At 47.1% G+C, this 122,396-nt stretch overlaps 1 protein-coding gene across 3 annotated transcripts; it reads right to left on the bottom strand.

Annotated features, from left to right (window-relative positions):
* Positions 1 to 2,831: 2,831 nt before the first annotated feature.
* Positions 2,832 to 121,266, bottom strand: KNDC1 (kinase non-catalytic C-lobe domain containing 1). 3 transcript variants are annotated; one of them, XM_040435349.1, is made up of 32 exons: positions 121,050 to 121,266; positions 100,468 to 100,548; positions 92,271 to 92,469; positions 88,544 to 88,602; positions 87,110 to 87,256; positions 84,829 to 84,943; positions 83,822 to 84,681; positions 74,021 to 74,135; positions 70,560 to 70,631; positions 68,206 to 68,273; positions 64,074 to 64,232; positions 61,680 to 61,757; positions 58,706 to 58,766; positions 56,669 to 56,819; positions 54,790 to 55,508; positions 53,030 to 53,174; positions 42,613 to 42,857; positions 40,074 to 40,459; positions 36,368 to 36,461; positions 34,144 to 34,241; positions 32,781 to 32,971; positions 30,783 to 30,896; positions 28,377 to 28,524; positions 25,810 to 25,977; positions 22,013 to 22,228; positions 15,077 to 15,159; positions 12,258 to 12,408; positions 8,603 to 8,725; positions 8,436 to 8,495; positions 7,040 to 7,197; positions 3,249 to 5,472; positions 2,832 to 2,878 (listed from the first exon to the last, which is right to left on the bottom strand). In XM_040435349.1, exons 1-31 carry the CDS (start codon positions 121,191 to 121,193, stop codon positions 5,241 to 5,243), a joined length of 5,640 nt encoding a protein of 1,879 aa, XP_040291283.1. In that variant the 5' UTR covers positions 121,194 to 121,266; the 3' UTR covers positions 2,832 to 2,878; positions 3,249 to 5,240. The 3 variants fall into 3 exon arrangements, with proteins under 3 accessions (XP_040291283.1, XP_040291284.1, XP_040291285.1); XM_040435350.1 differs by lacking the exon at positions 100,468 to 100,548; XM_040435351.1 differs by lacking the exons at positions 92,271 to 92,469; positions 100,468 to 100,548 and having other exon boundaries at positions 121,050 to 121,166.
* Between the last annotated feature and the right edge of the window lie 1,130 nt (positions 121,267 to 122,396).

Below are 122,396 nucleotides of genomic sequence, written 5' to 3'. Positions count from 1 at the left end.
CTTCGGGTAGGGCTAGTGGGGGTGACACCATTTTCTACCGAACCGGGTCACACCAGCCCTAGCAACGCCACTGTCACTAGGCATTGGAGAAGGAAATTGTGGGGGGAATTATATACCATATGCACCTCTGGGGCTATGGCCTCATGCACACAACTATATCAGTTTCGCAGTCCGCAAATCGCGGACTCCCTAAATACGAATGAAGTCCATGTTGCATCTGCATTTTTTGCAGACCCATTGACTTTAATGAGTCCACAGTCAAAATGTCACAAGTATAGGACATGTTCTACGAACATACGGATGCAGAAAGCACATGGATGATCTATATGCCCGTTCCGCAAAAAGACATATCATGTCCTAAAGTCAATGAGTCCACAATAAATGCGGAAGCTACACGGACTGCATCCATATTTAGCGGATCCTCGATACAAGAGTTAAAAAAAAAAAAAAAAGGCAATTTTTAGGATAAGCCATTTAACTAAAGGTGTGTTTTAAAAAATAAAAACACCAGCAAAACTGATATGGTCGTGTGCATGAGAAGAAATAAAAGTTTAGAAATTTGTAGGCTAACCAAGTCAACTATAGGTGTATTTTTAAAAATAAAAACATAGACAAGCACAGAAGCGTGAAAATGCAAAGACTAACATCTAACATTAAACAAGTGAGACGCATTTATTATACAAATACACAGATCAGACACAAGAAATCAGCATTACATCAGGGAAACTGAACAATAACCAAATCCATTGCAGGAGAGATTTATTTTAGTTTCTTTTCAACACATAATACTGAGCAAAAGGATCATACATACAAGAGAAGTACAGACCAGGGGTTAAAAAGGAGGCGGCAACACAAGGACTAGAAAGCGTTGTACACATTACGCATGGGTAACAAAATCATACAAAAATAATATAACATTAATAATAATCATGGAAGGCCTGACCCGGCCCATTACAGCAGCCTTTTATACTACACATACAAAGCCTAGCTCTCCGAGCAATCCTTTTTAACCCTTTCACAGACCTCGGTTTCAATAAGACAAAAATATTTCTGAAAGTTACGCATTACTTCATGCTGATCTCAAGCAAAAAAATATCGATTTGACTTTAGTACCAAAATATTAAGAAACATGCTCGTCATTGTCCATTGGATGGTTTAGGCAATCTCTCCTCAACCCATTCACATCCAGATATAATTATTCCAGGCCAGTTGTCTATTATACAAAAAAATATATATTTTTTTTATTTCATTTTACGTCGTATTACTTTTTTTTTGGTGTGTCAGAACAGGTATGGCTTTTTCTTTATGGCATATCACATGTATGATACCCAGGAAAAGGTAAATTTGGAATAGAACATGCCAATAAGATTCTGCCTTTTACTGTTCTGAAGTCTTAACCGGCTCAAGTATTTCTTTGTAGAGTGCGGAGGATGCATATTCCCATTTGTAAAGTCTATACGTACAGACAACAATGGATCTTATAGGCTATATGAGTTCATGCCCAGGGTACAGGTATATATACCATAAAGGCAGACCATGCAGCTGCTAGGAGGCCTTTGGAGAGAGGGGGTCCAGGCCCAGCAATTCCGCCATTTTGCTGTTGAGGGGTAAAAGCCTCCTTATTACCTTGCACAGTTAGCCAAAAAAGGGTAAGGAACTGTGCCAATCCAGGCATCTTAATGGTGGACCTCTTTTAAACCTTGCTATTGGGCCCCCTCTCTTCTATGTATATGCTCTTGGTCCAGGCTACACATTGTAATATACAGTATATGTTATATATTATAGAACCCCAGAAACATGCACAAGCCAAGAACAGTTGTAAGAAATAACATGAAAACCGGTGAGTCATAAGTTTTCACTCCTTGGCAATTCTAAGCTTAATACTATTTAGCACCGCCCACGAGGAGTCTGGTGCTCAGCTGCTTTGTACAGCAATTGGTTCCACTGGTTTGTTCCTGTCTCTTTAGGCCAGAAAAGTTGAATAGCCATCATTATAAAAAAATTATCACGGTCTGAACATGGAAGACAATTTAGTAAACATTTGATGTGATCATGTAATTCTGTGGCTGGAGAACACGTGGATGCATTTAAAATGCCATCAGTACAGCTGCTGTCAATACAAAGATGGCCACACAAGGTAAGACAAGATATCATGAGGCTATGAGCATCAAAATATTCAATAGTGCATAATAATGTTCTCAAATTCGAGAAGAGACTGGACGCCCTCATACCCATTAGATGAAATCAAGATCTTCAGCCAACATTCATCTAATCGCCTAAAGTGTCCTAAAATTATGCAGAACGTTTTAAAGTTTCCTGCCGCCGTCATGCAAATCCATGTCCATGGACTTGTCTCAAAGAGGTTTTACTAGATTCTTACTTACTGTAGTGATTTAGATATATTGAGACATTGTCCAAAACGTCAAGTACGGGCCAGCAGCTAGGATCTCCCCTTAGCTTGTCCCCTTAGGGTAGGTTCTCACTGGGTTTTTGGAGGACGTTTCAAGGCAGATTTTCCTGCAGGTTTTTCAGCCAAAGTTGATTCAAAGGATTTCTCCTTTCTGTTGGATCCACTTCTGTCTTTGGCTGAAAAGCCTGCAGGCAAATCTGCCTCAAAACCCTCTTCCAAAAAACTTTGTGTGAATCTGCAAGCTGCGTTCAGGTGTCCGCCTGCTGAGCGGAGGACAAACGGTGCCAGACTGATGCATTCTGAGCAGATCTGCATCCACTCAGAATGCATTAGGACTGGACGGATCTGTTCGGGGCCGCTTGTGAGAGCCTTCAAACGGAACTCACAAGCGGAGCCCCGAACGCTAGTGTGAAAGTAGCCTTACCTAACACTTGTCTAGAAAAGCTATCCAAGGTTTCCTACTCCACCCTCCTCCTGGAGTGAGACTGCAGTTTTTTTTGTCTCAGTGATAAATCTGTAGTGAAACGCACTAACATAGCTAACCACAACCATATTCCCACCCATAATTTCAAACTGGAATGAGTGGTGTAAAAAGTTTTTGAAGCCAGAATTGGAGTTTTTTTTTAGGTTTTGAGACAGATTTTATTTCTTGCAGCTTTTTTAGTCAAAGCCAGAAGTGGATCCAGCGTAATAGGACAAGTATAAAACCTTCCTTTATTTTTTTTTTTATTCCTTTCAACTCCACTTCTGACTTTGGCCCCAGTGAATGGGGCTGAGCTGCAATACCTTTCACATCCGCAATCAGATGGACGGCGATGTACTTAGTAAACTGAGGCACCAAGGGTCCAGTGAGCGATGCCGTTTCCTAAAACAGCTGATCGGAGGAGGTGCCAGGAGTCGGACTGCCGCCAACCTCAAATTGATGACCTACTCCTGAGGAGAACCTCTTTAATGTCACTAGTGACTCTTATGAAAGCCTGTATATAAGGTTTAGGGTCTGATCTTTCTTCTAATAATTAGGAAATACGAATTCCTTTAGACACAAATTGCTTCAAAATAATTTATATTTTAGATGCATAAATGTTTCAACAGAGTTTTAGGACGTACAGTACACTACAGTACACAATCATATGCCTTTGCAAAACTATGGTTTACCTAGAGTGTACCACAGACCTAAACCTCCTGTAAAATGTAGCAGTCCTAGGGATTATTGATTTCTTCATCAACAAACCCATCTGACCGCACAATACAGAAACTACACCTAGAGATCATTCTTGACCAGGACATACACATAACAGGCAGCTAGCTCTCCTGGTCTTTCCATACATAAGCATGCTCAACGTGGTCAAACGTGCATATGTAATGAATCGGAAGAGGGGAGAAAGCCGTTGCCAGACACCTCAGGCAGCTGCTTATCTCCTGAGAACAAAAGGATTAGGCAGTTGAAATTCAACATGCCTGATCCTTATCTCACTCAAAATCAAACGTTGGAAGGCTCCATAAACATTAGATGGTTGTCTGGTTTGGCCACAACATAGGTTTGCAAAGGCTGGTTGAGCCATCATAAAGATGAACAATAACCGTATCAAGAAGTGGAATTTCATGCAGTGGCAATTACATAATAAATTAGTGCAAAGCAAGGACTATACCAGTTCAATTCATTTTCCACATGATGATTAAAGTGTAAGTCCTATGAAAAGTCAAAGCAGTAATCTTAGATCCTCATGGGACGTACAGTACATAGTCCCTTCAAAGGTCAGCTATTTATGCCTCAGAAGTCTTGCCAATCGGCAGGGAGGGAGTAAAGGACTGCAGTAATTCAAGTCTCTTCCTACTCTGCCCCTTACAGAAATTAATGGAGCAGACAGGTGCAAATCCTACACGGTTTCTAAATGTATCACTGGAGGTACGCTTGAGAAAAAGAAAGCGGGTACCAACTGCTCGCCACGGTAAACGATGCATTTGTTTCTTTAGAATGTGTTACTTTTTTTTTATACATCTTATTGACCCATCATTTTATAATACTGTTATTACTTTCCGTTCAATTTTTCGATGGCTCTTATTACTTTGGATTAAGCCTCATGCACACGAACATATGCGTTTTGCGGTCCTCAAACAGCGGGTCCGCAAAACATGGATAGCGGCCGTATGCATGCAGACATTTTCTTTCTCCCTCTGAAAAATGGACAAGTACAGGACATGTTCTATAATTGTTTGCGGCCCTGACATATGGATGTGGACAGTACACGGTGTGCGGTCTGCACTTTTTGAGGCCCCACTGAAAAGAAGGGATCTGCATCCGATCAGCAAAAAATATGGATCAGATGAGGTACAATAATACGGTCATGTGCATAAGGCCTGATGTGCATATAAACCAATTCCAATCCATAACCATAGCCAGAATATTCTAACGCTCAAGGGACATAGGTAACCAACAATGCCACATCGTCATCATGTACCAGTCATTATTTTTCAAGCAGAAGTAAAAAATAAGTCTGGCCATTATCCGAAACAAAAAGACATATTCAACTGCTATATACAAAAATGAGTACAGATCTGCATGGATATTTGTGCAAGACATAGTGACATGGTCACCGATGCAGAAGCAGGAAAGCATTTAAACCAATAACAGTCCATAACAGAGAACCTACATTACTGAAACAGATGAGCCCTTTGTGAATATTTGTCCCCCCCCCCAACTGCTACTATTCCCAATCCAATAGCCACCATGTTGTCCCGTCCATCACCCAGAACCTTGTGCAGTTCTTGGTTTAATCTTTGGTTCTTTGGACGGGATACAAATGTGCCGCTACAGTAATATCCATGGCTTTCACTGAAATGTTGCCTTCATCCTACGTAGTGTATCCTGTATCTTACGAGAATGTTTCTCGGAGTTTACATGATGGAAATTGGCGTTGTTGTCAGCTGCCAGGACAGAGATATCGGAATCGCTGAAATGAGAAATGCGTTGGCGGAGGTAAAACTGCAAATCTGGATCTAGAGTAAAGGAGTATGGGATTTCTTGAAATGCGTGAACTTGGCTCACTACTTTGGCAATATTCCTGTAAAGCAGAAGAGAGGAAGATATTTCTTAAAGATATTCCTGTTATAGGGCAATATGAAAAAAGAACCTTGACAAGGAAAATTTCACATTTTCGTAAATAATTTTTTTATTCCAGGAACTAGGATGCAACCACCAAGCAGTTTAACTAAGAGACACGGCAAGAAAAATCTACCATTTCCACTATACAGAGATTTTAAAGGGAAGTTTACTGAATAAATACTTATACCGTAAATCTGAGGTCAATAATAAATCGGTATGCAGTAAGCTTCAGCTCCCTCTGCAGGCAGCCACAATTCTATCATTTTAATCTATAGCAATACACTGGAGCACTGTATCAGTAAATAAGAGCTCCGACCCTTATGGGGCGAATACTAATGACCTCTTCCATTATGGAAGAGCTCCTTAGTACCGGAGGAGCGGGAAGTGGTGAATGTAGCGCCCTCCCCAAGCTTTTTACTCATTGCTTCCTGGTCTTCGGAAGCTTGCCGTGCTGTGACTGCGCACAATGTGAGGACACAGGCGCTCTGTGAAATCCCGCTGTGCGCGTTGAGTTACAGCACCGCGCATGGCAGGAAGAAGAGGAGAGCTGGATCCTAGGAGTGGCGGCATCCAGGGCAGGAGAGGCAAGTTGATTTTTTTTATTTTTTTTCTGCTTTGAGGCATGGGGGTCCCATCTGAGGTCTGAATGGGGGGGGGGGGGTTCTTATTTACATTGGGGCTGTTATCTGGGGTCATACACATTGGGTTCTGAACCGATATCTGATTGTGGGTCTGATCTGAGGTCTTATTGGGGTGTCAGATCTGAGGTCTTATTGGAGGTCATTTACATTGGGGTCTGAGCTGAGGTCTTCTTTACAATGGGGTCTTATTGGGACTGTGAGCTGAGGTCTGATTAACATTGGGGGTCTGATTTGAGGTCTAATGAAAAATATTTTTTTCTTATTCCCCTCTTCTAAAACCTAGGTGCATCTTACAAGGCGAAAAATACGGTGACTGTGTGTGTGTGTATATATATATATATATATATACACACACACACACACACACACACACACACATACATACATACATACATACACGCAGTAGTTGCAGGGAGCTCTGAGTGAAGCGCTGCTAGTACTGAGGGTGCTCACCTCTCCTTGGTCTTCTCTGGGCCCCTGCTGTGTACAGCGTCAGGACGTAGTTCGAGCACTGTGATCTGACGCTGCACGCAGTCAGGTCACAGTGCAGGGCGGGCGCAGAGAAGATCAGGGAGCGCAAATGCAGGAGAGCCTGTCGGAGCTGGGGAGTAGCGGGGGAGCAGGAGAGGTAAATTTATGTATTTTATTCTGATGGGCATCTGATCTGAGGTCTGACACGAGCTCACTAATATGTGAGTCTGATCTAAGTTCTGACATGGGGATCTAATCTAGGGTCTAACATGGGGGTCTGATCTGAGGTTTAATATGGGGGGGGTCTAATTTAGGGATCTAAAGTCTGATGAAGATTAAGGGTCTAGTTTGGAAGTCTGATATTTTAAAACCTAGGTGCGTCTTATAAAGGGGGCTACATATAAACTCACTCACCTTAGCTTATTCCACTTAAAAGCTCCATTGGCCATTGTAAAGCCCCCAGTCTCGAGCTGTTGAATGTGCATTGCTAAGAGGTATGCAGAAGGAATTGTGGGTAATGTTCTGAATCGGTCTCCTTTCATCAGACACAAGCTGTCACTCTTTAGAAACACCTGTTGAGAAGCAAGTTTGGAAGCACCATCAATGATGAATTAGGTCATGTGAAATGTGAGGCCAAAGACAATGACAGAGGCACTGAAATAACCATGGTCATTATACCTATGGAACACTGTTCAAGTGATTACCCTAAGAATAAGGGCCAGGGCCTGTGACATTATTATCGCTAGGATATAAATGGAACCCGATTCTATTTTAATTTCAGCATAATGTAGCTGAAATGGAATGAGCAGAAAATGTACAAAAATTACGTAAGTCATTATGTAAGTGCAGTAATACTTCAAGATTTAAAGACCAGAAGTCATCGAAACATTGACTAGCCTTAGCATGGCCTATGATTACCACAGCATGGAGGGCAATGGATGGTACATCCCCTGAGGAGCCAGAGCCACTGCCAACAGCAACCTCTATTCTGGCAGACTCAATGGGGGTCATTTACTAAAGACTGCCATTTTGCCCGTTTTAGTAAAAATCCGAGAACGCGTTCAGGTAGGGCCTTGCTCGAGTCTCACACCCAATCAGGTTGTTCCCGTCCCCACAAGAGAAAAAATGGGGATTCTGCTGTATTCCACAATCCGTGGCCACACCGATTTCTCACCGTCTGGTCCGTGTATATGTTGTGTGGCAGAAAGAGCAGGAGGGTTGAGCCCTACCATTGATAGTTAAGAGTGCTAGGAAACCTAAATAGTAGTGCTCAGATAAAGAGATATATGTGTTCCTACGCGTTTCATCTATTTATATAGCCCCAGATTCACCAGGGGACATGGGGCTAGTGCTACATCTATATGGGTTGGTTAATCCCCGATGAAGCCGATACATGGCGTCCCATGTTGGATGATGCCACATACAACATGGGACGCCATGTATCGGCTACATCAAGGATTAACCAGCCCATATAGATGTAGCATTGGCCCCGTGTCCCACAATGACACAATGGATTTAGTGACACATCGTCTTGTTCATTTGGGATATAATACAACTGGATCCATTCTGAACAGATGCAGACCGTTGTATTATGTACCCGATGCATTTTTGCTGATCCCCTGCCGGAGCCAGCAAAGACGCAGATGTGAAAGTATGTATTTTTTTCAACTAAGTATCCATTTCCAAAAATGGGAGTGAATCCGATTAGAGAAAAGTAAGGAAATTTTACCACGAGGGACAATATATAGTAAATATATACTAAAGCAAAACTTTTAATAAATCTCCTTCTGTCTGCCAGCAATATTATTACCTCCACGGCTTTGAGTTCCTCCAGAATTTCTGCCACCTTTGTAGGTAAATTCTTCCAAGCCTTAATACATAAAAACAAAACGTAATCCATTTTATTAATATGTCAAATTGATAAAGATAAAAATGAAACGGCTTGGTAGGAACAAAATCAGATAAAAGAAACCTCACCGGCAGCTGCCGTACTATAAGGTTTTCAAGTCCCCCGAGTATCTGAACAGCGGTTGCAAAGTCTCGTTGTTCGTAGCATAATTTGGCAACAAGAAGAAATTTTGTCAGGATGCTGGTCTGTAACTAAAAAGGAGAAAGAACAAATAAAAGGATTAACTATATAATAGGGCTATAAAGTAAGTAATACTGACACACGGGACTAGATATTCAGCTAAATACTGGATTAATTTGCGGACAGCTATGCTGCTTTTCTTTTCATACATACATCCCTGGAGACCCTTTATATCTGCCATGTACTCAGTCCACATAGATTATACAAACACACACAATGGTATAGTAGCAGGCTTTGTTTGCTACACAAAGAGTGGGTGTGTGTGTGTGTGTGGGGGGGGAAGCACAAGAAAGCAAGAGTGAGAGGGCTAGGGGGCAAGAAGCAGAGCGAGCATGGGGGAGGAAAAGCACAGTGTGCACCAGGGATCTCAAGGGAGAGAGAGCGAGCACCCTCGAGAGAGAGAGAGAGAGAGAGAGAGAGAGCCACATGCCACATGTGTGTGAAGATACAAACACACACAATGATATGGCAGCATTTTAGGCATATACAAAGAGTAGTAGAGAAAGAGGGTGCTACAGAGAGGAGGTGAGAGAGTAAGAGTAATAGAGTGCAAATAGGAGCTAGAGAGAGAGGCAGGGGGAGGGGTGTAAAGCAGAGTGGGCGCAAGAGGGAGCAGAGGGCGAGGGGCAGAAGGCGCAAGAGGGAGCAGACGGCGAGAGAGGGGGCGCGGCAGAGGGGGCGAGAGAGGGGAGGGGGCGAGAGAGGGGGCGCGGCAGAGGGGGGCGAGAGAGGGGGAGCGGCAGAGAGGGGCGAGAGAGGGGGAGCGGCAGAGGGGGCGAGAGAGGGGGAGCGGCAGAGGGGGCGAGAGAGGGGGAGCGGCAGAGGGGGCGAGAGAGGGGGAACGGCAGAGGGGGCGAGAGAGGGGGAGCGGCAGAGGGGGCGAGAGAGGGGGAGCGGCAGAGGGGGCGAGAGAGGGGGAGCGGCAGAGGGGGCGAGAGAGGGGGAGCGGCAGAGGGGGCGAGAGAGGGGGAGCGGCAGAGGGGGCGAGAGAGAGGGGGCGCGGCAGAGGGGGCGCGAGAGAGGGGGCGCGGCAGAGGGGGCGCGGCAGAGGGGGCGCGGCAGAGGGGGCGCGGCAGAGGGGGCGCGGCAGAGGGGGCGAGGCAGAGGGGGCGAGGCAGAGGGGGCGAGGCAGAGGGGGCGAGGGAGAGGGGGCGAGGCAGAGGGGGGGCGAGAGAGGGGGGCGAGAGAGGGGGGCGAGAGAGGGGGAGCGGCAGAGGGGGGCGAGAGAGGGGGAACGGCAGAGGGGGGCGAGAGAGGGGGAGCGGCAGAGAGGGGCGAGAGAGGGGGAGCGGCCGAGGGGGCGAGAGAGGGGGAGCGGCAGAGGGGGCGAGAGAGGGGGAGCGGCAGAGGGGGGCGAGAGAGGGGGAGCGGCAGAGGGGGGCGAGAGAGGGGGAGCAGCAGAGGGGGGCGAGAGAGGGGGAGCGGCAGAGGGGGGCGAGAGAGGGGGAGCGGCAGAGGGGGGCGAGAGAGGGGGCGAGAGAGGGGGAGCGGCAGAGGGGGCGAGAGGGGGGGAGCGGCAGAGGGGGAGCGGCAGAGGGGGAGCGGCAGAGGGGGAGCGGCAGAGGGGGAGCGAGAGAGGGGGAGCGAGAGAGGGGGAGCGAGAGAGGGGGCGAGAGAGGGGGAGCGGCAGAGGGGGCGAGAGAGGGGGAGCGGCAGAGGGGGCGAGAGAGGGGGAGCGGCAGAGGGGGCGAGAGAGGGGGAGCGGCAGAGGGGGCGAGAGAGGGGGAGCGGCAGAGGGGGCGAGAGAGAGAATGCGAGAGAGTGAGAGAGAGTGAGAGAGAGAGAGAGAATGCGAGACAGAGTGAGAGAGAGAATGCGAGACAGAGTAAGAGAGAGAGAGTGAGAGAGAGAGAGAATGCGAGACAGAGAGAGAGAGAGAGAATGCGAGAGAGAGAGAGAGAATGCGAGACAGAGAGAGAGAGAGAGAGAGAATGCGAGACAGAGAGAGAGAGAATGTGAGACAGAGAGAATGCGAGACAGAGTGAGAGAGAATGCGAGACAGAGTGAGAGAGAATGCGAGAGAGTGAGAGAGAATGCGAGAGAGTGAGAGAGAATGCGAGAGAGTGAGAGAGAATGCGAGAGAGTGAGAGAGAGAATGCGAGACAGAGTGAGAGACAGAGTGAGAGAGAGAATGCGAGACAGAGTGAGAGAGAGAATGCGAGACAGAGTGAGAGAGAGAATGCGAGACAGAGTGAGAGAGAGAATGCGAGACAGAGTGAGAGAGAGAGAATGCGAGACAGAGTGAGAGAGAGAGAATGCGAGACAGAGTGAGAGAGAGAGAATGCGAGACAGAGTGAGAGAGAGAGAATGCGAGACAGAGTGAGAGAGAGAGAATGCGAGACAGAGAGAGAGAGAGAGAATGCGAGACAGAGAGAGAGAGAATGTGAGACAGAGAGAATGCGAGACAGAGTGAGAGAGAATGCGAGACAGAGTGAGAGAGAATGCGAGAGAGTGAGAGAGAATGCGAGAGAGTGAGAGAGAATGCGAGAGAGTGAGAGAGAATGCGAGAGAGTGAGAGACAGAGTGAGAGAGAGAATGCGAGACAGAGTGAGAGAGAGAATGCGAGACAGAGTGAGAGAGAGAATGCGAGACAGAGTGAGAGAGAGAATGCGAGACAGAGTGAGAGAGAGAATGCGAGACAGAGTGAGAGAGAGAATGCGAGACAGAGTGAGAGAGAGAGAATGCGAGACAGAGTGAGAGAGAGAGAATGCGAGACAGAGTGAGAGAGAGAGAATGCGAGACAGAGTGAGAGAGAGAGAATGCGAGACAGAGTGAGAGAGAGAGAATGCGAGACAGAGTGAGAGAGAGAATGCGAGACAGAGTGAGAGAGAGAGAATGCGAGACAGAGTGAGAGAGAGAGAATGCGAGACAGAGTGAGAGAGAGAGAATGCGAGACAGAGTGAGAGAGAGAGAATGCGAGACAGAGTGAGAGAGAGAGAATGCGAGACAGAGTGAGAGAGAGAGAATGCGAGACAGAGTGAGAGAGAGAGAATGCGAGACAGAGTGAGAGAGAGAGAATGCGAGACAGAGAGAGAGAGAATGCGAGACAGAGTGAGAGAGAGAATGCGAGACAGAGAGTGAGAGAGAGAGAGAATGCGAGACAGAGTGAGAGAGAGAGAGAGAATGCGAGACAGAGAGTGAGAGAGAGAGAGAATGCGAGACAGAGTGAGAGAGAGAGAGAGAGAATGCGAGACAGAGTGAGAGAGAGAGAGAGAATGCGAGACAGAGTGAGAGAGAGACAGAATGCGAGACAGAGTGAGAGAGAGAGAGAATGCGAGACAGAAGGAAAGAGAGTGCGAGACAGAGGGTATGATGGAGAGAGAAGTTACAGGTAGAAGAGACTAGAGGGAGAAGACTCTGCAGAATGACCTATAAAGTACTCTGAAGGTTGGCAGACACTGCTCAGTTCATGCCGTGTAAAAACCCAGACCTGAAGCAACAATCAAAAAAATAAAGGCCGCTCAGTGAGACAATGTAGAGAATGCAGTGTTGATACAATTATTAAGACTAAAGATTAAATAATCTGAAAATATGAAAACTAACCTTGGATGTGTGGCACGTGACAATCTCCGCTGCCACCCATGTACTGACATTGTCTGTAAATCGTAACATGTGCAGCAGATACTTGTCCTGGACGCAGTTAGGCGAGAAAAGACTGCAAACCTCGACAGGAAGAGGCTCCATGGAAAATGTCCTATTGAGAAGAAAACAGATAAAGAAACACAAGGAAATCATATTTTACTGATCTGCTTTATATACGGAGGCAGCTCTGGTATAGAATAGATGTTTCTGCGATTACTGAGCTAGTGTACGAGACGTCCAGGATGAAGACGCTACAAATATCCGGGCAGCTCGGATTTTACTGTGGTTGTTGAGATGACTAGAGAGAAGACAGTAGTGGTCCCACTGTTCAGTGCTACATGTAATGTTGGCTCTATATAGACTTATCACTGAGCACATGTATCATCATATTAGCCCCAATCAGCTGGAACTGCCACAAATATCACAATCACTGGGCTGTTACCCCTTTAAAGGGATTGTCAGCAAATTATACGGCTACGCAGGGGTGGACTGGCCATAGACCTTACAGGGAAATTTCCCAGTGGGCCGATGACCAGGGGGCCACCTGAGTCCTCCTCACAGCCGGCCAGTGGAAGTTTTTGGGGATGTTTTGTGCGCTGAACTGCGGTATTTGGCTCTGTTGGGGAGATATAATGTGCCAGAATATTGTATTGCTGGCCTCGCCTTCCATCAATTTAAACTTGACTACAAAACGGGGCCACTTTAAGTTCCCAGTCCGCCCCTGCGGTTACGACACTGCTGCAGCCTGCAAATACCGAGCAGAGCAGTAGCGCTAGAGACAGCTGAGGATTAAGCGGCAAGTAACCACAAGCTTTTATTATTTTACCACATTCAGTGACCCGAGATTTATAAATAAGGGCTGTTTCACAAAAATTAATCCATTGCGGGAATCGTGCTCCGTGTGGGAGCGTGATCCTCCGCTCTGGACTTGCAGGCGCACACGGCATCACACTGATTTATAATGCTGTGTGTCTCTGCTTACTTCTACAGGATCATAGTGACATAAAGCGGTCAATAGGATCCTGTATCAGTAAGGTCTAGCAAAGGCACACAGCATTATAAATCAGTGTAATGCCGTGTGCCCTGCAAGTCCAGAGCGGAGGATCACGCTCCCACACGGAGCGCGATTCCCGCAATGGACTCATCTTTGTGAAACAGTCATAACCCCTTTAAATACCCTACCGTTTTCTGCGTACAGCTCCAATGCAGATTTCGGTCTATAGTTACAGACTACAGTGCCTTGAACTTTTACACCCACAAATTAAAATGTATTTTGTAGGGATTTTGTGTGACAGACCAACACAAAGTAGCAAGTATGTGTGAAGCGAAAAGAAAATGATCCATGGTTTTCAAAAATGTTTAATAAATAAAAATCTGGGAAAGTTTTGGATAAGGGGTATGAATACTTTTTCAAGGCACTGTATATACAAACCCTTTTTAGTCTGATCCTGCAATCCGTAGCCTACTTATTGCCACCCTCCAAAATGCTAATTAGCAAGAAGAACGGGAGACGAGAGCAGGATCAGACTACAGGGTGCTCGTCAGTAGTCTGTCACCATGGAGACCCATAGATCGGCACAGGAGCTGTGCACACAAGAAGAATGGGGGTCATTTATCAAACAGAAATAAGATAAAATTCTGGCGCCACAATCTGTGACTTCTTCCCACTCACACCAGGTCTAAAAAAAAGTGGGCATGGCGTGGGCAGGGAAGGGGATGGGCCGACAGGCCGTCTCATTTACCATTTTCTACACCTGTTTTAGGCGTATAAAATGGTCTTAATTTAAAGACAGCTAGGAAGTTGTCTTCCATTTAGAAGTGGCGGAGGATCGGCCAAAGTTATGTAGAGGCCGGCACCTCTTCATAACTTTAGCGGATCCACCTCCAGGTATAGGGGCTAAAACGCCGGTCTTAAATGTGCCCCGATAGTGTCTGCTTCATTTTTTAGATGCTTAGGAAGAATTAAAATGATGGCTGGACATGGCCTTTGAAGTGTCACTGTAAGTTGGGAAACCGTTGGATATATTAGATAGACATAGGAAAAGTTTTGATCTGTTGGGGTCAAGGTTCTTTCGATTGCTAGAACCAGCAGAGAGAATGGCTCACAGTGTGTTCTCTCTCGGTGCAGGAGATGAAAGCAAGATGGAATCAGAAGAAAGTCTATGGCCTTGTCTCTTGCAGCAAGGTGACAGGCACCGTATGCGAGCCCTTCTCTCCCCTCGTTCTAGCGATCGGTGGGGTCTTGGCACTCAGACCCCCAATGATCAAAACTTGTTATGTTGCAATGACATATCAAAAGTTTTCCTAAAGTGCAGTGCCACTTTAAAGAAAAATATTCTGCCCTTTCAGAATAAAGATACAAGTATGTACTCCTAGTAGCGATGATAGAATACAGCGGACTCATAGTAAGGAGAGCGTGCCTCCGTACCGCTCAGTGACTGCTGTTATAGATGTATATACTGTCGGGATAAACAATCCCATCATAAATACTACGAGTCCGCTATATTCTTCTATGGTTGGCTATTTGACAAATTGTACAATACTTTTCTCTGCTGTTTTGCTAATACAGAGAATCTGTGCCCCCCCCCAATCGGTAGAAGAAGGGGGTCATGTTGCTCTTCAGTGAAGATCTTGAGATCATTATAACACGACACCTGCACCAGGGCTTGCCTATCTCACTTGGCCAAGAATTTATATTTTCACCTCCCCCCCAGCACAGAGCCTTACAATACGGCTCCTGATGTACAGACCTGACCTTGGCTCGCTATCTCCAGACTTACTTCGGAACATTGCTGGATTTGTCCTTAACTCCTATTGCCCTTGAGTTCAAGAAGTTGACAGGGTGGCACTTCTGAAACATTTCCTACGAAGCATAAAGGTAATGAAAAATCATTAGACAGTTTAGTAATAATGATCCTTGAAGAAAAAAAAAAAATCTGACGGAATGATACCATAATAGCTATATAATTAAGCTGAGAGGCAGCAGTCGTGTAAATTTGCGTTCAGTTTTACAGTGTAATTTCCATAATTATATTTAATAACCTGCAAATAGGTCAGCATTTCCATAGTCAATTACTAACTCCTAGCAAGTGACGAGATAGCAAAAAAATAAATAAAAAAAATGTAAAACTAAAAAAAATAAAGAATAAATTCATTTGATTAATATAAAGTAGGGGTTGGCACTCCTGCTGCTGTGAAACTACAACTCCTAGCATGTTCCATTAACTTCTATGAAAGTTCTGAGAAAAGCTGAGCAACTGTGCATGCTGGGAGTTGTAGTTTTAGAAGAACTGGAGTAGGGCTGAAACGATTACTCGATTAAATTGAGTAATTTGACACAAAAAAATCCTCGATGCAAATCTTTTGTATCGAAGATTTGTTTGTGTCACGTGACGTGACCACGGAGCGGGAGTGAAGCGCTTGCTATTACTCCCGCTCCGTGGTCTCCCGCAATACTCACATTTTCAGCAGGGGGCCTTCGGACACTCCACAGCACATCCATGGTCCCGCGCTGCACCGACCTCCTGACGTACACACGCCATGACCTGACGCGCTGTGTGAAGTCAGACGCAGAGCAGAGCGGAACGATGGAGTCGGCACCCCTGCTGGAAAGGTAAGTTGGTGCGACTAAGCTGCTGGCACAAGGGGGGTGGGGGAACAGAGCTGCTGGCACAAGGGGGGTGGGGGAACAGAGCTGCTGGCACAAGGGGGGTGGGGGAACAGAGCTGCTGGCACAAGGGGGGTGGGGGAACAGAGCTGCTGGCACAAGGGGGGTGGGGGGACGGAGCTGCTGGCACAAGGGGGGTGGGGGAACAGAGCTGATGGCACAAGGGGGGTGGGGGAACAGAGCTGATGGCACAAGGGGGGTGGGGGAACAGAGCTGATGGCACAAGGGGGGTGGGGGAACAGAGCTGATGGCACAAGGGGGGTGGGGGAACAGAGCTGATGGCACAAGGGGGGTGGGGGAACAGAGCTGATCGCACAAGGGGGGTGGGGGGACGGAGCTGCTGGCACAAGGGGGGTGGGGGAACAGAGCTGATGGCACAAGGGGGGTGGGGGAACAGAGCTGATCGCACTGGGAGAACTGAAGCACTTGGGCTGATCATACAGGGGGGAACGAAGGGTGTTGGGGTCTGATGAGTTTTTATAAAGGAAAACAGTCAATTCATTTTTTTCTTATTTCTAAAATAATCGTTTACTGCAGCCCTAGCCTGGAGTGCCCGGGTGTAAGCAAACCAAATATTATGCTTTTTCACTGCCTAGACCCTAGATTTAGCAGGGAACCAGATGTAGAGATCCAGTCATTCGGTGCACAGTCTAGCCCTGTGGTTGGTTGGTCCACAGTCTAGCACTACTGCTGGCCAGAGCATTCTAGTGTGAAAACTGCCTTAAAGGGTTTCTATCACTTCATATGACATAATTAGCTGGCAGACACTAGCGATCTGCTAGTGTCTGCTCTGGCCAACCATCCTACTATAATCACTTGTGGGGCAGCGGTTTTGCTAAAAAACTAACTTTTATAAATATGCTAATGAGCCTCTAGGTGCTATGTGGGCGTCATTAGCACCTAGAGGCTCCGTCTACCTTCATACACAGCGGCCGCCCAGCACGTCCCTCCAGCCCGCCCATGTCTTCCTCCGTGTGACGCAGCTGCCGAATTCTCGCGCATGCGCCGTGCGCGGCTGTATTTAGCGCATTAGAGATGTCTGAGCTCGGAGCGGTCAGACATTCAATGCGCATGCGCCGAATACAGCCGCGCATGCGCATTGAATGTCTGACCGCTCCGAGCTCAGACATCTCTAATGCGCCGAATACAGCCGCGCACGGCGCATGCGCGAGAATTCGGCCGCTGCGTCACACGGAGGAGGACATGGGCGGGCTGGAGGGACGTGCTGGGCGGCCGCTGTGTATGAAGGTAGACGGAGCCTCTAGGTGCTAATGACGCCCACATAGCACCTAGAGGCTCATTAGCATATTTATAAAAGTTAGTTTTTTAGCAAAACCGCTGCCCCACAAGTGATTATAGTAGGATGGTTGGCCAGAGCAGACACTAGCAGATCGCTAGTGTCTGCCAGCTAATTATGTCATATGAAGTGATAGAAACCCTTTAACTTTACAGATAAGGCTACTTTCACACTTGCGTTTTTCTTTTCCGGCACTGAGTTCCGTCACAGGGGCTCAATACTGGAAAAGAACTGATCAGGCATATCCCCATGCATTCTGAATGGAGAGTAATCGGTTCAGGATGCATCAGGATGTCTTCAGTTCAGTCGTTTTGACTGATCAGGCAAAAGATAAAACCACAGCATGCTACGGTTTTATCTCTGGCGAAAAAAACTGAAGACTTGCCTGAATGCCGGATCCGACACTTTTCTCCATAGGAATGTATTAGTGCCGAATCCGGCATTCAAAATACCGGAATGCCAGACCCGTCCTTCCAGCCTGCGCATGCGCCGACCGGTAAAAATGTGGAAAAAATACAAGACTGATATGTGTCAAATGCTTTCAGTCACACCCAGATCGGCGGATCCGGCGGGCAGTTCCGACGACAGAACTGCCTGCCGGATCACACTGCCGCAAGTGTGAAAGTAGCCTAATAAAGCTGAATTTAAACTTCGCAACTAAAAATATATCAGTTGGCTTGAACTTTACCCTGGCGCCCTTGTTTAGCAACTACGGTAATTAAAGGGTTTTTCCAGGATTTTACTATTCATGGCCTATCCTCATAACAGGCCATTAAAGGGGTTATCCGACCCCTCAAATGCCTCCCCTACTGCTGGGGCCCCTCACACACAATGTACTTACCTCGCTCCACGGCACCCGCGTCACTCCTGTTCCCAGCACAGCCGCCGCTGCTTCTCACCATGCGCGGATGAAAACATCCGGTGTCGGAGGAAGGGGCAGCCAATGGCAGGCGGTTACGGGGACGAGCCTCCCTAGCGTCATCCGCGATGCTAGGGAGGCTCGTCCCCGTCACCACCTGCCATTGGCTGGAAACCAACGCCGACTCCTGGCTCCAGATCAACTGCAAAACTGCTGATCGGTGGGGTGTCAGATGCAGACCATTCAGAAAAATCCAGGACAGCCCGATTACAGTTATAGTACGTATCAGCACCAAAAAGGAAGTTAACTGAGGACTCCTAGACATCACAGTGACAGGTTAGAAGTTTTGACCAGTGGTAATCCGGGTGCTGAGGCCCTCACCAATGTTAAAGAGAAGGGTGAACTTGATGCCCCATCAGCTCTGATCTTTGTCATCCTCCGTTGGCACGGCTAGCCTTATACATGTAATATGCTTGTGTGACCCATACACCACCCTCTGAATAGGGCTGGAGGGGAAGACAAATGCTTGTGCCCTTCATTCTAGCGAGCAGACCCCTGCCAATCAATACTTCTGCTATGTCATTCTGACAAGTTAGAAGGTGTTTGTGAAAGAACAGATACCCTTTAAATCAATGCACAAATGAAGCAGTTTAGCTCAATGTTCTTATATCATTAGCTGCAAATGAGGTGCTTTACTGCCCCCTAGTGGTCACTGATACAACTGATCTTGTAATAACGGATAGATAGAATAGAATAGATTAGACAGACATTTTTAAAATGCTACAAAGCAGAACCAAGGCTTCTAGACACCAAGCATAAGTGACGTGTTTCTCAGTTTTCCAAAAACCAAGTACCATCAAAATAAACAAATCACATTAAAGTACCCCGCAAGGGCCATGATCATACACTTTACTGCCTATTACAACCACGGCAACAGCACAAGTACCCCATGAGACCTTACTGGTACCCCAGAAAACACATTCCACAGGTTGACCGCCTACGGCGTAGAGGTCATCAAGGATTCTCGGAACCACTTGTCCTTCACAGTTGGTCTGTGAAAGTTGCTGCTTTGAATGACCATTTTGTAGATCGATCTTTGCCGTGATCTGGGCTTCCATAGAGGAGAAGCATACCTATCATTTGGAACATGCACGCCCATCATCTGAACAGATCCTGACACATTCTGTATCGCTCATGTGGAGGAGGCCTCCCTCACCCATCTCATGGGCCTCGTTCACATTTCCACTTTTCACTGACATGTGCTATCCGCATTCTCAACGGACAGCGCACGTACCCATTGATTTCAATGTGTTTGATCACACAAAACAGTGGTTTTCCACTGGCCGTGGGTCAATGAAAAAATCATGGAGACATGCACTACTGTAGTCCGTGATGTGGATCAAACAGCACTGACCCCTATCACGCAATAAAAAAAAAAACGCCGATACAACATATGATCCGTGTTCTGCCCGTGTTTCACAGAACATTAGGAGGAGATGCTCTGGAAATTAAAAAACAGACACAAGGACCAAACGCGAATTCTTCACTGATGGATTTTCTACGGATGTCAAACGGATATGGAAATGTGAACAAGGCCTTACACTTGGAAATGATAAGCAGAAATGAGGGGAAGGCCGCATGTTCAGGCTTTTTGATCCAGAGAAGTCGCATCCGTCCTTTATACTTTCTCTCCTTTTACGATCCATTCCCGATTTTGGCTTCATATATTGTCACACAAAACCTGAACATGTGGGGGCACCCCGAGCTAAACTAAACCTTTCCTTCATCAGAGAATTGCCTTTCCCACTATAAAATATATCAGTGGCTACAGCACAGCTCCCAATGACGATCTTGCACTTGTACGGCTTCCATCATAACCGTGTCATCTGCATCCTATTGTTTTTGAAGGGAAACTCCCAATGTGTCCTTAACAGGGCCGTCGTTTTAAGCCCCTGAGGATGCGCGCAATTCAGGACGAGGGGCACACCTTGTCATACATTAGGTGCATTCTCTGGCAGCCCCTGACTGGAGTCGTTTTCAATCATCATTTACGCCTGTTTCCAACTCCCCATTGGTAAGAATGGCGTAAAAACGCCTGTGTGATAACATTGTCTCATAGGCGTCTAAAAAGTCGCAAAATGAGATCTTGCGACTTTATGCCAAAACCTGGCACAAGGGTGTTAGTAAATGCCCCCCTATAATTCTAGAGATCAGTGTACCCTCAGGAAAATGTGAGACACTTCTCCAGGTGTATCTTGTCAGGGGGGCCGGGTATCTTCATACTGGCGGGGTGCATACCCTCTTTCCACTCTCCTGTACATTCTCTGCACTATGGTGGATCTTCAGAGGAAAGCAATATACTGGCTGTGAGCCGCAAGCGAGACTTCGCTAATTTCCCAGAATCATCTGTACACATCCAAAAACACATACTGAGGAGCTTGAACGATGTTAGAACTAGCACCCAGTAGGTATGAAGTCTCGGGCTCATGCCCATAATATCAGCCTCTTCAGACATACACCTGGAGCACTGAGAATCAGACGGAACACCTGCTCGGACAGGACGTGCAGCATTGTAGGTGTCCACTTGGCTTCATCGCTTAAATATATAAAAATGAGATTCTGTCTGTCTGGACATGCGCAACTAAACGACTGGACCGATCTTCACTAAATTTGGCACACAGGTACATCAGGTGACAGGGAAGGTTTTAGACCGGGTCTCCGCTCTCTAGGACGTACCGTTCCTGAGATATCCCAAAAAAATGACCTGCATTATCCAATACAAGCCAGAAAGCCTTTCACTTAAATCTGAACTGCCATTTACATGGTCACATGTCTGTTATCAGCCAATAGAAGCTCGCAGGTCCTACTCCAGGTTACCATAACAACTGATCACAGGTTTTAGCAGGTCTCAGGTCCTGAAATATTCAGTCATATGACGTATGACGGCACAACTACACCGCTACATGCATGGGGGGCAGGGGCCACTATAACGGACGGGTGCTGTGGAGTTCACTGTTAAAGGGGCGGGCACCATGGAGTTCACTGTTAAAGGGGCAGTCACTATTATAGGGACAGGCACTGTGGAGGTGACTGTTAGAGGGGAGGGCACTGTGGAGGTCACTGTTTATGGGGCAGGCACTGTGGAAGTCACTGTTAAAGGGGCGGGTATTGTGGAGGTCACTGTGAAAGGGGTGGTCAATGTTAAAGGGGCAGGCATTGTGGAGGTCACTGTTAAAGGGGCGGGCACTGTGGAGATCACGTTTAAGGGGGTGGGCACTGTGGAAGTCACTGTTAAAGGGGCGGGTATAGTGGAGGTCACTGTGAAAGGGGTGGTCAATGTTAAAGGGGCAGGCATTGTGGAGGTCACTGTTAAAGGGGCGGGCACTGTGGAGATCACGTTTAAGGGGGTGGGCACTGTGGAAGTCACTGTTAAAGGTGAGGCCACTGTGGAGATCACGTTTAAGGGGGTGGGCACCGTGGAGGTCATTGTTAAAGGGTCGGGTTCTGAAGAGGTCACTGTTATGGGGGAAACTGTTGATATCTTTTTACGACACACGGAAACATTAAATGAAATAGATGAAAATATACCCGTGCAAAGCCGGGTCCTAATGCTAGTTAAAGATATAATCCAAAAACACAGACCCTTTATTGTTTGTAATAAAATCAACAAGTCTAAGAGCGGATCTGTTTGGATCTTCTGGGGTTTGACTTTGAATGATGGATGCATGTCAAATCTGCAGGGAATGGTAAAACCTTCTATGTGCAATTGATCAAAAGTTTTAATTGCCATGCCTTGTACTAGACCACAAAATTAGTCTAAGGTATGTCCACCCTGAAGAAACTCTCGGGAGAGACCCTTTAATATTCGCAGGTAGTGATAAGTATATACTAACCTCTTGGAGTAAAGTCAGTTGAGTGGCAATTTGCTGAACGCTGCACTCATGGATAGAGTACGTTCCACACTCCTCCCCCTTGATATAGTAGGAGGACAGGTCTTCTACAAGACCAGGGTAGCACGGCCGAGGCAAAGCTGCAGATATGGTGTACGGTTTGTCCCTGTGATGAGGTAGATGGAGCCCATTGCCTTTAGAGAGTCTCCAGTTAAAGCTCTGCAAAATAATGGACAACACAGAGCGACATTCACTTCCAGTAATTCCAGATAATGGTGTTGAACACAAAGCAGTTCATCATCTGGTGGTTTGGTAAACCAGTATGAGCACTGGATGGATATTTCCATCATTACTAATACACACCCCAGTGTTGAGCATCACAGCAGTGGGGGATTCAAAGAGTAACTGCCCATTAGAAACGCATCCGATATTTCATAGTGACATATCAAAGGTTTAGATCAGTGGGACCCCCGCACTCACATATTTCTAAAATGAGAAGTTAGAAGGGCCCACAGGATCCCCGTCTTTTCTCGCTGCTGAAGATGGCCTCAAAAGAAAGTCTATCAGGCCATCTTCAGTAGCGAGGGTTGACAGCGCGTCTAACTCTTCGCTTTAGCGATCAGCAGGGGTCTCAGCAGTCGTATCTGCAACAATCAAAACCTTTCATAGGTCACTACGATACATCAAAAGTTTTGCAGAAGCGTAGTTACACTTTAATAAGAAAAGGTTGACTGAACAATATTAATAATATCATAGAAATACACTGAACGTAAGGTAATATTTCTGGGATGGTCGCATGAGTATAGATGGGTATGACGGGCACACGCTCATACGTTACTGCACAGAATAAATACAGAGTCAGTGCTGGGGTTTAAAATGTGTGTGTTTATTTGTATCTAAATATTAAAAGTTGTTTTATATAAAAAAAACTGTTTTCATAAAAGCAATTTTTGGTAAATTTGTTGTTGGGGATGGGGAGTCTTCTTTCTTGAGTGGCTGTTCAGTTGGGATGTGTGAAGATGTGGTGTTTATTTGTGAAGAGGTTGGGGTGTGAGGAGTGCGGGTACTTGTGCCGGATGGTTCTCGATTGGGTATTAGGTGTGGTAGAACTTCAGTGAGGATATGTGCATATAAACACAAAAAAGGGGGGTTAGGCTTCCAATGTTTCCTCAGGATATTTGTCCTGGTAGAGGAATTCGTATGGCAGTCTTGTGATAGTCATAAAAAGTCATAAAAGTGGTTCCATGTGTTGGAAAAAACTTGCAATGTGAAAAGTGAAAAATAAATAAAAATACAATATAAATAGAAAAATAGAATTGGGAGTGATGTATACTTTCACTTTGAGTCGGTTAAAAAAATGTGAAGTAGATCGCACTTTACCAATTTGCTGCGTTATGTTCCGCTCGTCCGATCGCTTTCTTTGCCCTGCAAGGACCTACGAGGCGTCTCACGTGACAGGGCGGGGTAACACGTCACTCCTGGCGGTGGTTGCGATTGGTCCCAAAGTTTCGGGCGGGATTTCGCTTTTGGAGTGTAAAATCGCAATTGGTTATCCGCTTTCTGGTTCTTTCTGATTGGTTTAAAGATTTTCGAAAGGTAATTCGAACGATTTCCAAAAAGAAAACGGATGTGGAAATTGTATAAGAAAAAAGGTGGAATAAATGCATAAGACCCTCGAGTTCCTTTACCAGACGCGTTTTGGAGCTTTTTAATCTGCTCCTTCCTCAGTGGCCAAATAAACACACACATTTTAAACCCCAGCACTGTCTCTGTATTTATTCCGTGCAGTAACGTATGAGCGTGTGCCTGTCATACCCATCTAAACTCATTCTCTTCTCTATGACCGATGACAGAGCACCTCACTCCATATTGCTAAATTGGTGAGCCACTGTACCACATACCTACTTTTTTTTATATACTTCGCACCACACATATGCCATCATTTTAAGGGTCCAATCACACGTCCGTAGTTCTGGGTCCGCATCCGTTCCTTAGTTTTGTGGAACGGGAGCAGACCCATTCATTTCAACAGGGCGCAAAAGAAGCGGACAGCACACTGTGTGCTGTCCACGTCCGCGGTTCCGTTCCGTGGCCCCGCAAAAAAGATAGCTTGTCCTATTCTTGTCCGCAATTGCAGACAAGAATAGGCATTTCTATCATAGTGCCGGCCATGTGCGGTCCGTAAAACACTACGGTCGCCTGAATGAGCCCTAACAAACAAACAGTTGATTGAAATGTGGCACGCCGTTCACACCCTAAATCTTTCCTAGTGTTTCTTAAAGGGAACCTCTCACCTGTACTATGCTGCCCTAACTTAGATGTAAGTGCTTCACGCCAACTTGGCTTTACTATTCATTTTGGTTGTAGCACATTGGCTTGCTTACCAAGCGATTTTTCTGGCATTTTATATTATGTAACGGACTGTGTTAGCTTGTCCACGGGGACTTTATTAAGGTGGGTTTACACGCTCCGAAAGCAGCCGATTATCGGGAAGGAAGTGTTCCTTTAGACCAGGGATGCTCACCCTGCGGCCCTCCAGCTGTTGTAAAACTACAACTCCCACCATGCCCTGCTGTAAGCTGATAGCTGTAGGCTGTTCAGGCATGCTGGGAGTTGTAGTTTTGGAGCAGCTGGAGTGCCGCAGGTTGAGCATGCCTGCTTTAGACAGAGCGATCTGCTACCCAAAAAATATAAGTTACTTGACTGCAAGAAGAACGGTTTCACCAGATGAACAAGTGTTTTGCTTGTTCATTGGGTGATCTGCGGCACCTTTAGACGGTAAGATTATCGGGAACGAGCGTTAGTAGGAACATTCGTCCACAATAATCTAGCCAACAATCAGGCCGTGTAAACCCGCCATTATAATGTGCCTTTTGGCTCATCTCCAATATATATCTGGTTTTGTTAGTACAGATATCCCTATTGGGACTAGATCAGTTGATAACTTTATATAGCTGCCAGCATTATTACATCGGAGGCGATCTGTCAGGAAGGCTTCTCTGTGTATTAGCTCTCAAGCCTCCATATAGCACACGATTTACATATTTATTTATGCACGTCCGCTTATATATGTACCCCATGTTTTTCTACCAACATCTTATGGTGGCTTTATTTACGGTATTTTCCAGTACCACTATATTTGGGATAGGGGAATTCAGGTTATATCAAGCTATCCCCTGTGGACAGGGGATAACTATTAGATCGGTGGGGGTTCTACTCCGTGGAGCCGCCTGAAATGAACGGAGAGGGTGGTCAGAAATGCACGCAGCTGTTCCATTCATTTCTTTGGGAGTTCCGGAGATAGCCGAGCGGTACTCCGCGAGCGTCGTGGCCTCACCGTACATCGGTCACATGGCCTAGTTACAGCTCAGTCCCATTCAAGCCAACCGCTGGGTTCAGCAGTTCGGTACTCAAGATCAGCAGATAAATTGCCAGCAGTCTACAGGTAAAGATAATACTGGATGTTACCAGTATGGTAAGACCCATCAGTACCTTTACTGCAACCTGCTGACAATTCATTCATAACTTCTAGTAGTAATAACAGAGGAATGACATAACAGAGTCATAAGAATAGAAGCTCCAGAATTGTTATTACCAGGGGAATACAAGTAGTTACTAAAACTGACATGTCAGAAGAGGGGACGGGTCCTTATTAATACCAGAACTCAATATTATATGGTAAATGGGCCATTATTAGAGAATCTCCTAATGGAGCCTGAGTGTAGGGACTGTGGGGATCACCGATATCAGATAATATGGAGATGCCGGGCCAGTCACAGAAGTGAGGGAGAATAACAAACCTTTCTAGAAACATTGTCCTCGGAGAACTTTGTGCAGAGCGAGTGCAATGATTTGGTGTCCTCCTTCTTCTCAGAACTCAAGGTGGGGGAGGAGATGGTGTACTTCTTACAGCAGAGCTCCTGCAGCAGGGACACCAGGTATTCATCACGCTCGTCTTTTGGAAGAATCTGAAATGTTTGAAGCATGCGTTTTTTAAGCATTTACATAGAGTTATAATATTTTTATGCCACCAGTTTTAGTGGTGTGGGGGCAAGCCAGCCATAAAGCAGTGTCTCCAGGACACATCAGTAGAGCTGTCCTTTTGCATATCTTAAACTCCACCATCCTTGTAAAAGCATATCTGATGAGAGATCTACCTTTGTTTCAGGGATATTGTGTGTTGCAGAGCTGTCTAGTCAGTTGTAATTGTTACTCAGGGAGTGGTTACTACTGTTAGCTAGACATGTAATCTTATGTACAGGCAGCCATACAATCCAAACAATCCTGTTTTGCCAATAACCAAGTTAGACTACAAAGAACAGTCCTCTTATTTGGAAGACAGGAATGGTTTATGTTGAATGTCAGACTGCACACTGTGTGAACGTGTATGAAGACAGAACAGTGACGTATGACGTCATCACTCGACGCACAAGATTTTGTGCTGGATCTTTAATCAAGATGGCAGCGGCGGCGGCAGGCTCTTCACGATTAAATAGATGAGGTAAGGATGATTTAATTTTTTTAAATTATAGACCTTAATATTAATGTCAGATGTCATCATCAGTGATGAACACGGCATCTGAGGGGTACAATGAGGGGGAGCAGCGCAATTGCCGTTCCACATCATTACACCCACTACTTACAAAGAAATTACTTTTTCAAAAATCTAATTTTTTGGGCAAAATTCTGAGAAGCAGCTAAATCGAATTTTCAAGAACTTTGCTCATCTCTTAGTGATGACCATTTTTCACATTTTGCAATGGTTTTTTTACCGTCTTTCCCCGAAAATAAGACATCCCCCGAAAATAAGACCTACCTCTAGTTTTGCCTCTTGCTGAAATATAAGGCATCCCCCCGAAAATAAGGCCTCCCCGATAATAAGGCCCCCCGGATATAAGGTCACAGAAGTTACTGCAAGGCATCTGACTCCTCCCGATCGTAGCGGCGGGCGCCGCCGCGCAGCTCACTGATTGGCCGCAGCACAGCCAGAGCTGTTCAGGCGGTGCGAGGTCTCTTTAAATCAGAGAGCCCGCACAACTGCCAGGACAAGCTGCCGCCTGCTGCTCGCTCTGCCCTGACGGAGTCTGGCTGACTCACTGTCTAAATGTGAGTGAGTTGCGCAGGGCAGGAATCGGGCACATTGTGTGGAATCTGGCCGGCACGGACATACAGGGGTGACTGAGGTATGGGGGGGGGGGAATGTCTGATAAAGTGGTGGGGGATGTCTGGTGAAGGTGGGAGGGGGGGAGAGACTAAATAATCCACTGTCCGCTGGCACAGGGGAGGGGGATCACTTAAAATGACACAGGGGGATCAGAGGGGGGAATCAAAATGACACAGGAGGATAAGAAAGGGTACTAAAATTGTAATCTTCCCTCAGATTCTCCTGTGTCATTTTGATTCTCCCCTCTGATCCCCCTGTGTCATGGAAAAATAAGACATCCCCTGAAAATAAGACCTAGCGCATCTTTTGGAGCAAAAATTAATATAAGACACGGTCTTATTTTCGGGGAAACAGGGTAGCATATTTTTTAACGTACTCTTTAAAAAAGAAAATAAAATTTCTCATCTCCCATAGAGATGCCTGAGGAAAAATTCACGGAAAACACATCCTATCTAGACAATGTTGCATTAGTGTCAAAATCAATAAAAGACACAAACAATATGATAAAAAAAAGAAAAGAAAGAAAATAAATAAATAAATGCTTTGCAGTGAAGTTCATCATTCACCTTGCATTTAAGGCTACTTTCACACTAGCGTTCGGAGCGGATCCGTCTGATGTCTGCTCAGACGGATCCGCTCCTATAATGCAGACGTTTGCATCCGTTCAGAACGGATCCGTCTGCATTATAACTTAGAAAATTTTCTAAGTCTGAAAGTAGCCTGAGCGGATCTGTTCAGACTTTACATTGAAAGTCAATGGGGGACGGATCCGCTTGAAGATTGAGCCATATGGTGTCATCTTCAAGCGGATCCGTCCCCATTGACTTCCATTATAAGTCTGGACGGATCCGCTCGCCTCCGCACGGCCAGGCGGACACCCGAACGCTGCAAGCAGCGTTCAGGTGTCCGTTCACTGAGCGGAGGCTGAGCGCTGGCAGGCGGATGCATTCTCAGTGGATCCGCCTACACTGAGAATGCATTGGGGCCGGACGGCTGCGTTCAGGACCGCTCGTGAGCCCCTTCAAATGGAGCTCACGAGCGGACACCTGAACGCAGGTGTGAAAGTAGCCTAAAGTAACAGCTGGCTGTATGAAAAGTTAAAAAGCACTGCAAAAAACAGCAAAATAATGCAAAAAATTGCAAAAACGACCATGTGAAAGCAGCCTTTGTGTGGCTGTTCTTCAAATCAACTCAGTTAATCACCTGGGAATTACTTAAGTCTTCGAGCTTGTCTAGAAGATCTGGGTTCATGGAGAAGTCGATGTGCCAGCATTCTTCAATCCAGGATTGTAGCAGCACAAGTGACCGATGATAAATTTTGGCATCCATAGACGAGGGGTCCACATCTTCCCTAGAATCAGATACAACGTAACATGGTAAAATAATGTCCGCCATACACACTATTACAACTACTTCTAGAACTGCACATAAAACGAAGGAGCAGAACAAAAAATAGAAAGTGGACAAATAAGCAAGTGAACCCCCCCCTCTCATCTTATCCTACGCAGCCATTTCCCATGTGGCTAGCCTGTAATGTGTATTTAACATTGCCTGCTTGGCTCAAGAACTGTAATATGGTATTCATTAGTGCAGTGGGCAAGCTGTGACATGAGTCATTGTAAAGAAGAACCCCGCCTTTTATCATTAGATCATCTGCGGGTCCACAATTCTGTGCCGATTAATCTCCAAACACATCTTTATAGCGATCAGAGGTCCATTTCTCCGATACAGAGCTCCAAAGGTTAGTGACCTGCATACTGTGCAGTTACTGGGACCGTGAGCGCCCTCTAGTGTTGACTGCAGGCTATACAGGGGAATTGGAGCTCCGGATGCTGGAAGGTTATGGTCACACGGACGTACAGTACATGATTATTTTCCACTGTGGGATGAAATAAAAAACAAATCTCATTGAGACACCGTGTAAAAAAAAAACTGCTGCAGAAATTACATCTGTAGCAGAAACTCTACTATGGATTTCATGTGTTGCCTCGGGTAAAATTCGTTGCAAATTCCCAGCAAAAATCCACATGCAAATTGTTTTTTTACACTGCAACTTGTTTCTCATGATTTTTCAGAAATTTGACGCAAAATGCTACAACCTTGCATTCGTTTCAGAAAAAAATTGCACCAAAAAGCGCTACATAACCACGATGTACGAATGAACCATGATGTATAATAGGGAATGAACGAACACAGAATGTGAGGCCTATTCGGATCAAGAAAATGGGCAGATGTTCACTTTAAGAGGACCAAATTCACGGGCACCGGCCGTGTGCCCACCATTTGAGGATGCAGACTCATTCACTTGAATGGGTCCGCGATCCGCAATGCAAAAAAAAATATAAAAAAATAGAACATGTCCAATTTTTTTGCGGTGCGGAAGCACGGACCGAATTACCACGGAAGCGCTCCGGAGTGCTTCCACTCAGTATCTAGAGGATTTGTGGACTGCATCCGTGTTACAGAGCGCACATGGCCAATGCCCTTTCCTGCTGGCTGCAATACGGAGCACACACCTTCGTGTACATGAGCCCTAAGGCTACATTCACACAATTGTAAAAAAGTCAAAAATGGATTTCAGTTTTTAACGGACTTTTTTTTCCACTGATGTCTTTCTGAGAAACAAACATTAAAAATGGTCCCCTTCAATGGTATGGGGGCTGTCGGTCCGTGAAAACGGACAAAATAGAACATGTTCTATATATATTTTTTTTTTATGTCCATTGTTCACTGGCTCTCAAAAAAAACTGCCGTGGGAATAACCCCATAGGCTGGACGTGTGATTGGTGTTAAAAGGATGTCTGTTAGGCTACTTTCACATTGGCGTTTGGTGCGGATTCGTCATGGATCTGCACAAACGTTTCCGTTCAGATAATACAACCGTCTGCATCCATTGAGAACGGATCCGTTTGTATTATCTGTAACATAGCCAAAACAGATTCGTCTTGAACACCATTGAAAGTCAATGGGGGACGTATCCGTTTTCTATTGTGCCAGTGAAAACGAATCCGTCCCCATTGACTTACATTGTGTGTCAGGACGGATCCGTTTGCCTCCGCATCGTCAGGCGGACACCAAAACGCTGCAAGCAGCCTCCAGAGCGGAATGGAGACTGATCGGAGGCAAACTGATGCGTTTTGAGCAGATCCTTTACCATTCAGAATGCATTAGGGCAAAACTGATCCGTTTTGGACCGCGTGTGAGAGGCCTGAACGGATCTCACAAACGGAAACTAAAACGCCAGTGTGAAAGTAGCCTTACTTGAACGTTTTTCAAAGGTTACGCGGTTACCAAGAACTGCATGTCCGTACGACAGGTCAATGCTCGCACGGAAGAAAAAAAGCGTACATGAGATTTGTCTCGTTTCGTACTCCTTGCGGGTACTGTAATTACGCAACTTTTTTCCCCATACGAGATTCCGCAGTGGGTGCAGGTAGCCTAATGCTTTGGAAGCATTTTGTCTGGCTGCATGGACAGGCTGCAAGATAAGTGGCTGCCGGACACCCGCTTATCTCCAGAGGTCTTGTGTACGGCCAAGCTTGGGAGCTGACACGGCCATAGATATCCCAAAGTGCAGCCAAACTGTCGTCCAATATACAGAAACAAAACCTTGGCAAGGTGCTGTTAATCCTGTCCACAAGGAACCGCAGAAGATCCTCCTGGGAACAGACATAACGGAAGGCGTAGAAGAACTGCTGAACGTAGCCGTCCACCACAGCATTTCTAGGGAAAAAAAGCATAAAACACAATGAAAATGAGCGACTACTGGAACAAAAGCCACAATACCTACATCCTGATAAAAGGCACACACTACAATGTAAGCCGCCATGTTCTTCTAATCCTGTGCAACTCCTTTAAGGGGAACGAATCCTGTCTTTAAAGAGGTATTCACATCTAATACAGCGAGGCCATATAGTTAGGATAGGTCATCACTTTATGAACAGTGGGGAGCCTTCGGCACTCCAGCTGCTGTGAAACTACAACTCCCAGCATGCGATATGCTCGGCTGTTCTTCTAACTCTCATAGAAATGAATGGGGCATTATGGGAGTTGTAGTTTTAGAACAGCTGGAGTGGCGGAGGTTGCTGATCCCTGCTCTAGGATCTGATTGCTAACCCTCAGCTGACCAAGCACAGCGCCATCCACTGTATAGTGGCTGCTCTTGGTATCACAGCTCAGCCCCATTCACTTCAAGGGGGCTCGGCTGTGCCTAGGCTACATGACCGATGAACATGACACATCACTGGCCGAGGCTAAGCTGCGAGAAAGCCGCGGTGCATCTGACGGCTCATAGGCAGATCTCCTGACCTCCTAAAGATGAATAGCATTTATCATGTAGTTATTACAAGGCACTTACTAATGTATTGTGATTGTCCACATTGCCTCCTTTACTGGCTGGATTCATTTTTCCATCTCATTATACACTTCTCGTTTCCATGGTTATGACCACCCTGCAATCCAGCAGAGGTGGCCGTGCTTGCACAATATAGGAAAAAGTGCTGGCCTATGCGCACTCCTGCAGAAGTGTATAACGTGATGGAAAAATGAATCCAGCCAGCAAAGGAAGTAATATGGAGAATCACAATACATTAGTAAGTGCCTTGTATTAACTTCCTCTACATGATAAATGCGATTTGCTGAAGTGAGACGACCCCTTTAAGCTGTAGTCTTATCAGTTTGACAAGAATTGAGCTATAAAGAGAGTTTATGAGGTCAGGACATCAGAGATAAGAGCTACACATGAGCCATCAGATGATGGGGATTTAAAGAAAAAGAAAGTTACAGCTTGGAAACAGCTGAATATTTGTAATAAAGACTAATTTAAAAAATATATATATATTTTTTAGCCCAAAATGAGTAAAATGTAATCATAAAAAAGTGCCCTGAAGGTGTCCACAGTCTTTAAAGAGACCCTCCGGTTTAAGAAATCATCTTTTCACCTGCAGATCTGCCAATTTCACGCGTCCTCCTCTGTAAGCCAAGATGGCCGCACCGCTTCTCAGGTGCATCCTGTGCATTTGGCAGTCCAAAACGATTCCTGCTGCCTCTGATTGGCTAGCACTGCTAACCAATCCAAGTGCAAGGCTGGACAAACAGGAAGCGTCTTGGGGCTACGCTACGGGTGTGCAGGGTGTATCAGGCAGTCTGAGAAGCGATGCGACCATCTTGGATGGTAGAAGAGGAGTCCGAGAATTGACAGATCTGCAGCTGGAAATATGAAATGAGATCACCAGGTAAGTGTTTTGTTCGTTCCTCAGTTAATGTGATTTTTATTTAATTTATCATGAACTGGACGGTCCCTTTAAACCTGATGTCTATCCAGGACCAGAGATTTTGGGTTGTGTTGTAATGGACATGGTTCGAGGAGGCCTCAGAAGAGGCAGGTTATTTGCATGGACACATCCAAGACTCCCATCTACCTTTCTCTCATGTAAAATCCCCACGCAGTGTAAAACAGACGACGCCACCTCCATAGTCCTTCATAGCCGTTTCATCGTTGCCTGTTTTACTCCTGATCTCTTTGAATTTTGACTTTCAGGAGGATCAAAGTGACATAAAACGACAAGATCTCCATTTCATTATAATGCGACACGCGGTGGATTGTACCTGGAGTAGAGGTGCACCAGCAGCCCCAGAGGGGTCCCAGCTTGGAGGTTCTTTGATGTGTGGTCTCGCTTATGACCTTTCTCATTATACGTGAGCACAAAGGCGTCATTTTCAGAGGCGCTCAGAGAGGCAAGGTTAGCCACTGTTGGGAGCTCCCGAGACTCCAGCCCCCATTGTTCGGCATAAGAAACCTTCAAGAAGAGAGAATACAATTAATGATGGAATGGTAAGGGGAATCGATCATAGCTGAGGTGCAGGATAGTTTATTTCTCACAACTGGGGGCTTGTATGAAGACCGGACAAAGAAGATTAGAATCTGATGACAAGCGCACATCTATAGAGGCGGGTGGCTTTATTTACAGGTATATGGGGACTCCCTTTAAGGCTACTTTCACACTGCATTTTGTAGCGTCCGTTTTAGGCCTCATGCACACGGCCGTTGTGCAACCGTTCCATGCATAGGGGATCGCAATGGTCTGTCTGCACCGACATGTCATATTTATTTGCGGTGCAGAACAACGGAAAGAAACACCACGGAAGCACTCCATAGTACTTCCGGTGTTCCGTTCCGTGACTGCGTTCCGGATCTCCGGAATTGCGGACCCATTCAAGTGAATGGGTCTGCATCCGTGATGCGTGGTGCACACAGCTGGCAGCCGTGGATTGCCGACCCCCGCCGTTTGCGGGCCGCCCAACGGCCGTGTGCATGAGGCCTTACTGTATGCATCAGGAAAACTCCTGGCACTTACATCAAACATGGTCAAAGGCTCCCATTTACTCGATGGTGGCCAAAAGAAGACCCTTGTCTAGTATACATTGCGATACCTTTTTTGTCTACTGCATGGATTAGTGTGGAGACGTCCAGTAAAATAAAATAAATAATTTACTACATGGTATATGCTTATTTAACATGGGGACCTATGGGCAACTGGTGCCGCTGTTTGTATATACAGAGGCATCTGTCAGAGGTATACATGGGGGAATCCTCCTGCCGTTCCCACTGGTTGACATTGTAGTGTGAAAGCACCGAACATTTGTAAAAGTATTTTAGTGAATACTTGTATTCTTCATTAAATAACAACTCTAAAGCATCTTTCCTCTGCATTGTGAAGTTCCTCTTTTATTCCTCCTGCAAAAGGTGTGACAACTAGATCTTACCTTACCCCTGGGTGTACCCCTACAGTCGGACACGCTCTCTTACAACACCCAGCAGTTAATCGCTTCATACCTTTCCAGGGGAATAACAGAGGAGCGATACAAAGTACATACAGCAGAATTGCTCTTTTGTGGGGTATGCAGAGAAAAATATCGTTTAAACCCAACTCGCACGTCCTCAAGAAGAATTTTAGGACAATAACTTTACCTGCAGTAATTTTTTGGCCAGTTCAAGAAACTGCACCTTTGATTTCATTTCTTCCAAATGACCTTTAAGTTTGGGTAACAATTCTTTCACATCAGAGCCTACGGGAAAGAATTATAAAGGAGTCTTCACAATTGTGATAAGAAAGTAAAGGATTTGTCCGAGATAATTCTTTACAATAGAAAAAATATAAATCATTGCATACCCCCTCTACTAGCTTCTTCTTCTTATATACTCACCTATATAGCGCTGACATATTCCGCAGCGCTTTACAGGACATTAGCATCACTGTGCCCCCAATGGGGCTCACAATCTAAGGTCCCTATCAGGATGTCTTTGGAGTGTGGGAGGAAACCGGAGAACCCGGAGGAAACCCAGGCAAACACGGGGAGAACATACAAACTCCATGCAGATGTTGTCTATGGTTGGATAACCACTGAGCCACCATGTGCCCGTAGCTTGGTTCCTGGCTCCGCCGGGCTGGTCCTGTTCCTGCTGTTTGAGTACACTGATGCTGTCAGGTAAACGGCATGTGACCACTGTAGCCAATCACTGTCCTCAGTGGTACATGGTACAAGACCACTAAGGACAGTGATTGGCTGCGGCGGTGATGTGATTGGCTGCGGCGGTGATGTGATGTAAGCACAGAGAGCAGAGCCAGTGAATGAGGTGAGCAGATCACATTATTATTTTTTTTTTTACAGAATTTTGCAGCAAATTTATATAGTTAAATGTAAGGGTTCTCCAGCCGTCAGAAATTATTTTGAAGACCACTTAGAGTGTTATAAAATAACAGAAGTAGTAATACCCATCCCCACTGCTCCAGTTCAGACAATTCCCAGGTGCCCCACTGGTCTCTACCTCCTACTGCTTCTTGACACGGATATATGGCCACTGCAGCCAATCAATGACTGTAGGAGACTATGGTTGTTAGTCAATATTGGGTCCCTCCCTCCCTGAGGGGTTAATTGCGGCAGATAGCAGCGCGCAGTCAAAGAGGCTGGGTGCCGGGTATGTGATATGGCATTTGTATTCAGGCATAAACTATATTTATTGGTGGCGCAGTGGCCACAGTCCCTCCCCTCCTACTCCCCCTCTGCTCAGTATTATATTAATTGCTCCCCCCAGCTTCTGATCGGAGCCCCAGCTGGGGGGCTTTAATCGGTTGCCATGGCAGCCAGGACACTACTGAAGCCCTGGCTGCCACGGTCAGCTCCCTGCTGCTGTGTGCACTATGCACAGGGCAGCAGGGAGAATGGGACGTCCTATTCACCCTGATAGAGCTCTATTAAGGTGAATAGACAAGGCTTCTAGTCCCTAAGGGGGCTAATAGTTAGTAAATAAAAAAAATAAAAAAAATGTTTAAACCCCTCCCCCCCAAAACAAAAGTATTAAAGTTTTAAAATCGCCTCCTTTCCTAATTTTACATATAAAAATAAAAACACAATAAAAAATATATTACATATTGCCACATCCAAAAAAGTCAGAATGATTAAAATATCAAAAAATATCTCCTATGCGGTGAACGCCGTAACAGAAAAAAAGTTAAAAAAAGAAACGCAATTTACCATTTTTGGTCACCTTGTCCCCCCCCCCCCAAAAAAAATAGGGTAGGACTGTTCTATTATGGACCGGACGTTCCATAAAATGCGAAATGCACAAGGCTTTTTTTTGTGTTTTTATTTTTTTCGCGTGGTATTGAGAATACTTTTTTATGGTATCGAAATTGAATCAAAATTTTGGTATCGTGACAACCCTACATGTCACAGGTCAGCCAGATACAAATCTGCTGACAGATGCCCTTTAATACTGATTGTCTATCCTTAATATGTGATCGGTGAGGGTCTCTCACCTCTGCCAATCAGTTGTTTCAGAGTAGCGCCATCCGTTGTGTAGTGGTTGGAGCTGGTAACTGCAGCGCTGCTCCCTTTCTCTTCATTGGTGCTGTAGTTACCAGCTCTGCCCACTACACACTGGCAGGGATCACATCAATCAGATGCCGATGGCCTATCCTGAGGACAGGCGATCAATATCAATATCCTGGAGAACTCCTTTAATGCCAGCTAATCCATGCGCTACAATTACATCATGGAGGCTGGAGGCTTGGTGTGACCGGATGCAGAAGAAATTAGGGAATTCCTATTTTTTTATGATGTCTGATAATCCTCCATCTTTCAGATTTCTACCCCAAACACCCCACCTCCCCCCATGAGATGGTGTCCTTTACCTTTACTCCTCTTCCCCTTCAGCATCAGATTCTGGTAAAGTTTCACCGTTTTCCTGTAATTTTTCGTTTCGATCATAAGCTGCTGTTCAAGTTCCTGCAAAGTCAGAAATTACATTTTTCACACATTTAAAACTAAATCCGTCTTTTAAAACAGACCTGAAATGTTAATCCCCGATGGAATCTCATCAGATTATTTTTTTAGACTGTACATTTTATAGTATAAGATTCTCACACTGATTTCAATGTGATGTTCCGGGGACCATTCCCAGAAGATCCAAACCTGGATGCAATTAATTTCTGAAATCAGCAAGTCGAGACCCCTATCCCCACAAGTGGTCTCGGCGACTGAAGCGCTCGATGATGGAACTGCTGCTAAAAATTACAGAGAGGACGGAGGGTATTTTTAGCGAGTCGTAAGTGGCAGGCGGGGGCGTCATCTGTACCTGCGAAAAGCGGCGTCCTAACGAGATGCGTTTGTTAATGATAATCGGCCTATTGTGTGGGTCCGTAGCTCGGAGGAGACACATTACATTTCGTCTTACTGGCGTCTAAGGCTTTCATTATATTACTGCAGCCGTTCCTCCCCGACTGCTCCTTCCACGGAAATAAACGGAAGGTCTAGGAGGAAGCATTTGCATTGCTAGACTCCGGGGTCCGCAGGGGCCCAGGTTTCATCCTTCAGGGTCCATTCACACGTCGGTAGTGTATTGCGGATGCGCAATACACTCGCCCGGCACCCCCATAGAAATGCCTATTCTTGACCGCAATTGCGGACAAGAATAGGACATGTTCTATTTTTTTCCGGAGCCGCGGACCGGAAGATCGTCGGCGCGCTCCGGTAACGCGGATGCGGACAGCACACTGTGTGCTGTCCGAATCCATTCCGTCCCCATGGAGAATGAATGGGTCTGCACCCGTTCCGCACAATTTCGGAACGGATGCAGACCACAATTGCGGACGTGTGAATGGAGCCTTAGGGGCCTATATACACTAGACGATACTTGGCCGAACCTGCAGATATCAGCAGAATTGGCCACGGAGCCCATAGAGAAGAATGGAGTGGTGGACACACATGCGTGTCTGCAGCTCCATTCAAATGGGGGAGCATGGGCCTCGTTCTTGTGCCGGGCGGGGGCCCCAGTGGTCAGACACGTATCCTCCATCCTAAGGATAGGGAACATAATGGGGACAACCCTTTAATAGAGAAGGGTCCCCTGTGCAGGATCCTCTTCTCTTGGTCAGAAGAGAAATCGACTACAAATGGCTTCTTTCCGTGGGGTGGCGCTGTCGAGGAGCTGAACATTTACCACCAAGTCCCCATTCAGACTACAGCCGAGTGCGGGGGGGGTCTGTGCTGGGGGACACATTGTGATCAGCTTATTAGGCTGCGTTTACATCACGTTTCACGTATATGTTAGACAAAAAAAAAAAGTCCCCATTGACATTGTGTTTTAGGACGGATCCGTTTGGCTCAGTTTCGTCAGACGGACACCAAAACGCTGCAATCAGCCTCCAGAGCGGAATGGAGACGGAACTGATGCAAACTGATGCGTTCTGAGTGGATCCTTTTCCATTCAGATTGCATTAGGGCAAAACTGATCCGTTTTGGACCGCGTCTGAGATTCCTGAACGGATCTCACAAACGGAAAGCCAAAACGCCAGTGTGAAAGTAGCCTTGAACGGATGGGAACAACGTGATGTGAACCCAGCCTTAGATGGACGCTTGACAATAAGTGGAGCCCCCCTGTAATGTGCTTGGCCACCTAAGAGAAGAAGGGGGCATGGGGAGAAAGTGTCATTAAAGGGTTCCGGATGTCTGGACTAATACAAGTACAGGAGAAACTTCTATGGATGTGTCTGCAGAAGAGGGAAGAGAAGAAGCTAAGTGTCTGTATATTTCTAAGTATTCTAAAGGACCGAACATAGATTCCCACATTCTCCAAAAAAATGGCTTCCTATGGTTCCAAATTCTTGCCCCCGGTTACAGTAGTAACGCTCTGGGGCACAACACTCTGCATAAAGAGTGGCCAATCGTAATGGAGAGGAATATTCATTAACCCCTGCAATGACTGACTGTGACCTCCCCAAGCCGTACATGGACAATACTGCTGCTGACTGCACATCGGTAATGTACATGTCCATACCCGTCCCCTCGCCCTGCTGTGCCCGGCTATTGTGATCGGTGAGGAACAGCTATGATCACTGACTGCAGCCTATGGGAGTGCAAGTCTGAAATCCATCTCTGGTCTCATCGGTTGTTTTTTTTTTTTTTACCCTCCCCATGCTTTACACTACAGCCGTTGAGGTGAAACGCACGTCGAGGTCTCGCGCTCAGGGTCTGACATCCACTCCGCCACCATGTCTTCAGGTAAGTCCTGTCATTAGTACAGCTCCATACATCTTACAGGATACCCTTGCATGCATCCATAGTGGGTCCCTTGTATTTAGGTGCATGTTATTTCTGATCTCCAGCCAGTGATTCTCATTATTGGAATTATTATCATTGGTCGGTCTTGGTGCCTATGAATTTAGGTGTATGTACGTTATGGCTCATGGTTCACCAGATCTGGTCTGTGGTACCTTGTGTACATAACCCTATTGGGGGCGACCTTTATATGCTACACCATTCTGGTTATCCCTGAGCCTTACGTTTTTATCTTTTGGTCGTACCCACCTGTGCCTTATACTGCACAGTTTTATTGGGGTGGTCTTGGTGTTACTGGCCCTGTGCTTCTCCGTACACTGTATACCATCCTGTTGTTTCTCCATACCTTATATATTTTATAATAAATGACATTTTTGATATATTAATTCCACTTATTTGTTTTTTTGTCTATTCTGGATGTTGTACAAGTGGTAATCATAGCTGTCTAAGTTGACAGAGCTGCCTTTTTGTAGGTTAATAATATAGTATATAGAGACCTGATTTTTATTTTATTTTTTTATTACAATCAAAGATTGATTGATTATCAAGTACAAGCAACTTAAAGGAGTACTGCAGTTTTTTTAAACTGATAATCTATCCTCTGGATAGATCATCAGCATCTGATCGGCGGGGGTCCGACACCCGGGAACCCCGCCGATCAGCTGTTTGAGAAGGCAGCGGCGTTGGCAGTAGCGCCGCGGCCTTCTCACTGTTTACCGCCGGCCCAGTGACGTCACGACTAGTATCAATGGCCTGGGCGGGGCTAAGCTCTGTTCACTTGAATGGAGCTTAGCCGCGCCCAGGCCATTGATACTAGTCGTGACATCACTGGGCTTGCGGTAAACAGCGAGAAAGCCGCGGCGCTACTGCCAACGCCGCTGCCTTCTCAAACAGCTGATCGGCGGGGGTCCCAGGTGTCGGACCCCCGCCGATCAGATGCTGATGATCTATCCAGAGGATAGATCATCAGTTTAAACAAACTGCAGAACCCCTTTAAATCACCAGTGAGAAAATCTGGTAATTGCTGTGTAAAAGCTCCAGGAATGGGCCCTGGAAATCTGATTTCAAGACAAAAAATGATAAAAAAAAATATATATATACTCTAATTGCACGTTTTAAAAACGCACTATTTGTCAATGCTATATCGGATTTAGGGGGCCATTTGCAGGTTCTCAGCCCACAGTAATAGGGAATGGGACCACCTTTACAGAAGTCCCTCAGAATGGCTGTACACCTTATATCATGACTAGAATAGGAGAAAGAAGCAGCACCGACACTCACCAGCCTCTTGGCCTCTATACTCTTCGAAGACTTCTCTTTTTGCCGCCCGAGTATAGTAACATAGTGCTGGACATCAGGGTCGAACATCTCTGCCCCATAGAAAGCGCTGGACCACCCTGAGCTGCACTTGTACACTTCCGACGGGCAGATGGACATGCTTTCACGTTGCTTCACTTCTTCGTTCTCTTCGCTGTAGTCTGGGCTGACACATAAGCGGTTACAGTCGGGGAAGGCTCTGTACTCGCAGTTCTCTTCGCTTCCCGCCTGCATTCTGGGGGCACGAGGCTGCTGATCCTTATCCATCATGTGTGATGGCGAATCAGTCATATCTGTCTCATCATAAGAAGGGCGACTGCCTCTGCCGGCCGCCACCTGCGTCTCTGGTGCTTTAAAGGGAAGAAGAAAAGGTCATGAGTGGGAGGATTCATACCGTCACTTCTAGAAAGGAGCAAATGCCCTAAAATAACAGAGCTCGGTCCCATCAAGCATCTTGTCAGAAGGAGGAATTGCAAGAAAACCTCCAATGTTTTCAGGTGGCAACAGGAAAGGCAGATTAGCAGCAAATTACCCCCGATCTACTCTCATGGGCTTATTATAGGGTTATTTGATTTATTTATTTTTAACCCAGAAACCGCTCTGCTCCATGGGCAGTGCCTGGTACTGCATAGAAGCCTAATTCACTTAAAGGGGTTCTCCAATTCTAATATTGACGGCCTTTCTAGGGAGAGGTCATCAATTAAAAAAAAATAAAACAGGTTGGGGTTTGATTCTCAGCAGTTTGAAGGGACCAGGTAGAGCTCCATGCTGCCCGATACTGCAGCTCACTACAATTTCATCCCATTAAAGTAAAGGTTCAAAATTTGGGAAGATTTTCCGGTACAGCCCAGCAATGTGAAATCACAATTATCAAAATAAATCTGGGTGCTTACGGGCACAAAATATATTAACCTCCTAACATTCACATTAAAAAGACTCCCAAAAATGTCACTTTTTTAAAATTGGAGATTCTTAATGTGGCGCACAACTCAGGGGACACTATTGCACTGAAGTGAATGGGTCCGCATCCGAGCTGCAAAAACTGCGGCTCAGATGCGGACCAAAACAATGGCCGTGTGCATGAGGCCTTAGTTGTAGGATTTTTAGAAACCATTTTGTGGTGTATATATTGTATAGTAAATAACTTTTATTATTTTATTTTTAGGGGAAAAGATAAACTGCAATCTTTACATTATTTTGTGGAATTTATTTACAGAGTTCGCTGGGTGGTAAAAATGGGATAACTTTATTAGCAGGGTCAGTACAGTGATGATAATGCCAAATTTCTATATACATTTTTTTTTACAAATGTTTCTCTCCTCCTGCAGCCTGTCAGCTCTGCTGCTCCTCCTCCTCCAGACTAAAGGGGAAAGGGGCGGCTGCTTTAGCGGCTCATATCTCTGATTTGGTACCAGCTAGAGATATGGGATTTGTATTGTTTGAAAGCTGGAATTCTGTTCATATCATTATCTTCACTACATGGGAAGATATCACTGTTAGAAATCAGCAGCAGAAAGTAAAATTAAAAGCAGGTTTTACCCACGATTATTCCCGACTCGATTGCTAACAGTGATATCTCCTGTTTAGCTTGGACTTTAGCTGTCATTTTGGTCTTGCATGAAACGCCAGCTTTCAAACAAGACCATGCTTCTAGCTGCTACCATTCAGGAGATAATCAGCGGCTAAAGCAGCCACCCCCATCCCCTTCTGCCCAAGCTGAGCTCGAATAGTGATGACTGGCCCTTTGACATGGTCAGTCAGATTTATAATTCTACAGTAATGCATGTATCTCTATACTCCGTTCCGTTCCCCTGCTGTACACCCGCCAGCTGGCCCAGTAATGCATACAGAGTATTAGTCCTGGAGTCCTCTCCATTATGTGAGAGCGCACAAGAGTCCTCTCTGTGCATCACACGGCTGGGTTTGCAGGTGAATGGGGTAAAGAGATAAAAGTTACTGGTGTGAACCCAGCATAATGTATACTACTCATGCATTACTGTAGTTAATAGAGCTGAAGGGGTTTTAAAGTGAATCTGTCGCCAGTTTTACGCTGCTGTATATGAAGGCACAATAAAGTTGTGGCAAATACCCCAAACAAAACTCTGAGTGGCTTGCCTGACCCAGTCATTTTTCTAAAAAAATCTGCAGCTCCAGCGTCAGAAGAGTACTCGAGTCGAGTGGGTGTTAGAGAGTCCTCACATCCAGGAGCTCCGAGCTGCCCCACCCCTGACATCTTTCTTCCTATTGCAATTACCAGTGGGGGAATGGGAGCTCAAAAATATCCGGACTCCCTGTACTGAATGGACTCCAGTGCTTAGGTGGCTCAATACAGACTGTAGCAAAATGACTGGGTCAGCTCAAGTAAGTGACCCAGAGTATCTGCCACCGATCTATGCCCCACTCAGATAGGAGCATAAAACCGGTGACCTAAGTTGACAGCATTCATCTAAATGATGGTTTACAAGCTTCCTCTGTGTCCTCCTTTAAGACTGCTGCCTTGTACCTGGTGGCTTTGTTTCCATCGTAGTGTCTATGTCCTCAGGTGACAGAGAATAGTGAGACTTCGGTGGCGAATCCTGCTCTGCAGCAACATGCGTGGTGCTGGTCATGGCTTCTTCACCATCTGAAAGGGAACTCTGTTCGTTGGTTGTCGGTCTTGTCTGCTTCTTATTTTTTAGAGTTTTTCTCTGAATCTTCTTTAAAAGTTGAGTAGGATTATTGTTCAGAGAAGAATCGGTCACGTTTTTTCTGTGGAAAATAAAAACAAGATTCAAAAGGTAATGTATATCAGCCTGGAGATGACGGCAATGTTGGTGGACCAGATGGCCCCTGATAACCAAATCAGACTGTGTGATGGCTGCAAGGCCCCAAGCAACTTGTTCACCCTCTCTGTCCCTGAAGAGCTGTAAAGAGGACCCGTCCCCACAAAACGCAACGCAATCTGAAGGCACCAAGTCTGAAAGCCGATTGATATATATTTTTGTGGGAAAAGATTCAGTAAAACCTGCAATTTATACATTTATATCTTTGCTTTCTCCTCATCCTGTGAGCAGCTATCGGTACAGGAGGGAGGAGGGGTTATCAGTGACTGATAACACTGTGTACAGTCGTGGCCAAAAGTATTGAGAATTACATAAATATTGGAAAAGTTGCTGCTTAAGTTTTTATAATAGCAATTTGCATATACTCCAGAATGTTATGAAGAGTGATCAGATGAATTGCATAGTCCTTCTTTGCCATGAAAATTAACTTAACCCCAAAAAAACTTTCCACTGCATTTCATTGCTGTCATTAAAGGACCTGCTGAGATCATTTCAGTAATCGTCTTGTTAACTCAGGTGAGAATGTTGACGAGCACAAGGCTGGAAATCATTATGTCAGGCTGATTGGGTTAAAATGGCAGACTTGACATGTTAAAAGGAGGGTGATGCTTGAAATCATTGATCTTCCATTGTTAACCATGGTGACCTGCAAAGAAACGCGTGCAGCCATCATTGCGTTGCATAAAAATGGCTTCACAGGCAAGGATATTGTGGCTACTAAGATTGCACCTCAATCAACAATTTATAGGATAATCAAGAACTTCAAGGAAAGAGGTTCAATTCTTGTTCAGAAGGCTTCAGGGCGTCCAAGAAAGTCCAGCAAGCGCCAGGATAGTCTCCTAAAGAGGATTCAGCTGCGGGATCGGAGTGCCACCAGTGCAGAGCTTGCTCAGGAATGGCAGCAGGCAGGTGTGAGCGCATCTGCACACACAGTGAGGCGAAGACTTTTGGAAGATGGCTGGTGTCAAGAAGGGCAGCAAAGAAGCCACTTCTCTCCAAAAAAAACATCAGGGAATGGACTGCTGAGGACGGGGGCAAAGTCATATTCTCCGATGAAGCCTCTTTCCGATTGTTTGGGGCATCTGGAAAAAGGCTTGTCCGGAGAAGAAAAGGTGAGCGCTACCATCAGTCCTGTGTCATGCCAACAGTAAAGCATCCTGAGACCATTCATGTGTGGGGTTGCTTCTCATCCAAGGGAGTGGGCTCACTCACAATTTTGCCCAAAAACACAGCCATGAATAAAGAATGGTACCAAAACACCCTCCAACAGCAACTTCTTCCAACAATCCAACAACAGTTTGGTGAAGAACAATGCATTTTCCAGCACGATGGAGCACCGTGCCATAAGGCAAAAGTGATAACTAAGTGGCTTGGGGACCAAAACGTTTTCATTTTGGGTCCATGGCCTGGAAACTCCCCAGATCTTAATTCCATTGAGAATTTGTGGTCAATCCTTAAAGGCGGGTGGACAAACAAAAACCCACTAATTCTGACAAACTCCAAGAAGTGATTATGAAAGAATGGGTTGCTATCAGTCAGGAATTGGCCCAGAAGTTGATTGAGAGCATGCCAAGTCGAATTGCAGAGGTCCTGAAAAAGAAGGGCCAACACTGCAAATACTGACTCTTTGCATAAATGTCATGTAATTGTCGATAAAAGCCTTTGAAACGTATGAAGTGCGTGTAATTATATTTCACTACATCACAGAAACAACTGAAACAAAGATCTAAAAGCAGTTTAGCAGCAAACTTTGTGAAAACTAATATTTGTGTCATTCTCAAAACTTTTGGCCACGACTGTATAAGTGCGTATACATAGTGTGCGTACATAGCCGTCAGTCACTGATCTCCCCTCCTCCTTGTACCAATAGCTGTTCACAGGAGGTGGAGAAAGCAAAAATCTAAATGAATAAATTCCAAGTTTTACTGAATCTTTCCCCACAAAACTATACATCAATCTGCTCAGCTCCTCCCGCTCTGTAACACGGCGCTTTCAGACTGCACTGCATTTTTTGGTGACTGGTTCTGACAATTTCCTGCTCGTCAGTGGAGGTGAAGAGCTGCATTTACATGCAGTGATCACCTCCACAGTATGAGTGATGGCTATCATCGCTCATCCTCAGACATTTGCATTGGTTCTGCGCAGCAGAGAACTATTTAGACAGCGCAATCTGCTGCCCGGAAACAATGATTTAAAAGGATATGCAATGATTGATGTAAAAAATTAAAATCAGACATTGTATAGTACATGACAGTACCTGTCTAACAATTGCTCTGCTAGATTGTCTTTAGGCTGGCAGCTCAGGTGGTGTGTCCTTTTTGCTGTCGCTCCCTTCATGTAAACTGATGATCTATCCTCTGGATAGATCATCAGCATCTGATCAGCGGGGGTCCGACACCCGGGACACCCGCCGATCAGCTGTTTGAGAAGGCAGCTGCGCCCCAGCAGCGCCGCGGTCTTCTCACTGTTTACCGCCGGCCCACTGACGTCACGACTAGTATCAACTTACCTGGGAGCAGCTAAGCTCTGTTCACTTGAATGGAGCTTAGCCCCACCCAGGCCAGTTGATACTAGTCGTGACGTCACTGGGCCGGCGGTAAACAGTGAGAAGGCCACGGCGCTGCTGGAGCACCGCTGCCTTCTCAAACAACTGATCGGCGGGGGTCCCGGGTGTCGGACCCCCGCTGATCAGATGCTGATGATCTATCCAGAGAAGCCTTAGTGTGAATGGGACTGTAAAATGCATGTGAACGAATGCGCGCCCTTTCACCGCTATGAAGAGAGACAGCGCAAGCTCATACCTGACAGTGGTGGGATGTCCAAAGGTCAGGATGTCCCAAAAAGGGGCTAAACTGCAATACCAAACACAGCCCTTCCATACCAGAGGTGCATTTATCTGCCAGTTAAAACCAGATAGCGACTCTGAGGGAGATTTATCAGACTGGTGTAAAGTATGACTGGCTTAGTTGCCCATAGCAGCCAATCAGATTCCTCCTTTCATCTTTCCCAGCTCCTTTGGAAAAACGAGATTTTTGTATAACTTACCAGTAAAATCTCTTTCTCGCTCTTTCCTTGGGGGACACAGAAGACCTTGGGTATAGCTCATCTCCATAGGAGGCGTGACACTAAGTGAAGACTGTTAAGCCCCTCCTCCACAGCTATACCCTCAGCCTGGAGAGAGAGACTGCCAGTTGCGTGTCCAAGCAGTGAGAAAAGGCAAAGTCCAACAAGGAACCAACAAGCCAAGTACCCAACGGGTAACACAAACTCGGAAACCGTGTAGAGAAAACAATGAATGGGTGGGTGCTGTGTCCCCCAAGGAAAGAGCGAGAAAGAGATTTTACTGGTAAGTTATACAAAAATCTTGTTTTCTCGCCCAATTTCCTTGGGGGACACAGAAGACCTTGGGACGTTCAAAAGCAGTCCAAAAGGGGAGGGACCACAGCACCAAGGCGAAGCACCCGAAGGCATCAAGGAACCGCCGCCTGCAGACCCAGGCGGGCCAAGGCAGCATCCGCTGAAGCCAGAGTATGCACCCTGTAGAACTCGGTAAGGCGTGCAAGGAAGACCTGTGGCCGCCTTGCCCAAATGCATGGCCGAAGCCCAATGCTTCCGGCCCAGGAAGCACCGACCGCTCTGGTGAAATGAACGGTAACACCAAAGACAGAATCCTGTCCTTGGTGCGGTAACCTCAGCAATAGCCAATCTGACAAAGCGGAGGAAAAACACCCTGGAGTCCGTCAACCCTATGCGCGGACCTCCTGGAAACCCAAGAGACCGAACGTCGACAAGAGTCGGAGATCTTCAAGTAAAAACGGCAAGGCCCAAACAACGTCCAAAACGGTGAAGTGTTGAAGTGAAAGGCAAACACCACCTTCAGAAGGAAGGAAGGAAGAAACGGGATGTATAACAGCCCTGTCCTGGGAAACGGCAGAAGGCTCAAAACAAGAAGGGCCGCCACCTGTCAGAGACAACAACTGCTACGGAAACACAACCGTACAGGACAGAAGGGGTAGAGAGAACTTCTGTAACAGCTCCAAGGAAAAGATTGGAGCGCCGAGAGCTCAGCCTGTAGTTCCCAGGGCGGTACCGGGAGGACAGTACAGAGGAACCAAAGAGCCACTCCGAGGAAGAAGGTCTTGACAGGCCCAGAGGGCCGGGGAACGCTGGAAGAGAAAGAACAGCGCCGACACTCGACACCTCAAGTAAAGGAGTCCCAGTCCCAGGTCCAGGCCGGACTGGAAAAAGACAGAACCATGGGGAGAGAAAGTCAGAGTGGGGAATGCACAGCTTCCCCAGAACCCCAGACAAAAAAAACCTAAGTCCTACGACAGATGCTGGACGAAACACAGCCAGGAGCGAACAGTAGCGAGCCCGCTGGAGTCGCCTGGCAAGCGGGCGAAAAACCAATGTGATCAGGCGCAGACCAGTAATACGGGCAGAAGGGTCGACAAAACTGGTCCTGTCAGCGCCCGAGCAACGTTGTCCCGTATCCACCCGAGTGGGGGAGCAGAAGGACAGACTGAAAGGAACCAAAGGGTCCGCCCAGCATCCGCCAGATGCCAGGACAAGACAGGCTAAAGTCCATGCTGATGTAGCCACGGTCTACAGTCCCGGTGTGGGAGATCAAAGGACAATCTGGACCGAAAGGTAGTCCCCCCAAGTTACCGAGAAGGTAAGTCTACAGCAGGACCCTTGTCAAGAATGGAAAAAACGCAATCTGTACCCAGCGGGAGGACAGAACGCGGTAGACTCGGCAAATAGGCACACAGCTAATACGGCCAATGTGAACAAGGGGGACAGTAAGAGGCCAAAAGGAACACCGGAACCGTCCACATGAACAACCATGCTCTCCCCAGAGGGGAGGACAGTGAAGGAACAGCCTCTGAAACCTGGCGGGGCAGAAGCCACATCGGAGAGATCTGTACCGAGCGGGAGCCAAGCAGAGCCGGCGAGATAAAGTAGTCGAGACAGAGGCCGGCATAACACCCTCCAACCGAAAGGAGGAGTGGGCAACAGGAAAGCCATAGGACAGCTCAATAGCAGAACCCCGCTACACTGTGAGACGCCCAGTTCACCGTCTCGCCGAAGGCGAATACCCTCAAGAACCCAAGGTGGAGGTCCTCCGGACCTGGGTAGTCGAGCACCCAAGAGAAGTTGGGTGACCTTCCCGAGAAGAGCGGCCGAACCTGGTAGCAGATCAGACTGAAGCGTAGAGGCGCCAAGAGGAAGGACTCATACCACACTGCATCCGAAGAGGAGGAAATTGCAGTAGGCAAGGGAACCGCAGTCCCGCCAGAGCCAACGAAGAATTCGAGAGGCGCTGCAGACAACAGCACTCTCGACCATGTGACCACTAGCGCAGGGAAGCAATGCCGCGGAAGGACGAATGGGCACGCATCTAGGACCCATGAACACTCCCTGGGATGAAAGGCCAACTAAATTAATGAGTACCACCCAGCTCGGTGCAGCAGAGAGCAATAGAGCCTGTCCGGGTCAGGTGGACAGAATGAACACCTTAGAGACGAGTGCAAGGCTTGCGGCAAGCATCGAATCCCAAGAGAACAAAAGTATGCCGCAGGAAGCAGGTGAGGCATACGTACAAGCAGCCCCGTAAGCAGTGAGAAGGCCAACCCACCTACAGGAGGAGAAGGCATACACGGCCCAAACAACGCACAAGAACGTCCGCTCACTGCAAAAAGGTTACTCAGCGAAAAAGGGGGCTCGCCACAGCATGTACGGAATTGCAAAGTGCAACCTGAAAGGGAGTTATGCACAAGCCTAGTATAGCATGCGATGGAACGCAATCAGTCCGCCCCGAAAGGGGGGAAATTGTACCTGGCAAACTGCAGTCGGCAAGAGTGCAAAGGCCCGTCCCAAAAGGAAGTGATGCCTAAGGCCGTACCTACTTCAGAGAAGCAGGACATACCCTTTAATCCAGCAGGAACGCAGGAGGTCCACCTAGTGAAAGGGGAACATGCACAGGGTTATCCTAGCATTAAGTGAGTGTGCAATAATACACCCAACACTGAACTCAGCGAGAGTGCAACTACTCTGCCAATGAAGGGGGACATGTACAAGTCCAGCACAGCCATACAAGGACAGCCGTGAATCTCATGAGCGTGCCAAATTCTGCCCATGGAATGAGGGTTGGTCACGCACAAGGCCAGCACCGTATCCAATGGAAGTGCAAGAGTTCCACCCATGTTAGAGGGCCATTCTCATGGCTAGCAATGTATCCGGTGAGAGTGTAGCATGCCGCCCAGAAAAAGGGGGGGGTAATGCACATGGCCAGCATCTCATCCAGGGAGAGTGCGAGCACCCCGCCATGTATGGGAGTCATACACATGGCCAGCAACGTACCGGCGAGAGACAAACACAGTCAGTGAGAATGTGTGTATGTCGCCCGAGGAAGGAAGGCATGCCCCTGGCTGGCAGCGAATCCAGCGAGAGTGCATACACCGCCCACGGAAGAGGGGTCATGCATATGGCCGACAGCGGATCCAGCGAGAGTGCAAGCACCCTGCCATGTATGGGGTACATGCACATGGCCAGCAACGTACCTGCGAGAAAACAACCACAGACAGAGGGATGTATGTATGCTGCCTGAGGGAAGGAGGCATACCCAAGGCCGGCAGCGAATCCAATGAGAGTGCAGCATACCGCCTATGAAAGGGGGTCATGCCTATGGCCGGCAGCGAAACCAGTGAGAGTGCAGCATAGTAACATAGTACATAACATAGTACATAATAGCACATCAGTGAGAGTGCAGCATTCCGCCTATGGAAGGGGGTCGTGCACATAGCCAGTACCGTATCCGGTGAGAGTGCAGTATTCCGCCTAAAAAGGGGGTCACGCACATGATCGGCAACAGATCCAGTAAGAGTGCAGCGTTCCGCCTAGAGAAGGGGGTCACGCACATGGCCGGCAGCGAATCCAGTGAGTGCTGCGTTCCGCCCATGGAAGGGGGTCACGCACATGGTCGGCAGCAAATCCAGAGAGAGTGCAGCGTTCCGCCTATGGAAGGGGGTCGTGCACATGGCCAGCACCGTATCCGGTGAAGGTGCAGTATTCCGCCTAAGAAGGGGGTCATGCACATGGCCAGCCGGCAGCCAGGGAGAGTGCAGTATCCCGCCTAGGAGGGGGGGGGGGGGGTGCACATGGCAGGCACCATAACTGGAGAGATGATGAATGCTGCCTATGGAAGGGCCGCATGCACTTGGCCAGCGCCGTATCCTGGAAGAGAGCAAGAAAACCGCCTAAAAGGGGAAATACCCTAGCAGCGACGCAGGCTGGGAGCGCAACACCATGCTGCCTGTGGAAAGAGGGCATGCAGCACTACTGATGAGGCTGCAGCGTCCTGCGCAGTCCAATAGAAATCAGTTATCTATTATTCATTATTATTTTTTATTTTTTTTCATTTATATATTTTAAACACAACCTCTCTGAAGCTAAAGGGGAGCCACCATATAGGGGCACAGATCGTCTGAGACAGGAAAAAAGGGGGCCAACCATACAGGCCCATTGGGAGCCGGCCTGTACCCAAAGGGTTAACAGGGATCCGGCCTGGAGGGCGGCGCTGCGATCCCCTGGGGGCGGAGGAACCTCCAGGCGGGAAGAATTCGCGCCTGGAGAAGTTCCCGCCCCCTCCACCAGAGGCCAAGCCCACCCCGCCGCCGGAAGAGTCAGGGGCCCTGAATGGCGGCTCGCCGGCCGCGGGAGCCCACCCCACCGGCCGGAAGAGTCAGGGCCCGGAATAGCGGCCTAGCAGGCCGCAGAGCCTGGGCTAAAATTTTTGCGGCGCCCAGCCGCACCGGAATATTAATGCTGGCCGGAGGCGAGGCCTTACTCCACAGCCTCAGGCCTTGAGCAACCCTCCGGTAAGGAGATGGGGGGACCCAGAGACCGGGTGCCCGTGCGGATAGAGGAGCAGCTTCTGCAGCTAGCTGTGCTAGCTGCATGTCCTATGGGGGCCAGGAAAGGGGGGGGGGGGGGGAAGTGTCCAGAGGCCCAGTATGGGGGTCAGGCACGCAGGAGACCAGGGTGGGGGACGTAGGGCTGGAGAAGCCTCTCTCTTACCACAGCCGTCTTCACCCTCGGTCCATTCCAGCAGGGTCGCCCCTTCAGCTACTGGCACCGTAGTGGCAGGGCGCTGGAAGAGGGACTTGGCGTGCGGGCGACCCTTGCGCTGGCGGGATGTAGGGGAGCTGGGCTGCCCTGATCCACCTTGTCTTCTGTGGGGGAGGCAGCAGTGCGGGTGACCGGCACTGGCGCAGCTCAACCCCGGGAGAACAGAGAGGTCTAGTGCGTCTCTGTTGTCCCTGATGATCTGGAACAAAACGAAAAGAAAAAAGTAAAAATCTAAAATTTAAACAAGGAGAAAACAGCCCTGCAGAGCAGGGAGTGTCTTGCCTCCTTGGACACTAAGCAAAAACTGGCAGTCTCTCTCTCCAGGCTGAGGGTATAGCTGTGGAGGAGGGGCTTAACAGTCTTCACTTAGTGTCACGCCTCCTATGGAGCTGAGCTATACCCAAGGTCTCCTGTGTCCCCCAAGGAAATTGGGCGAGAAATGTAAGGTGGAATCTGATTGGTTGCTATGGGCAACTAGGCCAGTTCTACTTTACACCAGTCTGATAAAGCTCCCCCTCTGTTTTTATTTTAGGTTTACAGATTTTTTTTATTCTATTTCCTGACATGATTATGGGGACGGCCATCTTGCCTGAGCTGCTCTTAACAGCATTTAGAAAGGATTAAGAAAATTGCTTTACGGCAGCCCCATGGCCATAGACACAATGGTCCGGAGGGGACCTCAGTGACTTTTATGGGAGAGTTTTCTGGGCATGCTCTGTGACCTGTGCAGAGGTCATTGTACAAGGAAAGAAGAGATCAGCTCTGACAATCCTCTATTGTGAATGGTGGATCTGGTCTTATCTGTACACAGAGGTGATATCATTACAGGCAGGATTAGAATGACAGATAAGCAGATAACTTCAGAAAAAGTGATCTGTACGGACCAAGATGTGGCGCCTATATTTAGGCTTCGTGGCCAGTGAGAAAACTGCAGGATTTCATGGTTATTGTTTGAATATAAATAAATATTGAAATGAAAAATTCTAAATAACACCATGAAAAATGTTAAACACAAAAAAACGTGATTTAAACAATAGGTCATTTTCTGGTGACACATTCCCTTTAAGGCCACTTTCACACTGACGTTTTGGCTTTCTGTTTGTAAGATCCGTTCAGGGCTCTCACAAGCGGTCTAAAACGGATCAGTTTGCATTCTAATGCATTCTGAATGGAAAAGGATCCGCTCAGAATGCCTCAGTTTGCCTCCGTTCCGTCTCCATTACGCTCTGGAGGCTGCTTGCAGCGTTTTGGTGTCCGTCTAACGGAACTGAGCCAAACGGATCCGTCCTGGCACACAATGTAAGTCAATGGGGACGGATCCGTTTTCTGTGACACGATCTGGCACAATATAAAACGGATCCGTCTTGGCTATGTTAAAGATAATACAAACGGATCCGTTCTGAATGGATGCAGTCGGTTGTATTATCTGAACGGATCCGTCCAAGACAGATCCGCACAAAACGCGAGTGTGAAAGTAGCCTAAAGCGTTACTATGGACTTTTTCTATAGAACCAGGATGCTCGGCTTTTGTTGCTCCCATAACCTTTATGTGGGTGCAGACAAATGATTTGAGCCTACTCATGGATCTGTTCCAGTTGTAACATTTGGGGAGGGTGAGAGGACGGGGAATCCAGCCATACTGAAAAGCTGCTCTAATGATCATCCCAGTCAATAGAAATCCTGCATCTTTTTGGTCAGCTCGGTCTACATGACAATGTTGGTTGTGACAACTGTTGCACAGCAAAAAATGCAGTGAAGCAGTGCGGCCCATTGAATTGAATGGAGTTATAGGGTGACTTGCTAATTGCTGCAACCGTGACCCCAGAATTGTAAATAATCCAGACTTTTTGGGATTCTGGGCAACTTGCGAGTCAAAATTCGACCCCATTCAGTTCAATTGCTGCAATTGGCTGTGTGATGGGTGTCATCGTCAAGATGGCGGTGTAGCTCCAGTCACATGTGCTGTACCTGACGGGTGGAGGGGATTTGTTGTTGATTATCTTGTACAGGTTTTCCAGTAGATGGTCATCCCAATAGAGGTCACAGAACTTCTCACATATCGCGCTGCAGAAGGTTGTATGCTGAAGACCTTTCAGGGCAAAAATGTATTCACCTATATAAGGTAGGAGGAGGAAGAGGAAGATTAGTTACACATTTATCAGCTGTAAAAACACGTAATGTGCTCAACCAGCCTAAAGGGAACCCGTCATCAGGATTGACATATAGAGCTGGTAAAATATTCTTACTGTGCATCCTCCAATCCTTCCTAAGCTGTCTGTATTGTATCAGCTCCACAGTATGGGAAGGAGCAGTCGCTACTGCGATCCCTCGTCCTTATACATCCGCGTTGTTTCTGGGCAGCAGATCGCTGTTTAGACCGCACGATCTGTTGCCCAGAAACTATAATTTAGGTGCCTGTATGAGCGACAGTTTCACTCATTTATCGGGTGATCGGCAGCACCTATACACGGCAGATTGTCAGGAACGAGCATTCGCAGGGATCTTCATTCCCGATAATCTGACCGTCTAAATCCACCTTTACACATGAAATGTAGATAAGGCTCATTTATACAGGCCGATGATCAGGCAAATGATTTCAAATTCAAACTCTCGTTTCCAATCATTGCCCCCTATATATATGTGCCCTGCGATCTTTATCAGCCAGAAACAGGGAAATGCTCATTTGACCCAGGTCTATTTCTGGCCGTATCCCGGGTAGCACAGTGATCCCCTTCTTGTTTAAAAGCTAAGAATCTAAACTTGAAAAACAAGACCTATACAACCTCAGACCCGGCCATTAGTAGTAGCCACCAGTAACAAGGACATATCTCATATGAGATACATCCTCAGCAGGAATATGGTTAATGGGGTTTTCTGGAACTATAACACATGGTCCGATAGACTTTGAATGGATTGGCAGCATGCATGCTCAACTACTGATGCATTCAAATGGGGAACAAAAGAATCACCGTTCTGGTGATCTGTGGAGGTCCCAGTAGGTGGACCCACAGCAGACACTTCTCAATCTATCCTGCGAATAGGTGATAAATTGTCATTCTGGGGTATTGCTTTAATCTAGAAGCAATGGGATTTAATAGGTACCGGATTATAAAATATTCTAGATTATCAGACACTTATGAAGAAGATATAAATCTCAAAGAAGGGAAGAAAAAAAACCTTCAGGAATGGGAACAATATGAAGCACTGTAACGTTAATCTTATAATTGGTTGGTTGTGTGAAAAGAAGCAGAGGATTAGGAGCGCTAATCCCAGAAAAGAATACCAGACTTGCTTAGATTAAATAAGATTAAATTATAGGTTCTCATTCTTAGCCTAGATAGTAGGGCTATTAAAGGGTGCCTCAACCTTCACACAAAGCATGGAGCTTCTCAGAGAGATCTGCACCGTCCGCCTGCCTCGGCTCTGCTTTGGTTCTGCACCAGTATGGGTCCTACATATTTTCTAGAGCCTTACTCCACATGCTGCAAAACCAGCAAACTAAATCGGAAAGCGCAGATCGCTCTGAGAAGTGCTGCTGCACCTTCCGTGCTTTGCGTGAAGGTTTATGTGCCCTTTAAAGGAGTGCCATCACTAACTCCAAATGGCTAGCACACGTAGAAAGCTGTCACAGAGAGTAAAATTGGTGCCGGAGGGAAAGGGGGCAAATCGGTCATGTTGTAAGCACCAACGCACTTGTAAGCTAATCGCCGGAGGAGCTGACTACTTACCCATTGCAATGTCTTCAACCCCATTTTCTAAGTAACCATCAAATGCAAATTCCTCCTGTAAGAGGTTGACCACTTTCTGCAGGGGAGAGCATACATTCCTTCTAGATGGAGATTCTCCATTAACTAAAGTCTCATGTGAGGTGTTACTGGAGGGGGAGTCTTGTTTCTTTTCACAAATGTTGCCAAGTACGCCATTCATAGTAGGTGACCCTTGGGTTTCTTTACATTTGTCAGATGAGGCTGTTGGAGGGGTTCTGGAGGACTCGTGGTCATTACTAACCACATTGGCATTTGTAAACGTTGCAGGAGGGTGCACGGGGGAAGTCTGAATGGTCTGGGATGCAGGCTCAGCTTCCAGGGCTACACTTGGGATATGTTCTGGAATACTGAGCTGCACACGGACAAGCGTCAGATTCCCAGTTTTGGGATCCTGCTTCAATAAATAATTATTTACAATGGGGCTGCTGGTCAGGGTGGAGGAGTTCGAAGACACCGAAGACAACGCTGAGGGGCTTTTCTCTTTCCGATCATAGTCCAGAACATTAAAGTCCGTTTTAAAAGAGACTTTGGTTCTGCTGCCAGGTTTCAGTAGTTGGCTCGTTTTATCTTCCACCACGTGGTTCTCTATTTCCGTTACAGAGATGTCCTCTTCTATGTGGTCCAGGTCTCCTGGACTCACCTGTGGCTTAGGGTAAGGTGATGGGCTCGGTATTTTATTACTGGAAGAAATTCACATATATTTATATTAAAAGGGGTTATTCATTGGCTCAGAATTAAAATAAAATGGTAACAGTGCTTTTATACATATGTACTAGTCATCACTTTTTTTTTTTTCTCACGAACCGCTCTGATATCGCTGCAGACCCTTACTTTACCTTCTACACCTGAGCTGGAACATGTAGCGCTGAGACCCCCACTGATGATAAACTGAATCGAGACGGACCCATAGACATTCTATTGAGCCCGTCTCCTGCAGCAAAGAAGTACTATGTTCAGAGCTTCTCTCACCTCGTCCTAGCAATCAGTGGGGACCTCAGCACTCGGACCTCCACCAATCAAAACCTTTGATTTGCTGCTATCACATGTCAAAAGTTTTTTCAGAGCTCAGTGACACCAATGTACACCATCGGGGGCATTTTTTTAAAATTACATTTCACTCATTTTGGGCTAAAAATCATGTTTTCAATGTTTAGCCATTTCTGAAATACAGGGGTTAAAAATACCAGCAAGTCTGTTTGCAAGCTGTCACTTTGTTTTCTTTGAATTCTGTAATCTGGCGGCTCATGTGTAGCTCTTATTTCTCATCTGTTGACCTCAAACATTTATTTAAGCCATATTCTTATTGGTTTCATAAGAATTGAGCTATAATGAGTGTTTATGAGGTCAGGAGATCAGAGAAGAGCTAATCATGAGCCATCAGATGATGGGATTCAAAGAAAAAAAAAGGAAGTGACAGCTTGCAAACAGACAGATTTTTAACCGCTGTATTTCAGAAATGGCTAAACATTTTTAATAAAGACCAACTGAAAACAAGATTTTTAGCCCAAAATTAGCAAAATGCAATAATAAAAAAAAATGCCTTCCCCCTTCCAATCATGTGATCACAAGAGACTGACAATTTTACTCTCTTATAACCCCCTGCAGTCACTTAGCAATGCGAACGGGAAGCGGAAGGGCCGTCAGCCGTCAGTCACATGGTGCGGAGTGGATGCGTCACAGCATGGAAAGAAACGACACAACTTTTTGTAACACATGACAGAATCGGACATCTTTCACTATACAACTGAAGCAGCAAATACTGTATTTTAATTTTTCTAAATTTTTTTGCCACTGGATAAATCCCTTTAAATAACACAAGATCTACACATGGATTCGGCACCTGTTGATGTCTGTGTTTTGCATAATCACAATAGGTTTAAAATACGTGGCTGGAGACGTATACGCAGCCGGCAGATTGACAGGCTGGTCCTTCAACGGGACGGGTCCTTTCACCGCCGTCAGCTTTTTATGGGTTGTGACTGGAACAAATCCTATGGAAATAAACAAATCGTTTCACGGATATTCTCAAAAATCACAGCACAAATGGCTGGTGAACAGACACGCACTTCGAGGATGCTGGGATGCAAAACCTAATCCAAGGCCTCCTGAGATTTCATACCCTTTTCACAGTACCGCTGTCCTTTGAAGGGACCCTTGGACAGTTTAAAGGGGCTGTCTGGTTTACAAAAGTATTGGGACATTCTCTTCTCTAGTTCAAAGAAAAGGGTCCTGAGTAGGCGACTCCTTCACTAGTATTAATGCACTGGTGCATACGGAAAGGGGTTATCTTAGTAAGACAACCCCTATAACAGACGGATGTTCCTGTCCAGGACCATCATCATCTCATTGTCAGACTAGAGAGTGGTTACAAAGCTTGCTTCCCCATCTGAAGGACCCGGCCAGTCCGTGTAATGTTTCATTCCCCCGCCCTGTGGTGGTGCTGCAGGGATTTGAACATTCTCCACCAGGTTCCCCCACAGCTGATCTTTGTTGGTCAAAGAAGCTCATCATTGGGGGACCCTTCTAACAAAATGGTATTGTCCTGAAGCAGACAACCCCTTTAAAAGGTCCCACTGCTTTGGACAACACCTAATTGTTAGCAGGTTCCCATGACAAAAGGCAGATCATAAAGTGTTTTTCCTGCTGGGACCCCCATCAATCTGCTGGAACCTGTAGGGGAACATGGTAATAAGTGTTCAGTTCCCTGTAGCGCCACCGCATGGAAAATTAAGTACTACACAATGCCCATTCATATCAGTGTATTGTCTGTGTAATGCAGGACAAGTCAATTCCTCTGAACTGAGAGTGACATCTCTTTACTTTGGTCAAGAGATGAAGAACCTGAAGAGCCAGCCATACTGACGTCCAACCTGCACGCCTACCACTATAATGAGGATTACCTTGCAGATAAGCTCTGCCTCTCACAACAATGGATTATCTATCTATATGGGAATTGTATCTCTCTGTGCTGCCTGCTACAGAAGGCCAATATTTTGTATTATATTTCTAATACTATAGTACTGTCTAAATTAAAAAGCAAAATAGTTTTCTTCGATAATAGAGTAAAAAAAAAAAAAACTTTTTAAAGGAAGATTCCCTTTAAAGGGGTATCATTTCAGACATTGAATGTATATTGCCAGGATATGCTATGTCAAATGGGAATGGGCCCCAGAGGTCTCCAGAACAGGGGTGTGTTTGGCTATTTTCTGAAGTCCCATAGAGCCCGCTGCACATGCGCGGCCACCGCTTTGGGACTGCCGGAAATAGCAGAGCCAGCACTCCTATAGGGGAGAACTGAGGGTGGCCGAGCATGCTGGGGGGGGGGGGGGGGGGGGGGAAATGTTCTAGAGATAGGTGCAGGTCCCAGAAGTGGGACCCTCACCTATCTGACACTGACTGCATATCCTAGCGATATGCCATCATGGACCGAGATGGGAATACCCCTTTAACTCAGCTTTCCCTAATACAGTATATGAAAATGTATTTCCCAAAGCAGAGAACCCCTAACGACAAAGTAGGAGAAGCACCGCATTTATCACGGGGGCTCAGGCTGGACGATACATTTGCAGCGCGGTTAGACACCTCTTTCTATCATTATATACCACCTACTGGTTTGGCTTACTCTACACCACTATTTAGTGCATGTTGTCACATCTGAAGCCATACCCTTTTCCACCAAGCCCCATTCTTCTAGTTGTGCCAGCAACCTTGACCTAATAGACATGGTGCACGGCATGGGGTGTGTGCGGGAGTGAGGGACCAGAACTCAAAAACTGGCAGATACTAAGCAAACAGGAGGTCACTCAATAAAAGTACCAGCTTCTGTCTAGTTACAGCACTCCGGCCCCATACACGGACGGCGGTCACTACAACCTACCGGCTGAAGACCCCGACACCTGACGACTGTCCTCTTCAGGATATAAGGAGCTTTGCACATTCTAAGTGGAAAGAAAAAAAAAGGTTTTTATTTCTTTTTTTAGGTCATACATACATCGGGGACATGAGCATATATCAAAACATGCCCTGAACGAAGGCTACTTTCACACTCGCGTTTTGGGCGGATCCGTTATGGATCTACAAAAACGAATCAGTTACCATAATACAACCGCATGCATCCGTCATGAACGGATCCGTTTGTATTATCTGTAACATAGCCAAGACGGATCAGTCATAAACTCCACTGAAAGTCAATAGGAGACGAATCCGTTTTCTATTGTGCCATTGACTTACATTGTGTGTCAGGACGGATCCGTTTGCCTCCGATCAGTCTCCATTCCTGCAGCGTTTTGCTGTCCGCTTGATGAAACTGAGCCAAACTGATGCTTTCTGAGCGGATCCTTTTCCATTCAAAATGCATCCGTTTTTGGACCGCTTGTGTGAGCCCTGAACGGATCTCGCAAACGGAAAGCCAAAACGCAAGTGTGAAAGTAGCCTAACCATTAGCTTTTAAACACTTAATTAGTTTAAAATATATTACATTTTAGTCAGACATTATGGGCGGTCATTTACGATCAGAAATACGCCTATTAGAGGTGAATTTCTGGCAAAGATTGTGGCGCAAAGGTCATTTGGCAGCAGGTCTAAAAAGTGGGCATGACGTGGGCGGACAAGGGCCGGAAGGCCCGTCTTATTCATCATTGGCTACACCTGTTTTAGGCCTCATGCACACGAAAGTATTTTTTCGCAGTCCGCAAAACGAGGTTCCGTTGTTCCGTGATCCGTTTCCGTGTGTCTTCCTTGATTTTTGAAGGATCACCAGACATGAAGGAAAGTGAAAAAAAAATCTAAATCAAGTTTGCCTTGCAAATGATAGGAAAAAAACGGACGTGGACGACAATCTTGTGTGCCTCCATGTTTTTTCACGGACCCATTGACTTGAATGGGTCCGCGAAACGTTGTCCGTGAAAAAAATAGGACAGGTCATATTTTTTTGACGGACTGGAAACACGGATCACGGACGCGGATGACAAACGGTGCATTATCCGAGTTTTCAACGGATCCATTGAAAGTCAATGGGTCCGCAGAAAATCACGGAAAACGGAACAACGGACACGGAACACAACAACGGTCGTGTGCATGAGGCGAAAGGCGTAGAAAATAGTCTAAATGTACAGGTGAGACAGCAATGAAGCTACGGACCCGCTGAAGTCGTGTAGAGGCCGACGCCTCTTCATAACCGACGGATCCACTGCCAGTGCAATGCTTTTTAATAAATGACCCTCTATATCATTAACCCCTTCAAGACCAGGCCTATTTTCATTTTTACATTTTTGATTTTTCCTCATGTTCCAAAAGCCATAACTTTTTGACTTTTCCGTTCACGTAGCGATAGGAGCGCTTATTTTTTTGCGGGACAAGATGCACTTTTTAATGCCACCATTTAATTTACCATGTCTTGTACAGCGTTCACTATGCACTAAAAATGACCTGACGTTCTTATTCTGCGGCTCAATACGAATGCGGCGATACCAAACTGGAACAGTTTTTTTTTTTGTTTTACTACTTTAAAAAAAATTACAACCTTTAGAAAAATCAAAATTGTCTTTGCATCGCTATATTCTGACAGCCATAACTTTTTTTAGATTGCAGTCTACAGAGCTGTAGAAGGGCTTATTTTTTGCATAACAAACTGTAGTTTTTATTGATGCCATTTTCGTAGTATATACAATATTTGATCACCGTTATTCAAATTCTTTTGGGGACAAAATGACAAAAAAATGGCAAATTGCGCGTTTTTCATTTTTTTTTTCCTGTTACTGCGTTCACCGCATAGGAATTTTTTAAAAATATTTTAATAGTTCAGACATTTTCGTACACAGCGATACCAAATATGTTTATTTTTTTTATTGTTTATGTATTTTTATATGTCAAATTGGGAAAGGGGGGTGATTCAAACTTTTAATATATTGGTGTTTTTTTACTTTTTTTACAACAATTAGCCCCCATAGGGGCCTCGTACATGGGATCTTTTGATCCCCTCTCCTATTCACCACAATAGAGATCTATTACAGTGAATAGGATTTTTACACTCTCCATTCTGCCCTGTGCCTCGTGCATAGCTCAGTAAGGAGAAAGCCATGGCAGGCCTGGATCGCTTCAGCAGCGTCCAGGCTGCCATGGCAACCGATCGGAGCCCCGCGATTTCACTGCGGGGGCTCCGATCGGAAGGAAGATTGAGCTGCATGACTTTACAGGAGCCTTGATCGCGGCACCTGAGGGGTTAAATGGCAGGGGCAGCGCGATTGCCGCTTCCTGTCAGTACAGCCGGCAGATCGCGTGTATGGAGCGGGCTCACTGCAGAGGCCCGCTCCATACATCCCCTGGCACGCAATGACCGACCATGTAGATTGTAAGCCCTCACGGGCAGGGCCCTCTCTCCTTCTGTACCAGTCTGTAACTCGTCTTGTTCGCGCTTAGTGCAGTTGTCTGTATTATGTATGCGCATCCCTTTTCAGATGTACAGCGCTATGGACTGAATGACGCTTTAATAATAAATAATAATAAATAATAATAAGGAGGGTGGCTGATGAAGCCCCTCTAGGTCCCCTAAGGTACTGTAGGCCACCAGAGCATGTGTCTCATGCTCCTTCTCTATAGTTTGGCCTGGAGGAGACTCAGTTTGTGATCTTTCAATGTGGCTCAGGAGTTTAAAAAGCTTGCGGAGCTCTGTTATTGCTCCAAAACCAATTCTTCATATGGATAAAGAAGGTGAGTGAAGTAGAGGAATCGGATTGTAAGCCCTGCTGGGGACAAGGACTGCCAGGATGAATCACACTCTGCGTACAGCACTATGAAATATGTGTGGACTTCATAGAAGCTCATCAGTTCTCTTGATGCTCGTCTCTGCCCACCTGATCCATTAGGCCGATTAAACCTGTCCACATTGCTTTACTGTCCAAATTCTTCTGCTCCAGATATTTCCTGCAGACCTGAAATGAGGAAGGATACATCACCAATATGACCAGAAGCAGACACACTGCATATATGACGCTTCATGACAAAAAGTATATAAAATGCCAACCAATGGCAGATCTATTGAAAAGTTTCTCTATGCCAGGATTTTACAGTCAACTAGTGACAGTGTGTTGCTCCATCCCCATTGACTATAATGGGGGCGGGGGTGAAGTTCCGGCGGAGGCACGGGGAGAGGCTGCCGGAATAAAACTACGACATGTCCGACATTTATTACGGCAGCCTCTCGCCGTGCCTCTGCCCCCGTTATAGTCAATGGGGACGGAGCGGCAGTCTGGGGGCACACGGTCACTAGCAGCAGGACGGATCAGACAGGCTGTTCACTCGACGGAACAGCCTGCCGGAGGTCCGTGCCGCCAGTGTGAAAGTAGTCTAAGGGTTCTATTAAAGGCCAAAAAGGAGTGCCACCTGACGATATACAAGTTGATCGGCACTCATTTAAGGGCCTTTCACATGGCCAGATGCAAAGTGAAAGGGGAACCAACAATGGTCATTACGATTGTTCATTCCCCATTCTCTTTACATATTATTAGCAGTACACCCTGTTTACACAGGGAGATGTGCTGCCGGCAAACAATCTTAGAGGTGATCATCTGATAAATGAGACTCCTGCCTATTAATCAGGTGAACAGCGGCACCCTTAAACGAGTGTTCATATGAACGTTTGTTCCCAAAAACAGACCCGCTCCTCGGGCATATACCGTGTGGTATACATGGAAGCCTGTGGCTATATATATATATATATATATATATATATATATATATATATATATATATATATACACATACATACATACATATACATACATACACACACACAGTGGTATATAACAAAACAAAACCATGTGACGGAAGGCTTCAACGTTATCTGAACAGAGCCTTAAAGTGACCAGACACATGAAGCTTATGTCAGTTGCACCCATTAATTTGGTAAAACTAGTGAACCATCTAATGGGTATGTCGGGGGGAAAGAAGGTCATCATGCAGTGTAATACTGCCGCCGATTGCCCGATGAAGGATCATTGGGCAATCCAAATCTTTTGACATGTTAAAACATTTTCGTTTGCAGGCGGCAGATTGTGGTGTCTAATCAAAATCTGCCGCCGGCAAACAACTATACAGCATGGGGGACGAGCGATGGCACAATGATCTCTCCTCCCCATGCGGTGTAGGAGATCGCTGCATGTAATATCAGCTATCTCCTCCACTAGTGAGCAGGCGATTGCCTGGAGGGATCGCTTCCCTCCCGATGATCGTCTGCCACATTGGGCTGTGTAATACAGCCTTTTGGCTAGTTTCACATCTGCGGCTGTCCTCTCCTGCAGGCTGTTCTGGCACAGAATGCCGGGAATTGGCTGGGCAAAAAACATTGCGTCAGCGTTTTTTGTCTGATCATTTCCAAGCTTATTTGCCAAGTAGCGGCCAGATCTCTGTCGGACCCCATTATAGTAAATGGGGTCTGGCAGGCGACGCCGGATCCAGATAACTCTGGTAGGCCGCTCTATGCCGGATCAGCCTGCCAGAGAAGACAGCTGCAGATGGGAAACTAGCCTAAGCAGTCGCTCTGGAAATAACAAAACTAACAAGGATTAAGGAGCCCAATAACAGCGTTTTCTGATGCAGAGTTTGGAATTTTTAACTCATTCAATTCCGGAGAACACCGCTTAGAGCAGGCATCCTCAAACTGCGGCCCTCCAGCTGTTGTAAAACTACAACTCCCACAATGCCCTGCTGTAGGCTGATACCCGTAGGCTGTTCAAGCATGCTGGGAGTTGTAGTTTTGCAACAGCTGGAGGGCCGCAGTTTGAGGATGCCTGGCTTAGAGGGAAGAGTGCTCCTCGCCTTCTCGAGCCAAGTGTGCATGTGGGTGGAGGGCGAGGTGTCAAGAAGCTGACAGCAATCTAAACTGTATAGCTAGCCTTAGGGGGAGAGGGGCGATACAGAAAAGTGACTAACTCCTTCACTTTTTATTAACCCTTTTCTACCCTCCAAACCTGCAAATAGACGTTTCCACATAATTCCCTTCCTAATTATAGAAAGCATAGAAGGTCTCAGTTTACACCACATATTACAAGCTGCATAGAGCCATTCATTATAGCCACACATTTCCGGAATTAGGCCACACAGATGCAGGATCTATTTCTACGGTCGGCGCAATGACTACATCTGACAGGCCTTCGGCAACATGTGGACCTCCAGATGTGGAGGGGGGGGGGCGGGGGTCTCCACGTCTTTTCCCTGCCAGCTTCCAGTGTGTATCTCAGTAGGATTACCTGCAAAGCTTCAGCTAAACTTGGCCTTTCATCAGAATCCCTTTTAGCCATCTGTAGAAGGAACCATTTCAGCTTTTTGGGAAGCGTCAGCTTGTGATTTGCCGGGTAATTGAACTTGGCTGCTGACCATAAAATGGCTGCAATGCCATATACACAAGTCTGTAAAAAAATAAAATGTGCACACGGTTAGAAAGCGGTAAGGATAGGGCTCATGCAAACAAACATTTTTGTGGTCCGTATGCGGAACCATTCACTTAAATGGGGCCGTAATAAAAACAGAAATGATTTAGTGTGCATTCCGTTTCCATATGTCTGTTCCGCCAAAAAATAGAACATGTCCTTTTATTGTCCGCATTACAGACAAGGATAGGACTGTTCTATTAGGGGCCACCTTTTCTGCAAAATACGGAATGCACATGGCTGGTTTTGCAGATCCGCAATTTACAGACCGCAAAACATCCAATGGTCATGTGCAGTCATCAGCAGATACTAGTTAGAGCCATCACCATTGTGAATACTGCAGGCAAGATTTAAAGGGGTTGTCACATTACAACTGCTTAACGCCATCCATTCAATTGCCGCTCCATATAACTCTATGGGACTGCCGGAGACAACCAAGTACAAGAACCCAGCCACAGTAATAATGGAGCGCTGGCACCCATGTGTGTCCGAACCTGGGAACACGGGCCTTCCCTCTAGTGATCAGCAGGATCCCAAACAGTCGGACCCCTGCAGATCCTAAGGATAGGGGATAGGTTGTTGTAATAAGACCCCTCCTCACCCAGCTGTATCAGAAAATACTTGTATTCCCCATGAAATCACTAATTTGGTTTTTAATTGAACGTTGCATTGTGTACTTCTTCTGTTATTCCTCCTGGAAGTGTATGAACAACCTGACAACTGGGTGTTACCATTCTCCTTGTCAAGGGTCAAGGTGCCCATATAACCTGCCACAGCTGTCAGTTGAACAGTATTTCTCCCAACCCCCATACACACTGGGCTGAGCATGCATGTGTTCTCAATGGGAAGAGGGTAAAAAGCACTTGCCAGACTTCTCTGTCAGCAGCTTATCTCCCCTGAGAGCAAAGGATCAGGCATGTTTAAAGTCAATATGCTTGATCCTTCTCCCCCCCAACATCTGCTGTCTGGGGAGAGTCGGGATTGCGCCATACACATTAGGCTACTTTTACACTCACATTTGGTGCGGGTCCGTCATGGACAGATCCGTTCAGATAATACAACCGTCTGCATCCGTTCAGAAAGGATCCGTTTGTATTATCTGTAACATAGCCAAGACGGATCCGTCTTGAACACCATTGAAAGTCAAAGGAGGACGGATCAGTTTTCTATTGTGCCAGATTGTGTCATAGAAAACGGATCCGTCCCCATTGACTTACATTGTGTGCCAGGACGGATCCGTTTGGCTCAGTTTTATCAAGCGGACAGCAAAACGCTGCAAGCAGCCTCCAGAGCGGAATGGAGACTGAACGGAGGCAAACTGATGCATTCTGAGCGGATCCTTTTCCATTCAGAATGCATTAGGGCAAAACTGATCCATTATAGACCGCGTGTGAGAGCCCATGATGGATCTCACAAACGGAAAGCCAAAACGCCAGTGTGAAAGTAGCCTTACATGGTCGGTCAGTTCCGCCAAAATCATTGTGTTTGGCCCCTCTTCATCCAGTGGGTATGAGCACAGTTAGACTGCGTAGGAACACACGCTACTGACAGCGAGAATTATACAATTTATTCATACATTTACAGGAAGAATAACAGAGGAAAATGCAGAGTTCTGCTGAAAAACTGTAAAGAATTGCTTTACGTCAAATACAAGAATTTACAATAACAGATCCGTCCTGGGAATTGGCGGGTTCTCTTTGAGAAGTGCAATCTTCAGTAATCTGGGCAGTGGTGTACTCATTGGACGAGGCCTCAAAGCCAAGATAAATATTAGGCCGCTTTTAGTGGTTTATGAGACCCCCACCTACCGCCCCCAACAGGAAGACTTTGTGGCGCTATCCCATTTTCAAGACTCAGGTGCTAACATTTCAGCACACATGGAGGTCACGTCCCTCTGTAAGTTCTCACAACTCACTGAAACAGGACCAAGACCATGCAGGAATGGCCCCCAACCCCAGGGACCGTATAGCGCGATCAGCTCCTGTATTAGGTACACCCTTGATTTTGTGGTCCTGTCCTGTGAGCTTGTCTGCCCTGTATGTGACTTGTTGCTTCCACTTCACAATGCCCACAGGCAGAAATGTGATGAACCATGATGGTGCCAAGGGGTGGCCACGTCCCCCTATAACTATGTTATATATGATAATACGGAACAGAAAACTGTGTTCTGCATTTTACATCACTGTGAGCAGTGAGATTGCCCCCTGTATGAAAATCATGTAATTTTTATGGCAAAATAACTTTTTTTTATATATTTCCACTGATAAAAAAAAGGAAGAGAGGAAACACGTAGACTAACTTATAGCTAAACGATGGATAATATAGTGCATTTGGTAAGCCTCTGCTTAGCTTTGCATTAGACTAACCTCTAATGTTATGGCACTGTCCCAACATTTGGAGTCGTGGAAAAAAGAAGGGTCTTGAGCATGTTCATTTTCAACATGCCCGATCCTTTGCTCTCAAGAGAGATAGGCTGCAGCCAGGGAGGTCTGGCATTGACTTAAAGGCTATGTACACATTTTGAGGCAATTTTTATTTATTTATTAGTGCACTGTACTCATTATGAGGTAAAAATGCATTTTCAATTGGTCTTAATTAAAAATATGGAGTCCTTTTCTCTGTACAGGGCTCAGATGCTCCATTAGCAGGATCTGAGCTGACAGACTCCTTATCTCTGTTCTCTGACCTTATAAACAAACACTCATTATAGCTCAGTTCTGATCTTATTTAAGCCACATCGTTATCAGTAAGTGTTTATGACCTCTTAGTAATTAAGAGATAAGGATTATTAGATGACCGAAACACACCTAGAAAAACAGTTAATCCTTTGTGACAGAATGGCTCAATATTTTTAATAAAGACCAATAAAATAAAATAAACATTTTTAATCCAAAATGAGTAAAAATGCAATAAAAAAAATAAAAAAATGCCCCCGAAGGTGTATATAGCTTTTAAGGAGCGTTTACACTGTGCCGGTGAGAAGACCTTTGTCTTGAAGGAAACGTTCCTTCCTGACAACTGTCTGCTCGTTAGTGGAGGTGAAGATCTGCATTTATATCACCTCCACAGTATGAGAACGAGTAATGGCTACTGCCATCGCTTATCCTCATACAGCTGCATTGTGTCAGGGCAGCAGAGCACTGCTCACACGGCACAATCTGCTGCCCAGAAAGGATGATTGAGGTGTCCGCACAAACAATCATTTCACCCGATGAATGAGCGTTTCGCTTGTTGGTCTGCAGCACCTTCAGATGGGCCGATTGTTGGGAACGAGCGTTCGTAGGAAAATTCGTTCCTGATAATCTGCCTGACATTTAGGCAGTCTAAAAGACGGAATATTCCCTATTGCCCATTAACACATGCACGCTCGGCTTGACATGTGTATTAAGAGGGGGCGGGGGAGGGGGGGGGGGAAGGTTGTCAGGATGCCATGGGGCAAAGCCACTAGTACTGGCCCCGTAGGGATCTGCAGTTTGTGTAATACGATGGGCATCTCATGCTACGTACTAACAAGTACTAATTATCTACAATTACTGGAAAATCCCATCACTTGCTAACAAGTACAAGGAAAAAAACTGATTAAATCTTGTTATACACTTGACTTGGCTTTATTCTTTAAGCTTTGGATAGAAAGAATCAGAGGTCTGACACATTAGTTTTTTCATCTCACTTCTGGCACAGCTTGCCCAATGAAAATTAAATGTTGGGTGGAAATGCCAGCGCCCTAGGAGGGGCTCACAGGGATGTTAACCCTGACCATGGCAGATAGCCAAGGCTCCAGCATCTCTATGGATATTATATTTAGCAGCCAGGAAAACAGATGCAGCTGTGTGCCAGATGTCGGCACTATTACTAAAAGGGAACTGAATTCTCTGCTGGGTTCTAACGTGCACCGAGCAATAAGACGTAAAGCTTTCCTGTAGCTTTGTCTTACATTAATTTCATGTTCTACCTTTTCTGTCCCAGATCCATCACCATCAGGGTCATGTTCAGGTGGCACGCAAAACGCATCATAAGGCTCTGAAAGAAGGAAAAAAGAAAGTTAAGTTAAATTAGGAAAATTAAATACAAAAAGTAGGGGAAAAACTAGGGAGAAAAAAAAAACAGACCCATTTTGTTCTATGCATAATGCAGTGTAGTGCATGTGAACAAAGTGAATTGCTAATTGCTGTGTATTAGGGCTCATGCACACGACCGTATGTATTTTGCGGTCCGCAAAAATGTATCTGCAAATAATACGGATGACGTCTGTGTGCATTCCGTATTTTGCAAAACAGAACAGCAGGCCCCTAATAGAACAGTCCTATCCTTGTCCGTAATTCAGACAATAATAGGACATGTTCTATCTCTTGTGGAACGGATATACGGAAACGGAATGCACACTGAGTAACTTCCGTTTTTTTTTTTTGCGGACACATTGAAATGAATGGTTCCCCATACGGTTCGCAAAAAAATAAAATAAATGGAACGGACACACAAAGAAAATACATTTGTGTGCATGAGCCCTTAGAGCCTACATGCTGCTCATCTGTTCCTGTATAAAAGGTGCATTTAGACAACCGTTCCCGATCATCTGCCCGTCTGAATGTGCCGCCGATCCCCCAATGAACGAGTTCTTCTGGTGATCCGGTCGTTCATGCAGGCACCACTGTTCATAGTTTCTGGGCAGCAGATTGTGCGGTCGAAACGGCGATCTGCTGCTCAGAAGCCATGATTCTGTATGAGGACGAGGGATGGCTTTAGCGATCCCCCGTCCTCATACAGTGAAGGAGAGCATTGCATGTAAATGTGTGGTCTCCTTCACTGACCGAGCAGCCGACTGTTGTGAAGGAACGCTTCCTTCCCGACAATCGGCAGCTCAGTCGGCCCGTCTAAATCCATCTTCAGTTAAAAGCCCATTGGAGTAATATTCACTGACGCAGTCAGGTCCCCATTCAGCTTGGTATTGTCAGCGTGTTTTAATACTCTCCTCTGAATAAATACCTATTAGAGTAAAGTCAGTTGAACCGCTGATTTCAGTATGACTTGCCGACCAGGGTAAGAAGGGTTGGGCATGTTGAATTTCAATGCCTGATCCTTTTATCCTCAGTGGAGTTAAACCACCGCCAGATGTGTCTGGTAGCAGCTTACCCCTTTTACCCATTGAGAACACATGTACACTTTGCCCAAACCAAGAATTCACCTGACAGTGCCACGCGCCTGCAAAAAAAAAAACTAGAGTAGTACAGTACCTGCAAAATGTACGAAATTAGACAAATCTCATGTACACTTTGCAGATTTTTTTTCAGCGAGGATATTGACCTGCCGTGCGGCTTTTCTAAGGGCGAGATCTGTGGCAAATCCACATTAAAGGGGTTTTCTCATCTCAGACAATGGGGGCATATCGTTAGGATATGCCCCCATTGTCTTATAGGTGCGGGTCCCACCGCTGGGACCCGCACCTATAATCGAGAACGGAGCCACAAAAGTGAAGGAGAGCGCACTGCGCATGCGCAGCCGTCCTCCATCATTCATTTCTATGGGGCTGCCGAAAATAGCTGAGCGCTGGCTCGGCTATGGTCGTCCGTCTGCCCCACAGAAATGAATGGGAGCATGGGCCGCGCATGCGCGGCACGCTCCCATTCGGTTCTATGGGAGAGGAGGGGATTAGCGCTTGGTGGTGGACGGACATTGGGAAATCTGGGGTCCTCCAGCCACATCGCTCCCCGCTCTGTTCTCGTTATAGGTGCGGGTTCCATCGCTGGGACCCGCACCTATCAGACAATGGGGGCATATCCTAGTGAAAATTACGGGTTTTGGTGCGGTTTGGGTGCAGAAATGCACAGAAATTTGCAAGGAAATCCCTTGTGCAGGTGGTCTAAAGGGGTTTCCTGTAGACAGAACACTTGTGCCTTATCCATAGGAGGTCCGACTGCTGACAAATGAAGCGCTGGTGCATATGTGTGACCACCGTTCCATTCACTTCTATGGGTCCGACAGAGATGTATCTCCGACAGCCCTATAGAAGACAGTAGAGAGTAGTAACTTGTGATCACTAAGAGCCCCAGCAATCAATCACTTATAAGTGGGAACCCCCTTTAAGGCTCAGAGGCCGACTGCACCTAAAGAAATGTTGTTTTAATTTGCTATTTGTCACACAAACATTTCTTTACATGGTTACAAAAGAGGAAAGAAAAAAATAAAATAAATAAATAACGCCCGCCCGGGTGAGCCTCCCCCGCTTCACCGTGTAATGAGGTTATTTAACTACTTTCATGTGCAGCGGCGCAGCACGAAATAATCTCGCACCTCCATGAGTCACCTTACCTTCATTCTGATGAGTAACAAAGAGGACTTCTCCACACTGGTCAATGAACACAGACTCCAGACTCAGAATGGCTGCAAAATAGGGCACAACATCAGCTTTTTCTTTAACCCTCGAATGACTATGACCAAACTATCACAAATGTAGACACAGCGGTTGCACTATTCGTTTCCTGCATGACACACGGACACTGGCTGCTGGTGGCACATGTCACCTCCCATAAGGAGAGTAGTAGAAATCTCCTCTACGGTAGGTGCCATTTACTGCAGGGGACATTTAATGGGCAAACAGGTACCAGTGCAAAGGGGTGTTACAGTAGGGCACTGCGCTTTTTTTTTTTTTTACATAATTTATGACAAATTCACAGGGCATGTGAATGGGGTATAAGTACCCACCTTCACATGCATCACCGGTGGAGTCTCAGAAGAATCTGGATCCTAATCCTGCTACAACCATCACTGAGAGTAGAAGCCGCCAAACAATATGGGGTATTGAGAACGGAGGGTTCGGCCGACAGTCTAATGTGTCCAGAAGGGACACTGGCTTTCTCCTTTCCTTAGCACACTCGGCCAAAATAAGCGCGTATGTATATGGGGGGAGTCAGGAGGAACAGCTGTTTGCTCAACGATCATTCTTCCGACAGCATTTGGAACGGTGAAACCTTGCAAGTTGAATGACGAAAGGCAAGAGAAGAACCCAAAGGTCAAATCCAGGGTCAAAAATGGCAAGCGATACACAGACCGAGGTCAGGAGGTCTATGCATGGTTTAAAAAGGCCCATTACCACCCCGTGGCGATGGCAAGGGGTTGCATCCCCAACAGATTGCAGAGAAGGAACGGGGAGAGGTAGGTCTTTCAGTCCTTGACCTGTGTGTCCATCACCTAACCAGGACAGATTTGTATCTACTGAGAGTATACAATGGAAGTTCCTATTCAATGAAATCAAGCAGGGATTTTGAAAAATAGGGGGATCGACAAATTTAGTTGGAAAGTTAGTATAACTTTAGTTCCACCGAGAATGGACTTTGCTGAAACCGGATGCCCCAGTGACCTACAGTGATGTTTGGCACCAAAAAGCCCAATTACGTCCAATATATTGGAAGTCATCCAGCGTTCCTAGCGTCCTGAGAGTCAGTTTTAACTCTGTATGCAGCGATTCTCAGGGAAAGCTGGGCGACGGCCTGTATGGAAGCAGTCAAATGTGTAAGGCGAGGGCGACACCTGTCGCAGTCAGGATCGCCGAGTAACGGTTATCCCATAGAAATGCATGGGATCGCTGCAGCAGTCGCATGAAATCCAACGCGGCGGGATTTCTTGCGACTGTCGCGGCAATCCCATTCATTTCTAGGGGATCCAAGCAACTCGGCGATGTCAGGTGAGCAGTGTCGCCATGTAGCCTTTGCCCAAGTCACAGGATCGAAACTGGGTCCGTGCAATAATCCAGAATCTCTAGTAATCTGGGGCTAGTCCAGTATATTGGGTGCTGGATTACAGATCATTTACAGCGCCATCTATATCATAGACATCTTTTTCCCAATTGAAATAAATCTACGCATTGGCAGCCGCTGAATTGACGAGACGTTTTCATTTGTGATCCAGAGGCCAGTGACCGGACAATACAGTATAGTGGTTCTGCCAAAGTGCAGACAATGGCGTCCACACAGCTCAGACCCAGACGCGTGTTCTGATGTATGTAATTACATCTAAACTACTTCATCCTCTGCCAGCAAGAAGAGGCTTTTGTGCAAGCGGCACAAACGGCCTCTGTCAGCATTTTCCTGCAGGCCAGAAGTAATGAGGGTCTTGTTCTCTGCCCGGGTCACGGTAAAGGGATGACTACATCCCACACACAGCCGGCGGGGCAGGTCGGCAGGTCCGCTACACTTTGCATGGCTAGACACACAATCCTTATATTCTCTTGCCTAGGTTTTCACAAAATTATCTGTCGGACAGGTCATAAATGTCAAATCCGTATAGCTGGCGACTTTGCCAAGGTCCTCTCAGACTCAAGAATGAGGGTGTCCTGATCTGCGTTTCATTTTAGCAGTAGTCCCAGATACAGGGTCCTTCTCCATTAAAGTCTATGGTAGTTCCAGAAAGGTGTAGTGACAATGGGAAGGCATGAAAATTCTGGCTCCGTTTACAGCAAAAAAATTAATAAACGAGCCATAAAATGTGCCAGATTAATGAATGGTGCTGTAAAGGGTCTAAAATGTCTATAAAGATACAAGAAATATATTGCACAAGGCCGGCCACTGGGATAAATCTGCCACTGTTTCTGCTGTCGGTCTAAATTTAAAGGGGTTTTCCAAGACTTAAATATGGAGGACTTTTTCTGAGGATAGGTCATCAATATCAGATCGGTGGGGGGTCCATCTCCAGGAACCCTGTCCGATCAGCTGCTGAAAGGGACTGCAGCTCTTGGATGATCGCTATGGCCCTTTTATAGCGTATCAAGCACAGCGCCGTACAGGATTTAGTGGTTGCGCTTGGTACTGCACCCCACTCGCATTCACTTGAATGGGATGGAACTAGGGATGAGCAAACTTGTATTTTCAAGTTCGGCGTGCAAGGTTAGGGTTATCTAATAATTCCGTTATGGAATTCTCAGATAACTCAAACCTTGTACGCCAAACTTGAAAACGCAAGTTCTCTCAACACTAGACGGAACTGCACAAAGGCCACGTGACTGTCATATGCCAAGGAAGTGGCCAAGAGTGGAGGCCCCTTCCAGGAGCTGGAACCCTACCCATCAGATATCCTGATTCCCAGACAAGAACTTTTTTACTGTATGTATAATGTGGACAGGGGGGATACTTAGATGATTGTAATACCCATTATAAGACCTGTACTGCCATATATATACCTCAATATGCTTATTGGCCCTGTCAGTGTCCCTTTAAGACAATATTAATAAATCCCACCAAAGATAAACATGAACCAAGCCCAGGCAGCTAGATCTCCAAGGAAACCTTCATTTTCATGATGAGTAAAGGTCTAGATCAGCTGGAATCAGAACTTCTGAGGGATGTAAACGCTACACTTTGGTAACCCCTTTAAGATCAGCTTTGAATACTATTAATACCACTGATTACAGAAATATACTTTCACTGTATAAAAAATTCGGATACATGTCATAGGTGGGGTCAGGGTGCAGAGACCCCGCGTCTTGGTGCACAGTGCACCCTTAGATAGGGTGACATAGGCCATACTCTGCAATGCAAGTCTATGACGCATCGCCACCGCTTCCAAGTGAAACAGGATGTAAAAAAAAAAAAAAGACAGGAGTCTCAGGAGAGAGTCATGGCATCACTATTCTATCGATGAGCTGGAAATGAGCCAGATTATCAAACTTTCTGGATTATCAAATACCGCACTAAAGCAATTTCAATACATAATCAAAGTTGGTGAGAAAAAAAAAAAGCAAATACCTGGATTGTCTGACAACACGGACGCGTTTTTACCTGGATAATCCACGTACGTCTGTAGAGTATATAAGCACTCGTAGCACAGCGCCCACAGCTCGTCTTCTTCTAAGGGCTTTCCATAGTTTAGCAACATTTCTTTCAAGGAAACCCACTATAAAAAGAGAAGACGGGATAAGCGTTACAGTGAAACGCTGCTCACTACGGCTCCACTTTCATCAAAGCATTGTCAGTCTGCAAGCAGCAGCTCTCCAGGTGTTGGGAGACTACAACTCCCGTTGTGACAGCTACTTGACGTCAGGACATGCTGAGTGGTAGACTTCCCACAGCTGTAGAAAAACCCTATATTTCCATCATTCCAGATTTTGGAAGTAGAATTGCCAAAGAAATTCCATCTTAAAGGGCATCTGTCAGCAGTTTTGTACCTATGACACTGGCTGACCTGTTACATGTGCACTTGGCAGCTGAAGACATCTGTGTTGGTCCCATGTTCATATGTGCCCGTGTTGCTGAGAAAAATGAGGTTTTAATATATGCAAATGAGCTTCTAGGAGCAACGGGGGCGTTACCATTACACCTAGAGGCTCTGCTCTCTCTGCAACTGCCGCACCTTCTACACTTTGATTGACAGGACCAATCAATGATGAAGTTTTCACTGCCTGGCGATTGCGCCACCCGCGTCATTGTACCCTTCAGATGCGGCATTCATAGCTGACCGCGGCATCTGACAATAATACAGTGTAAAAAATTTTAAAAATTATAATAAAATTATACTAAACTGATCAATTTGCTCGCAAAGAGCCAGTCACCGCCATCTTGATTGAAGATAGAGCGTGAAATCTCGTGCGGCCCGTGATATAGACATCACGTCGGCTGGCGCGGTGACGTCATACGTCACCACGCACAGGATTATGTGTGAGATCATAAATCAAGATGGCGGCGGCTGGCCCGTCGCAATCAAATGGATGAGGTAAGTATGTTTTTGTTTTGTTTTTAGCGCCATTCAGGCAAAATTGATTTTATACCACAAAGAACTAGATACTAATAATCGTATTACTGATAGTAAATGACCCCCTTAGTTCTTGGTTCTGTGTTACTGTAAGGGAGAGGGGAATGAAAGGGGAATGAAAGACCACAGCCTGCTAAGCCGCCAGTGCCCTGCGTGGTGGTGAGGATTCAGGAACATCTCTTCATGTGATCACCCCTCTTACCCAACAGGGAGTATATGTGCTCACATTTGAGAAGGGTTTCTTTTTTTATTTCTACGAAAAAAAGTTAGGATATGACAACATCTTATGACCCTCTGCACCAAATTCGGACATTTTACCAGAACCTGGATCACAGAGATAGTTTTTATCTTTTTATTTTTAAATAAATGGCTCTACATGTAACTTTAATGCCCAAAAATGGCCAAAACGATGGCACCAGAACATACTTTAAGTGCTGTAACAGAAGCCCAATATTAGGAGAAAAAAAAAAAAAACTAATGGAATGTTTTTTTCACACCAAATCTCAAGTGTGAACTTCCCCAGAATGTGTATTCACACACAGTAGATGTTTGAAGAAGTTTCAGCAAATGAAAAATCTACCCTCGCATAAAGTGGTTTCTGCAAGCCCCAGTCAAATAAAAGGTGCAGCCTTAAAGGGAACCTGTCACCGGGATTTTGGGTATAGAGCTGAGGACATGGGCTGCTAGATGGCCGCTAGCACATCCCCAATACCCAGTCCCCATAGCTCTGTGTGCTTTTATTGTGTAAAAAAAACGATTTGATATATATGCAAATTAACCTGAGATGAGTCCTGTACATGAGATGAGTCAGGGACAGGACTCATCTCAGGGTAATTTGCATATGTATCAAATCGGTTTTTTAACACAATGAAAGCACACAGAGCTATGGGGACTGGGTATTGCGGATGTGCTAGTGGCCATCTAGCAACCCATGTCCTCAGCTCTATGCACTAAATCCTGGTGACAGGTTCCCTTTAAATCTTTCTGCAACAAATCTGTAATGTGTGAACTTACACTAAAATTCCTGCTAAAATGCAGACGAGCCATGAAATAGGGGGTTTTGTGTCAGGAGCATAAATGGAGAGATGGCACACACAATGCTCTACACAGTAGCGGGGACAGTTCTGCATGCAGAGCATTGTTCACGTTCTGTAACGTCATCCATCACGGCCTCTGACTAACGCTGATAATGTACAGTCCTCACTATTGTTTTAAAAAATAAATCAGGGGGTAGATCAGGGCGATAGCGCTCGATTTTCCTCTATACTTCTGCACTTACTGTTCATCTTATAGCACATCTTAGCAACATGGGTTCTTAAAAGGAGCATGCCCCCAGAAAATAAACAATAATATTTATGTTAAAGATAATTTTAAAACATTTTGGCGATGATAGAAAATGAAAAATATGTCACTATCTCTATTCTTTAAATCCTTAAATCCTGCAGTTTTCAAACTGGCCATTAAGCCTAATGGGCGTCACTTCTTAGACTGTACAGATCACTTTTCAGCAGTCATCTCATTATGATCACAGGCACGATTACAAAGACAGATAGTTCTTGTATATAGGGAACACAGGATTCACAGGCACACAATAGGTAATTGTCACAGTTTATCTACTCCTTCTTTGCACATTGACCTCTGCACGGGTCACAGAGCATGCCTAGAAAACTCTCTCATAGAATTTAAAGAGGTCCCCTTCAGTCTATTGTGTCTATGGCTGCTGTAAAGCATATCTCTAAACAGCTCATGCAAGAGTCCTGCCCCCTAATCATGTTCGGGAAATAGAATTTAAAAAATCTACAGTCAGAAAATAGATTAGGGAAAAAAGGATATGTCGCCATTTGGTGTTAGCTGGCCACCAAAATTATAATGGACACATTCCCTTTGAAGAGTTTTCCAGGCTCCTCAGGATAGGTCAGCAACATCAGATCGGTGGGGGGCAGGCACTCAGCACTGCCATCGATCAGCTGTTGGACTGGAACTACTACTCTGAACGGAGCCAGAAGCAGAACGCTCAGTTCAGGGTGTAGTGGCCGTGCTGGGTTACTGCAGCTCCGTTCCAATTCAAGGGCCAGGGAAGACAGGTCATCAATAATGGAAGCCCCCCCAAAAACCCGTTAAGTGCCATGTACACCTTTCTAGCCTTTATATTCTGCTGTAATGCATCTATGACTAAAAAAGCGACTTTGTAAATAGTCATTGCTATGGAAATGTATGCGTCTCTATGGTAACAGACAACAAACAAACCTAGCGTAGTCAGGGCCTACAGTCATACTGCCCTTTCTGTTCCTTACTTCCCGATACTATACCAAATGTATGTCAGGAAGAAGTTTGCACAATATAACTGCAGAATCAGACCAGACGAGCTGTGTTTGATGTCCGTTACCAAGGAGAAACATCTCTGCACTGCAGTCGTGGACACAAAACAGTAGGACATTTTTAATGAAGACTATTTACATAGCTGCTTCTCTTTTTATCATAAGTGCATTGGAGCAAAACAAAAAAAATGGTCTGAAAAGGTGTACATAGCCCTCAAACCTGTCATTGAACAATGGATCCCTGGAAAGATATATTATATATAATAATAAATTAACCTGCACAGAATTTTAGACGAGATTACATTAAAAAAAAAAAAAAAAGGCATTTAAAAAAGGTAGATATTCATTTTAAAAGGGTATTCCCATCTGGACATTTATGGCATATCCACAGTCCTAATAGAAGATCGCAGCAGTCCGTCCATTCAAGCAATGTGATGTGTTTATTTAACCAAGAGGCTTTATTACAGAACGAGGTGCTTGAGAAAGACCCAGTTTGAGTCGAAACGTTGCGTTCTGTAATGATGCCTCTTGGTTAAATAAACACATCACATTGCTTGAATGGACAGACTGCTGTAGGGCTGAAACGCTTACTCGATTGAATCGAGTAAGTCGACACAAAAAAATCCTCAATGCAAAAAATTGTTTGAGTCATGTGACCACAGCGCAGGAGTGAAGCGCTTACTATTACTTACCGCTCCGTGGTAACCCGCCGGCCCGTACCGCGCTGCAGTGGATCCTGACCTATAGTGCAGCGCGCAGAGAAAAAGAGGAAGGAGCTGTGGAGCGGGGCCCCTACAGGAAAGTTAAGTATTTTATTTCACTGGCGCTGCAGATATGGCACTGAAGGGGGGACAGCCAGCAATGAAAGGCATGGAGGGGCAGATGGGAGTGGGGAGACGTGGAGGGGCCGATCCCGACGCCACTGGGGAGACGTGGAGGGGCCGATCCCGACGCCACTGGGGAGACGTGGAGGGGCCGATCCCGACGCCACTGGGGAGACGTGGAGGGGCCGATCCCGACGCCACTGGGGAGACGTGGAGGGGCCGATCCCGACGCCACTGGGGAGACGTGGAGGGGCCGATCCCGACGCCACTGGGGAGACGTGGAGGGGCCGATCCCGACGCCACTGGGGAGACGTGGAGGGGCCGATCCCGACGCCACTGGGGAGACGTGGAGGGGCCGATCCCGACGCCACTGGGGAGACGTGGAGGGGCCGATCCCGACGCCACTGGGGAGACGTGGAGGGGCCGATCCCGACGCCACTGGGGAGACGTGGAGGGGCCGATCCCGACGCCACTGGGGAGACGTGGAGGGGCCGATCCCGACGCCACTGGGGAGACGTGGAGGGGCCGATCCCGACGCCACTGGGGAGACGTGGAGGGGCCGATCCCGACGCCACTGGGGAGACGTGGAGGGGCCGATCCCGACGCCACTGGGGAGACGTGGAGGGGCCGATCCCGACGCCACTGGGGAGACGTGGAGGGGCCGATCCCGACGCCACTGGGGAGACGTGGAGGGGCCGATCCCGACGCCACTGGGGAGACGTGGAGGGGCCGATCCCGACGCCACTGGGGAGACGTGGAGGGGCCGATCCCGACGCCACTGGGGAGACGTGGAGGGGCCGATCCGACGCCACTGGGGAGACGTGGAGGGGCCGATCCCGACGCCACTGGGGAGACGTGGAGGGGCCGATCCGACGCCACTGGGGAGACGTGGAGGGGCCGATCCGACGCCACTGGGGAGACGTGGCGACGCCACTGGGGAGACGTGGAGGGGCCGATCCCGACGCCACTGGGGAGACGTGGAGGGGCCGATCCGACGCCACTGGGGAGACGTGGCGACGCCACTGGGGAGACGTGGAGGGGCCGATCCCGACGCCACTGGGGAGACGTGGAGGGGCCGATCCGACGCCACTGGGGAGACGTGGAGGGGCCGACCCGCCGCCACTGGGGAGACGTGGAGGGGCCGATCCGACGCCACTGGGGAGACGTGGCGACGCCACTGGGGAGACGTGGAGGGGCCGATCCCGACGCCACTGGGGAGACGTGGAGGGGCCGATCCCGACGCCACTGGGGAGACGTGGAGGGGCCGATCCCGACGCCACTGGGGAGACGTGGAGGGGCCGATCCCGACGCCACTGGGGAGACGTGGAGGGGCCGATCCCGACGCCACTGGGGAGACGTGGAGGGGCCGATCCCGACGCCACTGGGGAGACGTGGAGGGGCCGATCCCGACGCCACTGGGGAGACGTGGAGGGGCCGATCCCGACGCCACTGGGGAGACGTGGAGGGGCCGATCCCGACGCCACTGGGGAGACGTGGAGGGGCCGATCCGACGCCACTGGGGAGACGTGGAGGGGCCGATCCGACGCCACTGGGGAGACGTGGAGGGGCCGATCCCGACGCCACTGGGGAGACGTGGAGGGGCCGATCCCGACGCCACAGGGGAGACGTGGAGGGGCAGATCCCGACGCCACTGGGGAGACGTGGAGGGGCCGATCCGACGCCACTGGGGAGACATGGAGGGGCCGATCCCGACGCCACTGGGGAGACATGGAGGGGCCGATCCCGACGCCACTGGGGAGACGTGGAGGGGCCGATCCCGACGCCACTGGGGAGACGTGGAGGGGCCGATCCCGACGCCACTGGGGAGACGTGGAGGGGCCGATCCCGACGCCACGGGGGAGACGTGGAGGGGCCGATCCGACGCCACTGGGGAGACGTGGAGGGGCCGATCCCGACGCCACTGGGGAGACGTGGAGGGGCCGATCCGACGTCACTGGGGAGACGTGGAGGGGCCGATCCGACGCCACTGGGGAGACGTGGAGGGGCCGATCCCGACGCCACTGGGGAGACGTGGAGGGGCCGATCCGACGCCACTGGGGAGACGTGGCGACGCCACTGGGGAGACGTGGAGGGGCCGATCCCGACGCCACTGGGGAGACGTGGAGGGGCCGATCCGACGCCACTGGGGAGACGTGGAGGGGCCGATCCGACGCCACCGGGGAGACGTGGAGGGGCCGATCCCGACGCCACTGGGGAGACGTGGAGGGGCCGATCCGACGCCACTGGGGAGACGTGGAGGGGCCGATCCCGACGCCACTGGGGAGACGTGGAGGGGCCGATCCCGACGCCACTGGGGAGACGTGGAGGGGCAGATCCCGACGCCACTGGGGAGACGTGGAGGGGCCGATCCGACGCCACTGGGGAGACGTGGAGGGGCCGATCAGACGCCACTGGGGAGACGTGGAGGGGCCGATCCGACGCCACTTGGGAGACGTGGAGGGGCCGATCCCGACGCCACTGGGGAGACGTGGAGGGGCCGATCCCGACGCCACTGGGGAGACGTGGAGGGGCCGATCCCGACGCCACTGGGGAGACGTGGAGGGGCCGATCCCGACGCCACTGGGGAGACGTGGAGGGGCCGATCCCGACGCCACTGGGGAGACGTGGAGGGGCCGATCCCGACGCCACTGGGGAGACGTGGAGGGGCCGATCCCGACGCCACTGGGGAGACGTGGAGGGGCCGATCCCGACGCCACTGGGGAGACGTGGAGGGGCCGATCCCGACGCCACTGGGGAGACGTGGAGGGGCCGATCCCGACGCCACTGGGGAGACGTGGAGGGGCCGATCCCGACGCCACTGGGGAGACGTGGAGGGGCCGATCCGACGCCACTGGGGAGACGTGGCGACGCCACTGGGGAGACGTGGAGGGGCCGATCCCGACGCCACTGGGGAGACGTGGAGGGGCCGATCCGACGCCACTGGGGAGACGTGGAGGGGCCGATCCGACGCCACTGGGGAGACGTGGAGGGGCCGATCCCGACGCCACTGGGGAGACGTGGAGGGGCCGATCCGACGCCACTGGGGAGACGTGGCGACGCCACTGGGGAGACGTGGAGGGGCCGATCCCGACGCCACTGGGGAGACGTGGAGGGGCCGATCCGACGCCACTGGGGAGACGTGGAGGGGCAGATCCGACGCCACTGGGGAGACGGGGAGGGGCCGATCCGACGCCACTGGGGAGACGTGGAGGGGCCGATCCCGACGCCACTGGGGAGACGTGGAGGGGCCGATCCCGACGCCACTGGGGAGACGTGGAGGGGCCGATCCCGACGCCACTGGGGAGACGTGGAGGGGCCGATCCCGACGCCACTGGGGAGACGTGGAGGGGCCGATCCCGACGCCACTGGGGAGACGTGGAGGGGCCGATCCCGACGCCACTGGGGAGACGTGGAGGGGCCGATCCCGACGCCACTGGGGAGACGTGGAGGGGCCGATCCCGACGCCACTGGGGAGACGTGGAGGGGCCGATCCCGACGCCACTGGGGAGACGTGGAGGGGCCGATCCGACGCCACTGGGGAGACGTGGAGGGGCCGATCCCGACGCCACTGGGGAGACGTGGAGGGGCCGATCCGACGCCACTGGGGAGACGTGGCGACGCCACTGGGGAGACGTGGAGGGGCCGATCCCGACGCCACTGGGGAGACGTGGAGGGGCCGATCCGACGCCACTGGGGAGACGTGGAGGGGCCGATCCGGCGCCACTGGGGAGACGTGGAGGGGCCGATCCGACGCCACTGGGGAGACGTGGAGGGGCCGATCCCGACGCCACTGGGGAGACGTGGAGGGGCCGATCCCGACGCCACTGGGGAGACGTGGAGGGGCCGATCCCGACGCCACTGGGGAGACGTGGAGGGGCCGATCCCGACGCCACTGGGGAGACGTGGAGGGGCCGATCCCGACGCCACTGGGGAGACGTGGAGGGGCCGATCCCGACGCCACTGGGGAGACGTGGAGGGGCCGATCCCGACGCCACTGGGGAGACGTGGAGGGGCCGATCCCGACGCCACTGGGGAGACGTGGAGGGGCCGATCCCGACGCCACTGGGGAGACGTGGAGGGGCCGATCCCGACGCCACTGGGGAGACGTGGAGGGGCCGATCCCGACGCCACTGGGGAGACGTGGAGGGGCCGATCCGACGCCACTGGGGAGACGTGGCGACGCCACTGGGGAGACGTGGAGGGGCCGATCCCGACGCCACTGGGGAGACGTGGAGGGGCCGATCCGACGCCCCTGGGGAGACGTGGAGGGGCCGATCCCGACGCCACTGGGGAGACGTGGAGGGGCCGATCCGACGCCACTGGGGAGACGTGGCGACGCCACTGGGGAGACGTGGAGGGGCCGATCCCGACGCCACTGGGGAGACGTGGAGGGGCCGATCCCGACGCCACTGGGGAGACGTGGAGGGGCCGATCCCGACGCCACTGGGGAGACGTGGAGGGGCCGATCCCGACGCCACTGGGGAGACGTGGAGGGGCCGATCCCGACGCCACTGGGGAGACGTGGAGGGGCCGATCCCGACGCCACTGGGGAGACGTGGAGGGGCCGATCCCGACGCCACTGGGGAGACGTGGAGGGGCCGATCCCGACGCCACTGGGGAGACGTGGAGGGGCCGATCCCGACGCCACTGGGGAGACGTGGAGGGGCCGATCCCGACGCCACTGGGGAGACGTGGAGGGGCCGATCCGACGCCACTGGGGAGACGTGGAGGGGCCGATCCGACGCCACTGGGGAGACGTGGAGGGGCCGATCCGACGCCACTGGGGAGACGTGGAGGGGCCGATCCGACGCCACTGGGGAGACGTGGAGGGGCCGATCCGACGCCACTGGGGAGACGTGGAGGGGCCGATCCGACGCCACTGGGGAGACGTGGAGGGGCCGATCCGACGCCACTGGGGAGACGTGGAGGGGCCGATCCGACGCCACTGGGGAGACGTGGAGGGGCCGATCCGACGCCACTGGGGAGACGTGGAGGGGCCGATCCGACGCCACTGGGGAGACGTGGAGGGGCCGATCCGACGCCACTGGGGAGACGTGGAGGGGCCGATCCGACGCCACTGGGGAGACGTGGAGGGGCCGATCCCGACGCCACTGGGGAGACGTGGAGGGGCCGATCCGACGCCACTGGGGAGACGTGGAGGGGCCGATCCGACGCCACTGGGGAGACGTGGAGGGGCCGATCCGACGCCACTGGGGAGACGTGGAGGGGCCGATCCGACGCCACTGGGGAGACGTGGAGGGGCCGATCCGACGCCACTGGGGAGACGTGGAGGGGCCGATCCGACGCCACTGGGGAGACGTGGAGGGGCCGATCCGACGCCACTGGGGAGACACGGAGGGGCCGATCCGACGCCACTGGGGGACATGGATGCGCCAGTGTGAAAGTAGCCTAACTTGGCTATTTTTGGGACTCCCATACAAGTGAATGGAGAGAGCTGAGCACGTATGCTAACTTCTCCATTCATGGCAGCGATCTGCAGATAGGTGCAGGTTCCAGAGGTGGAACCTGCAGCTATCAGACATATATTGCATATACTTGGCTAGGTCATAAATGTCCAGATGGGAATATCCATTGAAAAGTCACAAGAAGGAGCTGTCAATAAAACTGCTTAAAATGTTCCCTGCTAATTTTTTACTCATCTGCCTGGCAAAAAGATGTCTAGCTTTACCCGCTGGTTCTCATTTACAGCAATCGATTCATATCCGTCACAGAAGTCAGGATCTGTTTCGGGGCTGTTAAGGTGTCTTGACATAGATAAAACATCCTCTCGATAAACCGGCGGAGATCCAAACGTTTCCTTGGCTGTATTGTGTTGTTTTATATTCAACCTGATAGTGTCTAGAACAGGATCTTCAACCGTTGTATATTTTTTAGAAATCGCATTTCTGTCTGTACCGAAAAAGTGCTGGTTTTCTTGTTCGAGAGCGGTTACTAGATTTTCATAAGAAACTTGAGAATGGCACTTAGACTGTCCAAGAGGGGATACACAGTTTGTATGGTTTGGCACAGGCAGACTAGTCTGGTGTCCATGTCCATCTCCTGAATCTTGCTCTTCGTTCGGTGATAGACAGCTAGGTACAGATGGCCAACTCTTTAAGGTGACCAGTCCTACACCGGGTGGAGATTGGGAAAGAGACCGTTTTTCGACATTATTAACCAAAGAAGAGTGTTTATTTCTTCTGTGTCTTTTTAAAGAGAGCTTTGCCATTTCATCTTCAACCTTTGCCCTTTCAAAGCCCTCAAACTTTTCGGGGGAAGAAGACTTGCTCCTCTCCCGTTTATTTTTCTTGAGATGATGTCCAAACGAGTTTGGAGGAGAACACGGCTTCTCCAGTTTGAACTCCACTTCTCGCCATCCATTCTGATGCTCTTCTTCTTGCACAGAGTTAGAGCTGAGGCTGAAGCCGGTAAGACTGACCGAGCAGTTTTCTGGTATGGTCGAGATACGGCTAGGAGCTTTCTCTGTTGTGGGAACTTTCATACAATTGTCCTTTTTGTTGACGCCCTTCCACAGACTTTCCCAGCCATCTACACCAAAACATACAAATATATTCATTACAATTGCTGGACTGGACAAAGAAGATCATTAATTACTTTACAATGCCTGGTTCGTGACATCAGTAGATAGTCAATACATCCTGACAAACCTAACATATAACAGTGTAGAAGATTTACCTTGGAAAGCAGTGACGGACTCTATGGAGAGCACTCTTCTGCCGATGGATGAAAGGCTTCGACAAACGGACGAGGAGGAGCAATTAATCTTTTCCTCACACAGGGATATAATGCTCTGTATGCAGAGAAGATTTATTTCCTATGATCACTATGAATACTTCATGTGTAAATCTACAGATCAATACATTTTTCACATACAAGACACAACCCTGACAAAAAAAATAAAATAATGAATAAAAACATGGCTAAATAGTAAATTCTCAACAGTACAATAAAAAAAAAAAAATATGAGTGTAAAGTTACTATAGTATTAAAAAGGATTGTCTGGAGGGATTGTAATTTTAAATTTTTTTTTTGGGGGGGGGGGGCAGTGTGTATACATTTTTTTTTTTTTTTTTTTTTTTAAAGGTAAAGGCTACAGGGGCAGACTGGGAACTTAAAGTGGCCCTGAAGAAAAAAAAAAAGCTAAAAGTGGCCCCATGTTGTAGGTGGGTTCAAAATGACACAAAGTTGGGGCAACAGAAGCAGGCAGGGCCAACAATACTGTAGTGCAGCACAAAATAGGCAAAGAAGTTGCCTTCATCACAGTATTGAGTATTTAACTGTCTCTCTGTCCTGAGGACGATGATACAGATGAGGTCAGCAGGGCACATGCGGCCGTTGGCCAGGTGCATAATGTACCCGATGCTCAGATCGTTATGTACCCAGCCATCAGCCATGAGGAAGGCTTTGACGACCCCCTGGCCATTGGCGCAACAGGAAATTTGCGTGCAGGACTTTTATTCCCCAACTAAGATAACAGATCTCAGATTGATATGGCTAAGGCTACTTTTACACTAGCCTTTTGCTGGATCCGGTAGGGCTCAGCAAAAACGGTTCCGTTATGAAAGGATCCGGTTGTATTATCTTTAACATACCCAAGACGGATCCGTCATGAACACCATTCAAAGTTAATGGGGGACAGATCAGTTTTCTATTGTGTCAGATTGTGACAGAAAACGGATCAGTCTTGTTCTGCATCCCATGACACCCTTGACAGAAAGCAAACTGCAGCATGCTGCGGTTTGCTCTCCGGTATGAGAACAGAACGGAATGCATTTTGGAGCATTCCGTTCCATTTTGTCCCCATTGACATTGAATGGGGACAAAACGGAAGCGTTTTTTTCCGGTATTGAGACCCTATGACGGATCTCAATACTGGAAAATATTAACGCTAGTGTGAAAGTAGCCTAAAATGGATATTTTAGCTATGTGAACCCGCTTCACTCACAGTTGCTGAATACACAGGTCCTAATTTAATGTAGACCAGCGGCATATGTTGGTCTATGATAACCCCGTGCACTGCTAGAGGTTACATTACAGAGGTTATCCCATCTTAGACAATGGGGGTATATCGCTAGGATATGCCCCCATTGTCTGATAGGTGCAGGTCCCACCTCTGGGACCCACACCTACAAGGAGAACGGAGCCGGGGAGGGTTGTGGCTGGAGGACCCCAGGTTTCCCGGGGTCCGTGCACCACCAGGCGCAGCTCCCCGCCTCTCCCATTGAAGTGAATGGGAGCGCAACGCGAATTCGCGGCCACTGTTCCCATTCATTTCTATGGGGCCCGACGGAAATAGCCGAGACAGCGCTCGGCTATTTTCGGTGGCTCTATAGAAGTTAATGGAGGGAGGCTGCGCATGCTCAGTGCACCCCCCAACTTTCTCCGCTCCGTTCTCCTTGTAGGTGCGGGTCCCAGAGGTGGGACCCGCACCTATCAGACAATGGGGGTATATCCTAGCGATATGCCCCCATTGTCTAAGATGGGATAACCCCTTTAATTTATGATGAGGCGTCTACATCCGGCAGTCCGTGTGCCTAAACTGATATCAGGTTTTTTTTATGCCAAAGAACTGGTGTAAAAGATAATAAATATGGCGGGCAAGCTTGTCTCGCCCTCTTTATGGGAAAGTGGCAAAGAGGGGGTAGAAATGCTACTCGCGCAAACATTTGTGTGCAAGCAGTGTTTTAAAAGACGCAAATACGCATTTTGCAACATTTTCATGCCAGAAACTTCATGATAATTCAGGCGCATAGGATTTTATTTTTTGGAATGCGCCTGCTATCAAGATCAATTATTAAGACTATATTAAGGAATTGTCGTTGAAGCAATTTAGACATACATGTTCTATTCACGGCTAAGCAACACCATATGTTTAAAGTAGCAGATCATTACGTAATGTAACTTTTCGGTAGCAGCAGAAGAATTGTCAAGGCCGAGGTAAAGCCCACAATCCTACCTCAATGTCCGGTCTGTCGGCCGGGTTTTCCTGTTGCATAGAATCCAGCAAGGAACTTAAATCTTGGCAAAATTCTGTCTCCGAATCTGGGTCGACTATAAATTCTATGGCTGCTTTCAGTGTTGCACCCAGAGAATATATATGCCCCTGTAGAAGGAAATATATATATATATAAGAGCAGATGATCGATTTTTACTGTGCAGTTCTTGTTTCTTAATGATTTAGTTACAATTATCATAGATAGATAGATAGATAGAGAGAAAAGGATACTAAGATAATTGGATGAAAGGATAGACAGACAGACATGCTAGATAGATAGATAGATAGATACTGTAGGAATAAGGGCTTTCCAGTTAAGAAAACCCAATTTAATACACTTCATTAGGCAATTATGCATTAAAGGGATTCTCCAGGGGGCATAGTAAAATCTAAAAAAAAAAAAAATCTTACGGACCTTTAAAATGTCCCATCTGCTCTTCAGCCACTGTGATCCCCGCTGGGTCTGCAGCAGTGACATGTAGTTCATTACTCATGGGGAACTACAGCCAATGACTGGCCTCAGCTGTGATGTGCCATGGTCAGTGATTGGCTGCAGCAGTCACGAGAACTATAAACATGACGTCATCACTACAGACCAAGCAGTGCCATAGCAGTAAGGGAACATTTTAAAGATAAGTTTTTTTTTTTTTTTACTCTACAATGCCCCCTGCCTAATAAAAAAAAAAATCCTTACCTCTCGGCCAGAGTAAGAGCAGATATAAAGAGCATCTCTTGTTCTGTCCTGAATTACACAGGCAACTCACTGATTTGAATGGGCCCGGTGTCATGCTTTATTTCTCCTGTGGTGGCGCTGCAGGCAAAATGAACACTTGCTGCCCAGTGTCCACACTGATCACAGCTGATTGATGGAGGTCTCAGCAGAGGGAAATTCTGGACTTTAAGCCTAGGTAAGCCCTAAAGAGAACCTGCCACCACGAACAGGCAATATAAGCTACATGCAGCAGGTTATAGAGCAGGAGGAGCTGAGCAGACGGATATAAAGTTTTATAGAAAAAGATTCAGTAAAACTTGTATTTTATACACTTATATTCCTGCTCATTCTGGGATTTGCAGTCCTGGAGGCGGTCCTATGAGTGATTGACAGCTCTCTCTGTATACACAGTCATAGAGGGAAGGCTGTCAGTCACTGGACTTCAAAGCCCAGAATGAGCAGGAAGATAAGTGTATAAAATACAAATTATACTGAATCCTTTCCCATAAAACTATATATCAATCTGCTCAGCTCCTCCTGCTCTATAACCTGCTGCCTGCAGCTGAGACACCATGTTTAATGAGACAGGTTCCCTTTAAATTGGCCATACCTTATACATAAAATTTTGCAAAAAAATAAAGTAAAATAATAATAACAACAAAAAACCTCCACTAGGCACATACCTCAATAGTGTTACCAGTCAGATCAAACTCTGGAGGTACAAAGGCCCCTTCAGGATCATCTAGAAGATAAAATGTAACCCAGATTCATAATTGCTTTACTGAATTCTTTGTAGTTGATATCACTCTTACTGCACATAAATCAGATCAAAAAGAAACAGTGACATCCAAAATATGCAAAAACACATCACAATGAATATTTCATATAAAATTATAAAATAAAAAGAAATAAAAAAACTCGAAAGTCATTAGTAATGCTGCAGTAATGCTACTCCATTCCTATAGAGATTCTGTATTCAGGATCATAATCCCTGACAAGTAGAGCAGAGAGGAGGATGAGGCAGCTCTTTACCTCAGTGTTGTGAAGCAACTTGTCATCATGTGTGATCAGGACAGGTTGTGTGTGTACTAATAGGACAGTGGCCATTTTGTTTCTCCTAATCATTGCTCCCCAGACAAAGTGAGCTATTATAACTAATGAAAGGTATTTGGGAATATATTTATCATGAAGTAATATTTAAGTATTTTAATTTCCTTAATTCCCGGAGAACCCCTTTAAGTAAACACCTACAAATTTTTGATATTGTAAAAAGCCGATTCCTCACAGCTCAGGTGAAGATGGAACCTAGACGATGCTTTGGTGAACCTTAAAGGGGTTGTCGGAGTTACTTAAACTCGGGTAATCCCTTCAAACGGTCTAAAATAACAAATGAATGGATTCTCACCCATTTTCTCAAGAGCAGCGCTCCAGTCCTACTGCTGCGGATGTCATCTTCTTGGCTGCAGCAGTGATGCTCTCTGCACACAGGTCACCTCTGCAGAAGATTGCTGGCCTAAGCTGTGCACAGGACATTTCTGCTGAGGTCAGTGATTGGCTGCAGAGGTGACCTATGTGAAAAGAAGATCATTGCTGCAGCCGAATAAACAAAGAGGACCAGAGCGCATCGCAAGAAGAACAACTGAGAATCTATTTAGTTATTTTAGGCAGTGTAAATAACTTGGACAACCCCTTTAAATCTAGCTGTTGGTGCAGGCTGCAGCACAAAACCCTTGAAACTTTAAAGGCTATGTACACCTTTGGAAGCAATATTTTTTTTATTATTCCATTGTACTCATTTTGAGCTAAAATCATTTTTTCAATTGGTCTTTATTAAAAATATGGAGCCCTTTTTTCTGTACAGAGCTGAGATGCTATAGAGAAGGGTTTCTCAACTCCGGTCCTCGGGACCCACCTACCGGTCAGGATTTGAGAATATCCCATAGAATGAATACCTGTGGTAAGCCCTGATGCATGGACACTAATTATATCACCTGCTCAATACTAAGGAAATCCTGAAAACATGACTGGTAGGTGGGTCCCGAGGACCGGAGTTGAGAAACCCTGCTCTGGTGGCAACCTGTGGATTTTCTCTCTTTTCTGTCAGTTGGGGAGCTGACGGACTCCTTATCTCTGCTTTCTGATCATAATAGCTCAGTTCTTATCTTACTGATAAGAATGTGGCTTAAATAAGTATTTATAACCTCTCTGTAATTTTAGAAAGAAGGGTTATTAGATGACTGACACAAAGTCAAAGTATCCGTCACACAGTTAGAAAAACAGTTAACCCTTTGTCACAGAATGGCTCAATTGAAAGTATGATTTTTAGCCAAAAATGAGAAAAATGCAATGAAACAAAAATTGCCACCGAAGGTGTAAATAGCCTTTAATGTAGAATCTCATTCCCTTGCAGAGCTTTGAAGGGTATATTTTAAAAAGCTGTTAGTATTCATATTGACATGTTCGAGCTTTGATCAGGGGAGGTAGAGGTGTGGAGACCCCCACAAGCTGTGTGTTCAGTTGAGCGCTGGACTCCTTTGTTCATGACTGGATCTGCTCGCATCTCCTCAAGCCGTGCATTCAAAACTTTCCGCTTCTACATTTTTGTGATCATGGGGGTCTCAGTACCCTGACCTCAACCAATCAAAACTTCTGACATGTCATTAGGCCATGTCAAAAAAATTAAGGATTAAGTATCCTTTAAAATTCGGTCAGCTTACAGACACCACAAGGGGGAGCTTACTGGATATGCAATTATATTTGCATTCAATTTGAGTTGAGTAAGAATGGGCATGCACATTAAACAGCCAAATGAGAGCAGGCCTACAGCCATCTCTCTTGACCACCCCCCAAACACATGCCGCTTGGCCAAGCATGCAATTGTCCTGAAGAGGGAAAGGCGTGAAAGCTGCTGCCTGACTCATCTGGCAGCGGCTTATCTTCCCGAGAACAAAAGGATCGCGCAGATGAAATTAACTGCCCAATCCTTATTGCCCCCCAAGTTCTGCTGTAAGTAGACAGTTAGGAGGGCCTTATACTCAACAGATGGTTGACTGTTCCCACGAAATCTGCGAAAAAAAAACACTCACCTTTAGGCGCTATTTACGAGACTGTGCCCATTTTGCGGACCGCAAAACATGAACATCAGTGGTGTGCAGCCCACATCTTGTGGACCCATTGAGGTCAACTGATCCGCACAGCGATGCGGGGTGCACATGGCTGGTGTCCGAGTGTTGCAGACCCGTGGTTTTCAATCCGCAAAATGGACACGTTCGTGTGAATGGGGCCTTAGAATGCTGCTCCATTCCAGGCACATGACCATACAGCCTCCTCATCGGTCATGTGATGCCCAGGTACATGTCACCACTGAGGCCAGTGAATGGCTGCAGCAGTTAATGTGACCAGGATGGTATGTCATCACTTCCGGTTCACCAGTGACCTCGGTGCTGTAACGGAGGTGCTTTCTAAAAGTGAATGGGTTTTATTGCTTTGTTTTAAATAAATGTCAGTCAACCATTTTTGGTTTTTGGTGTGGGGGAGGGGAGGGTTTGGAAAACAGTTTTAAATCTGTTTTAATCAATCAATCTCCCCCTAGTGGTGTCTGCAGGCAGTGGGAATTTTATCATTTAACTGGTACAATAGCGCTGAGGATATGGAGCACTATAACAGACAAGCAGATCTCATCCCTGATAACGATTAAAAGGGTTATCCCATAACTAATGTAAAAATGCAAATCAGACATCATATAGTACATGGCAATCTCTTTCTAACAAAGCTAGAAGCAGCCCTGTACCTCACATGGATCCAGAGATCTCCCCATTCATTGCTCTGCTAGATTTATATCAAGCTGACACCTCAGGGGGAGTGTCTTTTCTGCTGCAGCTCAGGGGGCGTGTCCATGCTCTCCCTATCACAGCTCAGGGGGCATGTCCATGTTCTGCCTATCACAGCTCAGGAGGCAGTTAAAGGATGAAACTGAGCATGTGCGGCCATCTCAGTGAGCAGGACAACGAAATAATAAATAAACCAAACAGCAGGTGGCGCTATACAGATACATTTTATTGAATAACTCACTGGCTATGCAAAATTTTTAATTACATGCAATTACAAAAGTATTCAGATCCAGGTGCTGGTTTGAGAACCATAGAATATTTTTTGTGGGACAACCCCTTTAAATGAATAAAATGATTAGAAACAATTAAATAAAACAGAATTCTACAGAAAAATAGACGCTGATAAAAGATGGAACGGAACATACTTAGTGAGAAAGCACTTTTCAGCTCTTCATTACCAGAATTTGCTGTATGACACTGTGTATTGTTCCTCTTTTACGCGACTCTCATAAGGGATGCGCAGTTGTCATTGAGAAAGCTGCTTGGGGACTTGGCAGCGCTGGAAGAAAGGAAGACTTACCACTAAGCTGCTCCATGAAGCAGACGTTGCCGCTGGTGTTAAATGCCAGTGTGTCTGGAGTAATGCACAGCGTCTGGAAGATGGCCGCATGAGAGATGTCCTTCATGGAGTAGCAGCATTCCAGGCAGATTGCCCAAATATCCTGCTCCGTGAGACAGTTATCTCGTAGTGACAGAATATCAGCCAAGGACACGTTTTCCTGCCAAGACATTTCACAGCACTTTAGTAATGGTAGGAATACTCAGCCATTCCCTGTGGCTTCATTTCTAACCAATATTTAGGTATTAAAAAGGAACAACTCGTAGGAACAATGACCTGAGAACTACGAAATGAAGTCGCTCTCAATTAAATATAAATATCTACGGTATATTAAAGTAGTAAGTTATAGACTATAGTGTCCGACAGATAAAAGACTGTAATATAGATCAACACCATAGACTACGATTATAAAAATTGTCGCGCGACACATGTCGCAGTGTACTTGTGCCCTAGGTGTCGTGTGACTTATTGTCACGCGACACATGTCGTCGTGTAGCCCTAGCCTAAAGCTGACCTATAGCAGTGAAGAAAAATGGCTGGGTTGTTATGGAAACCTGGAGTAAAACTGTGTGTATGTGGAGACTAAGGGCCTGCGAGCTTCTATTGGCTGATGAGGGACATGTGACCGTGTGTTTGGCCGTTGGGATATGAAGAGAAAGACCTGCTGGCTTGTATTGGCTAATGCAGGTTATTTTTTGGGAATATCTCAGGAACGGTACGTCCTAGAGAGCTGAGACCCCCACAAGATTTCTTTCCAGGTATCAAGGGATGTGTACACCAAGTTTCATTGAAATCGATGGTTGCGTTTTTGAGTGATCGCGGAACACATACATACATATATATATATATATATATATATATATATATTACACATACCCCTTTTCATGTGTACAGCGCCTTGGAAGGAATGGTGTAGTAATAATAATAATAATAATAATAATAATAATAATAATAATAATAAATAATGTAGAAAGCAAATGCCATAAAAATAATAATAATATTTAAATTCAACAATGTCTCAAACATCCATATCACAGTTCACTATTACAGTGTAACTACATTAGAGGCCAGTATGCCCAACTGATCATATACATGAGGCTTAAAGGGCATCTGTTCCACGTGTACTTGGCAGCTGAAGACGTCTGTGTTGGTCCCATGTTCCTATGTGTCCGCAATGCTGAGAAAAAGGTTTTAATAGATGCAAAATGAGCCTTTAGGAGCAACAGGGGCGTTACCGTTACACCTAGATTGACAGGGCCAGGTGTGATGACGTTTTCACTGCCAGGCCCCAGCAATCAAAGTGGAGAAGACACGGCAGTTGCAGAGAGAGCAGAGCCACTAGGTGTAATGGTAACGCCCCCGTTGCTCCTAGAGGCTCATTTGCATATAATAAAAATGAAATCTCAGTAATGCATACACATATGACCATGGGACCAACACAGACGCCTTCAGCTGCCACGTGCACATGTAACAGGTCAGACAGGGTCATAGGTACAAGTCTGCTGACAGATGCCCTTTGAAGTGATTGTGCCCATAAACTACCTTTTAATCTAAAGTATACTTTCATCAATCATTCTAGCTCCCATTGTTCCTTGTATTTTTATTAGTTTTTTTCACATTCACCTTACTTGCAGTTTTCTGCCCCATCATGTCACACTACGCACACCCCTTACAAGGCTCCAATGCACAATGTAACCTGCAGCAACTGGATATCTTAAAACAGATTTGCCACAGGGCGCAATGGTAGGCTAATAACTTTAGAATAAGGCAGTTTTGATAAATGGTGGTATTTGGGGAAAGGGATATAGCAGTAATCTGTTGGACGCAAGATATTTTAGAAAAAAAAAAATTTTTTTTTCCTTTTACTTTGCATTGCAGACACTGCTACTTAAAACAGCATGCACCTGGCAGCTGTGGTTCCTGCGAGCAGGGCCATTTTCAAAGACCCGGCCAGCGCCGTACTTGAACAGCACTGATCAGGTCTTTGAAGAAGACCCCCACTGAACGGCTACCCCGCGTGGAGATGGGGGAAGCCATTTGTTCCCTCTAATAGTTTGGGTCTTTCTGAAGAGTTCCAGGCTAATAGGTCGGTAGTTCCTATTGAACCCTGCAGGTGGCAGTGCTCTTTAGGAATATAATGAATTTCGCTTACACTACTGTATTAAATCACAGCGTTGTATGGGAGAAGCGATCTAAAGATCGCATGTTCAGTTCCCCCTCGCCGCATACCAAAAAGCATGAACTATTAAAATATAAATATATTTATCCTGCACAGTTAACGCCATAATGGATAAAAAAAAATAAAAAAATAAAAAAAAGTGGACGATTTGCAGTTTTTTTTGTCACTTTACCTCCCCAAAAATACCTGAATATAAAGTAATCAAAAAGCCATATACAGTGCCTTGCAAAAGTATTCACCCCCCTTGACTTTTTTCGTATTTTGGTGCCTTACAACCTGGAATTAACATGGATTGTTTGTGGATTTCATCATTTCATTTACAGAACATGCTCACAACTATGAAGATGTTTTTTTATTTTTATTGTGAAGCAAACAACAAATAGAACAAAATAACAGAAAAACTCAATGTGCATAACTATTCACCCCCCTAAAGTCAATACTTTGTAGAGCCACCTTGTGCATCAATCATAGCTCCAAGTCGCTTTGGATAAGTCTTTATGAGCTTGCCACATCTTACTACTGGGATTTTTGCCTATTCCTCCTTGTAAAACTGCTCCAGCTCCTTCAAGTTGGATGTTTGCGCTTGTGTGCAGCAATCTTTAAGTCTGACCACAGATTTACTATTGGATTGAGATCTGGGCTTTGACTCGGCCATTCCAACACATTTACATGTTTCCCCTTAAACCACTCAAGTGTTGCTTTAGCCGTGTGTTTGGGGTCATTGTCCTGCTGGAAGGTGAACCTCCGTCCTGGCCTCAAATCACGCACAGAGTGGGACTCAAGAATATCCCTGTATTTAGCACCATCCATCTTTCCCTCAACTCTGACCAGTTTCCCATCCCCCCAGCATGATGCTGCCACCACCATGTCTCACTGTGGGGATGGAGTTCTTTGGGTGATGTGATGTGTTGGGTTTGCGTCAGACATAGCGTTTTCTTTGATGGCCGAAAAGTAAAATTTTAGTCTCATCAGACCAGGGCACCTTCCTCCATACATTTTGGGAGTCTCCCACATGCATTTTTGCAAACTCACAATGTGCCTTATTGTTTTAGCTGAAAGTAATGGTTTTCTTCTGGCCGCTCTGCCATAAAGCCCAACTCTATGGAGCGTACGGCTTATTATTGTCCTATGTACAGATCCTCCAGTCTCTGCTGTGAACTCTGCAGCTCCTCCGGGGTTACCTTCGGTCTCTGTGCTACCTCTATGGATAATGCCCTCCTTGCCCGGTCCCTGAGTTTTGGTGGGCGGCCGTCTCTCTTGGCAGGTTTGCTGTTGTGCCATGTTCTTTCCATTTGGTTATGATAGATTCGATTGTGCTCCTGGGGATCATCAAAGATTTGGATATTTTTTTTAATTTTTATAACCTAACTCTGACTTGTACTTCTCAAAAACATTGTCCCTTACTTGTTTGGAGAGTTCCTTGGTCTTCATGGCAGTGTTTGGTTAGTGATGCCTCTTGCTTAGGTGTTGCAGACTATGGGGCCTTTCAAAAAAGGTGTGTATATGTAATGACAGATCATGTGACACTTAGATTGCACACAGGTGGACATCATTTCACTAATTATGTGACTTCTGAAGGCAATTGGTTGCACCAGAGCTTTTTATGGGCTTCCTAACAAAGGGGGTGAATACATACGCACAGGCCAATTTTCAAATTTATATATTTTTCTCATTTCACTAAACCAACTTATATTGTGTTCTGATCCATCACATAAAATTCAGATTAACAAAACATTGAATTTAAGGCTGTAATGTAACAAAGTACAAAAAAAAAAGTCAAGGGGGGGGGGGGGGTGAATACTTTTGCAAGGCGCTGTACTTTCCAATATGGTATCACTGAAAACTACAGATCACCCAGCAAAAAAATGAGCCCTTTTGCAGCTCCGTAGATGGAAATATAAAAAATTATGGCTCAGAATATGGCAATGAAAAGAAAAAAAAATTACCATATTTTCCACTTTATAAGACACACTTTTCCCCCCCAAAAAAGTGGTGCAAAAACGGCAGTGCGCCTTATAAAGCGAACACTAGTGAGCGCTTCCATCATGGATAGGGCGAAAAATACAATCATTATACAACTTAGGCCTCATGCACACGACCGCATAATACTACTAAGATGTATCGTTTGTGCCGACTGCTATGGGAATGTATAACAAATCCTTGTATTACTGCTGTACCAATGGTGCATTGTACCGGCCCGTCATGAATAGTAATGTATGGGATTATACTGTCAATTGTCTACTGTGACCCATGTCTATGTTGTGCTGCTGCGACACGAAAATTTCCCTCGGGCTCAATAAAGTGTATCGTGTCGTATATGTCATCTGCAATCTGCATGATATGGGTACCGTCTATGTTGCATCCGTATTTTTTTGTGGACCAACTGACTTCAATGGGTCAGTGGTCTGCATTTTACGGCCAAGTACAGGACACGTTCTCTCTCTTTGCGGAACAGACATATGGATATGGAAAGCACAGATTTGCGGACAGCAAAACGGATACGGTCGTGCGCATGAGGCCTTAGGATGTAGTATTAGTGTTGTACCGCTGCTCTGTATGTAGTGACCCTGCAGCCTTCTTTCAGGTTTCTCACCGGAATACCCCTTTATGAGGCCTCTATGAAACAGACTGACTGGTCAGATACTGTAGCCTCCCATGCACAAACTATAGGCATGAAAGCTCATACCGGCAAACAGGCGGCGATGGCTCCGATATAAGCGTCCGCGTGTAACATAAATCAAGAACACGGAGTCTTATACCAGTACAATTGGATCGACCTTATTAATTGTAGGATGTCCTCGCACAACCCACACGTTACTGACCTACATAACACGCCGAAGGTGCTGCTGATAAAAGCAGATCTTCTGTATTGTGTCTGGCTGCCGTCAAGGAGGAGGAGGAAGAGGAGCGCGCTCGGAGCACCTTTGATGTATAATTGAGTGATCAATGCGTGACGTATGAAAGAAACTTCTGCATTTCCACTCTAGAGGGAAGGACTCCGTTCAGAGGTGATATTCCACAAAGCGCTTTTCTGCGTAGACATGTGCGGGTCTTCAGAGACGGTGACAAACGGCAGAGAGGGGGAGCGTGCATCTGGAGAGGATGCCCTAATTAATACTAATGAGTACTATGCCCACAACACCCTAAAGCAGCACAACTATACAATACTATACAACAAAATCCGGGTTATTACAGTCTTTATTAAAAATAGATGTGCAGCACGTGTGTACCGGACGTGAAGCTTCAGGCGTGTGCATCCATGTGCCATACAGCTGCAGACGCTCTTTTTGCTATGTATTTTAACATTTTACTAAAGGGTCCTTAAAGGGGTTATTCAATTTCTCAAAAAAAAAAAAACACATGTGCTGGGCCCCTCACAGGTAATATACTTACTTACCCTGCTTCCGGCGCCGCTCCTGGTCCCCGCACCGCCGCTGCTGCTTCTCCCTGTACACGGATGAAAACATCTGGGTCCAGGGGGGATGTGGATGGGGACAGCAGCCAATGGCAGGTGCCGCGATGCTAGGGAGGGTCGTCCTCATCCCCGCCTTGCCATTGGCTGCTACCCCCGACACAGGAGGTCTTCAGCCATGTACAGGGAGAAGCAGCAGCGGCGGTGCGGGGACCAGGAGCGGCGCCGGTTGCGGGTTAAGTATATTACCTGTGAGGGGCCCCGGCACATGTGTTTTTTTTTGGAGAAATTGGATAACCCCGTTAAAGGGTTTGTCTCACTTCAGTAAGTGGCATTTATTTATCATGTAGGCAAACTTAATACAAGGCACTTGTAGAAGGCTTGCATAGTAAAATATCAATTATCGCAGATGACACAAAACTGTGTAAAGTAATTAACACTGAAGAGGACAGTATACTACTACAGAGGGATCTGGATAGATTGGAGGCTTGGCAGATAAGTGGCAGATGAGGTTTAACACTGACAAATGTAAGGTTATGCACATGGGAAGGAATAATGCAAGTCACCCGTACATACTAAATGGTAAAACACTCGGTAACAATGACATGGAAAAGCACCTAGGAATTTTAATAAACAGCAAACTAAGCAGCAAAAACCAGTGTCAGGCAGCTGCTGCCAAGGCCAATAAGATAATGGGTTGCATCAGAAAGGGCATAGATGCCCGTGATAAGAACATAGTCCTACCACTTTACAAATCGCTAGTCAGACCACACATGGAGTACTGTGTACAGTTCTGGGCTCCTGTGAACAAAGACATAGCAGAGCTGGAGAGGGTCCAGAGGAGGGCAACTAAAGTAATAACTGGAATGGGGCAACTACAGTACCCTGAAAGATTATCAAAATTAGGGTTATTCACTTTAGAAAAAAGACGACTGAGGGGAGATCTAATTACTATGTATAACTATATCAGGGGTCAGTACAGAGATCTCTCCCATCAGCTATTTATCCCCAGGGCTGTGACTGTGACGAGGGGACATCCTCTGCGTCTGGAGGAAAGAAGGTTTGTACACAAACATAGAAGAGGATTCTTTACGGTAAGAGCAGTGAGACTATGGAACTCTCTGCCGGAGGAGGTGGTGATGGTGAGTACAATAAAGGAATTCAAGAGGGGCCTGGATGTATTTCTGGAGCGTAATAATATTACAGGCTATAGCTACTAGAGAGGGGTCGTTGATACAGGGAGTTATTCTGATTGCCTGATTGGAGTCGGGAAGGTATTTTTTATTCCCCTAAAGTGGGGAAAATTGGTTTCTACCTCACAGGGTGTTTTTTTGCCTTCCTCTGGATCAACTTGCAGGATAACAGGCCGAACTGGATGGACAAATGTCTTTTTTCGGCCTTATGTACTATGTTACTTACTAATGTATGGTGATTGTCCATATTGCTTCTTTTGCTGACTGGATTCATTTTTCCATCACATTTAGGCCTCTTTCACACGGGCGAGTTTTCCGCGCGGGTGCAATGCGTGAGGTGAACGCATTGCACCCGCACTGAATCCTGACCTATACATTTCTATGGGGCTGTGCACATGAGCGGTGATTTTCACGCATCACTTGTGCATTGCATGAAAATCGCAGCATGCTCTAGATCTTCTTTGTTGACCTGGGAGGAAAAGGACCTTTGGTGACGTAACTGCGTTCATCACATGGTCCATCACATAGCCCATCACCATGGTGATGGACCATGTGATGAGTGCAGTGACATCACCAAAGGTCCTTTTCCTCCCAGGTCCTCAAAGAAGAATTATTTATTTTTTTAACCCCGCCATCTCTAATTTACTTAGCATTCTGTATTAAGAATGCTATTATTTTCCCTTATAACCATGTTATAAGGGAAAATAATAAAATCTACACAACACCTAACCCAAACCCGAACTTCTGTGAAGAAGTCCGGGTTGGGGTCTGGGTACCATACATGCCGATTTTTCTCACGCGCGTGCAAAACGCATTAAAATGCTTTGCACTTGCGCGGAAAAATCGTGCATTTTCCCACGACGCACCCACATCCTATCCGGCCCTCACACACGACACCCGTGTGAAAGAGGCCTAAGGGTGCATTCAGACGACCGTAATGTTTTGTAGATCCACAAAACACGGATGCCAGCCCGTGTGCATTCCGCAATTTGCGGACCGCACATGGCCGGCACCATCATAGAAAATGCCTATTCTTGTCCGTAATTGCAGAGAAGAATAGGACATGCTCTATCTTCATTTGCGGGTCCGCAGGACAGAACTACGGATGCAAACAGCACACGGTGTGCTGTCCACATCTTTTGTGGTCCAATTGATATAAACGGCCGTGTGAATAAGCCATAAACACTGCTCGTTTCCATGGTTGGGGCTGTGGGAGAGGGAGATCCTCCAGACGGATCCACTGCCAATGGCTAATAGAGTACAATATTGGGGACGCTATATTGACGACCTTTTGATCATTTGGCAGGGCACAGAAGAGGAGTTTGGGTCGTTCATACAACAATTCAATAGAAATTATATGAATATCAAACTCACCTTCAAGAAAAGCCGGACCTGCTTGGATTTCCTGGATGTGTGCTTCCAGATTGATGGTGAGGGTCGGGTTATGACGGACCTCTATAGAAAACACACTTCAGAGAATGCCTTACTACATGCGAAGTCAGCTCATCTGGGTAATCTTATCACAGTATACCGGTTGGTCAGTTCTTGAGAGTAAGGAGAGTTTGTTCAACTGAACGGGCCTTTGAATTTCCGGCTGAGGAGATTCTATGAGAGGGGCTACAGCATACGATCGATAGAAGTAGGATATCAGAGAGCCAGTAGATCCAGAAGATCAGATTTACTTCACAAAAAGGAGAAGAAAGATGAGAGGGAAGAGATACGATTCATCACTGGATATAATACACGATGGAGGGATGTCCGTGAAGTACTAGGTAAATACTGGAAAATATTGAGGACTGACCCACAATTGGGCAAAATAATACCACCTTATCCATCGATCACATATCGGAGAGCAAAAAATCTGAGAGATCATTTAGTCAAAGACCATTATGTTGTCAAGAAACCTGAGATATTTGGTACAAAGGGCCCTCCCTGGGGCAGTAGAGAATGCGGCAAATGTGTCGCATGTACCAACATGGATAGGGCGGAATACTTTTGGAATTCCTCATGTAGGAAATAATACAAAATAACATGTACAACCATTGGAGTTATCTACTGGGCTATATGCCCATGAGGTTTGATATATAGAGGGATGTCATAGATTCAATTAAAAAGGCGAATCAGAGAACATGTACTGGCGCAATACAAGCTGTCAGAGATTCGGAAGATACAGAGAGCTTACAAACCATCCCAAGACATTTCAAAGAGAAACGCACCTCTGATGGTTCTCTTCTTCGCTTTAGGGGCATTGATCAGGTGAGGATTTCCCCTAGAGGTGGAAACTGGAAAAAACTTCTGTGCCAAAAAGAAACACAATGGATATTTTTGTTGGATACAATCACACCGTCAGGACTTAATGAAGGTAATCGCTTCGCCCCCTTTTTATAACTCCCTGTTTGTGCTCCTCATACGATAGCAAAACATATTTTTGTTATTTTAATTAGGTATTTTTAATGTTTTAACAGTTGCATTCTTTATGTTGTCTGATTTACCCATCTTATTATCCTTTTAGAATAACGTCCATCCGCATTCAATCGAGACTACCAGAGGGGATGAAGGTGGAAGATATTGACCCTTCGACACATAGGCTAAAGGATTACAAAGACTTGGACAGCATCTACTTTTTAGGCTACTTTCACACCTGTGTTCGGTGCGGATCCGTATAGTATCTGCACAGATGGATCCGCACCTTTAATGCAAACGATTGTATCTGTTCAGAACGGATCCGTTTGCATTACCATGAACAAAAATAAATAAATGATAATGTAAACGGATCCATTTAGCCTTAGGGCTCTTTCACACTTGCGTTGTTCTGTTCCGGCATAGAGTTCCGTCGTCGGGGCTCTATGCCGGAAGAATCCTGATCAGTTTTATCCTAATGCATTCTGAATGGAGAGAAATCCGTTCAGGATGCATCAGGATGTCTTCAGTTCCGGACCAGAACGTTTTTTGGCCGGAGAAAATACTGCAGCATGCTGCGCTTTTTGCTCCGGCCAAAAATCCTGAACACTTGCCGCAAGGCCGGATCCGGAATTAAAGCCCATTGAAAGGCATTAATCCGGATCCGGCCTTAAGCTAAACGTCGTTTCGGCGCATTGCCGGATCCGACGTTTAGCTTTTTCTGAACGGTTACCATGGCTGCCAGGACGCTAAAGTCCTGCTTGCCATGGTAAAGTGTAGTGGGGAGCGGGGGAGCAGTATACTTACCGTCCGTGCGGCTCCCGGGGCGCTTCAGAGTGACGTCAGGGCGCCCCACGCGCATGGATGACGTGATCGCATGGATCACGTCATCCATGCGCATGGGGCGCCCTGACGTCATTCTGGAGCGCCCCGGGAGCCGCACGGACGGCAAGTATACTGCTCCCCCACTCCCCACTACTACTATGGCAGCCAGGACTTTAATAGCGTACTGGGTGCCATAGTAACACTGAACGCATTTTGAAGACGGATCCGTCTTCAAATGCTTTCAGTTCACTTGCGGTGTTACGGATCCGGTGGGCACCTCCGGCAAATGGAGTGCACGCCGGATCCGGACAACGCAAGTGTGAAAGAGGCCTTACACTAAAAGTCAATGGGAGGCGGATCCGTTTTCAATTGCACCATATTGCGTCAGTGAAAACGGATCCGTCCCCATTGACTTAAATTGTAAGTCAGGACGGATCCGTTTGGCTCCGCATCGTCAGGCGGACATCAAAACGCTGCAAGCAGAGTTTTGGTGTCCACATCCAGAGCGGAATGGAGGCTGAACGAAGGCAAACTGATGCATTCTGAGCGGATCCTTATCCATTCAGAATGCATTGGGGCTGAACTGATCCGTTTTGGGCCGGTTGTGAGAGCCCTGAACGGATCTCAGAAACTGACCCAGAAAAGCCAGTGTGAAAGTAGCCTTAGGTTTATACAACTTTAGGCCTATCTCATCAGGTGCTAAGGCAACTAATTGTGACAGTTGATCTCCAGATTGTGTGGTGGAAAAATATCCGGCATTTTAGAACCTCGCCTGTGGCTGTCACTATGAATAAGGGTACTAACCTAATGGAGACCACTATGGGGGATGTAGGTGGAAGAGATAGATGCATAGATGCATGGGCCGAATAGGATTGGTAGTTCCCAGCCGTATTCCTATGAAATTCTATTTTTAATCTATTTATGTTTTAATCGGATCGTGATGGATGATAAGTGATGGGAATATTATTGACATTTTAGAAATACACTTGTATTGATGTTGATATTGGGGGCAAGAGGTTTATTTTCCCATTTAGCACAATGTCCACTGGTAAATTAATGTATACATAATATGGTCATCAAAAGGTGAATCTATGACGGATCATGCACCCCCTGTCGATATCTTACACTTTTGGATGAAATATTTATGTGTATTTATTGCAAATAATATGTGATGAAATGATAGACTTCTTGCAGACCTTATATACCGTATCTATATATCTGTACGAGTGTTAATTGATGGGCTAAGGATAGGTCTTTTCATACATAGAGCAAAATTATGTATTTTAGTATAAATTATATCTTTTCACCATGTTGTTTATTTGATGTGGGCATAGTACCCTTTTAAAACAAAACCTGATGGATGGGGGGGGTGGGAATTGTTGTTGTACTTTAATCCCCCCCCCCCTCCCCCCTCTGACACGCATGCGTAGTATGTGAATAGAACAACCACACTCTGCATTATTGGATTTTGGGGGATTTCATTTATAGGTACATGGTTGTTTTCCATCTTTCTTTTGTCATTGGATTAGATATTGGATTTAGCCTGATGTGGGCATATTGCCCTGTTTAAAGATGGCGTCTGTTTCTGATTCAGGGGCGGGAACCCCTACTGCAGTATGTTTAATACGGTAATATTAGGAGTGAGGGGGCATGTTTAATCACTTTTAATTGAATGAGACATTTTATATTTGTATACTGCAACACTGGAGCGGTGGGGGGGGGGGGAAATCTGTGGATGGCACTGTTAAGGGGTGGGGGGGTCTGTGGATGGCTCCCCATAACAGTGCGCCATCCACAGATCCCCCCATAACAGTGCGCCATCCACAGATCCCCCCCCATAACAGTGCGCCATCCACAGATCCCCCCCCATAACAGTGCGCCATCCACAGATCCCCCCCCATAACAGTGCGCCATCCACAGATCCCCCCCCATAACAGTGCGCCATCCACAGATCCCCCCCATAACAGTGCGCCATCAACAGATCCCCCCATAACAGTGCGCCATCCACAGATCCCCCCATAATAGTGCGTCATCCACAGATCCCCCCATAACAGTGCGTCATCCACAGATCCCCCATAACAGTGTCCTTTACAGAACCCCCATAATAGTGCCATCCACAGACCACCATTAGTTCCAAACCCACCAAAAGCACACCTTTTGGTTAAAAATATTATTTTTCTTATTTTCCTCCCCAAAAACCTAGGTGCGTCTTATGGGCCGGTGCGTCTCATAGGGTGAAAAATACGGTAGTCTGCAAGCACGACCACCACTGCTGGATTGTAGGGTGGTCATAACCCCTGGAAATGATCTGTATATAATGTGATTGAAAAATGAATCCAGCCAGCAAAGGAGGCAATAGGACAGTCACAATACATTAGTAAGTGCTTTGTATTAGCTTTATGTTGCTGAAATGAGACAACCACTTTAAACACATGAATTTACATTGCCATTTTTGGGGGCTGTAAAAACACAAAAATAATCACAAGCTTTTTTTTTTTTTTTTGGGCATCTATGTTTTATTGTGAGCTTTTTGTGGGCATTCTTGCAAATAGTAACTCGGATTAACGTGTGCTCCTAAAATATATCACAACATCTTCCAAGAGAAGAATCAGGATGCCCACATATGGTGCAAACTTGCCCAATTTTGGCAAAATTTGGCACAGCTAGAGTTTCTAGAATTCCGTCCAATTTGATAAAAAAAAAGGGTGTTCTTATAGGTGTGGGTGGAGATGTGTGGGAAACGGAGCATGACCTATAATGTGCAATTTTGCGCAAAAATTGTGCCACAATTCTGGCATAAAATTGCGTCTCAAACTAAGCCAACCAATAGTCTGTATAAAGTTAGACAAAAGTGTCTATTCCTGCACCACATTTGAGTTACAGTGATAAATCTGGTGCAGGTCTAGACCGTCTGGCTAAATTTCCATCTATAGGATTAGTGAATCTGAGCCAGCGTTTTTTTCATGGTACTTTTCCCCTATATATAGAAGGTGAAGTAAATAAGCCTTAAAAAAGCCAAGATCTACAGGGTGCTGCGTTTTTAAAAAGAAGCCAGAAGGACAAAAAAGCCAGGGGCAAAAAAATAAATTTCTTGTGTCTCCCGCATTTCATATCTACCATAGACTAAAGTTCAGGCACCCACCACAGACCTCGCTGCTGAAGACTTAGCCGCCAACTTAACAGAGAGAAAAGAACATATCCGTCATGAAATCAGCTCCCAGCCACTAAGTGCTATTCATCCCCCTCCCCCCTGCATCTCCTCTGGCTCACTGTCCACATTTGACCCAGTCACGGAAGAAGAAGTCTCCAGGTTCCTCTCTTCTTCTCGTCCTACCACTTGCGCCTCTGATCCCATTCCCTCAAACCTACTCCAGTCTCTCTCCAGCTGTCACCACTCACCTAACAAAAATCTTCAACCTCTCCCTCTCTTCTGGTATCTCCCCTCCTCTTTCAAACACTCTATCATTACTCCATTAATAAATAAAAAAAATCTCTCGACCCATCCTGCACAACTAACTACAGACCAGTCTCCAAACTCCCCTTCATCTCTAAGCTCCTGGAGAGTCTGGTCTACTCTCGCCTTACCCGCTAGCTCTCTGATCACTCTCTCCTCGATCCATTACAATCTGGTTTCCGCCCCCTGCATTCGACAGAAACTGTCCTCACCAAAGTGACAAATGACCTCCTGACAGCAAAATGCAACGGTAACTACTCTCTGCTCATTCTCCTTGACCTCTCTGCAGCTTTTGACACTGCAGACCACCATCTCCTACTCGCCATGCTTCAATCCATTGGCCTAAAGGACACCGCCCTCTCCTGGTGTTCTTCCTATCTCTCTGGTCGCTCTTTGAGTGTATCATTCGCTGGCTCCACTTCCTCACCTCTCCCCCTCGCTGTTGGGGTTCCTCAAGGTTCAGTCCTAGGCCCTCTCCTCCCTGTACACAGCACCAATTGGACAGACCATCAGCAGATTTGGTTTCAGTACCATCTCTATGCTGATGACACACAACTATACCCTTCATCCCCTGACATCACCCCTGCTGTATTACAGAACACCAGTGACTGTCTCTCTGCCGTCTCTAATATCATGTCCTCTCTCTATCTGAAACTAAATCTTTCAAAAACTGAACTTCTTGTGTTCTCTCCATCTACTAACCTACCTAAACCTGATGTCTGCCTCTCGGTGTGCAACACAGTCATCACTCCTGGGCAGCACGCCCGCTGTCTCGGGGTGACTTGACACTGATCTTTCTTTAACTCCCTTTATTCAATCTCTCTCCCGCTCATGTCGCCTGCACCTCAAAAACATCTCTAGTATCCGCCCCTTTCTCACTATGGAAACAACAAAAACTCTCATTGTTTTCCTGATCCACTTCCGCCTTGATTACTGCAACTCACTATTAATTGGCCTCCCCCTCACCAGACTCTCTCCTCTCCAATCCATTCTTAATGCAGCAGCCAGGGTCACCTATCTGTCCAACCGCTACTCTGATGCCTCCGCCCTGCGTCAGTCATTGCACCGGCTACCCATACACTATAGAATCCAATTCAAACTGCTCGTCCTCCCCCACAAAGCCCTCCACAGTGCTGCACCACCCTACATCTCTTCCCTCATCTCCGTCTACCTCCCTACCCGTGCTCTCCGTTCAGCCAATGACTTACGACTGACTTCCACAAAAATCCGAACCTCTCTCTCCCGGCTCCAAGATTTCTCCCGAGCTGCACCGGTTCTCTGGAATGCCCTACCCCAAGAAATCAGGCTTAATATCAACATGCACAGTTTTTAGCGTTCGCTAAAAACACATCTTTTCAGGGTGGCCTCTCACCTTCCCTGATCTAACCTCCCATAGCCCATTTATCATTCCCTGAAGCTGAGCCTCCACTGCACCCAGAAGCACTTCGTATATTGGCTGCTGACCGGCTCATGTGGCTTTATATCTGCTCCCCTATTCTCCCAAGATGGCTGGACTATCGTACATAACAAGCACTTCTACCTTTTGGGTCACCCCTATCCCCTCATAGATTGTAAGCTCTTGCGAGCAGGGCCCTCATTCCTCTTGTTGTAATAATCGACTTGTCTGTTGCTATGTTATTTATGACTGTCTGTACATGAACCCCTGAATTGTAAGGCGCTGCGGAATATGTTGGCGCTATATAAATAAAGATTATTATTATTAGACCATCATCTAGGAGAGCTGGTGTTTTTGCAACAAACAAAAAATTCCACTAAAAACACACAAAAATGCAGAAAAATACCAGTGAAAACCTATATTTAAAAGCATACTAAAAGCAAGGATTATAGTAAATGTCCAGTCTGCAGCCAAAAACTAAACCGGTCAATGTCTTATCCACCGAAGAGCAGACACAATCCGGAGATCAATACTACAGACAGTATAGTTTTACAAAAATGAACAGTTAAGCTGAAAATTAATTTCAGACTGTCTAAATCTAAAGGAAAACCAGAGAAGAATCAATAGAACAGTATTTCCTTTTAGTAAAACTAAACTAGGGATCGCAGTATTAAAGGGGTTGTCTGGCCGCCTAAAATTTTTCAAAAAACCCACTTAGAATGGTATAAAATAATAAAATAAGCAATACCTTACCGATCCCCTGCGTCTCTCGTTTCAACATTTCAGATGTCCAATGTAGTCTCTGTATACTAACCTCTACTACGGAAGAAATATAAAGAAAAAAAAAAGAAAAAAAAGAAAAATACGAACTTCACTGTTTATATCAGGGTTAGGCAACCTCTGGAACTACAGCTGTTGAGAAACTACAAAATGCTGGGAATTTTAGTTTAACAACAGCCGGAGTGCCGAAGGTTGCTGACCCCGGTATGAGCAGTACGGGCTCATGCACACAAATGTATTTTTTTTTGCGGTATGTATGTGGAACCATTAAATTTAATGGGGCCACAAAAAAAAAGGTAATGCATTCCGTGTCCGTATATCCTCATGGCCATTGTCCTTTTATTGACCACATTATAGACAAGGATAGGACTGTTCTATTAGTGGCTGGCCATTTCGTTCCGCAGAATGTAAACAGCCGGTATCCGTTTTTTGCAGATCCGCAATAGGAGGACCTCAAAACTTCTCAAGTTCTGCCATTTGTGCTGCAGACTCTTCCTAAGTCACTAACACGAAACTGATATCATGGTCTGATAGTCTGCAATGTTACAACTACAGTGGAGCTGCAGCCCGGTCATGGTCACTAGCTCTACAGGTACCCCGCCCCAGACTCATGACTGCTGTGATGTGAAAGGTAATAACGCACGCACAACTCTGCCCATTCAATTCTATGGTAGTTTAAAAAGTAGCCAAGTATGCACAGTCACCTCTCCATTCAGAGCTTCTACGTGGGTGGATGCCCGTTCTCGAGATATAGATATACCATATATGTCCCAGATGGGAATAACCTTTTAAATTGATGAGAATGTGCAGCCTGAAAGTGAATGATGTCAGTACATGGCATAGAGCATTATTAGTATAATTTTTTTAAATTCTAGTTTAGATAACAAAGTTAAAGGCGTAGTGCAGCCATTAATACTGAAGACCTATCCTTAATCCCCGGCAACCCCGCAGATCAGCAATGAGACGAGGAGACGGCACTCCTCCTTTATAATGGATGACCTACCCTCAGCTGTAACACTCGTTGAGTCTCTCCCACATTACGTTTAGCCCTTTGCTTGGGTAGTTAAAAGGGTTTTCAAGAACTTTATAGCTGATCGGTGGAGGTCCAACACCCAGAACCCCCGTCGATCAGGTGTTTGAGAAGGCGCCGGCGCTCCTGTGAGTGCTGCGGCCTTCTCTCAGCATTTCCTAGGCCAGTGTCAACACGTTCATCGGTCACGTGGCCTGGGCGCAGTTCAGTCCCATAGAAGTGCATGCGATAACAAGCACAGCCACTGTACAATGGACGGCGCTGTGCTTGGTAAGCACAGAGAAGGCCGCGGTGCTCACAGGAGCTTCGGTACCTTCTCAAACAGCTGATAGTCGTGGGTCCCCGGTGTCTGACCCCCACGGATCAGTTACAAAGTCCTTGAAAACCCTTTTAACTACCCAAGCAAAGGGCTAAACATGATGTCGGAGAGACTCGATCAGTGTTGCAGCTCACTTAAAGCGATAGAAAATGCGCTCTTTAAAAGAGTTGAGGACTTCTAGTCTGCAAGAAAAATAGATCGCGAAAGGTTCCAAGTACAAATGACTACACAATGTCCCATTTCCTCCATTCTCCCTTTTCGTTGACAACAAGCCAAGACCAAATATGATTCTTGTTTTGACTTCTCATCGGTTGACACCTTATACCCTAAATCAGGTAAATCTGCCTTCCTTCAAAAACAGAAAAGTACACCTGCTGCAATACACAAAAACAGTGTATCCCCTGTAGGCCCCCCACATAAAATTTGGAGCGCTGCAGAGACCGAGAAGACCTCAACAAACGACCCGTGCTGAGAATGCCCTCTACACAAGAAACCTCAACCACTGATGAAGTGCAGAGCCTTCAAAGAAAACCCCCTCAGGAACGGCAAAACCTCCTCAAGAAAAACCATATTTACTACAGATGTTGTGAATCAACTTTTCATCTTGGAACGGACTATACAACAAACGTTGTATACACAGAATGTGACAGCCAAGAGCATAATACAGCATTGAACCCAGCTCCATGGACGCATGCCCTCGGACCAGACCACAGAACATGAAAGGAAGGACAAAGACAATACCTCCTGAAGGGACACCCCAGTGCACTCAAGTCTGTGGAAAGCGTCTTAGCTGCAGGTCCTGCTCCAACATTTGCCTTGTTTACCCCACTGGTCACAAAGAGACGGTGGTAAGGCTGTATGCCTTACTTTATGATCGGAGCAACAGGTCCCTCACTAGCTCAGCTTTCTTTGAGATCTTAAAGAACAAAGAACACAGGTCTTCATACTCACTTATGACTAGTACAGATGTGAGCAAAGAAACAGAGAGAAGACTATCTGGTCGTCAAATAAAATCCATAAATGACGATTTATCCTTGCCTCTAGCTACCTTGATCAAGTGTGATCAGATCCCAAACAACAGAGAGGAGATCCCTACACCAGAGGCAGCATTACATCATGGACATCTGAAAACCATAGCACACCTAATCCTTGGACATGACCCAAAGGCTCACATAGTAGTTCTGCTTAGAAAAGACATCATACAAGTCCATAAAGTGAGAAAAACTGGTAAACAGCCCTCCCAATTCTCCATCGCCAGACACCATCTTCCTAACAACAGGGAGCAGTCAATAAAATGTTTTTCTTCACTCATACACAACTTTCAAATAATATGAAGGAACATTTCTTCTAATTCACGAATAAGATATTTGAAAACAGCCATGCAGAAGTAGCTTGACCCCTAAAAGAAAACGAAGAACACTGATACCCATCTATTTTCAGTGTTTACTACCCTAAGAAGCCAGGATAAATCCAGGTAGTGTTTGACTCCTGCTCATAATATGAAGGAGTCTCCCTTAAAGTTGTCCTTTTGACAGGACCAGACCTCAATAACACACTTCTTGGTGTCCTTGTGAGATTTCTCAAATAATTCATAGCCATTGTTGAGGATATACAGTTTACGTCAAATGTTCCATTGTTTCCTAGTCCAAGAATGGAACTTTCTGAGGTTCTTCTGGTTTAAAGACATCGACCCTGCCAAGGTCATTATAGAATATCGCATGAAGGTACAAGGTTTTGGCAACAGTCCATATTCTGCAGTCGCTATCTACGAACTCAGACGATCAGGGAAGGTTAAAGGACCATGGACTCTAGACATCAGGCAGTTTGTTGAAGACTTGAAGTCACGTCTTTCACCAGAGGCTAAAATCAGCTTACTCAAAAGGACTCAGACATGTTTACCTGTTCAAACCTTAGACTGCATAAGATGTCTTCAGAAAACAAAAAACTGTTATGGAGGCCTTACCCAGCCAAGATCATGGCAGTGATATAAAAGATCTCAAGACTCATGCATCACAGGGCTCAACTGAGACATCAAGACAGACACCTTTATCTTTCAGGTCGACCAAGAACAAAGGCCTTTCACACAACGTGGCATTATCTACCATAAACAGTCTATATGATCTGCTTGGGTTGTGCAGCACCTGTGACCATCCAAGGTAAGACTCTGCTCAGAGAATGAAATACAGATACATGTGATTGGGACTCCCCACTTTCCCCAGAGAAAGAAGCATTATGGTTAGTATGGAGAGACTCTCCAAAGTTTTGTCTAACCTAGACAATATGCCCAAATCCCTCCTACAGAGGTTCAGTCTAGGAAACTGTGATGCTTCAGTAAAAGTGAGCTCTGCAGTCTCTTACCTTCTGCCACCTGTCAACTTATGCCCCACTTAAACATAAGGTGGACAGAACAGTAAGCTTTACTCCCACCGAGACTACTGTAACACTGCAATTCCCTGGACCTGTCCTCACTTTTACTATGCATGCTTTATAAAAAAAAAATGGGTACTCTATCCAGAATGCCACTGCCCAGGTCATTACATGACCAGAGGATGCAGACTGTAGCTTTTCCAAACACACAAAAAAATAATTCTTGTCCCCCATTTTTGCACTTGTTGTCCTGTCCCACCTGCTCATACATGGCCACTCTACACCCATGTACAGATGCCAGAGCTACACAGGTCCTGTGGAGTCTCGTATAAACGTACTGCATCTATATCGCCGTCATGGTGGACTGGAAAGAGAGAAAACAAGGTGAACACCTCCTCCACCACATGCAAATTAGCAGGCAAGTGTCCACTGGGCGTTCCTGAAGTGTCCTGCCCCTTTTGCTGTATAACCGCCCTACCCTCGCCCCCTCTGCTGTTGCGTTCCACGTTCCATGACTATGACACAGCACCTAGCTCCGAACACTCTTCTTCTTTTGCTTTTGTCAATCAGTAAAAGGATTGTTGCGCACGTTGACATCTGCGTCATCAATCTACCAACCCGCCGTCTCGGCCCAGCAGCCATTAGAATTATCTTCTTTGGCTGGTGTGCAGAGCGTCCACAAATGACATCATTTAAGTGGATTATTGATCACCAGGGAAGGCATGAGGGCCATATTTGAAGAAAAACTCCTGCAAGGAACATAAAGGTCCCCTTAAATATTTACTCCCAACCTACACTAAACAGCGCATTTAGTACATCAGCCTGTGTAAGTTAATAGTACACTGGCAGCTGTTAGGGCATAATGAACTATAAGTTATTGTCATCCGGTGGCCAATGCCGGGGATAGGCTGAACACAAACCACGGCATGCAGCAGCTCTCAGCATGTTTGCCGGATTGCCTCCAGATCCCATTATAGTTAACGGGGCTGGCGGGCACTCCATTGCATCTGGCACTGCCGGATTCGGAGGTCGTTCTCTGCTGGAGCAGCCTACCGGAATTGCTGTCAGAGATGTGAAACTATCTTAACAGGGAATACAGTCAGACAGCCCTGGGGTCCTTCGGTAGATTGAGACACAGGATCTTCTGTGTCCCCTGTTAAATGCAGCAATCAGTGTCGATTGAGGCATTCAGGGAGTTAAACAGCAGAGATCAGTGGTTCCTCCTCTAGGCCTGCAGTGGATCACATGTGCACACCAGCAGTACCCGAGAGATCAGCATGTAGAGCACGCACTGCGGCAAAACAAAAATAAAAAAGTACAGAAAAAAAATAAAAAATAAAAACTTTGGAACTTACCTGTCTGATAATCCAGCGCTAGAAACAGCCGGTGTCTTCCTTTGCCAGTCAGCTGCCACGAGGGTACGTAACAAAACGCCTCATCTCCATGAATCTTTTAAAGAACCAATAGGGTGGATTTCTAATATTTAGACAGCATTAATGTAGACTAGAAAGCTTAAAAATGCAGAGTGTCGAGCCTGGTACGAAGAAAAAGTGGGAACCGGGTGTCAGAGCGGCGTCACTCATTGGGACCCACTCCTGTCTCCAGAACGGACCCCCCCCCCCCCAAAGTGAAGGCAAACACACAGCGCATGTGCAGCCATCCTTCATTCACTGCTATGGGAGTTCTGTAAATAGCTGAGCGATGGCTTGGCTATTCCGGCAGTCCCTTAGCGGTAAATGGAGAGCCTGCTGCGCATGCGTGGTGAGCTCGCCTTCACATTAGAGGGCCCGTGCTGGAGATAATAGTGGGTCTCAGAGGGGGGACACCTGCACCTATCTGACACTGATGGCTTATCCTAGTGATAGGTCATCCATGTCCCGGAGGGCCCAAGCCCTTTAAACATTAGGGAGCCTGAAAGAATGAATGAATTAGTGTGCTGCTTAGAGGAGAACTTGTGTGCCCGAGACTTTTCTTTCGGCCATCTTTAACCGATAAAGGGGTCACCCGATTCGGTAAACTCAAGCAGAGCATCCGGTTCGTACTAAAGATCTGCCGGTAGAAATCCAAGGCTAGCACTAGGTTTTCTGGACCTTATGTTTGAATCAGCCCCACTGTCAGTCTGTGTAATCCTCGGCTGTGTGACGCCCATCTGTTGTCATAGGATTCCCCCCACTATTTAAGGCCTCTTGCACCGTATGGCTTTTTCAGTATTTAACAGCTGGTCCCTGAACAGCTGGTCCCTGATAGAACAGTCCTATCCTTGTCCGTTATGCAGACAATAATAGCACATGTTCTATAGGCTACTTCCACACTGGCGTTTTGGTTTCCGTTTGCGAGATCCGTTCAGGGTTCTCACAAGCGGTCCAAAACGGATCAGTTTGATTCTAATGCATTCTGAATGGAAAAGGATCCGCTCAGAATGCATCAGTTTGCCTCCGTTCCGTGTCCATTCTGCTTTGGAGGCTGACTGCAGCGTTTTGGTGTCCGTCTGATGAAACTGAACCAAACGTATCCGTCCTGGCACACAATGTAAGGGCTCGTGTACACGAACGTGTGAAGGCCGTGCCCGTGCTGTGGACCGCAAATTGCGGTCCGCAATGCACGGGCACCGTCCGTGGGGCAGGTGCATGGGGATCGCAGACCTATTCACTTGAATGGGTCCGCGATCCTTCCATTCCACAAAAAGATAGACCATGCGTTTTTGAGGGACCGCGCGTTCTCTATTCAGGAGGTCAAACCTCTTCAATCTTGAGGCTTCTAAGATTTCTGACACAGGCAAGTAAATCAGGTCCCCAATGATTTACTTGCCTGTGTCAGAAATCTTAGATGCCTCAAGATTGAAGAGGTTTGACCTCCTGAATAGGGAACGCGCGGTCCCTCAAAAACGCAGGGTCTGAACTGTGATCTTTACCCACTTCACAATTGGGAACCTCGGCGGCAATTTTTGGCATACGGATTGGGACTTTTTTCTTTAATCGCAAAAAGATAAAACTTGCTCTATCTTTTTGCGGTGCGGAAGCAGGGAACGGAACCCCAAAAAGCACTCCGTAGTGCTTCTGTAGTGTTCAGTTCCGCATCTCCGGATTTGCGGACCCAATTTTGGCAGGCCTCTTTGTCAAAGTGCCCATTAGGACATGTTGCACTTTTTTGCGGGACGGACTTGCAGATACAGTTTTTTTTTGCAGCCTCGTTGTAATGAATGTGTCCACATCCAATCCACAAAAAAATGTGGATGGGATGCGGATAAACAATACGGTCGTGTGTATGGGGCCTAAAAGTTGTACGTTTGGTGCATGCCTTATTTGCTGTAAAAATTGTTTAGTTTTTTTTTCACCTTGGTTCGACAGATTTAGGGTACTTTCACACTAGCGTTATTCTTTTCCGGCATAGAGTTCCGTCCTAGGGGCTCAATACCGGAAAAGGCCTGATCAGTTTTATCCCCATGCATTCTGAATAGAGAGTAATCCGTTCAGGATGCATCAGGATGTCTTCAGTTCAGTCTTTTTGACTGATCAGGACGGAGATAAAACCGCAGCATGCTACGGTTTTATCTCCGGGGAAAAAAAAACAAAAAACGGAACACTTGCCTGAATGCCATAGGAATGTATTAGTGCCGGATCCGTCCTTCCGGTCTGCGCACAGACCGGTAAAAATGCAAAAAAAAAGAAACGGATCCGTTTGTCCGTATGACAAATAGACAGATGGATCCGTTCTTGCAATGCATTTGTGAGACGGATCCGCATCCGGATCCGTCTACAAATGCTGTCCGATTGCTGGATCCGGCAGGCAGTTTTGGCGACTGAACTGCTTGCCGGATCACTCTGCCGCAAGTGTGAAAGTAGCCTTACTGTCATTTACACCAGCAACTGGTAAGCTATTATAGCGGAAATGTGCCAAAAATTGTAGCGCCCTTGTACACTTCCTGGAAGCAGGCACAGATTTCAGCCCATGGATTGGTAAAGATCTGACACGTTTATGTCCAGGCGTTTATGTCCAGGCGCCAGTCGTCCTTACGGTTCTCGGGCGGAATCCCTCGGAGAACGCCAGGTTCCTCTGTACACCTCTGTGTGAAATGGGAGGCGTATGGAGGGGGCCTAGGGTGAGGTCTCATAGCTCACTAGGAGGCAGACAGATGCCAGACCAGCGCCCTATTGACAGGTTCACATCTGGACAGGTTTTTCTTGACAGCGCTGAAGAGTGTATCCTCCCCCGCTACAGAGTGTACCAGGGCTGCGGAGTCGGAGTCGAGGAGTCGGAGGCAATTTTGGGTACCTGGAGTCGGAGTTGGCAAAAAATGAACCGACTCAGACTCCTACTAGATTTAAATTGGAATAAAATAAAAAAAAGCAAGTTTAAATTTCCCAATTCACAAAAAGTTATAATTAATTACCGTATTTTTCGCCCTATAAGACGCACCTAGGTTTTTGAGGAGGAAAATAAGAAAAAAATATTTTGAACCAAAAGGTGTGCTTTTGGTGGGTTTTGAACTAATGGTGGTCTGTGGATGGCACTGTTATGGGGGGCATCTGTGGATGGCACTGTTATGGGGGGCATCTGTGGATGGCACTGTTATGGGGGGCATCTGTGGATGGCACTGTTATGGGGGGCATCTGTGGATGGCACTGTTATGGGGGGCATCTGTGGATGGCACTGTTATGGGGGGCATCTGTGGATGGCACTGTTATGGGGGGCATCTGTGGATGGCACTGTTATGGGGGGCATCTGTGGATGGCACTGTTATGGGGGGCATCTGTGGATGGCACTGTTATGGGGGGCATCTGTGGATGGCACTGTTATGGGGGGCATCTGTGGATGGCATCTGTGGATGGCACTGTTATGGGGGCATCTGTGGATGGCACTGTTATGGGGGCATCTGTGGATGGCACTGTTATGGGGGCATCTGTGGATGGCACTGTTATGGGGGCATCTGTGGATGGCACTGTTATGGGGGCATCTGTGGATGGCACTGTTATGGGGGCATCTGTGGATGGCACTGTTATGGGGGCATCTGTGGATGGCACTGTTATGGGGGCATCTGTGGATGGCACTGTTATGGGGGCATCTGTGGATGGCACTGTTATGGGGGCATCTGTGGATGACACATATATAGCATCTTATCTTATGTGTCATCCACAGATCCCCCCCATAACAGTGTCCCTGTGTAGTGAATGGGGGCCGGCATCTGTTTCTGTAATGGCAGCGGGGCCCGGTGCCTGCTTCATTCATAAAGTGGGCGGAGCAGGCACGTGACGTAGTGAGCTACGCTATGAGCGCCCACCCGGCCTCCTGACTGCCAAGAAGTTAGTGTAAGTAGTACAGCGCTAGATTTAAGATGATTGGAATACTTTAACAATACCCACAAGTTAGATATGATTACCGTATACTACAGTGAGCGGGGCCCGGTGTAGTAGAATACAGTGACTGCACCGGGCCCCGCTGCCATTACAGAAACAGATGCCAGCCCCCAGCCCTTCCTCCCTCCCAGCCTATTCATCGGACGGTCGCAGCATTCGCTCCATAAGACGCACTGCTATTTTTCCCCCACTTTTGCGAAAAATACGGCACTTTTCTACTGTAAGAATAAAGGCCAATGCATGCAGTGCGTCACGTTACCGCAAAACGAACACGTTAAGTGACCGCGAAGAAGCTTTTCATATGCTTCACTATATGGCACGCAACGCACAGTTAAGAAGCGGCAATACTTATACTTTCCATTGTGTTGTGTTCCGCTGTTACAACGATTCTACTAGGGAAATCAGGTTTTACAATAAATTCCCGCGTGGCGCTGTACCAGCAAAGTGTGAGGTTAGAGAATGCAAAGGGCAAGATCTGCGGCAAAACGATTCAAATAAAGCACCAAAAACTAGATTTCGGGGCTGTTTGGGTGCAGAAACGCATGGAAATGAGTGCACCCGGTTGCAGGTCCCCCAGGGCCAGTCTCACACGAGGGTCTTCAGTCCAGGAAACACGCTCCGTGTGAGGACTGTATTTCCTGCACTGCTCCTCTGACGTGAACTCGCAGCATCCTGATGGCTTTTGATGCCATGAATTCCCATCTCTCCGCAGGTCTACTGGACTGTTGCCACGGCATTATTTCAGACAGTCCAGTAGACCTGCGGAGAGATGGGAATTCATGGCATCAAAAGCCATCAGGATGCTGCGAGTTCACTTCAGAAGCACAGGGTTCAGTCTGGGAACTACACCTCCCGCTCGTGTAATACTGGCCTAAGTATCTTCTGAGTGACAGCTGGCCACACATACGGGATAGCCATCGTGACTGGTGGCATTAAAGCTGTTGTCAGAGTTAAATAAAAAACGATGGCAGCAATATCAATTATATGAAAATAACCAAAAAACAACCGCTTTCCTCCCTGCTGCTTCCAGCAATGCACTCCAAGCCTTCTCACCGCTGAAGCCACTCAATGGCCTCAGGTATGACATTCTGCACACTGCCGAGGCTGCACAGTGACCACCACTGCCGTCAGGAAGATGACCGCAGCGCGGAGAGCCGAGGGGCATCGCTGGGAGCAGCAGGGATGAAAAGGGGCGAGGATCGATTCATTCGTTATTTTAGCACCTTTAACTCCCCAAGAACAAAAAGGGTTGGGCAGATAAAACCCAGCATGCCTAATCTTTACCTACCCCTGACATGTGCCATCAGCCCCTCAAACACACGAGACTAGAAATACACTTGATGTGGATGATCCCCTCACATACATGAACGCTCAGCTCAACAAAACATGCATGTGACTTGAACGGGGAGAGGGCAGTCAGCTGCTGCCAGACATCTCAGGCGGCCGCTTATCTCCCCTGAGAGTAACTGATCAGACGTGTTGAAATCAAATAGCCTAATCCTCTCCCCAAGATCTGGAATCTGGAGAAGCCAGGACATGAGCCTAACCACTAGATGGATGACCGGTCCTGGTGACATCAGGGGGTTGGGCTAATGTTACTCTAATGTGTATGGCCGACTACCTGAGCTGTACAATGCCAGTCTACGGGCACCACAACTCCTGAGCTGTACAATGCCAGTCTACGGGCACCACCACTCCTGAGCTGTACAATGCCAGTCTACGGGCACCACAACTCCTGAGCTGTACAATGCCAGTCTACGGGCACCACCACTCCTGAGCTGTACAATGCCAGTCTACAGGCACCACCACTCCTGAGCTGTACAATGCCAGTCTACGGGCACCACAACTCCTGAGCTGTACAATGCCAGTCTACAGGCACCACCACTCCTGAGCTGTACAATGCCAGTCTACGGGCACCACAACTCCTGAGCTGTACAATGCCAGTCTACAGGCACCACCACTCCTGAGCTGTACAATGCCAGTCTACGGGCACCACCACTCCTGAGCTGTACAATGCCAGTCTACAGGCACCACCACTCCTGAGCTGTACAATGCCAGTCTACAGGCACCACCACTCCTGAGCTGTACAATGCCAGTCTACGGGCACCACCACTCCTGAGCTGTACAATGCCAGTCTACGGGCACCACCACTCCTGAGCTGTACAATGCCAGTCTACGGGCACCACCACTCCTGAGCTGTACAATGCCAGTCTACGGGCACCACCACTCCTGAGCTGTACAATGCCAGTCTACGGGCACCACCACTCCTGAGCTGTACAATGCCAGTCTACGGGCACCACCACTCCTGAGCTGTACAATGCCAGTCTACGGGCACCACCACTCCTGAGCTGTACAATGCCAGTCTACGGGCACCACCACTCCTGAGCTGTACAATGCCAGTCTACGGGCACCACCACTCCTGAGCTGTACAATGCCAGTCTACGGGCACCACCACTCCTGAACTGCACAATGCCAGTCTACAGGCACCACCACTCCTGAGCTGCACAATGCCAGTCTACGGGCACCACCACTCCTGAGCTGTACAATGCCAGTCTACGGGCACCACAACTCCTGAACTGCACAATGCCAGTCTACGGGCACCACAACTCCTGAACTGCACAATGCCAGTCTACGGGCACCACCACTCCTGGGCTGCACAATGCCAGTCTACGGGCACCACCACTCCTGGGCTGCACAATGCCAGTCTACGGGCACCACGACTCCTGGGCTGCACAATGCCAGTCTACGGGCACCACGACTCCTGGGCTGTACAATGCCAGTCTACGGGCACCACGACTCCTGGGCTGCACAATGCCAGTCTACGGGCACCACAACTCCTGAGCTGCACAATGCCAGTCTACGGGCACCACAACTCCTGAGCTGTACAATGCCAGTCTACGGGCACCACAATTTCTGATCTGTACAATGCCAGTCTACGGGCACCACAACTCCTGATCTGTACAATGCCAGTCTACGGGCACCACAACTCCTGAGCTGTACAATGCCAGTCTACGGGCACCACAACTCCTGGGCTGTACAATGCCAGTCTACGGGCACCACAACTCCTGAGCTGTACAATGCCAGTCTACGGGCACCACAACTCCTGATCTGTACAATGCCAGTCTACGGGCACCACAACTCCTGAGCTGTACAATGCCAGTCTACGGGCACCACCACTCCTGAGCTGTACAATGCCAGTCTACGGGCACCACAACTCCTGAGCTGTACAATGCCAGTCTACGGGCACCACAACTCCTGAGCTGTACAATGCCAGTCTACGGGCACCACAACTCCTGAGCTGTACAATGCCAGTCTACGGGCACCACAACTCCTGAGCTGTACAATGCCAGTCTACAGGCACCACAACTCCTGAGCTGTACAATGCCAGTCTACGGGCACCACAACTCCTGAGCTGTACAATGCCAGTCTACGGGCACCACAACTGGCGAGTCCAGGCCTAATGACAGACTCTCTGGATAGTACCATGTAACCAGTTCTAGGTGCACTACCGATCCCAGCATGTCATCACACACAGGGGCGGAGGTCAGGCGTCCGATGAGGTCTGTAGACAAACAGATCTTACAGACCACTACTGGACACAGGAGGATGTCGCTGGCTGGGGTGGAACTACAAGTCTCAGCAGGTTACTCCAGTGCAATGACTCTCAGCCCAGTCCCATAACTGCTGCATTATACACCCTGGAGATTTTCAGATGGGACGGCACTACAACTCCCAGCATTGACTATAGAGTCTAAAGCGTCTTGCAAACTGCTGTTCTCTCTAGCCCAACAGGTACTACAACCCCCAGCATGCCACATCCTGAGAAGCAAGGCCTGCTGCCTCCTGCAACCAGTCCCACTATGCCATCCCAGCCCCAGACAACCTAGGCCTGCCGGGTGGAACTACAACTCCCAGCATGCTAACTTGGCCGGTGGTGGCAGCCTTGGCCTGCTGGGCACTGTAGTCCCCTCCTTGCTGAAGAGCCACAGGTTGCTCGTGCCCGCTGCAGGAGGCCACTCATCACCCCTCACCTCATCCTCCAGCAGTGTGGGGAGAGGCTGGAATTCATAAAACTCTTTGCCACCTCCATCTTCTTCTTCTTCTCCCCCCTCCTCGTCGTCGTCGTCGTCGTCCTCCTCCTCCCGGTAATATTCGGGCACCTCCACCTCCTCCATCCCCGCAGACGCCAGCACCTGTCCGTGGCCGGCAGCGCTTCCAGCTCCGCGACTATCAGACGGCCAGATTGTGCTGCCGCTGAGAAAAATTGTTGAAAGCGGCCCCTAGTGCGCATGCGCCGCGGCCGATCGCTTCCGCATTTCGACTAATCTCAGCGTCTCTCCCGTCACCTGGTAACGTGACGTCACCAGGGCCCGCCTCCCATACCGTTAGGTTAGATCTACAGCGCCCTCTGGAGGCGCTAACGTGGATCGCAGAATTTAGCGGTAGGTGCGGTATTTTGCCGCTGACCCTGATGCCTTTCATCTTGTAATACTGTAATAAAGGTAATAAACTCGTCTGGACCCCAAGAAGAGCTTGACTCTCCACAGCCAGCAACCTTTTACCTTTAGTGTTTCATGTATGAATTTCCCCCAAAAATCCCACACTTGTTGAGGTTACATGTATCACGTCACGTGACACTGGATTTAGCGAAACATGACGCCGTGGCAACGCGTCAGTCGCCAAAAATCCGTACCTGATTTGTTCACTGGAAAAGGCCGTAGAAATGGCATAGGTTTTTTCTCCTATACTGCATGTAGCCGCCCTACTTGCTGGTAGACAGGTAATTTACATAGTATAAAAGTACGTTTTTAGCAGAATCTACTGAACCAAAATGATTAATCACATTATGTATGGATAAATCGCAGTATAGGGATTATAAGTACCCCAAAAAAATAAAACTGTTTAGTGGGGTGATAGAAGCCCTTTAAAGACATACTTGGAATACATTACATACAGAGCTACAAAACATACAGGTTTATACAGCGCCACATACCTCTAACATCTAGTGACGTCTCCTCTGATGTAGAAGTTCTCTTTCTTTATCTTCTCCATTCAGACCAGACCTCCATGGTGATTTCTTTCCAACTTCTCTTGTCTCTGCAGAGTTTGAGAACTACTTTTCCATCCTCCTCACCTTCTGAACACCCCATCCTGCCTTTTCTAATACGGAGCCTACTGTGCTTCCCAATACTATACTGCAAAAACAGATAATCCCCCTGAAAATACAATTTCCACACAGATAGTTCCCCTTCAATAATTATTGGCACACAGTGCCCTAAAAACTAACTGTCCCCATCAAATAGTGTCCCTGAAACTTATAGTGCCGTGTCCTCCAAAAATAATTGTGCTAAGCTGATACATTGGGAAGGTACCCTGGC

Source organism: Bufo bufo, chromosome 6, assembly GCF_905171765.1.
Source record: "Bufo bufo chromosome 6, aBufBuf1.1, whole genome shotgun sequence".
Lineage (NCBI taxonomy): Eukaryota > Metazoa > Chordata > Amphibia > Anura > Bufonidae > Bufo > Bufo bufo.
This window is presented reverse-complemented; position numbering and strand designations above follow the sequence as displayed.

Excerpts from the sequence above, each read along its gene's own strand:
- KNDC1 (XM_040435349.1), bottom strand. The coding sequence starts at position 121,193 with ATGGAGGAGGTGGAGGTGCCCGAATATTACCGGGAGGAGGAGGACGAC. Across the intron at positions 42,858-53,029 it reads AAATCCCCTCCACCCGTCAG|AAAAAACGTGACCGATTCTT; the intron begins GTACAGCACATG and ends TATTTTCCACAG. Across the intron at positions 25,978-28,376 it reads AAGACTTAAGTAATTCCCAG|ATTCTTCCAAAAGACGAGCG; the intron begins GTGATTAACTGA and ends CAAACATTTCAG.